At 41.0% G+C, this 137,796-nt stretch overlaps 14 protein-coding genes and 1 pseudogene across 21 annotated transcripts; 13 read left to right on the forward strand and 2 right to left on the reverse strand.

Moving 5' to 3' along the window:
• Positions 1–5,726: 5,726 nt before the first annotated feature.
• On the forward strand, positions 5,727–9,518 carry ube2d4 (ubiquitin conjugating enzyme E2 D4). Its single transcript, XM_085474992.1, has 7 exons — positions 5,727–6,033; positions 7,248–7,311; positions 7,390–7,421; positions 7,516–7,593; positions 7,691–7,796; positions 8,242–8,335; positions 8,458–9,518. The coding sequence occupies exons 1-7, from the start codon at positions 6,010–6,012 to the stop codon at positions 8,501–8,503; spliced, it is 444 nt and encodes a 147-aa protein (XP_085331118.1). The 5' UTR covers positions 5,727–6,009; the 3' UTR covers positions 8,504–9,518.
• Positions 9,519–12,445: 2,927 nt separating this feature from the next.
• dbnlb (drebrin-like b) lies at positions 12,446–20,931 on the forward strand. 5 transcript variants are annotated; one of them, XM_085474993.1, is made up of 15 exons: positions 12,446–12,609; positions 14,248–14,303; positions 14,530–14,642; positions 14,725–14,799; positions 15,116–15,265; positions 16,264–16,341; positions 16,649–16,800; positions 16,908–16,962; positions 17,110–17,181; positions 17,437–17,560; positions 17,853–17,969; positions 18,279–18,374; positions 18,581–18,639; positions 18,721–18,808; positions 19,601–20,931. In XM_085474993.1, the coding sequence occupies exons 1-15, from the start codon at positions 12,527–12,529 to the stop codon at positions 19,735–19,737; spliced, it is 1,455 nt and encodes a 484-aa protein (XP_085331119.1). In that variant the 5' UTR covers positions 12,446–12,526; the 3' UTR covers positions 19,738–20,931. The 5 variants fall into 5 exon arrangements, with proteins under 5 accessions (XP_085331119.1, XP_085331122.1, XP_085331123.1 ...); XM_085474996.1 differs by lacking the exon at positions 18,279–18,374; XM_085474997.1 differs by lacking the exon at positions 17,853–17,969.
• A 3,897-nt stretch (positions 20,932–24,828) lies between these two features.
• Positions 24,829–31,924, forward strand: arid5a (AT-rich interactive domain 5A). The gene is made up of 7 exons (XM_085474999.1): positions 24,829–24,892; positions 26,086–26,156; positions 28,297–28,465; positions 28,568–28,620; positions 29,648–29,745; positions 29,839–29,998; positions 30,088–31,924. The coding sequence occupies exons 1-7, from the start codon at positions 24,889–24,891 to the stop codon at positions 31,270–31,272; spliced, it is 1,740 nt and encodes a 579-aa protein (XP_085331125.1). The 5' UTR covers positions 24,829–24,888; the 3' UTR covers positions 31,273–31,924.
• A 2,986-nt stretch (positions 31,925–34,910) lies between these two features.
• Positions 34,911–39,362, forward strand: gins4 (GINS complex subunit 4 (Sld5 homolog)). Its single transcript, XM_085475002.1, has 8 exons — positions 34,911–35,181; positions 35,276–35,362; positions 37,036–37,149; positions 37,231–37,328; positions 37,424–37,512; positions 37,636–37,726; positions 37,864–37,968; positions 38,304–39,362. Exons 1-7 carry the CDS (start codon positions 35,083–35,085, stop codon positions 37,958–37,960), a joined length of 675 nt encoding a protein of 224 aa, XP_085331128.1. The 5' UTR covers positions 34,911–35,082; the 3' UTR covers positions 37,961–37,968; positions 38,304–39,362.
• Positions 39,363–39,408: 46 nt separating this feature from the next.
• phyhip (phytanoyl-CoA 2-hydroxylase interacting protein) lies at positions 39,409–48,521 on the reverse strand. The gene is made up of 5 exons (XM_085475000.1): positions 48,463–48,521; positions 46,129–46,305; positions 43,742–43,916; positions 43,399–43,516; positions 39,409–43,310 (listed from the first exon to the last, which is right to left on the reverse strand). The coding sequence occupies exons 2-5, from the start codon at positions 46,294–46,296 to the stop codon at positions 42,767–42,769; spliced, it is 1,005 nt and encodes a 334-aa protein (XP_085331126.1). The 5' UTR covers positions 46,297–46,305; positions 48,463–48,521; the 3' UTR covers positions 39,409–42,766.
• On the forward strand, positions 40,383–41,712 carry ppp1r3c2b (protein phosphatase 1 regulatory subunit 3C2, duplicate b). Its single transcript, XM_085475001.1, has 2 exons — positions 40,383–40,442; positions 40,663–41,712. Exons 1-2 carry the CDS (start codon positions 40,423–40,425, stop codon positions 41,531–41,533), a joined length of 891 nt encoding a protein of 296 aa, XP_085331127.1. The 5' UTR covers positions 40,383–40,422; the 3' UTR covers positions 41,534–41,712.
• A 3,300-nt stretch (positions 48,522–51,821) lies between the features above and the next one.
• On the forward strand, positions 51,822–61,976 carry polr3d (polymerase (RNA) III (DNA directed) polypeptide D). Of its 2 annotated transcripts, none has more exons than XM_085475007.1 (9): positions 51,822–51,957; positions 58,639–58,801; positions 58,942–58,985; positions 59,067–59,221; positions 59,316–59,440; positions 59,802–59,961; positions 60,046–60,293; positions 60,376–60,528; positions 60,681–61,976. In XM_085475007.1, exons 2-9 carry the CDS (start codon positions 58,640–58,642, stop codon positions 60,795–60,797), a joined length of 1,164 nt encoding a protein of 387 aa, XP_085331133.1. In that variant the 5' UTR covers positions 51,822–51,957; position 58,639; the 3' UTR covers positions 60,798–61,976. The 2 variants fall into 2 exon arrangements, with proteins under 2 accessions (XP_085331133.1, XP_085331132.1); XM_085475006.1 differs by lacking the exon at positions 51,822–51,957 and adding an exon at positions 52,642–52,842.
• Positions 52,855–54,806, forward strand: LOC146696742 (uncharacterized). Its single transcript, XM_085474079.1, has one exon. The coding sequence runs from the start codon at positions 53,253–53,255 to the stop codon at positions 54,804–54,806; it is 1,554 nt and encodes a 517-aa protein (XP_085330205.1). The 5' UTR covers positions 52,855–53,252.
• Positions 54,977–58,632, forward strand: LOC146696743 (uncharacterized). Its single transcript, XM_085474081.1, has one exon. The coding sequence runs from the start codon at positions 54,977–54,979 to the stop codon at positions 57,659–57,661; it is 2,685 nt and encodes an 894-aa protein (XP_085330207.1). The 3' UTR covers positions 57,662–58,632.
• Positions 61,977–62,346: 370 nt separating the features above from the next.
• LOC146696744 (glycerol-3-phosphate acyltransferase 4) lies at positions 62,347–78,473 on the forward strand. Of its 2 annotated transcripts, none has more exons than XM_085475004.1 (13): positions 62,347–62,409; positions 63,196–63,861; positions 66,102–66,171; positions 66,262–66,562; positions 67,851–67,925; positions 68,013–68,102; positions 73,359–73,452; positions 73,586–73,701; positions 73,913–73,968; positions 74,060–74,145; positions 74,238–74,366; positions 75,173–75,252; positions 77,095–78,473. In XM_085475004.1, the coding sequence occupies exons 2-13, from the start codon at positions 63,694–63,696 to the stop codon at positions 77,201–77,203; spliced, it is 1,374 nt and encodes a 457-aa protein (XP_085331130.1). In that variant the 5' UTR covers positions 62,347–62,409; positions 63,196–63,693; the 3' UTR covers positions 77,204–78,473. The 2 variants fall into 2 exon arrangements, with proteins under 2 accessions (XP_085331130.1, XP_085331131.1); XM_085475005.1 differs by lacking the exon at positions 62,347–62,409 and adding an exon at positions 62,433–62,891.
• Positions 78,474–80,960: 2,487 nt separating this feature from the next.
• LOC146696745 (inositol polyphosphate-5-phosphatase A-like) lies at positions 80,961–102,594 on the forward strand. 2 transcript variants are annotated; one of them, XM_085475008.1, is made up of 16 exons: positions 80,962–81,510; positions 89,308–89,349; positions 90,158–90,258; positions 90,537–90,624; positions 94,383–94,446; positions 94,989–95,092; positions 95,326–95,378; positions 96,563–96,682; positions 96,859–96,943; positions 97,043–97,138; positions 97,230–97,304; positions 97,602–97,675; positions 97,761–97,872; positions 98,891–98,959; positions 99,039–99,095; positions 100,963–102,594. In XM_085475008.1, exons 1-15 carry the CDS (start codon positions 81,451–81,453, stop codon positions 99,081–99,083), a joined length of 1,188 nt encoding a protein of 395 aa, XP_085331134.1. In that variant the 5' UTR covers positions 80,962–81,450; the 3' UTR covers positions 99,084–99,095; positions 100,963–102,594. The 2 variants fall into 2 exon arrangements, with proteins under 2 accessions (XP_085331135.1, XP_085331134.1); XM_085475009.1 differs by lacking the exon at positions 89,308–89,349 and having other exon boundaries at positions 80,961–81,510.
• Positions 102,595–103,788: 1,194 nt separating this feature from the next.
• Positions 103,789–106,706, reverse strand: nkx6-3 (NK6 homeobox 3). The gene is made up of 3 exons (XM_085475010.1): positions 105,977–106,706; positions 105,225–105,394; positions 103,789–104,856 (listed from the first exon to the last, which is right to left on the reverse strand). The coding sequence occupies exons 1-3, from the start codon at positions 106,389–106,391 to the stop codon at positions 104,626–104,628; spliced, it is 816 nt and encodes a 271-aa protein (XP_085331136.1). The 5' UTR covers positions 106,392–106,706; the 3' UTR covers positions 103,789–104,625.
• A 3,009-nt stretch (positions 106,707–109,715) lies between these two features.
• LOC146696747 (E3 ubiquitin-protein ligase NEURL3-like) lies at positions 109,716–112,352 on the forward strand. The gene is made up of 4 exons (XM_085474147.1): positions 109,716–109,818; positions 110,509–111,018; positions 111,147–111,290; positions 111,406–112,352. Exons 1-4 carry the CDS (start codon positions 109,761–109,763, stop codon positions 111,567–111,569), a joined length of 876 nt encoding a protein of 291 aa, XP_085330273.1. The 5' UTR covers positions 109,716–109,760; the 3' UTR covers positions 111,570–112,352.
• A 1,707-nt stretch (positions 112,353–114,059) lies between these two features.
• On the forward strand, positions 114,060–115,356 carry LOC146696748 (E3 ubiquitin-protein ligase NEURL3-like; annotated as a pseudogene).
• Positions 115,357–119,734: 4,378 nt separating this feature from the next.
• Positions 119,735–122,352, forward strand: LOC146696749 (E3 ubiquitin-protein ligase NEURL3-like). Its single transcript, XM_085474148.1, has 4 exons — positions 119,735–119,820; positions 120,884–121,393; positions 121,529–121,687; positions 121,837–122,352. Exons 1-4 carry the CDS (start codon positions 119,763–119,765, stop codon positions 122,010–122,012), a joined length of 903 nt encoding a protein of 300 aa, XP_085330274.1. The 5' UTR covers positions 119,735–119,762; the 3' UTR covers positions 122,013–122,352.
• Positions 122,353–137,796: the final 15,444 nt, after the last annotated feature.

The raw sequence follows: 137,796 nt of genomic DNA on the forward strand, positions 1-137,796 counted from the left end.
TAGAACAAATTTGTAATATTATATGATAATACACCAGAGCTAGCTCCTTTTAAGTATGCTACACTGACACACACAAACACGCACTGCTGATGAACGTTTTAGGGGCAACGGAAACTTACACCATGACTCCTTTTTTTAATACTAAGCTGCTGCACAGTATATAATTGCCTGTAATTTAACCATGTAACTATAAAGACCTACTTCTACAATGCATGGGTTAGGATGTAACAATAATGTAATATTGCTACATTCTCTCACAAGCCTCTTTATTAGACTCAACAAGTTGCTGGAACGTTCTTGAGAGATTTTGGTTCATATTGACATGATGACATCATACAGTTGCTGCAGATTTGTTGGCTGCACAGCCCTGATAATAAATAATAATAACTGAGATTTGAATAGCACCTTTCAAGGAACCCAAGGATGCTTTACAAAAGCTTAAATAAAGCCACGATGTGAACCTCCTGCTCCACTATCAGATTGTGATCTGATGACTGTAGAGGCCATTTGAGTTCAGTGAACTCATTTTCATGTTCAGGAAACCAATTTGAGATGATCTGAGCTTTGTGACACTGTGCACCCTACTGGAAGCAGCCATCAGGTGATGGGTACACCAAGGACATGGTCAGCATCAGTACTAAGCTGAGCTGTGGTGGCATTTGAACATTGCTCAGTTAATATTAATGTGCCCATATCTGGGTAACTGAAGCATGCCAAGAAAATAATCCTTGCACGATTACACCAGCAGCAGTCTGAACCGTTGATACAAGGCAGGATGGATCCACGCTTTCGTTTTCTTTGTGCAAAATTCTGGCCCTACCATCCAAACATTACAGCACGTCACGGTGTCAGTATGTCAGAGACTGAAATAACACAAATAGGAAAAAGTAATAAATACAGTACAACAAATTTAAAAGAAAAAAAAAGCTTTGCAACAATCATCTGGAATAAAGCTCAAAATTCTGGTTTACTCAGCTTCATAAAGAAGATAAATGTCCAGAGAATAGCATGTCTAATCAATCGACTCCACCAGTGCACTGAGGCACAGGACAGGCCCCAGAAATTCTTTGGTTAATGTGCAATAAAAGACTACTGCTCAAAACATTTTAAAACTAAACTTCACAGACGACATTACAGCAACGCCGCTGCATAAATGGAGGAACTCAAACGGACACAAACCTCAGCCTCCGCTATCGCTCAGTACCGAGTGTCAAGAGACGTATAAGATGTTTCCTCACGGGCATCGTATTGTCAAAAACTGTCTCCTTTTCTGAGCTGACGTGTTTAATTGAGCAGCAAAAAAACCTGCATCTGACATGAAGTTCTGCTTAAAAGGTTAATGCAATCAGGGGGCACGCATCTGCCCCATGTCACAGCCATTGTTTAAGATCCATCTGAGGTTAACGTATGTAAAGGAATGAAAACAGTACAACAATCCCTTTCTGGACTCTTTTTCTTCCTTGATACGACTATCCTGCGTTCGCTGCTAAGATTCGATTTCCAGGTTTTGCACGAGAAGGTGTGTTGACTGTCCATTGAAGATATGCGAAGAATGCACATGAGAAACAGAAAACAGAGAGCGCTGCGCTCAAACTAATCAGGATGTTCAATATGAAATAGTGAGTTGGAGCATTGTCCTGATTTCATTTCCTGAAACTCTTGATAATGACTCAGAATTGACAAGAGAGGGGAGGGAGGCAAAAGAGAGGCGATTTTGACATTTTTTTTTGTTTTAAGAAGTGTGTGTGCGTGTGTGTGTGTGTGTGTGTGTGCGTTTGTGCTGGCGCCTCACTATCCAACCTCTTACCTCCCTTTTGGGGCCTTTAGGAGCATCCTGTGACCTCTGACCTTGCAGACAATAGAGGCCGGGACGTTTCCCAGTGAGCGCCGATGGAGCCAACAACAGGAACATGAGGGGTGCTCCTGGGAAACAAACTGTTTATTGTGCAGCAGGATGGACAGCCCCCCATGTCCCAGTCACTTACTTTCACACACAATCAGCGGCACTCACTACGCACCTCTGCACAGTAAAATCCTGTCAAACAACAGGTGGCTGCTTTAAAGGCCGATGTACGCACCAGCAGCAATGCTCAAACGTCCCGTATCTTCCGAGGAAAGGGGTGTGTGTGTGTGTGTGTGTGTGTGTGTGTGTGTGTGTGTGTGTGTGTGTGTGTGTGTGTGTGTGTGTGTGCTTGGCAGTGACAAAAGCCCAGAGATAAGAACACGTCCCTTTCACCTAAGTCACAAAATATTAGCATGTGTTGCAACTCCATATATACTCTTTTCTTCTTTTATCATTCAGTTGTTACACAAATATGCAATCTGTGTCCCTGTGTGCAGCCTACAAAAAACGTGTTTCAGCTGCTTTTTTTAAATTCTGTACTGGTTTGGACTACAGATGATAAGTTTATATTTAGTGAGACTTTCTATTTGATAACAGTACCAGGCCATTTGTTGGTGCTGCCACTGCCTGTCTGTTTCAGAGGAAATCCCTCCTTTGTCTCTCAAGGAAGCTCAACAAACTGGGAAAACCTGAATTTGTCATCAGAACTCAAACAGCTGGAACGCATTTGATTAGGGAGAGTCACCACTGAATGCAATAGTCAACACTAAAGATTAGTTATTACCAAGACTCAGGAGACTAGTCATTTCAAGAGCAGCACAGTAAAACGGTTTCCAGAGCTGTCAATCACCTTTCCACAAGTGTGGCGCAACACAGAGTCACAGAGGCCTCTGGGGATTCTTCTGTAAGTGCTAAACCCCGATGGATTACTGGTTCTTTATGACTACATGTGTGGTTTGGGTCTGTGCTCCACATGATGCACATCTGATAAGGGTGGATCAGACGGGATAGGCGCAGGAGGCCTGGATCTGCTGTCTCCGGAGAGACATTAAATCATGATAATCAGAGATCAATTGAAATAAAGCCATTAAGAATATGAATCCACAAATAAGGATTGTGCAGAGCCTCTTAAAAGGCAAATATGGCTGTTTTAATAGCAACATTGTTTTAATATCAATATTACTGAACCTCCCATACTTGCGAAACATGTGTTAAAGCTTTAAATCTAATACAGTGTTTGTTTCTTAAACAACAGTGTTTCTACTCTTCAATTGTTATTCGGGGGGCTTTTTTTTTTTTTAGATTTGCTGGAAATAATATATAGAACAAATTGTACAAAAGACTGTGATTCAGAAAACAGGTCATTAGTTGCCCTGTGACTGTAAACACTGCACGGCCTCTCAAAAACACTAAAATGTTGTAACGTTTTTCTTCTAGGCCCCCTGCTGCTTGTAAAAGTGAAATTCCACAAATGAAACCTGCAGAGCTCTCTATGTCCGCAATTATAGCATTTAATGTCATTTAATAATAACATCCTCGAAGCTATAAAAGTTTACATCATTGCATCATGTAAACTCTGCGAGCCAAAGGCGCACACAGTCATGTACCAGCTTGTTTTTATGTCCAAGGGAGCACAAAAGGGAAAGCTCTTATCATGCCTGTTTACTTATTGATGCGAGCTGTAAAATTCACAGATACCCACAGAAGCAAAAAAAAAAGAAAAAAGGAAGATTTGAGGAGCAATTTGGAGATTTTTCTAGGTCAAAGGCCAACTTAACACTGACAAGCAAAATCAAATCACAGCTGAGGAAATGAACCATGAAACAGTGATTGCTTCATACATAATGACCCTTTTTCCAGTTTCTTAGCTCAAGAATTATTTGATTGTGCAGAGTGCTGACTTCACTGCAAACATGAGTACTACTTGCACATATTGCCTGAGTATATAATCAAATCTAGACCATTGATACAAGGGGCGAACAAATATCTCTTAGTATGCATGAACAATAGATCTTTGTTCCATAAGAGAGCCCTCAGAAAGCTAACAGGCTGACCTGAAGGTAGAACACCTCTGGGGATTGTGAGCAAAGCTTGTGCTCAGCATTAATTGGTTGCGCTTTTATTGGATAATTTAGACATTAGTAAGACCCATTTAAGTTAATTTTGAAAATGACATGGAATATATGTGCTTTGTCACAGCAGCCATGGGAAAAGGGCCATTGAAAGGAGCATGGGCACAGACGCAGCTTTTGCATGATTGCTAAAATAAGTGGAATGCTTTCTGTTATATAATTGAACTTCGACTAATGATGATTCATGTGACCAAAAAGACAGATCACTGGAGTCTGCTGAGCCCGTGGTTTCAAATAACAGCACTATAGGCTATATCCCACATGAGACAGGTCAGCTAAGCTCCTACCCCCACCCATATCATCCCAGTTCTGACACATTCACACTTTGAGTCATACATCACTGGAACTTGGGGCACCGGTCATGTAACTAAAAACTCAACCTCTGGGTATAGGTGGGAAATTCCCCATACAGGTCAATGATCTGTTACCTTATTGAAACAGAGACATTTTACTTATTGCCTTCATCCCCTAAGCATCCCCTCCACCCCCTTTAATTGCACTTATCCCTATGTCAACTACAAAATCCCTATAGATTTGAAGGACACAGTAGCAAACAAATCATTGTGATTTGAGATTTCACAGGAAACTGTACAGCAAGGCGAGCTCTGTGCACTGAGGCCTTAAGCCAACAGTGTAGGCTTGGCTTTGTCTGAAAACCTCATGCTGATAAACAGCCTCTCCAAGAAGACAAACTCAGGCCCCTGCTGCACAAGACTCAAAACTTCAGCTACCTCTGCTGCTTGCTGAATCTGATTACAGGCAAGCCCCGAGGACAGGCAGGTCATTGAGAGCACAGAGATGAGCAAACAATAAGATATTATCTGAAGGAATCTTCAGTTTTCCAAAGGAAAATGGTCCCTCTCAGTGTCACATTGACGATAGGATCCTCAACCTGACACTGAATCAGCCATTTAAGAAGAATGAACACTGCGAGCCATTCATGCATACTCACTAAAATAATGAGAGCTCTTTTTTCACTCTTGTTTAAGACATATAAAGAGAAGCTCATGAGGCTTTGCAAGACAAGGCCATGCAGAAACTGGAGCATGCAGCTGACTCAAATGAATATGACTTTACAGTGATTGGGTATTGAATGAACAATTCTTTAGTCTTTTTCTCTATTCTTTATGTGCGTGTAAATAATAGACGTGTTTGACCTCATTGTACTTTACTCATCGATTGTTATGCACTTGAAATAAATAATTTGAAACAACATTGTAAAATACAATCCTTTGATTCTGGGAAGTGCAGTGTTTGGTTAGAAAAATTGTGCTTTAAACCCCGAAAAACTATTTAAAGTAAAAGTTGAACAGCATAATCTATTCTGACCATGTGGTTTCCTTGTGCATTAGCTGTTTTCAAACAGTGACATCTTGTGGACACCTCTGCTCAATTATTGTTGAAGCCTTTGTGTGTAATAATGCTTGAAGACATGTCGCTTGCCACTGTCTGTCTATTTAAACTTGAAGGATGCGCATTGAGGGATCACGCTTCATTTTGTCTGGGTGCTTTTAAAACAAACAAGCAAGCAAAAATCATGAAATCATTAAAATATGAATACATTTTTAAAACAAAAAAGTAAATACGTTAATTTAATAGTTTTTGTTTTTAAACAAATCGAAATCAGATTTCTTTCTCTAGTTTTCTTTTTTATTTATACAGATTTTTTACTTTTATCGTGACTCGAAACTGGTTAAATTACAGTTTGAACTACAACAATGGAAGTTGTAGGTCGGTCAATTCGTGAATTTTAAGTAAAGTCTCGCGATATTTAAACTGGCTGCCAGGCACCCAAAGAAGAGCAGTAATGAGAAGGAGACAGCAGCAAAATAGCTCAGTTGTTCCTAAGAAAGATCAACATATAACTCATTGTTGGTCACATTGCTTATACTAGAAACCAAACGTTCAGACTTAGACGGCATTTGTCGTTTATACGCACACTGAGATTTGAAAGTACGCGGCCTCAGAAGCCAAATTTTATGTGTGAAGTGCTAACTGTTAGCTGACAGGCTACCTAGCATAGCCATTGAAGCAATGGCGTTGAAAAGAATTCAGAAGGTGAGTGTATATTTGCTTACAAGTGCTAGCCATATCTTCAATATATACATTTTTTAAGCTTGAGTCCCCTCTGTAACGATGTTGCCTGTGTCTAAACTTTTCTTTGGGTCGAATTAGCAGTGCTAGCTTGATTTTTCTGCTCCTGTTTAAAATAATTTATAGACAAAGAATGGCTAACCCACCGGTGGCCCCATTGGTGCACTGCTACAGTAACGGTCGCAGTTAACAAACACGCTGTTTATTTTAAATGTTTCTTTGTGTGAAATTATGCCTTTTTCTCCTGAAAGGTTACTAAGCACTCTTGTTAGTGTTTCTAGTTGTGTTTCACAGTGCAACGTAAAGCTCGGCTTTGACATTATTGAGTGTGTGCTCTTTGTTTTTATTATTGTTGGGTATGTAGATGACCTGTTGATAAATCAGTGGGCGGACAGTTGTCTTTATCGTTGTATCAGTAACTGTCGCTGATGATGTTGCTGAATGACAGCTGCTTGTTGGTTGCCAAAATTGAACCCTAGTGTCAGTGTTGCCATATATGGAATGGCAAATGGGGCACTGGAGCAGGGCACTGTGTATATTTATATAACAGAATAGATAGGCTTTCATTCAAGAGATGTTTAATAACGGGCCTTATTTCTGTTTGAATATCTGCTGAATATCTTTCTGTGTTCAACCAAGCTTTGATTTGAGTTAATTACATATCACAGCATGCCTCTTGGGGGGAGGAGAATTAGATTTTAATTTAAAATAAATGTTTTTAATCCGTGGGTATGTAGTTCATCAAACTACTGATGAGGCTTCAGTTTTGGCCTATTTTCTCCTGCTACAGATGTGTTATTTCTATATAAAACAGCCTGTCAGATGGAACATATGGGTGGGACAAAATATTTATGACATTATATTGCAGTGCAGCATCTTGTGTTATAATATTGTTCCTTTTAGAGTGCAGGCACTCTAAAAGCGTTCCCACACCAGTTTCACTTACCAGCGTTAGTGGCTCATAAGACCTCCAGGTTATGCTTAACGATTGAATTCATCTCTTATTTATGTATACAGAGACTGCAGTGTTTTGTAGACTGTTGTGTAGTCTATCAAGAACTGTTGATGGTGCCAGTATGCTGGTACATGGATTGTGATAGCATCACATCAAGAGTTAATTTGTGTTTTCTTTGAACTTCAAACGTTCTGATTCACTTTGTAATTACCCTGACTTTTAGGAACTGTCGGACCTGCAGAGGGATCCTCCTGCCCAGTGCTCTGCTGGACCAGTTGGAGAGGATTGTAAGTAGTTTAACAGTTGTTGAGTAATCTTTGAAGATTTATGTGTGATTTACATAATTTTGTTTTTCCTCCTCTCAGTGTTTCATTGGCAGGCAACAATAATGGGTCCAGTAAGTGAAACACTTATCACACCCAATACAGTTAAAGTGCGCTTATAAATGAAAATCATGACCCCTTACTTTATTTCTCTTCCTATTTAAACAGAGTGACAGTCCATATCAGAGTGGAGTGTTCTTCCTCACCATTCACTTCCCAACGGATTACCCCTTTAAACCACCAAAAGTGAGTAAAACAGTGAGGCACAATGCTTCTTATTTTTTAAATTTATTCTGTCATATAATTGGCCTTACATCATTTTTTTTTCTATGTTTTGGAACAGGTTGCATTCACAACAAAAATTTACCACCCAAATATCAACAGCAATGGAAGTATTTGTCTGGACATTCTGAGGTCACAGTGGTCACCTGCACTTACAGTTTCGAAAGGTAAAAAAATAAATTAAAATGTGTGGTGTGGGTGTACATATACCCAGTACATGAGCCAAAAAGTGTTTGGGGGAAAAAAAGATTTAGCCAACAGATTTATGATAAACAGATTGTTGCCTGCTTGTTGAGAGAATTGAAATGATGCCAAAGCCATAACATAAAATTACACTCTACGTAAAATTATACCTTCCGTTTCTTTGGATTGTACTGTAGATGGGTCCAATTCATCTGCTAATTTTGGGCTAGTGCGTCGATGTAGTGATTGATTAACAAATTATTATTGAACTTATTTGTAATGGCACATATGGAGTGCTTCTAGATGTGATTTTGATTATTTAAGAAGTTAAAATGACATCTTGCTGTGCTGATGGTAGGAGTAGAACACAGTTATGTCTATAATAAATCCCCTCTCAAAGATTTTTAACTTTGATTCTTTCTTCCACAGTATTATTGTCCATCTGCTCTCTTCTGTGCGATCCAAACCCAGATGATCCGCTGGTACCAGAGATCGCCCACACGTACAAGGCTGACAGGGAAAAGTAAGTGTAAAACATGACTGCTTTTGCCACAGTTGAGCTCACAGCCAGGTACACTCATGCTGCAAGATTAACTTCTGAGTTTGAGGTTAAGTTAAACTTTTCACATTGCATGTGTTTTACAGGTACAACAAACTAGCAAGAGAATGGACACAGAAGTATGCAATGTGAGAACACCAAGGAGATCAGAACGAGATCAGAACTACAAGAACAAAAGAAACACAGATGATTTGTAACTTGAAGTAAATGAGCATCAAAGTAGTTGGGGGACTTTGGGGGAGGGGGGTAAACTAAACAACAGCCCACTTTTTGGAGAAGGAAGCGGTACTATGAGGTACAGTGCCACTTGGCTTTGTGTGTGTTGAGCTGATACAGTGTGCTCTGCTTCATGACTTGTATGGATCTGCTGAGCAGGACCTAATGGACTCCTTAAAGCACTCCCACATGGAATACCAGAAAACTCTTTACAATCCCTACCACCGTACTCAGACTTTAAACTGTTACTCTTGCTATTGTGATGATCATTATAATTGTTGCTTTCTATAAGCATCATTTTTACCATCATTGAGTCATATCGTCGTGCTACTCAGAAACAAAATGTTTGATTTAGGAGATTATTTCTCCCTTCATTTCAGAGGTACTATCTGCACCCCACTGGATGTCTTGTTACTGTATTTCATGTTTTCTGGTGGCCTTTCTGTGTTATGTTGATGTGCAATTTAGACAGAATGTTTCCTGTTGAACACAAAAGTGTGCAGTGCCATTACCAGCAGCTGATCTGTTGGCACGTAACTGTCTCTGCCCTGAAACAATGTGAAAGGTGTTAAGAAGGATTTGTCTCCATCATCCGCTGCAATTGGAGTTGTAACAGTATTGAGTTGTTTTGAAAACACTGGGGAGCTGCTGTTTATAAGTTAGCGGGTAGGTTAACGTCCACCTCCATCTTTCTCACACATGCCATCGTTCTTCTGTCTTGAATAATAAATGACGGCTGGTGTCCATAGTGCTCAAAAACTACTGCTGTTTAACATGTTATGCTGTGTAGCTATGAATGTGGCTACTCTTTGTCGTGCAGTCATAGCTGTGCGCCACTTCCTCAGTACAGTTACTCAGGTATCTTTAAGAAGATCATCAGCCTTTTACATGCGGTGACCCATGGTGAGAAAAATGATCAGGGTTAACACAGTCCGACTTCTAAAAATAGCACTTGCCTAATTTTGCTGTTCTGTTCAAATAACGACCCATCACTGACTGCAACTTACTGCAGTGTGATCAAAGACATACCACAATGGGTCTGTGCTGCACAGAAATATATGCTGTCCGAAACATACTGTTACTCTCATTATTTCTCTCCACTTATTTCAGTGTTTTTAAAGCGACTGGTTGTGTGGTTGTGAACAGCTTGCAAATGATGCTGTTTTTGAACAGACTTGATGTTTTGCAGCTCTGTGTCACTTACAGTCATAACATTACAGTTTGGTATGCTTTAAATATCAGGATTTATGTTCATTTTCATCATTGTTCTGCTTTTTTTTTTTTTTTTCTTTTTCCCTCCATTAATAAGCAACACTGACAGTAAACTTTTTCCTTTTTTTTTTTTTCTTTTTTTTTTTTTCTTTAGGGTATAATGTTTGGCTTTTTTTTTTTTCTTCTTTTTAAATTGTATCTTTGAAAGTGTGGGGTTTTTTTTGTTTTGTTTAGATTTTTTTTTCTCATTTGTGTCATGAATATTGAGCACGATTTTGATGTGTCATAATGTAATAGTAAGATAATCCATTGTAACTGTTGGACAAAGTAGTTGGAAAAGTTGTCAAAAATCACAATTCAGTGCGTCGACGCTGCCAGTATAAAGGGAATTATTGAATATTAGGAGCAAGAAATTTCTGCTATTGAGCTATTATTTAATAGATTCATACAGAAAGGTAAATAGCTAAGCATGATTATTTAAGAAGCTTTGATTGTAGAATTAACACCATTGTTTAGATGCTGACTATAGATTTTTAATATTCTACTGTAAAAATAAAAACATGTCAAAACAAGTTGTCCTAAAAGTATACCGTATATACTAAAATGTTTTGAAAATGTACCCACCGAATGCTCCGACACCTCCGCTGTAATACTACAAGTCCAGTCTTTGTGTGCATTGGTGTTTATTCATCTAGCTATTTATTTATTAGAAAGCTGGGTATCTTCCAACTATTCAGCAAGAGCCTCAGTTCATAATATGAGTAATGCTACATTGACTTCCTTTAACCCACGTGTTCATTACGGTTTCATATAGGCAGCTTGGCATGCTTTGCACTCTGGTGATCCTTCTCAGCCATTTTGCAGAATATCAGGGATTTCGTTGAATTTCATCTGCCTAACACCTCTGACTAAAAGTTTAGCCTTAACCCTCCTTAACCCTCATTTTTGTGTGTGTATATATATATATATATATATATATATGGAGAGAGAGAGAATGTGTCATATAAACTGTAAATTTGCTATCAGGGCTGTATTCCCAAAATGGGTGATTCATTATATCAGTAGAACTGGAAGCCTGCATAAAGAGTTCACAATGTTTTGTTTAAAGAAAAAAAAATCAGCTTAGCTTTTACTGAATGCAGGACCAGCCTTCACGCATCTTAAAATCTGGAATATATGTGTGCTTGAACTGCCATCATGAACAGTCACGTCTTCGCGTAACCTACACAAGATAATTATGACCTTGTTATAACATGAATAAAGTTCATCTTGATTTCTTGTTGTTTGCAGTCATTTCATGGAGAGCCTGACTGATTTCTCAGCGTATCACACAATGTTTCTGTACCCAACATAATCAGAAAAAATATGTTTGGGGTCATTTAGAAATGGTGTCACCTCACAGCTTGTCCAGCAGAGTGCTCTCTGACTCATTTACAATGCTTTTGGCAACCACTGCAGCACCTGTTTGCATTTGTTCCTCATCACGGGGGATTTTAAATTGGGTATTTATGATTTTTTTTTTGAGTTGGCATTGACTTGACATTAAAAGACATTCAATTAACATTTTGCAGACATTTTTTTAAAAAAATACTTCTTAAAGACAAATGGTAAATGGTTCCTTTATTTTATAATAAAAGTTTAGGTTCATCTCTGGAGAGAGAGAGAGAAATATGTACTATAGTCACAGCAGTGATTCATGTCTCAGTCCTTTAAATGTTGCTATGAAGACATTTTCAGGGTAGAAATAGAGAAATGTGTGATCTGGTTTGTTTTAGGGCCTTAAAGCGGGTTTTATTATACCTAAATTACATACACTGGTGTTTATTTTTACTGTGAGTCCTATTACTGCTAAAATTTATTCACTGTTACGATTCCTTCCACTGTGGTTGGATATTGACTAAAATGTGTCTTACTTTTCTTTTGGAGCTGTCTACTCGGCTCTTTTGTGGATGCCAGAACATCAAGTAACCCTGCCATAGAGTATCACAACCTAGTTTAGGGTGTGGGCACATGCACAGTTCAGTGAATTAACTTTAAGCACATTATCACCATATTACAGCAGCTTTGCCAGGTATTGAGAAGCAGATGCCTGTGTGATATATTTATCAAAATTCCCAGTGTGAATCAAGACAAATGTTCATAATTTTCCTTTACATTTGATCCCTATAGTTGTTTCCTATACTTCCTATATAGACACTTTTGGGGGAAATGTATATCTTAAACGGGAGAGAAACCATATATTTTGCACCATTTTTTTTTGTTGGTTTGTTTGTTTTAAAGTTACACAAGTTAAAAAAAAAATAATCATGTAATATGCTCTAATAACTGTAGGGTTAAAATTTTGAATTTCTAATTTATTTCAATGAGTTCCCAGTAAAAGGTGAGGCCTTTACTGGTCCTGTGGACGTTTGATACGTAACATTATGGGAGATTTTTGCGGTGCAGACAGCAGTGATTGCGTAAAGGTCAGTTTCGTCTGATCTCACTAAACCTTTGATATTTGCATCATGATTTTTCGGAAACATCGCTGCAACTAATTATAGTCGACCCGGTAAATTATTAGAAACAACGCACACAACACTGTTATCATTACCATGGCTGACATCTAGCCTCTAGGCTAAACTAGCCCCCCCTCCTCCGGCTGAAAGTCAGCAGCATCATTGCCACTCCTCCCAATAGGAAGGGCGCATCCCGGTAGCTAGCTGGCTAGCTGTACTCAGAATAACGATGGCAGTTAACCTCAGCAAAAATGGCCCTGCATTAACAGCTGCATATAAAGAAGTGGTAGATGAAAAATCCAATACCAACTGGTAAGGAGAAACATTTTCATAGCAGTATTAGCTGTTTGTACGAGGGAGGTTGTTAGCTACATTGTTGGCTAGCTTTGAGCGAGTCGACAAGTAACTTAACCTATCGTAAAATAAACTTAGCCAGTTACCTAGAAATAATGGTAGTTTGGGAACCACATTAGAGTTTGTAGTTTTTATATAACCGATAACGTTTATTAAGAGTCATCTTTGTATAATGTAGGAGTTTAGTTTCTGACATTTATTGGTGATCTGTTGATTAATAACCTTAAAGATGTGCTAACGAGATAGCTAGTTACAGTGTTGTCAGTTATACTGAGCCAACTAAGATGCTCTGACTGTATTTTTAGCTCAAATTAAATGAAATCATGAAAGGGCGTGAGGTAAGTCGCTAGCGTCCTTGCCCACTTCCTGGTAACATATCAGAAGTAATTTATAACCAGTAAGTGATACTAGAACTTCCTCTTTGTTTTACCCAACGTTACAGAAAGTGTTTGTGGTTTGAAATTTAAACCTGTTGAAGTTCAGCCGCCGTGTTTAATGATGACCCGAATTAGATAATCCCCGAGAGGACGTGTTCAGAGAGAGGACTACTGGCTCTGTGTGGACTCTGAAAATGTCTCTCATCAAATCAATGTTTGCCTTTCTTCCCTCATTTTAAGCAGTCGACAGCCACCGCCTACCAGCTCAGCAATTTGCTTTTTTTTTTTTTTTTTAAATGGTGCTGCTAACAGGATTAAGTAAATGTAGAATAAAGAAGTGATCTTTCGGAGTGAGCAAGTTCCTCTGATATGAACTGCTACGTGCTGTGTCCTGATAACAAGCAAATGCCCTTTAAAATCCACAGCACACTGGATTTTTACTTTGTAAGCGTTATTGTTGGGCTTAAATTAGCAGCCTGTGTTGAGCTATAATTAGCATTATAACATGTGGTTGCTTTTTATGAATTCTGTGGAGGAACAGATCAGTTCATCTGTGTAGTAAATCATAAATGCATCCTGGGTTGTCTCTGGAAGGAGATCTCCAAGCCAAGTGAAATAAGAATGTCACAACACGTCCCTGAATTACACCATACACCTACCTACAACTTACTAAAAACTGACGCAGTTATGAGTTCATATCAGCCAAATCTCTGTTAACTTCATGTGGAACTCCCCTGCTATTCATCACCTAAATAAATATTTTGTTGCATACAAATAACCCACAAAAACTCGTTTAGACTGACCCCGACACGAAAAACCAGACTCTATGAAAGGCTTCTTCAAATGCCTCCATTATTAATGTATTTACACACAGAAAATGGAGCTATCTATTAACTAAAGCTTGTTTGTTTAGGTCTGCTAGTCTTTATTTTTACTAGGATTTTCACAGCAAAGAAATTTCAGTGGAGCTTTTCTTCTTGGGCCTGCGGCCTGTAAAGATTACTCAAAAGGCTGCTAGAAATGAGGATTAGAAACTGCAGCAGTGTTTACACTACACCTGTTTCCCCTGTATCGTGTGTAAATGGGGCTTAAGTGATACTTTGAATAGGTTTGCAAAACAACTCTTGTTTACTGTGAAATGATGCGTATCCACTTTTCTGTCTGTGGGATCTGTTTTCAGCCAGTGGTGTAATTAGGTGTAATCTGGTGCTTTATACAGGGCCTTGTTCACCTATGAGGGAAACAGCGATGACATCCGACTGGCAGAAAAAGGGGGTGAGTAACCATGTGGATATTTTAATCAAGTTTTTATGATCTCGACACGATATTAGCAAATGTGTGCAGGAATGCCACCGTCAGCATAGCGGTACTGGAATATCAGCACAAAAGGACTGCTTGCCTCTGCTTTCTCACCCCATGATTTGCAATGGGGAAAAAATGCCAACAGTTACACAATGAACCACAATAACCATTTGACTTTTCCACGATGTTTATGCATCAGATGGAGGACTGGAAGAGCTGGTTGAAGAACTCAACAGTGGAAAAGTGATGTATGCTTTCTGCCGGGTCCAGGATCCAAATTCCGGCCTGCCCAAATATGTCCTCATCAACTGGGTCAGAGCGACACTCAGCTATTAAACATGTGTTTGCCGTCTCTGTTATGGTCACTAACCCTCTAAATGTTGTTGCATTTCAGACTGGAGAGGGAGTTAAGGATGCCAGGAAGGGAATATGTGCAAATCATGTCAGTGCCATGTCCAATTTTCTGAAGGTAGTGTGAAACCTTTGAGTCTAGTTCAAATACACATTGGAATTTGTACTGCTGTCTGCTTGTGTTTGCAGAGGAGGCCTAACTGCATGCACCTTAATGCTGACTTTACCACATGACATTCAGTAAATGGATACACATTCCTGCTCCTAGAATTGTCATTAATGTAATAGCTTTGCTGGAATGATGTCAGTGTTATTAATGCCACACTTGCAAGGAGTTCATTGCTGTGGCTGGTTTGTGTGTCGGAACCAAGATGAAACTAGAAGGGTGTCCTCCTTTGTGTTTTAAAAGGAACTGTTCTTCTTTGCTGTTTCAGGGGGCCCATGTCACAATAAATGCTAGAGCAGAGGAGGATGTGGAGCCCGAGTCGATTATGCAAAAGGTGGCTAAAGCCTCAGGAGCCAACTACAGCTTCCACAAAGAAGCTTCCAGCCGCTTCCAGGACAGCGGTCCGCAGGGTCCCGTGGTATGCACTTCCACTTGCCTGTCAACAATAGAACAAGATAAGCAGTGAACTAGATCTTAACTAGACTCCTTTATCTCAGATCATGCACACATCTTAAATGTTTTTTTTTTGGTTTTTTTTGTTGTTTAATGGTCATCTGCAATCTGATTTATAAGAGTTAATTGGATCCATATTAAAAATAGTCATTATTCCTTTTACAAATCACAGTCTACCTCTGCACACATGTTTCAGCATCATTTCCCTGCCCAAACATCTGCATTCAGTCATAAACAGTCACAGAAATGAAGCTGCTGATCCAGACATCCAAATATTGGCACTCGTACTGCTGTATGAGCATTTTCACGGTGAACTCAATCTGCATTATATTGAAAATGTGCCATGCAGTGATTGTGTGAGATCTCTCACTGTTTTTGCACAGTGCGTGTGTGCCAAGTGAGAATGCAGAAGGAAGAGTGTATTCAAGCCACCCTGGTGTGGAAATGCAGTCACGTTCACACAGAAAATAAACAAAGGCAACATTGTTCTTGGTCACTTGTGCACATATTATAAAATGAGTCATCCTCTGTTCTGATTTTCTTCAGCGCTCTTTGATGTATCAGATTTTTTTTTTTTTGGTTTATCAGTTAGCCTTGTTAATGTGATGTGAAAGCTGCTTCATATTGAGGAAAGGCGAGCCAGGCCTTCATGCATCCTGTCACATCCTGTCACATCCTGGCCTCATTCTGCATTTCAGCTGCTGTGTGCTGCTGACCGCCGGTGTCAGCAGCGTACAGTCTCGCCCTTTCCACTGCGCTCTGTGTTGGGAATGATGACAAAGTGATGACACAGCACTGATTAAAAGCTGAGCAGATTTTTAGATTTTGTGTCATATATGATGTGTTTATGAAGTTTGTCCACAAGTAACCTGTGAAATAAAATACTTTTTTTGTATTTTAATTTAGTCTGGCAATTCTGCCAACACTGGACGGCATATCGATGTTTGTTTCCTTGTCATACAGGGCTCAGTCTACCAGAAAACCAACGCCATGTCAGAAATCAGAAAGACCAACAAAGACAACTTCTGGGCCCAGGCAGAGGTACACTCATTAAACAATATGTACTTGTCTCTTATCTCTGTGAAAATGCAAGAAATGCCTCAAATATTTTAACATATTACACATCCTGCCTTTTCTGTTAAGCTCCTTAGTGCCATGTATTTTTCACTCTATAAAAAATACATGGCACATAGCCTTTTCCATCACAAATGTAACTGTGATGAGTAACCGCTTAGTTACAACTTTTTGGTGGTGCTAATTTCCCAGCAGTTTTCTTTTGTTAATCATTGTAAAATCAAGCTTTTCAACGACTGTGACGTTTGACCTTGTTGCTGTGATTGGCTTTTAGAAAGAAGAGGAGAAGCGTCGACTGGAGGAGCGGCGCAAGGCAGAGGAGGAGCGCAAGCACCTGGAAAGGGAGAGGAAAGACAGAGAGGCCAAGGAGGCAGCGATGAGGGAAAAAAGGGACAAGGAGAGGTCCTCTCAAATTGACCAACAAAAGTAGGCTTGTCTAATAATGAGGCCAGTTTGCAATTGTTTCTTTTTATCTTTTCTTTTTTAAACAAAGGTTCAAATTACATTTTCTCTGTTTTCTCATTATTAATTAGGAAGTACCAGCAGCAGCAGGAAGCTGAGAGTAGAGAGCAGGAAAAACCCCGTTGGGTGAGTGCCTCACTGGGCCACTGACACGACTACATTTAATTAACCGTGTTCATTTTTGAGTACTTTTTGGTGGTGCTTACACCTTCTAAACGCAAGTCAGGAAGGTAGCAAAGTCAGCAGTGCCAATATTGATATTAACATTATCAGGAGGAGCAGGAGGAGAACCAGGCAGCCCAGACGAGAGCAGTCAAGAGAGGTGAATCTGTGGAGAAGGCCAATGTGAGTTCCCCTTCACCCAAGTGCTCTTCTTCTGGCTAATTTACTCTTTTCTTTTGCCTAAATCAAAATCTCTAATCCAGTGTAAGCCCTTTGATGCTCAGGGGAACGCACCTCTCTTCCAGCTTCTGTCTCGTATGACGTCAATCTTCAGATTGATTTGTTATTTTTGTGTCGTTTGACAAACGCTTTCCACCACATTACCGACGACCTCGGTCTAATGCTTTTTGTACATATTATTGGTTTTCTTCCTCTCAGGAGGCTGCTTCTCTCATCTCTCAGCGTGCTGTGAACCCCAGAGAAATGTTCAAGCAGAGAGAGAGAGGAATAACTCCCAGTGACTCAGATGTACCTCCTGCTGCTCCTGCAAGCCCTCAGCCAGGTATTTTCGCACTGTAAACAACGACTTGGTCATGTAAATCATTGAATGTCAGCATCTTTTTCAGGTAGTGGTAGGTATAAATTCTGTAAGTGATTATTTCCCCATCACTGTCCTTTTCCATAGTTGAAATGTTCCATCAGACTGTCTAGTTGTCTCGTAGTTCATACTTAACTCTGTCGCCATAACGCTGTCTCTTCCTCTGCTCAACCTGTCTGGTCTTTGTTTTCTGTCTCTTCAATTTTTGTTTTGTTTTTTGGGGGGTTCTGGGGGCTCAATGTGCATCTCTGCTCAGGGCGTCTTCAAAGCCCCTTTCTGTCTAAGCAAGTCTATGAATCTGAGCGAGCCAGCTCACCTCAGCGCCAAGCTTCTCCTGTACCTGCAGGCTCTGCCTCTCCTGTCCATGCCACAGGTGTGAGCTTTAAACACACACACGCGCACACACACACAAACAACAAGTTGGGTGTCAGACTGACACTTAACAACAGCGAATCGCTTCGTGTCTCGTTGTTCTGGTGTCTCATCTTTCACATTTCTTGTAATCTGCCATTTCATCATGAGTCATGCTTCCATTCTGTTTTCTTAAGACTTGTTTTGATACTCCTTAAGTTAAGCAGACCAAGAACGCCCTTATGTCTGAGCCTGGTGGTGGAATTTAAGCTTGTGTGCTCTTGTGAATGTCTTCCACATGCATGTCTGTGCTGGTGTTTTGGGTGATAAGAGCCTGATGGTGGTGGTGATGATGATGATGATGATGATGATGGGCCGTCCCGGTGTGAGTATGATGAGCAGGACGCAGCCCCTCAGGAGCAGCAAGGTGGGGTTCATTTCACGGGCAGTGTTATCCTTTATATCATTTTCCCAACCCTTCCATCTGCTTCAGTATAAACACATTGTCGTGATTTGCTGTGATAAAATAACTAAACTTGCATCTTGATAAAAGGCTGTTCCTGAAACCTGCTGGTAAGGCTGACAGCCCAGGCCCCCCACACACTCATTCTTACAGTTCTCTCTCTATTCCAGAAGAAGCACCGACTGCTAACTCGTGCGTCACAGAGCCAGTTTATGAAGACCCTCCTCAAGTGAGTGTTTACTTACCTTTGGCTGGACAGTGATAGACATAAGCAGCCACTATTAAAACCAATTTCTCTGTTCTCTCCTAGGCAGAGGAGACTAACACCTATGAAGTGACTGCTGAGGAGACATCAGACAGAGGCATCTGTGCGAGAGCTTTATACGACTACCAAGCTGGTCAGTCTCGGGTTAAAGTTCTTAGATATTTGACCAAATTCCAACACATGGCCATTTATCTATGGGACACATTCTTGATAGAAGGAATATGGGTGTATATTAATTTTTTTTGTGGAAAACCGAATTATCCCTACTACACATGACAGTCATCAGCAGCTCTCACACAGTAGCTACTAAGTAATGCAGAGTTCAGAATTGCTTTATCTCGCTGTGCGTGTTGTTTCCAGTTAGCTTCAGTATCTCAGTTAAGTTGAAAATGACGCTGAAAAGTCACCCTAAAAGTAGCAGTATGTTTTGTAAAAAAAATAAACGGGTAAAAGACAGTAAAGAGTGACAGAAAAGGGGGACGTGAACAAAGATTAGGGAGAATGAAAATAGAAGTTGCAGCATCCACGCTGCCCTGGCTCAACATCCCAGATATCCAACCTATTCAGCCCTTCAGCTATTCATCTTTTATCTAAGTCAAGCGCACCTCACTGGCTCTGACTCATTTTAATTCAGCCTTTATGTTAAAATGTGTGTATTTCATACTGATGCCTATCAGGGTCACAATGACTCTTTTGGTGCTTCTAGGTAGAGGTGTGTTTTTTCTTTTTACCCACACACCCTAGAATTCACTGTATTATTAATAAACCCATTTTAGGAAAAGTCCTGAAATCTGAGATCATGGGGTTTTATTTTAGTGCCAGAGCACTTTCAGTGACACCTTTGATGGTTTTAGTGTTTAGGAAGTTTGACTGAAGTATGTGTTGAGAAATTTCTTAAAATAAACCCAAACTTCTTTTCTTTTAGCTGATGACACAGAGATCTCTTTCGACCCCGACGACATCATTACCGGGATTGAGATGATAGACGAGGGCTGGTGGCGAGGCTACGGCCCAGATGGCCATTTTGGAATGTTCCCGGCCAATTACGTGGAGGTCATGTAAGCCCGGCGCGCCGCTTTCCCCACCGATCATCGATCGGAGCGGCAGGCCCGTAGGACCTCTGCAGTAAACACGACACACAGCAACGTCAGTCCTCACACACTAGATATCAGGCCGAAGTGAAGCAAATGAGCCTCCACTTCCTGGATAAAAATAACATGAATGGTCATCGCGGGCCTGAAGCTTTTGATTTCAAGAAAGTATTTCCATTAAATCGTTGATGTTATAAGCAAGTGATGGCATAGTGTAGGGATTTGTGAAGACCTACAGGCCAACCAAACACCTCCCTTTGTCATTCCAAAATTAAGTCCTGTAAATGTGATGCAGTATCAGCCTCTTTAATTTTGTTGTGAGCATTTCTATTTCACGTTTCTTCCAAAGTGGCTTCAGTTTGATTTCAGGTATAATTTCGTCGTTACTTTGTAGCAATTGCTCCTCTCCATTTCAGGAAAGAAAAAAAATCAAAGGTGGTGGTACCAGCTACAGAATAAACTTTTGCCTTGATTTTTGCCTTTCTGTACCGGCAGACTGAATAATTTTTTATTATTATTATTGTTATGTGACTGAATTTGCATCCTGTGTGAATTTGAAACCTTTACTGATACGACTGTGGTTAATTACATATTTAAAAAAAACAAAACTTGTTTGCTGTGCTCTGAGTGGTAGGCTCTGTAGTAGGAAATGCATAAAGTGGTTCCTTTTTAACTGTGAGCAAACGTTTTTGCTTTCATTTCATTTCAATTCCTTCCTCATATGGGCCGCATCATTTCACCATTTGAACATATTGAACTTTTCAGGGAGAAGTTGAAAAGAAGAAGGCGTAATCAGCATTATTTCTGTTCTGTTATATTTGGATCTCGCTGGACTGAGGTTGACTGAGTGTATAATAGATGTCTGACGATAAGTGACGATATTATGGTGCCATTATGACGGGGCGTTAATGCAGTGATAACATTTTATTGACACGTTTAAGCAGCTTGTCGGCACATTTTATGCAAAACCACTATTTTTTATCATGGAACAAAATGTTTTGCTCTTTTGAACTTTGAGGTCAGTTAACAAAAGGAAAGAAATGAGTTGATCGCAAATAGCAAAGGGCATTGTTTATCCATTCCAGTGTTTCATGTTTGAGGTTTCTTTTTCCAGAGTCTATTGTAATGCACAAACGTCCTTCATAATAAAAATAAATAGGCAATCTGTGTTGTCATGTTGTTATTTTTATTTTTTTTAAACAGGCGTACATTAGAAACACATTGAAATAACATAGAAAACCTTCAGGGATTTTCAGAGGTGTAACAGGAACTCAGATGTATACACAAGCTTTAACGTCAGTTTCCTGGAATGAGACAACAGCTGGGGAATTCACCTCTAATGCATAGGTTTCATTTTCACACGAAAATCAGATTTTGCTTCTCCCACATCCTTCAGTTAAATCTTGTGTTCAAGTGAAGAAATTACCTGCTTTATAATATTGCAAACTTGATTTCCAGAGAAGAGCAGTTCTGTTGTTGTTTTAGCAGTGTCACATTGTCACAAGGCCTCTTCGTTGCATGTGTCACATAAGTGCCTTATATCTTCTCGCCTTTTATGAGCCTTTATCATTCGTATCTTGAGTTTAAATGCAGTTAAAGAACTTCCCACAATGAGATGGCACTTTAATAACGGTCTGAAGAGCGCGCTTCTTCCTCCTGCTTCGCTTTAAATACATGAATATTTTGTCTGAGCTTGTTTAAATTCAAAATTTTAACTGAAACTCTTTTTTTCTAATGTAAATTAATATTGGCTTGTCAAGAAATTAATCAGCCAGTTTAGTTTCAGGACAAGTTCCACATACGCCTACACAATCTAGAAACTAAATTTTAAACCTCTGCTTTAAATTATTGCGAGTTCACTTCTGAAGATCCGTGCTGATCCCTAAAACAACCAGGGAGAGGTGCAGATCTTTTTTAAATCCCTAATCTACAAAAACAAAAAAGCAAACGCAGGATTTTTTTGCAGCCTCCTTAATAACCATTTGTCTTGTCACCGTGACTGGAATCGTTATGTGCCAGTTACACACTCTGCAGATTGTTCCCAGGATAGTGAGTCACTTCAGACAGGAAATCAGTGTTTTGAAATCACAATATTCTCTCCATCTCATTTACATTGAGCTGCCCTCCTCTCAACCTCACAGTGTTTATGTCAGTGAAAGTCACAAATGAAAAGCTGGGGATTTTCTCATTCTTACGAATGATGTTTTTGCTCATCTGCACATCAGGTCTGTGCGTTTGTTTTCAGCGGCAGGAGATACAAAAGCTCACAAGATTTCTGCAAAATTCATTGTCACAGTTACTTGGAATTAAGATACATTTCCTATAAATCCTCAAGGGGAGGGCGCAAACATTTTCTCACACCTGATATTTCTAAGTTCATTTTTTCTCAGCTTGTCTTAACGGCTACGATCACGTCTTCCACTGTTTTTTGAGCAGCTTTGCTCGTGTTCTCAAAAAACCAAAACAAGAACATGACTATCAGTCGTGAAAAAAAAGCCCTTTGAAATTTGGGCAGTTTGTAGATATTTGGTTATTTTGACATTTGAAGTGTTAATCATTTTGAAATGTCACACTCTATCCGCAACAGATGGAGGAATAGGGCATCCCCCTTTCAAACAGATCAAAAACATGCGGAGGAAATGTGGATCACGTCAAGTGCAGCATCTCTTGACTCGGGTGCTTTATCACGAGATCTATATAGGTTTGCTGTGTGTGACATAGCAAAAGGAAAATTAAGGGGAAAATACACTTTTAAAATGAGATTCAGGTGAAAAAAATTAAGAGCAACAAAATATATATATTACTCAAATAAGAAAAACAACTTGTGTTGAAAAGTCACTCCAGTGCATCCCGAGTTGCAGGAAATCTCAAGACTCTGACTCATAACTGGTAATAAGGAGACAGATGACCGTTTTTCTTTCACGCACTTTTTTTTCCTTTTTGGGGGGGGGGGGGGGGGGCACTCATCTCTAGTGGAAAATTCTGTTTCTGCCATATCCTGGCATTTTATTTTTAAACGTGATATCTTTCTGCAATGGTCAGTAGAAACCGTTTTAAAGAAGTAGAACATTCACACTTCCTTAAAATACAACCTACGGGCTTAAATCCCTGCAGCTGCCAGGAAATTTCAAAGCTTTCATTTACCTACATGTTACTACTTAGAGTATGTCTTTAATTTCTATAAGTTGCTATGAGTCAAAGGCGCATACATGAGTGAATCCAGTCTAAAACACCTTCACCCAAATGGTGCAATTTTAAAATGCCGTTTCAGGTTTGCATACATCCCACTCTAGTAACAGTGGAAAGTTTAACCTTTTAGACATGATGCACTGAAAAACAAACATTCTGAATATACTCGAATGATGTCAATAAAACAGACACTCCTACTTGCATAATAACACTCCTGTAGCCTGCATGGATTTTGGATGACTCCTATCTTTGCTGTGTTTTATGTTACCTATACTTTGTTTGGCCCTATGTTTCCTCCGTCACACATGTGAATAAGTGTGCTGTCACTTGATGCGTGACAGGGATTTTTTAACGCTGGACAGCCTTACGGGTGTAATGATGATTCACCTTACATCTGCTGTAAGGCTGGCAAATTTGAAAACCTGTATTCAGTACATGCAACAAGCAGATAAAGCTGACCTTTTAAAATAATAAGAAACTTGACTGCACAGTTAGCCTAGCCTCACCGTTATATATAGGGCAAGCATTGATTACACACAAAGATACACAGTCTGTGGTTCAGCAGCTTGATTGAAGTAAATGTGCCAGGTGTGACCTTTTTTAAGGGACAGTACGCAACGAGCAAAAGATGCAATAGCTTACATATAAAAGTCTTTATAGATATATGTATATATATGCATAAAGATCCTATTAGCTTTATTATAGAAACCTTCAAATCTTACGAGTCAGAACGCACATCATGTGGTCAGAGTATAAGACCTCTATGTGAAAAATAGTCCCCATATCTTCCATTGCTCATGAAGTAAACAAGCATTCCTCTGTGATTCAGTTTACATTGTTGGCCACGTACAGCCCACTTTAATCTTAAGCAGGCCAGACCATTGAAACTGGCTTTTCTAACAGTCTAATTTAGCTACACACTGAATGAAATAAGAAGTGCAATGAAATGCTGCTGCAGGGAATGCAGGAAACCTTTTAGCATGACTCTTTGGGCTTAAATAGTAAGAAATAAAAGTGTAAAATTACGGGAAAGGTTCTGGTAGCACATTGTCCAGAATGATCAGTAATTATAAAAGAAAGTTTGTAAGGTTTTTTATTCACAGAAAATGTATTTTTGTATCTTTGTTCTAAAAAAATAGATATTTCTATGGTATGGAATGAAAAAACAGGAACTTGTTAGTCATTTAAATGTTTATCTAGTTATTTTAGTGCACTATGAGTGGTCATGGGGGAGGCCCTTATCAGCAGGAACTTACAGCTACTTCAAAATCTATGCCCTCCCTCACATTTTCCATTGGGCCAGATTGGAGTGTTCGGCAGGCCGAATCTGGTCCCGGGGCCCTATGTTTGACACCGTCTGCTTTAAAGAAATATTTTTTACCTACTTAAGCACTGATGTTAATAAGTGATAGCTTCCTATGTTTACCTGAGAATAGTCATTAGTGTACATGTTCAGGAAATGTTACGCCCCCATTTAAACTATATTTGAACTTACATGTGACTGGAGGTATTTGTGAGTCGGTATGTTTGTTTAAAATGAAAGCTGTATAAGAAATCTTCAATAGAATCACTTGTAGTAATCTCTACAAAATCAGAAATATGTGTTTCATGTGCTGATGACACCACAAGTATAGACAATAGCATGTCCTCAGGAAAAAAACAGATGAGAAACAGCACACTGTGAGCTACAGCTGTCAGACTGTAAGATACCCAAATGCAGATTTTAATAAAGTTTTAAGCTGACTATTCAAACACAGCTGATGGAAGAAGAAAAAAAGGACTCAGTTTCCCAGACTCATTTGCGGTGTTACATCAGTCAACCAATGAAACTGTCCTGTGGAGACACCTTCCTATTTTGTGGTGTCAAGTTGACGTGAGTGCTGCATGAATTACTGTCACAGTTAAGCCGGAGACTAGAAGGCAACATCTGGAAATGGGTAAGAACGATCTTGATTTTGTACTCAAAAGTAGATGCTGTTTACATGTGTTGCTTTATGAACGTATAGAAACGAGTTAAACACATCATTTTAGGGATGATTTTAGTTCTTCTGAAGTTTTTTATAAAGACACTTTGAAGATTTTTGCAAAAGTAAATTCATGTTCATGACATTCATCTGTGACAGAAGCGACTGTTAGACCCAAAACGTCACAAAGTGTCACAGGAGTTCTCGCTGGCTTTTAAAGTGCCGCAGTTAATCTGTCACAATAATGTGACTCCGATCGATATCTGCTTCAAACAACAAGCGCGTGTTTTATGTGAAGCTAAGTAACCTCTGAGAGGCAAAGGAACGTTTTTTAAAAACAATATGTCAAAAATATTTCTCCAACACTCAAAATGGAGAAGTTCAGGGCTACTGAAAGCAGAATTAAAGGTTCAAGCCGCAGCACAGGAAATAAATGATCTCAAAAGAGAAGCATATTGGTTTTGCACACAAATGATATCACTGTGGGTGGAGGGCTTCATGGTATTGAGCTGACAGTTTGTGAAGAATGACATGTCATTCTCAGAATTGCATTTCGTTCCCAGCCTTGGTATTTTCTTCTTGTTTGTTTGGCTTTTTTAACATTCATATTATTTCCAGCTACATTCATAAATTCCTATATTTTGCAGTCCTGAACGTGGAAGCACTAAAGTAAAAGTTAAACTGTTGCCAGGCGAAATATCACAAACCACTAACGTTCACGTTAATGCAGGGCAGGCAAATGAATGAAAGTGCCTCAGTGGATTCTCATCTTGCTTGAGATTATCTTGCCAAAATACTGTAGTTCTTGTGTCACAATATCATACAGTGCAGCGTACAAGTGGTTGTGTTCATGAGCAGGAAGTGGTTTTGCAACCTGTGGTTTTATATCACACCCAGTTGACAATATGTTCTACAGATTACTGTTTTTCTTTTTTTCCCCCTGAACTTATCAAACATTATAACTGTTGACCAAATTACAAGAACAGTGATGAAAATCACCTTTAATATTATTTATGAGGGATGCTTTTAAATTTTGATCAGATTGCGCACTTCTACCCAAGATATGTCTTGAATTAAAAAAAAAAAAAATCCAAGGTGGCTCGGGTAAATTCACATACCCAAATGACTCGATTTTTGTTGAGTTTACCGTCTCTGTCTCTTTGAAGCTCAAGAGGACCAGAATGAAACGTCACAACAAACGGCAGCCAGTGACGAAGAGAAGGGGACCGCAAAGCAGGTACTAAACTCTGTCACTGCTGATAAAATGACAAAAAAAAAATGACAGTTGGTCTTCTGGCAGCCGTCTGGGCAATTTCCATCAGTTACAGTTAATCAGTGACTACAGACATGACTACTCAGAATGAGTTATGTGTTGTGTTTTCATTTCCCCTTTTCAGTGGATTTGAGTGGCGATTTTTTGAAGTGCTGATTATGTGCGTACAGTCGTTTCATCTCTATGGTCGATTATGAAATGAGTAAGGAGGAATAAGTGATTCTGCTTTGTTTTCTGAGAGGCCTCGAAAAGGCGCACACACACACGCACACACCTCACACGCCACAATATTTCGTTGCACATAAAGAAACTGCGGGAGCACTGCCACTCACAGCCGCTGTTCTGGTAAGTGAAATGAGAGGAACAATATGAGAAACACAAATTAGCTCATGAAATTTCCAAAGCTGATGTTAGTTGAAAGCATGGTGGTTAATGTGGTGACTTCTGGCCTGACGATAGCATCAATCCAGAACGCCGCTGACAATCATTGTGAGAATTGTGTATCAACACATTGACATCAACATCACCCACACAGTTTTCCAAAAAAGAAAAAAGACAGAAAAAAGAGAAAGAAAAGAAAATTCATCTGTGAAAATCAACCGAAAGTTTCACGATGATATTTGTTCTCTGGTCTTGAGTGCGATCTTCAGCGCAGGGGCTTCATTATGTGGCTTACAGTGAAGACATTTCCTGTAGGCGATCATTGATGCGTAAACCTGAAAGTTTTGTGAATCAGATCTAAAATACAATGACTGAAAACAGCCGAGCTGAATTCTGTGCAAGATTCCAATCACCACTTTCTCACATTTTTAGATGAATATCATTGCGCGCGCGCATTCTGCCGCATATTCAATCAAAATCCCCTGATTTGTACAAATGTGGCGAGAAAAGCAGGTCGCCCGGGGTGCTCTTTTAGGTGGTGCAGAAAATATTGCCTATGAGAAAACCTGTAGAAAACAGTGGAAAGTCAGAGCTGTTTGCTGCTGGCTGGGAACAGGAGTGTAAAGCCACTGAACTGTGACTCAGTTGGGCTATCTTGGTTAGAGGCCTGCACCTTCACTATTACTCACTCTAGGGGTTTACTTCTCGGAACCAGGAACCACATAGAGGAACTTGATTCAATATGAAACCGCCTCTAGCTGTTTTGTTGTACAATGAGTGCCACAGAAATAGCAGCTTCTATATGTGGTGATTCAAAGTAAAATATTGACAGCGTCCACTGCGGTATCCCTTGACATCCAATCTACCGAAATTGATCAAATGCAGCTGTGATGTGAGATCTCACATTTAAATAGATGCTGTAAATTCCAAACTCTTTGTTTTCACTACGAGAAGTGACTATATCAGCGTTTGTGATGTATGAACCAGTGTTTACACAGCGTGAGCGACACTGTGAACAACGGAAGACTATCACACCCAAGGGTTCGTTTTTAGCTGCCCTTTTTTTTGTTCTTCTTCTTTTTTTTTTTACTTCAACAATAGAAATATCATCTGAGCTAAAATTAAGCAACAGTTTCTCTTCTTGAGTCTCAGCTTTTTGAAATCTTTTGAAGCGACGGTTTTAATTCTGCATGCCTTTTCTGTTTCATTTCTGTTTTCTTGCAAACCACAAATAGTGACATTGTGAATTTCCTCTGCTGGACTTCTGAGTAATGTGAACTTGACGCCAAATTTCTTGGTATCTTAAATTCCTCGTTAGTGTCACTGACACTACTTTTGCAGAAACGTATGCGATTTTTGGAGCTCTTGCAAAACAACATATTTATTCACCTACTGACTTGCAACGACTCTTCTCTTCTTGGCTCAAGCTCATTTTACTGAGTGACATTTGTACCAGTGACTGACAGCTCCAGACCAAAAACCCCACAAGTCTGCTGCGTTCTCTCCAGACAGGATGTATAGCGGTTATCTATTGAAAGTAGCGGTAAAACCCTACTCTCTGATTTTGACGTTTCATTTCAACATTTGTGTCTCATGAGACAACTCTGCATGTCGTTTTTCCCATTTCTTTCACAGTACCTTCAGCTGTAAAACAGTGGACTGTGACACATTTACAAAGCATACTAATGTAGTCCTTTCATGCATCTGTTTCCTCTTACTGTAGGCTTCTCCTGCTGTTATTGAGATTCACGACTCTACAACTGAATGTGAAGATGAAGGAAGGGCCAGTGTGGTGCAGATGGAGGAGAAGGCATTTGTCTCAAGTTTGCACTCTTTTATGAAGGAGAAAGGTACACCCATTGAAAGGATTCCTCACCTGGGCTTTAAACAAAGTGAGTTTACTCTATTATTGCTTTTATATAAACACATTAGTAAAATGAAATTAGAAAAAGAAGTAGATTATTCATGTGTGTGTGTCTCCCCCCCACTCTCAGTTAATCTCTGGAAGATCTACAAAGCTGTTGATAAACTTGGAGGCTATGATTCAGTAAGTACTTTATTTAGCTTATGTAACAGATGCAAAAAAAGGCTTCACTGCTGGCGGGCTTTTAAGTGGAAATGAGCTGTAGGTTTAGGTGCTAGAGATGCAGACAGCGGTGCTGTCAACACATCGCTCCCCATGCTCTGTTTTCTTTGATGTTGACACTGTGGCATAAGTTGTGAGAGTGAAACTCATAATGAAATGGAACTAGATCGAGGCTCGTGTTGACCACCGTTGCTTTGTCCCAGGTTGTAAATACACCAATATGAGCCACCTACGTTAGCACAGGTTTAAAATTGAAAGTGTAATTTCAATACCGAAAACTAGCAGACATGGCATTTAAAGGGTAAGCAACCACTGCCCTTCCTCAAAAACATTTTTACAAATAGATCTATAAGTAAATATTTTAGGGTCCAAGCACCTGAGGTACAAAAATGAATAAATTAATTCACACAAGCGCAGTCTGCTAGGTGTTAGTCCAGGTCTAGTCTCTGACTTGGACCTTTTAATCACACTGTTGCTGCCTTGGTATGTTACACAGAACTAATACAGGGGTGGACAATTAACTTTTCCAAGGGGCTCCATGATAAACTGGGACTTCCGTGGAGGGCCACACCCTCACCGGAGTCCTATTTTTAGCCTGCCCTTTCAAAGAATGAATATCGAGCAGAACTGACTCCACCTTATTGGTGAATTTCCTTGTTTCTCAGTTTCTAATGTACCCCCTTGGGAAAATGAATTGCCTGTGCACTAACAAGTGGCAGTGCACCCATACCTGCAAGCATGTTGTTAACTGTCAATCCTCTTGCCCAATTCTGATTTTAATTTTGTCTCCAAAAATAAATAAATACAAAATTGAGGATTTGTGGTTTGAATGGACCAGTAGGTGGTTACATCCATCTTTTATATACAGTCTATGGTTTCATGATAGAAACAGCATAAGATTAGGATACCAGATACTGCCATCCTAGTGGGAACTGTTTAAATAGTGTAATGATTTTTAACTGTTGTACACGTTCATTTTTGTCAACAGGTGACAGCACGACGCCTTTGGAAGAAAGTCTACGATGAGCTGGGAGGAAGCCCCGGTAGCACCAGTGCAGCTACTTGCACTCGCAGACATTATGAGAGGTGAGGATGACTCTGTTTCTCAAGAACCTTTTTTGGTTCAAACACTATAAGATCAGCTGAGACTCAATTTAAACTGTGCTGCTTATGTGACAGGCTGGTGCTTCCCTTTGAGAGGCATATAAAAGGAGAGGAAGACAAACCCCTGCCTCCAAGCAAACCACGAAAGCCATACAAGAGAAATTTGGATGGCAAGATGACTAAGGCAGAAGGGAAGAGGAAAAGAACTCATTCAGATAGAGACATTGATTCAGAGGTAACAAATTATAACTCTGACAAAACACCTAAAAGAGAAGTGTTTGTTTATATTGTGTTCTAAAATCCCTCCTCCTCTATGTCTTTCAGTTACTCACCCAGAGAAGTCCAGAATCTTCCTGTCAAAGTGAAGCAGTAATTCATCCTCACTCTGCTCTCTGGGCTGACAGACACCACACTGAGCCAAACAGAGCCACCAATAATGTCTGCCCTTCTGTTTACCTTCTCCCCGCATCCAACTCGTGGATTGCTCAGTTATCGACTGCAGCCGGAGAGGTCATCTCTCCTCTGGAGAAAAAAAAGAGAATGGCTCAGGCTAGCCTCAATTTGCCGCCCAGTTCTCAGAGCGAGGATAAAGAAAGGCCCTCCGTCATCCACTGTTCCCAGTCTCCAGCCAGGGCTTCTTCCAGCAGAAACTGCAACTCCTCTGATGGCTCCCCACTCCCTTTATCCTCCTCCTCTTCCCGCAGCCCCTCCCCTTACTCTGTTTCATCAGAGGAAGGTCCAGCAGGAGGTGAAGATAAAACTGCATCAAGCTCAGAAATGTCCCAAAACGCTTCTGTCAAAAATCCATCGGGCCGCAGTGACGATAGCAAGACTGTTAGTAAGACACACAAAGAACCTAAAGGACAGAATAAGGATGTTTCTCAAATCGTCTCTGACTCGATTAAAAACCAAGTTAAAGACTGGAAGTCCTACAAAGGAGCAAGCAAACATTACCTTTATCCTTTCCAGCTACCCACCACATACTCTGTGAAACCTGGCTTTTCTCCAACATCTACCTCTAGCTTCACCAGAGTTATTCCAAAATCTGGCAATGTTCTACGACCCACTCCAGTTCGGCCAAGTACCAAAGGCCAAACGGGTAGGTTGCTTCAGCAGGACGACTCTCTGACTTGTGCAAAGAGGATGTCTCTGTGGCCCTGTCAGACAGAGAAGAGAGAGAAATCCAGGACAATGCAACAGAAAGTTTCTCCCGCTCAGCAGAGCCTGTCCTATTCCGCCGCCAGCATGCCGTTGCCGTGTGTCCTGTCAGGCTACGAGAAAACAGCCAGAGACTCCAGGCTCCAACCTCCCCTGCCCCCTTCATTTATCCCCAGCAGAATGAGACTACCTCCCTCTCAGCTAATGTATCGCAATGTACCAATGGGTCCACCTCCCTCTGCTCTCATCGGGTCTGCTTTTTACTCCTACCCCTACCCCATTCCGCTGTTAAATCCCCAAACTGCATATGCCATTCCTGCCATCAGTCCCATTTACCCTCAAAAGTTGTGACAAAATCACAATGATAATCACAAAACAAGACAGTGGGTTGTTGCCCAGTTGAGTATTGTTGAGGCCTCCTGACATGTTTTAAACATTAAATATTTTCAAGTTATTCCAGTTGAGTGACTGTATGGATCCTGGGGATTAACACCGAGCAGTGACAGCTGCAAATATTTATAGGAGCCAGTGAATCATGTTGAAGACTTGCTGTCCAAGTGCACCTGAAAGGTGCACTACTTAAAAAAAATTACAATATGCAATATTTCTTTAGCTGCTACACTAGGATCAAATAATGTAATCTGTCTAATATAAATTTTGGAAAAACAGATTAAGGTCAGTTATTTTCAGTTTTAATTTCTTTAGATTTTATCTAGTAAATTTTAATGATATGTTGCTATGATTATTAAAATGAATTTTATATTCAATTCAGGTCAAAATGAATGTGATATTAAGGTTATCGTCAATTGCACAGTTTCAGTATTTTGTTTTTGGAAACAAAAAACTGTCTAATGTTCCCTGATGTACTGTAGTTATGTCTGAAGATTATTATTATTTTGAATGAATGTTGGTCAGTGTTTGATATAAAAAAATATCTATATTGTTCTCATGTTATTCAAGTCTATTTAAACGAAAGACTAAACCAGCCAACAAATAAAGAGAAAACATGAAAACATATTTGTTCTTTTTGTTCAGTTCAATCACAGCACTGTAAGATTGTGAAAGATGAAAGCTTTAGCACTAGGCTCTCTCCTCCGCCTTCTTGATATGATGTTCTTCTGCTTTCCTGCCCGCTGTATCTTCGGCGATGCTGTTAGCTCTTTTTCGTAGCGTCCTGATGACACACAGTTTGTGCTCCAGGGGGTGATGGCAGTCAAACCTTAATTAGAAAAAGTTGCATTTCCTGAGAAAATGCAGTGTGAATGCCTTGTAGTGGAATCTGCTGAAAACAGCTGAAAAAGCAGAAGTTTCAGCTGAAAAGAAGTAAAAAAGCAAAAATTGCCACAGGTCAGATTTGAACCTGTGCCAACTGCTCTCAAAGCAGCTGCACAAAAAGTTTAATATTTCAAAAAGTATAGCAGTTATGAGCACCAAAAGATATAGCACACATCTGCAGAAGGAGCAGAACAGTTTAAAGTTCGAATGGTGAAAATCAGTTGAAAACTGAGGGAGGAGTTAAGCGGCAAAGAAACGGAGCAAGTAGAATAATAAAGGATCAAAGAATAAAGAGAAACAGGATCACAATATTTTACGTTACCCATCAACTTTTAAATGTCCCCCATTACTAATGGAAATCTCACAGTCTAAGAAGGCAGTCATTTTTCATAACCTCCATGGTGAACTTGATGTGTTTCTCCACCAAGTTAATCTGATCAGTGAATTGTGGTACATCCTGAGGTTTGATTTTCAACCAGGTGTCATCCACATACCTGTACCAACGACTTGGGGGTGTTCCAGGGTAGGATAACAGAGCCCCGTTTTCCACTTCTTCCATGTACAAGTTGGTCACAGTGGGTGAAACTGGGGAACCTACGGCACACCCATGTTTCTGCTTGTAGTACTGACACTTGTATTTGAAATAGGTGGAATGAAGACACAGTTCCACAAACAAACACACTTGGTCGGTGCTGAGAGTGGTCCTGCTGCTGAGGTTGGGGTCATCCTGTAATCTCTTATGAACTACCTTCACTGCTTCAGTGACTGGAACACAAGTGAAGAGAAACGTAACATCATATGAGACCATTGTTTCATCTGCCTCCATTATGACATCTCTAAGCTTCTCAACAAAATTCAAAGTGTTCTGGATATAGTGTTTAGAGCTGCCTATTAACGGGTTGAGGATCAAAGCCAGAAACTCTGAGTTGATCATGCAGACAATTGGTCTTAAAGGTACACCCTGTTTTTGTATCTTCGGTAAACCATACAGACTTGGTGTAGCTTCCCCTGGGTGTAGCCTGTGGTATGAGGTCTGGTCAGCAGCATTGTCTTAATCTAAGTGCTTGACACATTCTATGACCCTTTTCCTGTAACCACTACCTGTGTCTCGATTCAGAGCCTCATAAGTATTTTTGTCAGTGAGCAGTGACAAATTCTTCTCAATATAGTTTTTCTGTTATTTGTGTTTGCTGATGTGCATTAAGGAAACTGCAGCTGTCTGAGGCATGTGGTGAGAGCTGCAACCTTGCAGGTCTGATGTAGTCCAGATAAGTTCAGAGGATGCTGATAGCGTGCAACACTGAACATCACTATGGTGGCCGCAGTGCAGGCAAAAAATATGAAAGAACTATGAAGCAAGTGCAATGAGGAGTGATGAGAAGGAGCAAATAGGACAAATGAGATACTGCAGTAAGGTTGTCTGAAAGAGCTGCAACGAGCGAAGCAGATGATCTCTGAATTCACACGAATGAAACTGCAGGCTAAGAGCCCAGATAACGTGTAGATCTAGCTCCCAGTTTGGATTTGTGAGACAGAAACCATCTCTACTTTTAAGATTAGCTTTAAAACCTTTGATAAAGTATATAGTTAGGGCTGGATCAGGTGACACTGAACCCTCCCTTAGTTAAACTTCAATAGGCCCAAGCTGCTGGGGGACTTCCCATGATGCAATGAGCATTTCTTCTTAATTCAACTCTATTCACACTCTGTGTGTTTATATGCTGCTTTGTATTTAATCATTAGTTATTTTTAATCTCCGGCTCTTTTCCGCAGAGTGTCGTTTTTGCTTCCTCCCTCCCCACTCATCCACGACCACTCATGGCACAGCCTCCCTGAGCCTGGTTCTGCCAGGGGTTTCTTCCCATTAAAAGGGAGCCGCTTCCTCATAATGATTAATCTGATTGTTGAAGTTTATTTTTATTGGTTTTAGAGTCTTTACTTTACAACACAAAGCACCTTTACTGTTTACTGGCAATTAAATTTTATCAAATTCAATGACATGCTGATTTAGGAAATCAAATTGACTTCTACGGCATCAGTTATGTCTTTGTGTGTTTGTAATAATCACAATCTTTTGGTATTTCTTGAGTGAATATGCAGTACCCTGTCCTGTCACTGTCTTTTATACAGTGTCTATTATATTATGTCTATTAGTGGTATGGGAAGCATTTCTATGAGGGTTTTTCTAGATCATAAGTAATGCTTGTGTTATATATTTGATAGTATTAGCAGTAATTATCTGTAAATATATAAAATATATAATAAATATATATATAAAGATATCTCTCGCAATATAAGCACAATAACATAACTACTAATTATGATCCGTGAAAACACAATAGAAATGCTTCTCCCACCACTTTCTACCACTCTAGCATTACTTACAACAATCTTCAGCAACATGCAATATTTTGAGTGTATTGCTTGTATTCACAGCACGTGCTGTGTAGAGACAATTCCCTCAGTGATGCATTTCAGGAAAAACCGGGCTCGTTGAACTTTTAAAGTTTGCGCTCCTGTAACAGAAAATCCTCAACATCCCCGATAAATATTCTTCCTGAATGTCTAGAAACGAATTTACTGTCTTTTATTGAATGCTCCGTCCAATTATTAATAAAAAAAATATACTAAGCCTACGAGAAGGCTTGCCTGACAAGCTAAACTCGGGGAAACGAGCACAATGTAAATCTCGCGAGAAGAATCCCAGTGGCGCGAATAAACAACGAGTTTTTCCGCTAACTTGTGGCTGCTGTGACAGTAGTAGTCGCATTAGTACATTTTTTCTCATATTATTCAGTTTTAATTGCTCTATTTTTATTATTAATTTATTTTTAATTCAACAGATATTCTGCGTTTTGGTGAAATTTTGTATTTTTACTGAAAACCATGTCGGACGCTTTGTCTGACGACGGCAGCGACTTCAACCAGGATGACACCCAGGAGGATGTTATGACCCCGGCCGAGCTGATCGCTAAACTGGAAGAAGTAGGCCAGATTATTCCCCTGACGTGCAGACTCTTCACCTCTATTAGATATTCAGCACCGTCTTCACTGTTGTGTCCGTGTGTGTCGCCCACAGGCTTGGCTAAATGAGAAGTTCTCACCGGAGTTGCTGGAGAACAAATCAGAGGTGGTGGAGTGTGTGATGGAGCAGCTGACTCATATGGTAAACTACCCGGGGAATACCTCCTGCTGTGGGTTTCTAATGTTCAGTGGCATGCATGGTTATAGTTGAGTTTCTGAATTGCAAAACAGCAACTGAAACGCGAAGGACTGCAACCTATGACAATGTGCATGACTGATTCAAATGCAGCAGAGGGAAAACTATATTCAGTACTGTGCAAAAGTCTCGAGCCACCTCTCACTTTTTTATGTTTTGCTATGATGTAGTGAAATTGATGCAGAATGTAAGGCAAAAGCAAAGTTAGTACAAGTCTAATGAGCTTGAAAGTCCATATTCCGTATGACCACCTTTATGTTATACACAGCCTGAACTCTCTTGGGCAAGCTTTCTTGTAATTTCTTTAAGTAATCTTTAGGAATTGTTCTCCAGACTTCTTAAAGGACATTAAAAGCTCTTTGATGTCGGCTGCCTTTTGTTCTGTTCTCTGTCAAGATGATCCCACACTGCTTCAATAATGTCGAGGCCAATCCATGACTGATAGTGTTCCGCTGTGTGGGTTTTTTTTGTTTTTGTTTTTTATGTTTGGGGGTTTTTTTTTGTTGTTGTTTTTTTTCCCATCCAGGTATGCTTTTACTGCATTGGCAGTGTGTTAGGGATCATTGCCATGCTTAAAAATGACTTGTTTGGAAAAAAAAACTTGTCTAGTTTGCACAATTTTATTTAATGGTACACATGCTGAGATATACCAAGCTGATTCTCAGTGAGAATCATCTTGTTGGTGTAGAAATATAATTTCATACCTGTAAAATGTTTTTTTTCTTTGGCATTTTTAATAGATTCAACTAAAGGAGTGAAAAGAAAGAATGTGTTTTTTGCTACAGGCTCCCAATAGCAAAGTGCCTAAAGTAGCACGTTAAAATAGCTTCTTTGTTAAGTTGTCTGTTGTTTTTGCAGACGCGTTACTGGCTTTTCCTTCGAATTCGGTGCCTTTTCGTGCTCGGATGATTCATAGGTCAGTGTTAAGTGGCTTAACAAACAAAAATAGGTGCATTCCACCTCTTCTAAACTGTGAATTTTTTTTTTAACCCATAAGAAGCAAAAGATTGTAGAAAAAGACCCATTACAATTCACTAGAGCTCAAAATGCCACTTTATACACACAAATTAATTTATTTTTCAGTGTGAGTTTAAAGAAAGTAATTTCCTCTTCAGTGGGTCAAAAAACATCAAATGTTCAAAATATAGAAGTTGAATTCAGGAATATCTGAGATTTCTTCTTTTTGTTCGTTTACTTGAATTATTACAAAAATGTTTTAATTTCTTCTGTCACCTGACAGATCAGCACTTCATTGCTGGTTTTCTTACTATTTAGTTTCATTAGTATGGATAAATTGATCTATAGGAAGCCCTGCAATTGATATCAAGACTTTGATGGTAATGTCAAATGTGTAATGTGGTGGTTTCAAAATAAAATCTCAAACAATTCAGGGCAATGTGGTTTGCTCTGTGACAAACTACTAACTAAAGCTGCTGCCTGTCAGTAGGACCTTGATTACATTACTATACATCCAGATGTGGAGAGTCATTCATTTCAGATGATTAGGATGGTATTAACACTGATATTCAAACATATCCCAGGGCTGTTGCTTTTCTGGTCATTCTGAGTAGCCCTGAATAAAAGGACCCTTTAATTTCTGACAGTTTTGTCACCAACAGGAGTCCAACTTGCAGCGGGTGAAGAAAGGCGATGCAAAGGCCAGCATCCATCGTATGGAAATAGACAGGATCCGCTACGTTCTCAGCAGCTACCTGCGCTCTCGTCTGCAGAAGGTCGGTTGGGTCGGCGCCACAAAACTGAGTTTTCGCTAAGTTGGTGACATCTGCCTGACCTTTTGTGCTGTTCATGTCTAGATTGAAAAGTATTTCCCACATGTCTTGGAGAGAGAGAAGTCTCGGGGTGAGGGCGAGCCATCTCTGCTGTCGCCTGAGGAGTTTGCTTTTGCCAAAGAGTGAGTGTACTGGAATAAAGTCGTTTAAATCGCTGCGGTTCTTGCAACACTTGGGAATTTTTTTTAAATCACATGCCAACACATCTGGCTTGCAGGTATTATGCCAACACAGAAAGCTACCTGAAGGCTGTAGCACTGAAGCGCATGCCAGCCAATGTACAGACTATGGATATGCTCAAAGCAGGTAAGGTGTCGTTCTGTGTCTAAAATGGTGATACTATTAGCCCATGCAGACAAATGGTGACATTTGCTGTGACATTTTTACTGACCATTGCACTGGATTCACCACTGTGTATCCTAATGTTAGTGCCTGAGCCCTGCCTGGACTCCTTTGTGTTTCTGCGAGTGAAAGAGAGACAGGAAAACATCCTGGTAGAGCCTGAAACGGAGGATCAGAGGTTTGTTTGCCAATATTTCTCTGGATGTGCTATTATTTAGGCATCCAGTAGGCGACAGTGTTGCCTTCTTGCATTCGCTAACCTTTTTCTGTATAGATACTAAACTGATAAAATCTCCACTGTGTCTCTTCTATCAGAGAGTATGTCGTGGATCTCGAAGAGGGCTCTCAACACCTAATGCGTTATCGAACTATAGCTCCACTTGTGTCAAGTGGAGCTGTGCAGTTGATATGAATGCAAAGGTCAGTACCAGTGAGCCTTGACTGAGGCATCTTTGTCATTAACTCAATACTGCCCTCACACCCTCTTCTACAGGCATCTAAAAATTCATTTCTGCAGCTCTTACATAAGCCATGGCTTTGCGGTGACATCTGGATTTATTTTTAGTGCTTACTTTTTTCTCTTTCCCTTTTTTCCCTTCTTGAGTGTTCATTGTCTCTTGGCAACAGATAATAAAAAACAGCATTGAAATTTTAAAGCACCATGATGTGTTTACAACAAATTTTAGTTGCCATCTCTAAACTAAACTACTGTTAACAGTCAAGGGCAATTAATAGTGGTCTTTTATATGTTGCAGGTTGCTTGTTACTTTGGATCCAGGAGACATTCCTGAAATAAAGACTGCACAGAGATCACATCAGGAAGCATGCCCTTCATCTTCATCTTTCATCCAGAATAAGGACTGACTTTTGGGATGTAAATATAGAGATGTTTGCAGCACCATGGGACCAGAATTTAATTCTGTGGGGGCGGGGGACACACAATCGAGGTCACTGCCAGCGGAAACTAAAAGCTGTGGATGAACCCTGTTTACTAAACTAGGTTTTTTGCAGCGCTGAGTTTGTATTTTTGGATCTTTTTAATCATGCCATGACATATGCTTTGTTGTGTAGTACGTTGGTGTGCGTGTGACTGATAAAGACAGCTCTGTCTAATCTGTTTATTCATTACTCTTCATGTTGCTTCATCCAAATGATTCATGTTATTGGATGATTTCTCAGCTGCTCCATAATCGGATGCATCAGATGACCCGACGGTGAAATTTCATCAGTTCACTTGGCATCATAATGCCTTCCATCCTGTGCTCATGCTACATGTGCATGCCTCTTTGCAAGATCAGGGTTTGTTTGCTGTGATTTAAGGACATTCACACTTGAATTAACATGCTTTAATGTCATTGATTATCCTGTTAATGCTCACGTAGCTGTTGTACATCGTGACATTACTCTTTTTCACATGTTGAAAGTTTCCTTTTTGACTTTGCTTTAAACTTTAACCTAAAAGATGTTATGAGAACATTGTTATGTGTTTCAGCGCGAGCAATCAGTGCTTATTGTTTGCCTTCACATAAATTCACCAGTAATTAGAACTAATAAGGGATTGAAAGAGTGGGCTTAGACAGTCGTCTTGATTACTCTCTGTTGCTAACTCTTAAACTGCATTCATAGAAGACCTGGAGAAGAAATGTTACTTGATGTTCTGATTATCACACTGCTGTCATATAGTGTGGGCCTTGACCTGGTAAAACCAGGAACAAATCAAGTTGATTTAGATGTCTGATAGCATACAGTGTGGGGAATGGGCCTGTTATTATTCCTATTAAAATGTTGGAAAATAAAGTAAATATTCCCTCAGGCATCGAAGATAGTTTGAAATGTGAGTTGGAGAAAAAAATAAAATGATTGTGAAAAAAAATTGCATTTATTAAACACTACACCATTTTTTTAGGCTTTGTAAAATCTTGACATTTGTAACAGTTTTTATCATTTCACACTAATTGTAAAGTCATAAAAATGTCCTGTAGTTTGGTGGCAACAGTCTCAGTAAAGATAGGTCTTCCATGTGTGGATATGTATGGAACTTGATATACTCGCATACGCACATGGACTGATTCCTGAATAGCTTCTTCGGCTAAGTGACCAGCCTGCTGAGAGTTGTTTGTAATCCGGCCGCCCTCAGGTTTGCACATGCTGATGGACTGTGGGGCAGTGATTCCTTTAGAGCAGGCGCTAGATAGCAAAGGTTTGGAGCCATGCCCAGGCCTCTGTGGGATCTGTGTCCACTAACAGGTGTGAGAATAAAGGGCAGGATAACCTGGATAGTTTCCATAATGCAGAGTGGAATTACACAAAGAAGACTTTGATGTACGTAACGCAGATCGTCAACACTGGACAATGAATGTGCAAGGTGACGATACAAATATTTAACTTCACATGGTTAACATTTAGGTGTGTTCATATGTTTCTTTCCCATAATTAAATTATTTATTTATGCAAAGTAATGGCAACCTATGAAAACATAAAACTTACTGAAATGCAGTACCACAGGGAGACATAAAGAGAAAAATAGTCACAAGCTGATTGGTCAGGACAGCGAAGAGGGTGGAGTTTACAATATGACATCTAAACTGAGGTGATATAAATGTGTTGTGCCAGATTCTCCTGTGGGGAACAACTGACAACACAACTGACAACACAACTGCAACACGCTACTCATGGGAGATTGTAAGTACATTTTTAAATGTCAGAATTACACACAAAGATTGTTGCATGTTGTCACACACCAATCTTTGTGTACAACTTTTTTTTCTTTTTTAAATACAGATTTTCTTGTAATTGTGACAGATTTTTTTTCTTTTTTCCAGAACTCCAAACATTGAGGACAATATTCCCATCACTCAGCATAGGAATACCAGCATGGAGATGTCCAGTACACCGTAAGCAGACACAACACACACACAAACTGTGCAGATTAGCTTGCACAACTTCTTTAGGGGTTAAATTAAAATTACCATAATATTTTTTATCAGATCCCTTTCACGTTGTGATGCCTTCCTTAAAAGCCCTGCATAAACATGTAATGACACAACTGCGATATATACAAAGATATATTCACATTTCCAGTCAGTACTGAGGTCCACGTGTGTTTCTTGTTAGTGTCCTGCCAGTGGTTGGCTTTGGGTCGATGGCTCGGACAGCCGGACTGCTGGAGATTGCTGTCAGGCTGTGCTTAAACCAGCGTAAACAACTGTGTCCTCATGTCTGGGTTCCCATCCTGAAACCCCAGCGATCCTGCATCCGTCCTCCAGCTTCAGAGCACTTATCCTCTGACATCTTGAGCCAAGTCTTTCCGCCCCATCCTTCCTCACCTTTCCTCGATGACTTGGACGACGGCGATGATGATGTGTTGTTCCCAATCAAGAGCAAACGTGTTGTTTTTGCCGACTCGCGGGGATTGTCTCTAACAGCCGTGCGAGTGTTTTCCGACAAAGAAGAGCAGTCTGACCTCGACCTGCTGCCATCACTGCAGTCTCTGGGCAGCATGACAGAGGATGGCTACAGCTGCACAGTCAGCACCTGCTGCCCAGGAACACAGCTCAAACTGGGCTTCCCGCAGCCATCTGCAAATTTCCAGGCCTTTCGTGCCAAGCTGGCAGAGAGCATGGTCATCTTGGAGAACTGCAGTATCAGCGAGAAGGCCCTCCGGGGTACCGTAAGGGTTAAGAATGTCAGCTACCAGAAGGATGTGCGTGTGCGCATCACCTTTGACTCGTGGCAGAGCTACAGAGACGTGCCCTGCACGTACCTGCAGAAACGCTTCGGAGGACCTCAGACGGACATCTTTGAATTTGACATTACTATTCCTAAAGTGCTAGATGCCAAAAGGAAGATTGAGTTCTGTTTAAGTTATTTGCCAGGAGGGCACAGCGAGCCTTTTTGGGACAATAACGATGGACAGAATTACAGCATTACAGTGAGCGTGAACTCACATCTGTGCCATGGGAAGAATCTAAGTGAAAGGTCATGACTCACTAAACCTAGAAGTGATCCTGTTTTTTTCCCACCTTCGTGTATACTGTATCAGTCCTGGGTGAAGGTTTCGTGTACATTTTTGTGTTTTTCTGTGAAATGTTACTTCTTTTATTTTTGATCATGTTTATACTGCTTAGTAACAGTTCTATATTTTAAAAATGTCTTTAAAACAGATCAGTTTTGGTGTCAGTTCCTTTCACGTTAAGCATCACACACTGTGTCCTGCATTTTGGCCCGTCACCACAGGATGAATTATTGTTGTGCGACAGGGAGGGGATCCCTTTCACTTTAGGCATTTCTGGGATTCCCATATAGGTCAGAGATTACTGGGCAGGGACAAACAGGAGGCCAATAGCAGAAGCCGCTAATCTTAGCACAGCTGCCAAAGAGCGACTGCAGGGAGCTTTGAGAGCTTCCTCATTACCTTTCTCTTATGTTCAAACACTGAACCTCCTCCTAATGGCTTTTACTGTTACAAAGTATCCTACTGTTCTGCAGTATGACAATTTCTTAGTCATAACCTTACATTTAAAGTGAAGCAGGAAAGTATTCAGTGAGGATGCTGGAAACTAACGTTCATGTTTCAGTGTAGTATAAGTGATTAGACTTCATTTTGTAGGAGAAACATGGCAGTGTATGTTGTTTGAGAGGTGATCACAATAAACTGAAATAATCTCCACAGGAAAAAAAAGAAGAAGTTTACATGCCGTCACACCAGCTTTGACTTGTCACAGCAAAGAAAGAGCAGGAGGACTGATGATGGCTGAGTAAGCTATGAAAGTGAGCAAGTGTCCATATTAGAAAAACGTCATCTTGACTATTATTTCCCTACTGCAACAAGTCAAAATGTCAGTTGTGAAAAAAACACATCAAAGGGAAAATGGGCAAAAACAAAAAGAACATCACCATGATGATGCCAGAAAAAACAGTCTTCTTAAGCCTGCTGTGTTTTCAGTGCATTTTTTTTTGTCATGGATGCATGTTCATTGTATTTCCAGCTGTGATTAGGATGGAGTAATGCTATACACACTTTTATAAGTCTTCTAGTTTAAATACACTATCTGGTCCAGGCAGGAGGGAGGAGGGAAAGCAGCACGAGTGCACCCTGAGAGGTGACTCTTTCCACAGTGTTCTGACCTACACATGATGGGCTCAACCATCTTTTTGCATCACAGCGTCTGTCTTGGCTGCAGACTTGCACACTTCAAGTTCTGCGCCAGCGCTTCCCTCAGCGTCCCACGCTGATGTTGCACACTTTGCAGCTCGGGTCTTTCTTGGCATTGGCGGTGGTCAGACTCATAAGCTGGTGCCCGCTGATTTGCTCCACGCTGCCCTGATCCAAGTGAACCGGCTCGGTGAACAGCACCTCGAGGATGACGTCGCTGGCGTGGCAGTACAAGGGCTCCTCCCCGGGTCTCTGAGAGGCAGTGTAAGTCAAAAAGGGGTTGGAAGCCAAGTCCAGCATAGGGAGGCGGGTGCGGCAGAAGGCATCTCCCTCTGAGCCAACAGGGGCAAGCACCAGCACCACATAGTGGTAGGCCGTGTACATGCAGTAGAAGTCTGCAAAATACAGGCAGATGTTGGGGTTCAGCAGGTGTCCAGCCGGGATCTGAAACCGCAGGGGTCCGTACGGGGAGTCTTTGGGAGGGAGCCCTGTATCAAACTCTGTGTTGCAGCTGAAGAAGACTCCATGCAGTTTGCCGCTGATGGGTGAGCCGTGACTCCCACTGGTGTCTTTGAGGGCTGGACGCATCAGACCTCCACACTCCTTTCTAATTCCATACATTAAAAAAGGAAAATGAGTTATTGCACTCCGTTCATATGGGAATGTATAATAAAGAGAAAAAGTGAAGTGCCTACCTGACATAATCAAAGTAGTCTGGGTGCTGGTTGCGATAAAAGACAGAGAATTTCAGCAGCCTCCCCGCTGAGCCCTTGGCCTTGTCGAGAAGCTGCTGTAGGTGCTCCATTGCGTAGTCTGCAAAGTTTAAGTTTTGAAGCTGTGAAACTACTTGAAGTCTACACTACTTTCAAAGGTTAATGACTATCTGGTGCTGAGACAGAATTGTGGGTTGTTGTCTTGCCATTTTTGTGCGCTGCACTTTTTTGTTCCTCTCTTGTATCACTTTGGTCAGATCTCTGATGTGTGACTGCATGCATAATCACTGTTATTTTAGTCACAACACACGAGTGCATGTCTTACCCCCAGTGCAAAACTCCACCACCTGGCTCCACTCTGAGACCAAGTAATCACCATCTGGCTGTCGGACAGCAGTTTGAACAGCAACACAATATTCTGTCCGCGGGCTGAGGAACCAGTGTCCCCTCACTGCCATGGGGAGAGGCACGGCTTTGGCCACCAGCTTGGTCGGCACGTCCTGCAGGATGAAGCAGGAAGCAGGTGACACCAGGGTACAGGATGCAAGCCTTTAACGGTCTGCCGCATGCATCATTTACATTTCAAAGCCGATGCAGATGCAATTGTTAGTCAAGCATTTCCTTCCATAAACTTTGCCTTTATTAGTGTGAGATTCCATTTTTAAGCCCCAGCTGCTGTAACTAGGATACATCTAATCAAAACAGCAGCTTCGTTTTGACCAAGGCCTCTAAGCAGCACAGCTAATTACTACAGGCTCAGAGGTCCATATATCCATAGCAACATCTCTGATGCAAGTTTGTTTGTGCCTCTTCGTGTATCAGAGAGAAATCATATCCTCCATCTAAGAAGAGCTCGCTCAGCCTGCCTTGATTTCACAAAAGCACTTTTTAGTTTGTGAATGCGTGCTGCAATAATATGCCATAATTACAGTCGGCATTTTGCATCTGCGGAGATAGCAACTGTTTCTTTTCATTATCATTATTTCAGGCTACAGGCATGCCATCAGTATAACTATTAAAAAGAACACGAGAAAAAAAGGGAAGAAAATTTAAAAAATGATTGGAAGGAAAAAATACGTTTTGAAATGTATAAATAGAGAATAAGGCTTGTGGTGGCTTTGGATGTGTGGAGCAGGCAAGAGGGAATGCATAGCTGTTGAAGTCTTTGGAGTTAGTAGGGTTTCATCATTAAGTTTAAGTTTAATTATGCCACAGTTTATTTTTAATGTCTGAGTAATAGCTCATAGTGCTGGCGGGGGCACAGAAGTGACCCTATGTGATAATGACTTCTCTAAAAGCCATCTGGGGTCAAACGTGCTGGAAGTGCTGGTAGAAGTTCATCATCATTTGGGGCTGCTTTGTTACCACAGTGCCTGTCAGCTTGCAGACACTGAGGGAAAAAATATTAATTTGAAAGCGGACCAAGAAAATTTCCATTTGAATTTCAGGACAGAAGTCAATATGAGAGCGGACTTAACAAGATGATGATCAACAGCAAGTTAATGAACCACAGAAAAGCTGCAGGTTTCAGAATGGCCAAATCATGACTTTAGCCCACTTGAGATGTGACTGTGACCTGAATAGAAGATGCACAATCATGAAATCTCAGAGTCCACAAAGGCCTCACAAGCAGCTACAGGAAATGAGCGATGAAGTTTTCGCTGGTAAAGGAGATAAAACAAGTTCATGAAGTGAAGAGTTCACAACTTTTTCCGCCTTGCACTGTAAGATGTGACTCAGCACTTCAGGTACAGATATGAACTGCTGTTGTGTTGAGTCATGTTATGTTTGTCTTTAATTGGGACGTCAGTGCTGAATGAAAATCAGACCGGGCTGTATGAGTAACATAGAGGTTCTGGTAACCACAAAGGAGTTCACCAGCTTCTGTGGAACTGCACACTGCATGAGTATTTCTAAAATTCATCCAAGTCAGCAATCTATCTTGCTCACACTGAAAAGTCTGCATAGCTGGAATAATGTTTAGATTAACTTAAAGTGGAACTAAGTTCAACAGGAGTTCCCGCCGTTCTGTGGGTCTGAGCCGCTATCATGGCTCAGAGCAAATGAGGATATGTCTTATATATCTAATATGACCCAGAGAGAGCAGATGGAAAGTAGCTGGTAGCTACACATCTCTTCCCTATGCTCAAGATTAATAGACTCTGACCAACATTAAAGATAAAACTAAAAAAAGATTTGTTGTCACATTATATCTGCGTTTCATGAAATCTTTTAAATTAATGAATTTAACCATGCACACGGGAAGGAATTAACATGAAAATACGTCTCCATGCTGCAGCTGAATTTGTCAGGTTTTGTCCACTTTCAAAAAAATATATAATAAAAGAAACAATGTGCAAGTGAGTCACTGGCCCGAAGCTGTTGACTGCACACATTTTCCTTTTCGCTTGTATTGGAAGTGACTGAAAGGGCACAACCACAGTTTTCTGTGTTCCGAGTAACAACGTGTAAGGCAGTCATCTGCTCAGCAAAGCAGACTTCGATGAAAATCAAATGATTTCCTGCCTCGTTCGTGCTGCCCGCTGTTAATTAGGAAATGACGCACAGTAAACGGATGATGAAAACGAGCACTGTGACCGGTGTGAATCTGGAGCATGAGTCTAGATGACACCAATACGGAGCAGGCTGCCTTCGGGGAGAAGGTGGGGGAAAGGTATGTGAGGTCATGCTGGAATTACAGAATGATCAGACCCTGTGTTTGAAGCGGTTGGGGTCCCTGTTGGCCTTGCGGCTTAAGTCGATGAAGAAGTGTGTGGCTCTGGCCGTGTCCTCGGGGGTCATATCCCACATGATCCGGAAGGAGTCGCAGGTCACCTCACAAATCTGGATATTACAGGGGGTCGAAAGGGGAGCATCCATGTCTGTAATCTGCCATTAGAATTAGAGATAAAAGCACTGAGTTAGATTGTAATAAGGGGATGTAATACTGGTGCCCCAGATAGGGGTGGGGGTGGGGGATATCTGCTAAGAGATTAAACCGTGCCACTGTACAACAGTTCAAAACAAAACACCTCAGCTGAATGAAATTAACCTTTCATTTAGAGATCTGTGTCCAAGCTCTTTCTTCACTGCCCCCCCCCCCCCCCCCCCCCACCCTTAACTGACATTTCCCATCATTGCACAACTCGATACGCTCCCAGCTGAGTGACTGGCCCCTGTTCCCCCCCTCCTGCATTTCATAATCCACCTACAGCAGTCTCTCAGCAACCACACGTCTCGCTGCCTCCCTCAATCTTCTCCTGTAATTCGCAAGGAAGGGGTCACAAACAAAAACCTTTCCGCACCCGTCAGCAGGCATCCAAACGTAAAAGGGAAAACTTTCTAAACATTTCTGTCTCCTTGCTGATATCTGCTCCTTTTCAAAACTGCAAGCGACGCGACTCCTTTCAGCTCAAGGAAAGCAGGGAGGTTTAAGCATCTGTAGCAGGTGATGTATGATCATATTTCTTGAGCTGCCCATCAGCAGTTCGATCTAGGCTGCTGCACATAGCCTTGAGTGTCAGGCTGGGAGCAATCTGTTGGCCAGCCTGTGTTTGTCCCATTAACTGTCACCTACCCTCCTCTTAAATGATGGTAACTCTCTTCAGTGTGTCCACAGTGCTCCTGTTTATCCCAGCTTGCTTGCAGTTTTCATCAGTCTAGTGTTACTGCAATAGTCTCCTCCACAGCTACAGTATATTTACTGATCTCTTGCAGTATTTTCAACACCAAAAGCAGCATTTTGCATATTTCTCTTATTAGCCCTGGCACAGTGAGCACGTGGCAAATATGTGTTCAAAAATAACTCCCCCCGTTGTGCTCCCTGTGATCCTACAAATTGCCTGGTTTAGAGTCATTGTCTGATTGCCGGGTCTGCTAAGGTGCGCCCCACCCGTCAGTGTGATGGACAGGCTGCGGTAGCTCATTAAAACCTGTGAACTGTGAAATTTGTGCGATGGCTCGTTCACACGGGCAACCGGGGCAGGGAGCCGCACCGTGCACGTGCAGTTCCACGCGTCTGTTTTCCAGCTGCTGTTCTCTTTTCTTGCCATAGTGTGCCTTTTTTTTTCAGAGATAGAAACTGGGGCAACAGAAGATTCTCTCAGGACAAGTCATCAAAGCTCCCCGTGCGTCTGCATATGCTCCACTTTTGGATGGCAGAGATGTGAACACAGTTCAAATTCAGGTTGTTATACCATTCACACAATTACATTTCTCTCACTTAGAAAAAAACACACCAGTGTGAGCCAATTATCTCCACCACATTACCAGCTTTAACAGACAGCTGCTCCACATAAGGCAATGTGGTCTAACTAATAATTATTATGAGTACACATCATAACTCATAATTCATCTAGAAGTGCATAATTAGGCTACAGTTCACATCTCTGGCTGAAGTACATAACACACACGCAGATGTTGTGCTGTAATCATGCATATGGAGCAGGGCATAGAAAGCAGCTCTCTGGTTCAAAGCTACGTTTCTTCTTCTTCTTCTTTGAGGAGAATAGTTTAAAAGACATTTACATAGCTAGGCGAGAGGGGAGGAAAAGGCGCAACCTTCTCGCTTTAGTTCTTAAACTGGGATGCTGAAAAGGCAGTCGCCGGGTATGAAAATGGAAATATTATCTCTTCGTTAAAGTAGTTTGAAGCGATGCACAGTTGGCACTGACATTTACCAGAATGACGCCCAATCTCTTTACACGAATCAGTCAGGGCTGCCATGTGAAATGTCCTCGCAGTCGCACGCAAAATGTCATTGGTGGGATTTAATAAATACCCAAAGTTGGCAGGGGGGAAAAATGCATGTTGACACCAAGAGAATAACAATCTGTAAATAAAACTCCAGCATCTGCTGCATTCATCTGACTTCATGTCAAATATATTTGGAGAAAACACACACACACACACACACACACACACACACACCCAGGATAAGATCATTTGATGTCAACAACTTGTAAATAGACTCGTTTAATAAATTGATTCATTTTCTGGGACTCAGAATAATGTAATGTGAAGAATAATGTAAAAAAAATTCCTTACTTGTATGAGGCTCAAATTTGAGATGGTAGAAGGTCGTCTTATTTCGCTTTCTAATTGCCTGCTATCGTTCAGCCGATGATAGATCCTCCAGGAAAACTGATTAGGAGGTGAAACGAACACACAGCCTCCTCTCTTCCTCTTTCTCCGTCTGTTTCTCTCTCTCTGTGTCACACAAACACTCTAACCCCCCACCTCCCACTTCCTGCCTCCCTCTCTCCCCCCCCCTCCCAATCTCATTTTTCGCTCTGGGCGCTGCACGATGATAACTTGACTCCTCTGCACCCATAAAGGATGAATTAAAAGCTGAAAGAAGGAAAGGGGGGATAAAAAAAGAGAGAAGATTTTTCCAGTTGCAGTGTGACCGCAGCGAGACACTCAGTGTACCTCGGCAGCATCGGAGCTCTCGCCAGCCAACCGTGCGCAGCACATCACATCACTCGCTTGTAAATCTGCCCCGAAGCACAAAATCCAAATATACTCTAATCTGAACACTGAACTGCCAACATAAATGTCACCTCTCAGATATGGAGAAAGTCTGGGCTCTGGGAGTCTGAAGGTAGAAAGAATAACTGCTTTTTGCGCACTCAACTTGCCACACATTATTCTAAACAAATTACACTGTGAGTGGTGGCCCATAAAATTACACAGAGTCCTGTCAAGACCTCAAAAAACATACATGTGCCAACTGTCATGCCATATGGACCAACTCCACAGGGCATCTCCTTCTGGCCTATTCGGAGGTGGGGGATGCCACTATCTAAGTCCTGAGTAATCAGATTTCCACTTGCATTCATTTTCTGTGGGATGTTTTTGTTGTTTTTTTTGTGCTTGTTCGACCTCACTGGACAATTTAATTTAGGATTGCATCAGAGATTAAAGAGACCCTCCCCAGATTAATGCATATAATCTGCTACTAAAACAATAGACATGAGTGTAGGCTAAAGAGAGATAACAAAGGGATGAATTCATAGTGCTAGTGAAGTCCTTTCACTGTGTTTTATTTCGAAAAAAATGACAAAGATATAGTGCCTTAATTCCACACACTGTGTGGCATATTGAAAAGCTTCATTTATTTCCAGACAGCCACAGATAAGTGATACCCCTAGAGTATAATTAAACTGCAATCATCCATCATTAGTCATGCCATGACAGCCTCTGTCCAAATAACCTTCCCTGCTTCAGAAATGGGAATAACCAGTTTTTTAGGAGAGCAGTAGGTGTGCGTGTAGAAAAAGCAGAATCTGGCCCCATGTTATGGTTACAAATTGGCATATTTGAGTTGTGTTTTTAAAACAAATATCGTAAATTTATTCTAGACTCATTCAAGTATTTGCCGAGAGGTCCTTCCCTTATCAAAGGGACCAGGCACTGTTTGACCCAGGTTACCAAAAGTCTGTGGCACCCCAGAATAATGTGTTACACAGATGTTCAGTCCGCATACTGGGAGAATCTGTGTCCACCAAATTATGAACAAACGCCATAAAAAGTTTTATTAGCAACTTGGCATTTTCTCTGAATAGATGAAATATTCTCAGCACATTTGCAAAACTCGAATTACACATTACGTGTTATATGTAAAGACTGTTAATCCTCATGTGGCCACATGGGAGCTATACTGATATAAATAGTGTGATGTTCAAAATCTTAAACTAAATTTGGGAACCCAAATTCAGTATAATGCAAAAACAGAAGCTGTATAATTTGTATCAACCTTGAAAGTCAATATCTGGAATGAACATTTTTATTCTTCAGCACAGTCTGTTAGGTAGTTTCATTGTAATTTATTTAGTCTTCAGGAATAGCTCTCCAGGATTCTGGAAGGACATCCAAAGCTGTTCTTTGGATGGTGGCTGCTTTTTGTTCCATTCTCTGGCAAGATGATTCCACACTTCTTCAGTAACGTCTTGTTTCTTCAAGACACGACTCTTTGAACTCGTCTGCAGTAGATAGTATTTTAAGTATGCCACTGAACAGGCTGAATCGGGGGGCCAGCTCTGTTCTAGGATGCCCTCTAGACCCAGGGGAGGTGGTGAGTGACAGGAGAATGGTGGCTAAGCTGTCATTCCTGTTGGACAACATCTCCCACCCCATGCAGGAGACTCTAACAGCACTGAACAGCTCCTTCAGTGGCAAGCTGCGGCACCCCTCTTTCCTTCCCACTGCTGTCAGACTCCACAACAAAGACTTCGCAGTATTTTATTCTGTTGTATATAGTATCTTGTTCTTATTATCTTATCCTATTCCAGGGTTTTTCTTATTTTTTGGTACTGTAACTGTGCACTGTCCACTTTCTGCTGTGACACAACAAATTTCTGACATGTGGGACTAATAAAGGTTATCTTATCTTATCTTATCTTATCTTATCTTATCTTATCTTATCTTATCTTATCTTACTTCTTCAGCCTTTCACTTGTCCAGTTACTCAAATTTCTTAAGGACACACTCCACACCATGTTAAGATATGCCAGGTTGTCACCTTATACTTCTTTGGGAACCACATTGCTGACTCCCAATAATAGTATTTTATGTTTATCAAACTGTGTTATGTTTGGCATATTTTGTAGATTCAACAAAAGAAACAGGAACTAGTAACAAAGTACCTAAAGACACAATTTAAAATTTAATGCCAAATGAAACACGATTCTTTGCTAACTGGTCTGTTATGTGTAAACACAATAGTGGTTCAAGTGTTTTGGCTACAAATCTCCAAAAAAAAGAGAGCTTTGAATCACCTTCAGAAAGCCCAGGAAACTCTTGCTCTAGACTGCTTAAAAATTAGCAGAAAGTCTGGCTTCTTGGAAACAAAATATAAAGAAATGAGGGGTGAGTCAAGACTTTTGCATGGACCAAATACCAAATTTACAATTTGGTATTATTAGTCTGTCCTTTCCTGCTCTGTCTTTCTCTCATCCTTCTCTGCATCTTCTATATTATACATTCTATATTATGTATTTACACAATTACAGGTCAGGAGAACCTTTTCACACCCTGCTGCCTAAAATGAAGTTCAATTATATAATCTAGAACAGTATTATATTATGAGATTATTAAGGGATCTTAATAAATTTCAAAGTGATTCAGCTGTGTTCGACCTACTCACAGCTGCGCATAGGAGCGAACAACGGCCTCTTCCGTTTACTTATGATTATGAGCATCAGTGAATAGCTACTGCAGATCATCGCATTTGGTGTGTTTTATAACAAAGCATATTTATATGTCAGTAAAATAACATTTTTCATATATATACATAAGTCGATCTAAATGTATTAATGTACGCCGGTCTATCGAGTTCCGTGGTGAACATGCGTATGTTTCTGCGCAGGTTTGATCCACCTGAACTGAGTGGACGGTGACAAATGCGGAAGTGTCATGGTGTCGTGCTGCAGAATCATCAACACTGTCATGCAGTGTCCCACACAGCACTGGTAGAAACAGTCTGTAATGACTCTGGGGTTTTGGATTAATATTTCATAAGGACGTCAGAGGGACAATAACGTAAGTAGGCGAGAAAGCACAGCATATGAAAAGTTCGTCCTGAAAGTTAAAACAAAGTCTCCCGTGTCATTGTATTTCACTGGAATGTGGCCACGTGTTGCTGAAGTAGTCTAAAATCATTTCAAAGAATTAAAATGTGTCTGCAGGATCTCTGTTTATAGTGATACAATAACGTGTCAGTAATTTATGTCACAGTGTTATAAGCGCTACTTTAGTAAAAACACAAAAAGTAGAAGCTCAGATTTACATTGTTGTCTGTGTTCAGAACAAAAAGATAATGTATATTACAACGAAATTAATAAGTACATACTACATGAATCAATTATGTCAACAGTATGTTCTGCGGTCTTATAGAGCAGGGTATATATCTATATTCACTCTTTAAAATCTGAAGTCACATTTAAACATATAATACTATATAATATAAACATTTAATCCTTTTTAACATTAAGATTTTAATTTAAAAAAAATAAGAAAATTCTATTTCAGCTTTCATGCTGCATTGGACCAATGGGACAAGCTGTACCATTTAAAAACAAAAATAAATAAATAAACCAGTAGCTAGTTTAATTGAGTTCTTTTTCTAACTTCGCTCGGTGTTTCACTATGGGAATCGCCTCGGCGTGACCAACTACGGAAGCTCCAATGACACCACGTCTGTCTATGACAGACCTGTCGAGCCGTGCTCAGGGCTCCGCCCCCTCGTACTAACACGGCCGACCAGCTCCTCCTAACTCATTCTTGCTTTCTTCCCGTGAGAAACTACTTTGAGCTCCCTCAGCGCATCCAGGCTAACTTGATTAGCTGCTTAACAGTTCTCAGGCGTCCCGTGTAGGAGTACGTCGCCGAACGCAGTTTTTCCGGTTCCAGTTTGGATCGTGCTGAGTAAGTCCTTCGAAAGAAGTGTACTTAGAGTTGCACTGTGGAACAGCAACCGCGTCAGGCGAGCTGTCCCAGCGGTTCCTGGTTTTAGTTAGCGAGGTAGCCGACGTTGTGTGACTCGGGCTAACGCGTTACGGCGAGCTGTTCGTTCAGTGTCCGGCTAGCATTAACTTGTTAGCAGGCCACGAACCACATTAGCGTCTCACTAGCATTAGCTTGTTGGTCGACGTAGGGTTCGGTTAGCATTAAGTTGCTAACGATATTGGCTAGCGGAGTGCAGCCAACGTGTCACGACGAGCTGACTCCCGCCGCGACTAGATCGGATTTAACACCCGCTGCTAGTCCTAGTTACTTACGGGCTAACGTGTCGAGACGAGCCTGGTGTAGCCTAGTCTCACCCCTTTCCGCTAACCATGTCTACGGCTCCTACTCCCGCCAAAAGGTCGGAGCCGAAGGCTAAAGAGGCTGCATCCCGCCCGTGCCCCGCATCATGCGGTGCCACCATCTCGGGCAGGGACCCTCATCCAATGTGCATCGTCTGTATGGGTGCCAAGCATGCTCAGGCTTCACTGGCGGACCCTCAGGGATGCCCACACTGTGCTTTGATGCCAGAGAAAGTCCTGGAAAGGAGGCTGAGAGTAGCAGTAACGAACAGTCAGGACCCCTGCCTGTCGGCTGCTACTGCTACGAGCGATATCCGTCATCCGCGAGCCTCCACAAGCTGGGCGGACATGATGGAAGAAGAGTCCCCGCTCATGCCCCCATCGTTCGAGGACCTCCTCGATCAAAACGTGGGCGAGCCGGGTGGCGAGGACGCGGAGGGCGATGCCGACTCCGACCTCCTCGACCTGGAGGACATGGATGAGGAACAGGAGGATGACTCTACCTTTCCTCCCCAGCAGTCCAGGCCACCGAGTGGGGCTGAAGTTGCACCCCTGGTGGACAGCAATTTGTACGAGGTCTGTAAACGGGCTGCTGCCAAGCTAGGCATCCCATGGCCAGCCGCCCAGGATGCCGAAGGGGCAGAACGTGACTTGTATGACGGCAAGAGGCTCCCACCAGCCTTGCCGCCATCAAAGCAGCTTCTGCCAGCAGTCCCAGCCTGCATGAAAGAAATGAGTCGCTATTGGTCAAGCCCTTTTAAAAGCAAGCTTCCGACCAAGGGCTGCTCTAAGCTTGAGATCCAGGGGATGGGTGAACTGGGGCTGACTGAACCCCCAGCAGTGGAGCCTTCAGTGGCGTATCACCTTCACCCTAACCGCAGGGCAATCTCAGCTTCTTCTAGCATTTCTTTGCCCAACAAGATAGATCGCCTCACGGCATCTATTTATCAAAGGACATACAAATATGCTGCACAGTCAGTGTGCTCGCTTAATGCAGTCACACTGCTATCAGCATATCAGGCAGAAATTCTGGAAGACATGGGCCGTCAGCTTGACTCTGGTTCCCCGAACCCAGCCCTCTGGGATGAAATCTGCGTGGTTAATGATCTCATTCTTCGCTCCTCCAGGGGAGCAGTCCAAGGGTGTGGTCGCGTTATGGGCCTTGCAGTCTCGGGTGAGAGAGCCTTGTGGCTAAACCTGTCAGGCCTGGGTGATGCTCAGAAGGCTGAGGTCATGGATGCAGCCTATGACCCAACCAAGGGTCTCTTTGGCCCAGCCCTGGAGAGAATGAGAGAAACAAGCACCCGCAGAAAGCAGGAGGGTGAAGCATTCAATCTCTGCTTACCCAGAAAACCTAACTCTCAGCCCCAGCAGGTGCCAAGAGCTGGCTTTGCAGCAACAGCAGCAGCTGCGAGAGGGAGACAGAGTGGGGTCAGAATGCAGAGAGGAGCAGGAGGCCAGCAGGGTGCCCACCAGGCCAAGGTAGAGAACCGAAGACCTTGGGGCAAGCATTCCTTTGCAGCAGTTGCTGCAAAGAACAAGCCGTCACACCCCGGAGAGGGAAAAAAGAAGCGGTCAGCCTAGCACACCTGCAGCATTCTGTGTCACCCCTCTTTTCTTCCCCAAAGAGAAGGAAGGTGTTAGAAGGGGTAACCAAATCACTCCAAAGTTCAGGGTCTCCGGAAGTTTCCAGTTCACCAGGAGCACCCTCTCAGTCTCCTCCTCCAGTTCAGGGAGGACAGACTTGTGGACAAATGGCGCAGTGTCACCAAACACTTCTAAACACTCTGTCTGTGTCACCAAGCGCTGCCCAGAGTCACCAGACACTTCACTGTGGTTTGGGGGTAACAAAAGAAATAAAACGTGCATTTCTGCAGCCAGGCAGTTTGCCAAGGGCAGAATGTCCCCCCAGTTTCAAAATAAAAACAAAAGAAAATCACTGCAATTATGTGTTCCCAGCTCACGCTCTTCCCGAGGGGGAGAGCCCCAACTCCTTCCGGGAGACAGGGGTGACGTCACGCTACCGCTTCTTCAGAGGCCCACTCGCAGAGCGGCTGGAGCGGTGGCGCGCATGCGCAGTTCATCCCTGGGTCTTGTCAACCATTTCCCATGGTTACAGACTACAGTTTGCGGCAAAACCACCGAGATTCGGCGGAGTGTCAGCTTCTGTGGCCAGTCGCGATTCAGCGAATGTGCTGGAGGAGGAAATATCCTCCCTGTTACACAAACAGGCGATCGGAGCGGTTCCGAGCGAAGAAGCTCAGCAGGGCTTTTACTCCCGCTATTTCCTCATCCCGAAAAAGGATGGAACGTCGCTCCGTCCTATTCTGGATCTGCGTGTGTTAAACAAGCATTTGAGAAAGTACACGTTCAGAATGCTCACACACAAGACGCTTTGTCGCTCAATTCACACAGGCGATTGGTTTGTTACAATTGACCTATCAGACGCATATTTTCACATCGCCATTTATCCTCCACACAGGAAATATCTCAGGTTCGCTTATCAGAGCGTAGCGTACGAGTTTCAAACTATCCCATTCGGGCTATCCTTAGCTCCGAGGGTGTTCAGCAAATGTGTGGAGGCAGCGCTGTCTCCGTTAAGGAACAGCGGCATCAGAATATTTTCTTACATAGACGATTATCTAATATGCTCACGATCGCGCGAGCAGGCGATCAAAGACTCCGAGGTGGTGGTGAATCACTTCACGGAGCTTGGGTTCACTATCAACCTGGAAAAGAGCCACTTGGAACCCGCACAGTTTAGAGTATCTGGGGCTCAGAATAGACTCCATCTCTTATCGTATCGCACTTTCAGAGCGGAGGATCGCATCCTTCACTCACTGTCTTTCCCGTTTTCAGCTGGGGAAAGTCGTGCGGTTCCGACTCTGTCTTCGCCTCCTCGGCCTCATGGCCTCGGTGATATCGGTGGTACACTTGGGGCTGCTTATGATGAGAGATTTTCAGCGGTGGGTCGCTTCTCTGCAGCTGTGCCCTCGCCGACATCTCAGTCGTGGTGTAAAAATAACGCAGCCGTGTATTGCGGCTCTCCGGCCCTGGAGGAGCCCGACAGCTCTCGTGGCGGGGGTACCGCTCGGGGCAGTATCATCCAGGGTGACGCTGACCACAGATGCATCCCTGTCAGGTTGGGGTGCAACTATGATGGGCAGAGCAGTGAATGGCGTTTGGTCACAGAGACTCACTCTGAATCACATAAATGTGCTGGAGCTCCGCGCGGTGCTCCTAGCCTTAGGGCATTTTCTGCCGTATCTCCGGGGTCAACATGTTTTAGTGAAAACAGACAACTCCACTGTAGTTGCTTATATCAACCGCCAGGGCGGCACCCGTTCCCGGCAGCTACACAGGTTAGCCAGGGAAATAATTATGTGGAGCAGCACTCGGCTCCTCTCCCTTCGGGCAACTCACGTGCCAGGAATTCTGAACAGGGGGGCGGACCTCCTGTCCAGAGGAAATCCACTGTTCGGAGAATGGAGGCTTCACCCACAGGTGGTGGAGCAGATTTGGCAGAGATACGGCCGGGCTGCCGTAGATCTCTTCGCCTCATGAGAAAACACACAGTGCCCCCTGTTTTTCTCCCTGTCAGACGCACACGCGCCACTGGGCGTGGATGCGCTGGCCCATCCTTGGCCAAAAACTCTGCTGTATGCTTTCCCTCCCCTCAGCCTGATCTCCCCAACACTGATCAGAGTGAGGGATCAGGGGCTGTCTCTGATTTTAATAGCTCCACGGTGGCCATCCAAACACTGGATAGCAGAAATCATCCAGCTTCTGGTGGACGAGCCATGGCCACTCCCCATCCGCAGGGACCTTCTGTCTCAGGCGCGGGGGGAGATATACCATCCCCATCCAGACCAGGTTGCTCTCTGGGCCTGGCCCGTGAAAGGTGGAATTTGAAGGCAGCAGGCATGCCTCCGAAGGTTATTGAAACCATTCAGAATGCCAGAGCCTCCTCCACCCGTTCCATTTACAGCAGTAAATGGCGTGTTTTTGAAGAGTGGTGCCATGAAAAGCAGATTATCCCTTTTCAGTGTTCAGTGGTGGAGCTGTTGTGTTTTCTTCAAGACTTGCTGGACAAAAGGAAAGCTTTTTCCACTATAAAGGTCTATTTAGCAGCTATTTCAGCCTGCCACGTGGGGTTTGGTGATAAACCTGCTGGGCAGCACCCCCTTGTAGGTCGCTTCATGAGAGGAGCGCGTCGAACGCTCCCAGTTTCTAGACCACTGGTCCCTTTATGGGATCTGTCAGTCGTTTTAGACGCCCTCTCCCACCACCCCTTTGAGCCTATTGGGGCAGTGGGGTTGAAGTTTCTCTCTCTTAAAACCACTCTGCTGTTGGCTCTAACCACAGCCAAGCGAGTTAGTGAATTACAGGCTCTGTCTATTCACCCCTCTTGTTTCACTATGGGAATCGCCTCGGCGTGACCAACTACGGAAGCTCCAATGACACCACGTCTGTCTATGACAGACCTGTCGAGCCGTGCTCAGGGCTCCGCCCCCTCGTACTAACACGGCCGACCAGCTCCTCCTAACTCATTCCAAGCAGATTTCTTTCCGTGCCTAAGCAAGGAGGGAAGTGTTGGTGAAACACCTCACTCTGTTATCAAAGAACCAGGGATTACGTTAAGTAACCCAACGTTCTACAACATACTTCTAAATTGGAAAAATAAAGCTCCCCCAACTCACTCTGCCTTGTTAAGAGACACAATGTATCATTTACAGTTGGAGAAAATTACATTTTCATTGAGAGATAATGTTAAACAGTTTTTAATGTTAAACATTTCATTTGTTCTACAGACAGGCAACCCAACATTTAGCTTCATCATTATTAGGATTTTTATGCGTGATATCTGTTTGTAGACTTATATAATTGTATGTAATTATACATGTATATTGTATATTGAGGTAGGATCAAATGAGTTTACCTTTAAGTCTGTTTGTACCAACCCTTTCTTTATCTCATTATTGTTTAAAGTGTATTTTGTTGTTATTTTAGTCATGTTCAAAATAAATCAATCATTCAGTGGAGAAAGAAAAAAAAAAAAATATATGTCTCATTTTCAAGACCTATTCTACTTACCAGTTCCAGTCTTTGTGGAAGTAGAGTTTAAAATGTGCTAAGAGGCATAAGTACCAATGTAAAAATGTTCATACATAAAGTAAATATAGCTAAACAGTTAAGAGTAATCAATAGGCAGTAGCAGTAAGTAGCCTTGCAAGGCCAATTTGGCCATGTCCACATAGTGTGATTGGTAATCTGATCCAGGACTGTAACCATTGGCAATCGGCATGCTGACTGTTGAAATGTATGTTATATATAAATATGAGAATGTTATAAGAAACAATGTTAATATTTGTAATATCCATCCCATGGTCGATCCCCTGCCTTTGCCCCAATTCAGGATGTCGGACGCAGGTTCAGGCGACCCTGCTGGTCGGGTGCCGACTCCTGGAGGGAGCGGTAACAAAGGACTCCTGATGAGCCGTCGCCCGTCAGCTGGCATCTCTCCTGGCCGCCTCCCCACGATGCGATCCAGAGACCTCACATTAGGAGGAGTGAAGAAGGTCTGACATGCCTCTGTTTCACGAACTCACTCGCTTCATTTAACAACAACAACAGAAAAAAAAAGCGCAAATGGATACTTTAAATGAATACATTTGTTGTCTCATCTCTTGCATTTATCGTTCTTCTTTTTACTCTTTAGAAAACGTTTACACCCAACATTATTGGCCGAAAAGTTAAAGAAGAGTAAGTTCCCGAAGCGCTAAATAAATAAAGTGCAGACATCCAAAGCCAGCTGTTTCTTTGACTGTTATTTTCTCACACTAGAACAAAAGTTGAAGATGGGCAGAGGAGAGAGAGGAAGGAAACGGATCGAGGTCGGGGTCCCAGAATGAGAGGCAGGGGCCGAGGCCATCAAGAGCTCATCCAGTCGCACTCCATTTTTGAACAGGGGCCCGGAGACATGATGATGAAAAAGAGAGGTGGGAGACCCGGTGCTCCTCACGCATCGTTTACGTGTGTGTCTTACAGAGTCTCTATCGCACCAGCATAATTCTGTGTCACCCACACACACAGGCGGCTATGAAAGCGAGAGAGACGCTCCAAGCATGGGACCCTCGCCCATCATTAATATCAAAAAGGAAAAGCGAGAGACCGAGGAGGAGACCAAAGAGATCCTGCGCAAGCTGGAACGAGACAACGTGAGTCTCTTGGTTTTCACTCGTCTTTGTTTGCGTAACTAAATACGTACAATTTCATTTATATAGCACCTTTAGAATAAGACCTAAGGGACTTGCTTGGGTCATATAGCTGTAAAACATTCACTGATGTAACCTGGTTCTAGTCCATGATGAGCTCTAGTCAGAACGACAATCTTGAAATGGGCTCCGAGTTCAGCGGGGAGCCGGTGCAGCTGGATCAACAACGGTTTAAATGTATTTAGAAGATTTAGTCTGAATCCTCGCTGCAGGTTTTTGAACAACCTGCAGATGTTCCATGGGGTTTTTGCTTAGACAAGTAAAGGATTATATCTTTTTCCCAATGCTTATTGTGTTCTTTTAGTTTGTGGATGATCCCTTCCTGCGGAGTGAGAAGAGGAGCTGCCCTGTCCAGCTCCCCCTCGCTGTGTCAGGATGGGGATTCAAGGATGAATTTAGTGACGCTTCTATTAAAAATGAGAAGAAAGAGGAGGATTGTGAACCAATGGAGCCTGCAGCTGAAGGTAAATGTTTATACCTGCGTTGGACTCAGAACTTGTTTAATTTCCTTTGCAGCATCATGAAATTAATCGTAACTTTGTCTTCAGTGAAACAAGAGCCAGAGGAAATTGAAATAAAGAAGCCCGAGGCAACTTGCAGGCCTCCTCCTCTCCCCGAGCCCGAAGTACTCCCTGACCTGCTGCACAGATGGAGTCTGAGCAAAGTGGAGGAGCTTTTCTTCATTCAGCTACCAGACTCGCTGCCCGGCCAGCCTCCCACAAAAGAGCACAAGCCGGTGAAAACAGAGGTGCAGTCAGAGGATGGGCAGTCTGTGCTCCTGAAAACAGAATCAGAGGTAAGCATACAGCTGGGGTCCAAGTTTAAGTCCACGATGTCGTCGTGTTCTTCTGAGTAGGTGGTGTTTTTATACCAAACAGGAGGAGAAAGCTGAGGACAACAGCTGCAATCTGAAGGATCTGCGGGAGGGTGTTGTGGGAAAGATGCTGGTACGCAAGTCTGGCCGAGTGCAGCTCATACTGGGGCAGGTGACGCTCGATGTGTCTCTAGGAACATCCTGCTCTTTCCTGCAGGTACAACACAAATTTATTTCTTTGAGGATTTTTTATGTCTTTTTCTGAGTAATGTATTTATTTCCATCTTCCAACATTCTCCTCCGATCTGTTGTATTTGCACGATAAAAACATTTCTGACGCGCTTTTCCTTCCATCCCTTCTATTCACAGGAACTTGTCTCTATCAATACAGAGGGGAAAACGGGTAACTTGACTGTATTAGGGAACGTCAAACACAAAATGGTTTGCTCACCGGACTTTGAAGCTCTGCTGGAGAGCAGTTCTTGATGCTCATCAGAGGAGCAGGCGACTGATCCTCCTCAAGTCCGATGGACACTTGCGGAGAAGTTGACAAAAGGCTAGATACTACAAGGCTGCTGCACCCGTAAGGCTTACAAGTAGAGAGGTAGCTGGCTGAGATTTTGTGTTTACAGAGTGGTTATAAAACACTATCTATAATTAGGAAACAAAAGTTTTATTTTCTCTCATTCATAGAGTTTATTAATTCATGGTTGTAAGCTTGAATGACGTGCCAAGTATCAGTACCATTTTTCCTTCTCTGTATCTGAAATTACTTGAAAAGACTTTACATGGATGTAAATGTGTGAATAAAAAGGGTCTGTTTTTGTTATCAAAGTATTTTCAATTGTTTAAAAGTTGGTTTGTGGAAATTACAAAAATAATTACTTTCTTTTTGTAGATAAAAATATATATATATTTAAAAAAAACATAAACAACAAAGGCTTTATTTTTTGTTTTGGGGGAATTTGCTATTACGTGAAGAGTAATATTAGAAAAGGTGTATTAATTCTATCATTCTGATGCAGTACAAATGGCAGGTTTGTACTAATATTTCCTATTTTGTTTAGTTGTGGTCAAAAAAATTTAAATACAGTATGACAGTTTTAAATATAGTGCAGAAATTCTCAACAGGACTGAGCTTGGGGCTTTGGGAAGGCCATTCAAGAAACTTAATGTTAGCCTGCTTTATCTAATCCAAAACCAGGTTTGATGTGTTTTGGGTCATTGTCTTGTTCTTGGTTGGCATCCAGCAGTTTCCCGTTCATGGCAGGCTTGAGCTTTGGTGATTCCTGGGTTGTTCTAACAATTTACTCTCATCTAAGGGTGATAGTTTGACCTCTTTTTAGACCTTAAAAAGTAGTGAGACATCTGAATAACTTTTATTTAAGGACAGCTGGTTAAACTGATGATCTTAGAATTTGCAGTGTTTAGAAATGGCTCAGGGAGGTCTTGACAACTTGTGTAAATCTACAATTCTCCTTTTTTGGTCTTCACTGAGTTCCTTTGTTTTCTCGTTGTTCTGAGTGGTGGTCCAATGAGTGTTGTCAAACATCCATATGCTAGCAAAAGAAACTAGCAGTTAAAGTTAATAGGTCGTGAACTTGTCAAGTTAAAAGACATTGTAGAACCTTGAACACCATGTATTAAAGGATTTAAGAAAGTGGATGCATACTTTTGAGCCTGCTTGGACTGGAAAAAAAATCCAAAATAACTCCTTCCATCCTGAGAAAAAGAACGGTTTAAAGAAATCTTTAAAGCCCCAAATTATCATGATATTCCTGCCCATGGTTAGTGGATGTAAACCTCTGACCACAAGCGCGTGTGGCAAAGTTGCTCTATAGCGCCACTAGTGGTTAGAAAAAATAAAATCCCAATAAAGTATTCAACTGTAATAGCGTACATGTACCACCAGAGGTCAGCACCGCTCGGTGGGGTGGGGGGGTTTCGGCAGGAGTTGGTCGTTTCAGTGATCCTCGAGCCGCCAGCTGTACGCTTGTGCTGTCCGACGGGTGGAGTTTGGCTGCAGTCCAAAAGACAAAGACAAAGTGATGGGGGACGGAGCGCTGCTGTACCGGAGCCGGACTTAACGTGGCTGAAGGTTGGTTAACTGTGAAGCCTTTTAAGCCTCGTGTAGTTTTGTTGTTAGGATAATTACTGGAAACACACCAAGTCCTCGTACCGAATTCAAGCTGGTAACTGAAAGGCTGTCTTAGCGGAGCGTGAACTACCGGACAGCATCGTGGAGGACTGAGCTGAGCGCAAGCAGGCTAACGTTAGCAAAACGAGGCAATTCGCACAAGGAGGCAAATTTGAGCCTCACTGTTAGCTCAGAGGCGACAAGCTAACTTTATCCTTGGCTTCTTGTCATCAGTGTGCGTTCAGGAGTCTTTGAGTGTCGCAACAGAGTTCTTGCTTATATCGCTTTAATAGCCTCCTCGGGGTTGAGAGGCGGCCAAATTGTCCTGGAAAGCGTCAATAGCCGTTAAATAATGCATGAGCCGCGCTAATCCAAAGTGTTTTGTTTTTTTTAATTGAGGACGGAGCCTGTCGTTAGCCGCCCGACTGCAGCATCAGCAGCTGGTACGAGAAGGGCCTCTAAGCTAACGTTATCGTTGCACCCCAGCCCATAACCGTAACATTTAAAGTTATCTGCTCCTTAGCAGAAAATAGGTGGGCGCTAACCTTATAAAGACCAGTGGTGTTTATTTATGTTCACGTTAGCATTAAGTTTGTACACCGGTATATGTAATATGTACTGAGCAGGCGCTGACACAAGGACACGTTGTCTGTCTTGCGTTATTAAATTACACAGACAGCAATCCGACCAAAGAGGTTTTAGTACTGAGACACAGCTGGTCCTGACCATGTGTTTACATCTTTCCAGGCCTTTGTGACTCCTGCCGAGCTCCCGGATCTTCACCACACAAGAAAAACCACCTGCTGTACCCAGCTGTTTTTGTCCCAGTGTTTACATTGTTTCCGCCAGCGGGAGGCATTTCTCAAACCGCAGAAAACATCTGCAACAAGGGACAGGCAGTTTGTTAGCACACCTGCCTTAATCGTAACCCCCCTCCCCTCCTTTTCCCGGAACTCTTCTCGGAACTCTTCTCAGCTCAGTTTCAGAATCCAGTTCGAGGTGAATCTACTGAAATACTTAACACTGCCCAAGAGGGCAACAACAAGGTGGTCTCCTGTTTTTGTAATGATTCGCATTTCAGTGCAAGGAGAAGCTCCATCCCCTAGTTATCTTGATGAAGACCTTTTTCTGACAAAAAGGTAAAGGCCACTTGGGGCCGGGAGGTGAAGACCTGCACCTCTTCTCACATCTGCTCAATCCTGGGATTTTACACTGTTTTTGAACTGAACTCATCCAACTTTAAAGATGGAACTCTTCTTCAATCCTTTTGATAACTTGGTGTGTATCCTGCTGGGCATCTCCTTCACCGTGTGGTTCACCCTGCTGCTGGTCTTCATTATTGTGCCTGCCATCTTTGGGGTGTCCTTTGGTATCCGGCGTCTTTACATGAAAACACTCTTAAAGGTCTTTGAGGTAAGAGCGTGCTTCCTCGTGACTCAAAGTTTATTGCAGTCTGATGTGCTGTGGCAATCATAAATGTTGCGGATAAAGGTGTGTTTGTGCTTTTGTACAGTTGACCGTTAAAACGATTGCTTCTGCTGCCAAGCACAATGGCAAGGACATAAAAGTTGCTAGCATTGTTCCTCAAATGTGTCATTAAAATTTTATCTTAGTTGTAAAAAGGAAATAAGTTGTAGAAAACAGCGATTGTTCACTGGCACGTCTCCAGCTTTTTCTGTGCCTTTAACGACTGACCAGTAGGCATTGTCTGACTGATAGAGATCAACACCACAGCCACTTCCCTTGTTATTCAAGTTTAGAAAACAGTGCTTGTCAGTAAGTGTTGTCTCTGCTTACTGAATTGCTGTCGTTACTTTAAAGAAATGCATTTGAACTCCTAATAATGGCACAGTGCATCAGCTGCTCTGCCCAGTTGTGTCACTAGTAAAGCAGTCATTACTTTCCATCATGTACCTCTGAGAGCAGAACTTGTGCCAGAAATAAATGAACCACTGGAAGATAATCAGATGTTCTTAGCTCATGATTCAAGGAGCAGCAGTGAGATTTCCAGAACAGAACAGATACGACCGAGAGCGTGCAAGGCAGAGAATGAAGATGTAGCACATGGATTTGGTTCATTAGGTTTGATGGAAATAAAAACATGAAACCTGCCATGTTTGTGTATAGACAGTTTTAACAGAAAACCTAAAATGATACTTTGTTTTTGCAGTTACTTGTCTGAAGAATTTGCTTTACTGTTAACCAATGAGTGTATAAATGGCAATACTTCATAAGATATGTGCATGTAGCAGTTAGGACCTTTTCGCTCGCATGCAGCTTGGGGGCTACATGCTGCAAAGCAGCTGCTTTATTTTGGTCCTCATCTTTTTACTAGAAGGAGCCGCTCTCTGTTTACTCCTGCAGTCACCACTGACAACTGCAGCTGCATTTTCATATGATGACTCGGTAAGACAACTTGTCACGACACAGTTTAAAGGTAGCTGTAAAAGAACAAAATAAAAAAGTGAAAAACCTTGGTTGACTAGTGTTGCTTGTATCAGATTTGACTAATGATGGCTTGTGTAGAGCCTTCATTACTAGAGTTAATGTTAATTGTTGCTGTAAAATAAAGTTATTTTTAGGAAATGTAATAAAACATCTTGGTTATCCAGCCTAAATAAAGGTGTTTAGGCTTTCTGTGATTTAGAGCCAAACGTTTGAAAGTTTGTGAGATGTCCAGCCACCAAGCGTTCTTGTTTGTACCAGTCCTTTTGACTAATTTGAGTTTTAGCAGACTTTCATGCCTTAATGTGTTTGAGTACTTACAAACATTCGGTTTTGTTCCAGTGTCAGTTGATTTTCTTATGATTGATGCAGAAAACCCTCAAAGTTGCCAAAATTCTGCAGGCTGTAGGCACAGGTGAAACTGATCGAGTACAACCAGGTTACTCATTTCCTGATATCCCCCCCAAACACACGCACACAAACAAACATGTTGTTTTCCAGCTTGGGAGAACACTGCGTTCTTTGATGCACTTCATTTAGTTTTTTATCTCACCTAGCACAGCATACGTAAATGACTAGATGTTTGCGTCATAGGAAATATTTTTGACATTTATTGCAGTATAATACATGTTAAACAGGGAGTAGTCTGCATTTTAGTGTTTCTGCAAGCACAGATAAGTCAGAAAAATTGGAGAAGTACTACACACGGAAATCCTCTTTTTTTTTTTTGAATAAGCAAACATTGGGTGTCTGAAGATAAGCACGATATACTTGAACAACACTGGGGAATTTTGCCATTTTTAATCATTTGTGCAAAAAGGAAAAACAATAGATGTAATATTTCTTTTTGTGGGGAAAGTTCATTCATATTGCCTCTTGAGCAGAAACGAGTATCGGATATTGGCTTGCTTAAAAATGTGACCATTTGTCCATATAAGATTCCTTCTGCTGCCAGATGTTTGACCTTTCTTTCATGTAATGTAATGTTGCAATGATGATTGAATGCAAGGCTGAAACCTGTCTTTAAAATAACAACTCTGCTGATAACCAGTGTGCACATGTTTTCATTTTAGATGCCTTTAGGCCAGGGTGTGGAGAATATTTGTGCACCTCTCTAGAATGAACTGGTTTTTTTTTTTTTTAATTTCTCAAACATTTTTGCGTCTCTTTCTAATTGTAGATCCATTTCTTTCTTTGTTTCTTTCTAGTGGGCCACACTTAGGATAGAGAGAGGAGCAAAAGAAAAGAATCACCTCCTGTACAAACCCTATTCAAATGGTAAGATCATTCTTGGAAATATTTGTTCAAAAGATGTATTTGTTTTAGAGGTGAATATTTTTGACTTTCTGTCTGTCTGAACTATTCCAGCTATCATTGCCAAGGAGCCAACCTCCTTGGAGGAGGAGATCAAGGAGATCCGGCGGAGCGGCAGCAATAAAGACCTGGACTCAGCCACTGAGTTTGAGTTATCTGACATTTTCTATTTTGCCCGGCGAGGAGTGGAAAGCATCATGGATGATGAAGTGACCAAGCGGTTTACTGCTGAGGAGCTGAAGTCCTGGAATCTGCTGACCCGGAGCAACTACAACTTCCACTATATCAGCCTGAGGCTGACTGTCCTATGGGGGCTGGGCCTGCTGATCCGCTATGGTTTCCTGCTGCCTCTCAGGTATTAGCTGTACTTTGAAGAGTCACAGGCAAAAGCACAGTTGCTGCTTTTGAAATACCAAAAACATGGATACACACAATACATTAGCCCCTCCTGTACAACTAGGCACTGGTATAACCTTGTCACAAATGCTAATGCTAGCATAAAAATTTAGTTTGAATACTTTTCCATATTTTAGCTCGTCACAAACGCTCAACGACATGAGAAATATGTTACGTATGTAACATACTAATAATCTCCTTCCCTAGCATGTATGTTTGTATCTTTTGTCATGTAACTCTATCTAAATAGTCCAATAAAAAGTTGCAAATGTACCACCTGTAGGCCAAACCAGCCTCACAATCGATGCTTCCAGTAGGGATATTTCAGAAAGGTCGGGTACACCCTCGATAGGTCTTTAGGCCGTCACAGCATTAACGCACATGTTCGCATCTATGGGACGTCTAGATTCCAGCCCTTGGGTGTGTGGTTTGACTGTGTGATGCAGCAGTCCTGCCCAACTGAGCAATGATAGAACGCTTTTTTCTTGTATTAAGTTCTTCAGTTTTAACAAACTGTCCCAGAGAATGTTACTAAAGTTTCACATTTATGTTTTAACCACATGCACGTCTAACTGGTTACTCAGTTTTGTGTGGTTACTTGACATGCGAACTTGCTGTTACATAACTAAAGACGCCACATACAGAGATCCTCTACCAGCCTCATCTTAGAAAGACACAGAGATGGTGACTCAGTGCTAAGTGTGGCTGGCTCATTTCCAGTCGCCAGTGGGGAGACAAATCAGGCCACCGCTGCACAGACACCCTCCTTTCTAGTCTCCTGTCAAGCCTAATAGATTCTCTCTTTCAGCCTTTGTCCAATTGAATATTGGCTTTGCTCATGACACTGTGAAACCTTCAGCTCTCTTATATTTTTCTTAATCCCCACACAATATAATCAGCACCTTTTCCAGCCCTGGATGATTGGTTCATCCAGATTAAGTCGACGTGTCGGCCAGCTTAACTGTCACCTAATATGTCCTTCTGCAGGTTCTGCAGTCTTGTCTGAGACAGTGGAGTGTAGAGGAGGGCATGATACTTTGAGTTTATGTCAAGAATCTTACACTACTGCTTTTTACATGAGCTCTTCTAAGTGAAAGCTTGTGGTTCAGAAGAAATCTTTTTAAGTAATATATCTGCATGTTAATGTCCATACAAAGACTAATTAATTAAACCAAAACAACTACAGTGTTCTGTTGTAATGCTTCCTTATATATGCTTCTCTGAATTGTCCTGTCTCCCTCTATCAGGGTCACTCTTGCCTTCACTGGTGTAGGTCTGCTTGTGTTCCTCACCTCTGTTGTTGGGCTGCTGCCAAATGGAAGGTATAACTGATGGTTACGACTTTAACTCTATCAAAAGTATCAGATCAGCCCTGCAGATGTGTTAATCCTGCTGTGTACTCTTTCCAGGATGAAGAATTTTCTGAGTGAGAAAGTCCATTTGATGTGCTACAGAATATGCGTCAGAGCTTTGACTGCCATTATAACCTACCATGACAGGTAAGGACCTACACTGTTTTCCCATATAACCACCAAGTCATGTGACTGTTTTATTCCATTTGTCAACCACTGGAAGTGTTTACTTGACATTGCTCATTTAATTGCATAATTTTCCATTTTTTTTTTGGATCAGTGTCCGTCATAGAGGACAGGATGATGGGTGGTGCATCTGCTGGTTGATTGCTTCACACAACTGCCCCAGTGTTTCTCTGTGCTTTCTCAACATTGTGGTTAATTTCCCAATTTTTTTTCACTCTTGCTCTTTAATGGCATACACCCTGATAAGTTTTCATTAAAAATATTGATTGATGTGTCTGTTCGCACTCAATAAGAAATTGCATGAAGCCAAAGTTATAACAGTGCAAAAGTCTGTCCGAAAAGTGTAACAGTGCTGCTGGTGATTATTGACTTCGCTAAAAAAAAATCAAATTACAATTAGATAGCGCTCAGAGCGATTTACTTTTTCATTGTCAAGGGGAAAACTATGTTTAACAAAAAGAGACCCCCAAAAATTGCATAATGTCAGCAGTCACTTTCAAAAATGCCACTGTAGATTTAATGCTGACGTCGACTGAGAAAATTGTCAGGCGGTGGAAGGAATACTTCGAGGACCTCCTTAATCCCACTGACACGTCTTCCGAGGAGGAAGCAGAGTCTGGGGAGGAGGGGAATGACCCGCCAATTTCCGGGGGCGAGGTCACTGAGGCAGTTAAACAACTCCTTGGTGGCAGAGCCCCTGGTGTTGATGAGGTCCGCCCCGAGTTCCTGAAGGCTCTGGACGTTGTAGGGCTGTCCTGGTTGACACGCCTCTGCAATGTTGCGTGGAGATCAGGGGCAGTACCTGTGGACTGGCAGACCGGGGTGGTGGTCCCCATCTTTAAGAAGGGGGACCGGAGGGTGTGTTCCAACTACAGGGGGATCACACTCCTCAGCCTCCCTGGGAAAGTCTATGCCAGGGTGCTGGAAAGGAGAGTTCGTCCGTTAGTCGAACCTCGGATACAGGAGGAACAATGCGGTTTTCGTCCTGGTCGCGGAACACTGGACCAGCTCTTTATCCTCTCCAGGATACTTGAGGGTGCATGGGAGTTTGCCCAACCAGTCTACATGTGTTTTGTGGACTTGGAGAAGGCATTCGACCGTGTCCCTTGGGGGTGTCCTGTGGGAGGTGTTGCGGGAATATGGGGTGTCTGGCCCATTGCTACGGGCCATTCGATCCCTATACAACCGTTGCAAGAGCTTGGTTCGCATTGCCGGCAATAAGTCGGACTCGTTCCTGGTGGGTGATGGGCTCCGCCAGGGCTGCCCTTTGTCTCCGGTTCTGTTCATAATTTTTATGGACAGGATTTCTAGGCGCAGCCAAGTGGCGGAGGGCTTTCGCTTTGGTGGCCTCAGAATCTCATCTCTGATTTTTGCAGATGATGTGGTTCTGTTGGCTTCATCGGGTGAGGGCCTCCAGCTCGCACTGGAACGGTTCGCACCGAGTGTGAAGCAGCGGGAATGAGGATCAGCACCTCCAAATCTGAGGCCATGGTTCTCAGCCGGAAAAGGGTGGAGTGCCCACTCCGGGTCGGGGATGAGTTCTTGCCCCAAGTGGAGGAGTTCAAGTATCTCGGGGTCTTGTTCGCGAGTGATGGGAGAAGGGAGCTGGAGATCGACAGACGGATTGGGGCTGCAGCTGCAGTAATGCGGACGCTGCACCGGTCCGTCGTGGTGAAGAGGGAGCTGAGTGTAAAAGCGAAGCTGTCAATTTACCGGTCGATCTACGTCCCTACCTTCACCTATGGCCATGAGCTGTGGGTAGTGACCGAAAGAACGAGATCGCGGATACAAGCGGCAGAAATGAGCTTCCTCCGAAGGGTGGCTCTCTTCTCCCTTAGAGATAGGGTGAGAAGTTCGGCCATCCGGGAGGGGCTCAGAGTAGAGCAGCTGCTGCTCCACATCGAAAGGAGCTAGCTGAGGTGGTTTGGGCATCTGACAAGGATGCCCCCTGGGCGCCTCCTGGGTGAGGTGTTCCAGGCATGTCCCACCGGGAGGAGGCCCCGGGGCAGACCCAGGACACGCTGGAGAGATTATATCTCTCGGCTGGCCTGGGAACGCCTTGGTATTCCCCCGGATAAGCTGGAGGAGGTGGCTGGGGAGAGGGAGGTCTGGGCCTCTTTGCTTAGGCTGCTGCCCCCGCGACCCCGGCCCCGGACAAAGCGGATGAAGATGGATGGATAGATTTAATGCGTTTTGGGGTTACTTTAGGCTACGTAACACTGCAGGCGAAAGCGCATCAAATACGACTTTTTTGACCCTATGCGACCCATATCCGATCATGGTATGACAGTGTGAACGGCACAAATCCGATATTTTCAAATCCGATCTGGGTCACTTTCGTATGTGGTACTGAATCCAATAGATATCTAATGTTTTAGAAAGTGACTGCTGTTTGAATGGTCATGTTGCATTAAATCAGTCTTTTATGTCACTGACACAAGACAGAAGCCAATTATCAGTGCCAGAGAAGACAAATGAGAAAGCATGGCGGCGGAAACTGGAGACGGAGCGAGTCAATGGACAAAAACTGAGGTTTTGGAGTTGATTAGCATATGGGGAGACAATTCTATTCAAGCTAAACGACTCCGTGTCCATATATACCTCTGCACGGAGGTAGCAGCCACTGCTCCAAACAAGGCCATTGTTAAAGCACAGGCTATCTTTTTTCTCAGTGTCCTTCTTCCTCTAATTTGTCAAAATTCTGTCAGTTACGACTGTGCAGAAATTAATAGACTGCTGCAACAACACCTGCTAGCTCTGTAGCTGCCATTTTTACTACCGTAAACGGAGTGCGTTGTGTGTGATGTCTTCTTTTGCGCGTGCGGGCCACTCTGAGGGCCGTGAACCGTTCACACTAGAGCGGTTTTGCGGTCACATTTTATTTGTAGTGTGAACAACCAGACAGAAAAATCGGATTTGATCAAAAAATCGGAATTGAGCATTAAGACCTGCAGTGTGAACGTAGCCTATGACACTTTGGGCTAGAGCAGGACGATATGACCAAAAGTATTTATCACGATATACATTTGAAAATTTGCGATAATTATATATAAGATGATATAATTGACACTAGACAAAACACTTTACAACTTTATTAGTGCAAAACAAAAAAAACATCAATGTATTTTCACTTAAACAAGCAGCTGTTTTTTTTTTTTTTTAATTTTTTTAGTGTGCATTAAAAGTTATATAAAAATGTAACTGTGCAAATGCAAATTCCTTGCTGACAGTTTAACCAAAATGCATTTCCAGTGGAAATTGGCCGACATATCCTCAGCATAACCATGTATAATATCTACAAAACTTAAAAAGAGGTTATACACACACACAATACGGTAATATTATGTTGAAGCACAGTACATATCACTCCACGAGGCTCCTGCGTACGACAGCCGTAATGCTCCGACAATCCATCAAGCGGTGCGGGTTCGTAGCTTAGCAAAGTCGTACTAAAACATTTGACTGATTTTCGAACGCCGTGTATAATACATAAAATCGTTTCGAGGTCTGTAAACACAACCAGAATTCATATATAAGGCACACGGGATTATAAGGGGCACTGTCGATTTTCAGAAAAATCAAAAGATTGATTTTAAGTGTGCTGTATTTTCCAAAATATAACTTGGTAATAACGACGGCCCACTAGCATGCGGTACCAAAAATAGTTTTTTGATGTGTATCTGACGGACGAAAGCTAAACCAGTTCCACACCACTGAAGTTGCAGCATTTTGACAAACTAATTCTGGTTCATCCGTTTCATTCATTCCACTTTCGCCCTTCTCATTCTCTGTCACCGCCATGCTTTTTCCGCCATTTTCGTATGAAAACAAAGGCACTGCGCATGCGTTTTACCCATATTCTATTGCGATATTTCATTTTGTTATCGTTGCCCAACATTATACCGGTATTACCGTGAACGGTATGATATGGCCCAGCCCTACTTTGGGCAATGAGGATGTCAAGATTTAAGCTTTGGTTTGAAGTTATCATAAATCTAGAAGGATGCAATAATCCCAACCATGCAGCGGCTGCACCGCTTGTTCACATGGTCCCATCATTTTGCCTTTCAGAAACATAAGGCTCAGTTGACATCTTGTCCTGAGGGGAAAGGTGTCAAATTACATGATGACAGATGACTTATGTTCAGAGAGCAGAAGCCATGGTGTTAACAATGGAAATCTGTGCATATAGTGTGTGAGCATGAAAGGAAGGGTGTCTGTAGCTAGACTCAAGACTTTCTGAATTAATTTTCACCACAGCAGTTATTCTGATGCAAGATGAAGTACAGAAGTCAGCAACAGATGCTCACACAACCATTGTGAGCTCAACCAAACTTTCCAAGTTTTTACATATGACATGCTTGGAGCCAAGGAATGTGTTTCATGAACCATTACTGATTCAATTAGATTTGGGTTTGAGAGATTTATTAAGTGATGCAAGAAATAATTTAAATATATATATTTTTTTCGCAAGAACGTTGGAGGAACATAAAACGTGACAGAGGACTTTGATCAAAAGGGTTGCACATGCAACCGATGTGGAAGAGGAAGTTATTACTCACATTGTGCACTCTCTAGCAGCTGGTGTTTTCTTGGCAGTGCCAAGTGTATTGGAGGCTTGAAGGAATTTGAAATAATCAGCTGACATTTTTAGTGATATTTGTTACGTTTCTGAAAGGAAATGTGACCTGATATGCTTTCACCTGCAGAACAATGGTGGTTTGTTGTTGAAATGAGAATATAAATTCAGATTCTGTTGAGACTGAGAGATACGAGTAGAAGTCGAGTCAGTACTTGTTTGACATTTGTAGATTGGACTGATGCACATTAGGTGCACTTGTAGGTAAGCCAGAGCTGTAACTTTGAGTCTGTTGGGCCTAGCCTGTTGTAACATGTATTCCTCCCCAGTCTGGTTCTAAAAATACTCAAGTGATACAGTAAGCAATGTTCTCTCCCTATTTAAGATGGAAACTCTATCTGTGGAATGTAGTCTTAGCTGTCAGATCCTCCATACTCAGGGGGTCGCACATTTCAACATGGACAGCATGGGTTGCTTTGTTTTCACCAGAGAAGAGGGTGGGAGGCACTGCACCAAATCATACCAAAATTTCTATTAAGCATGGTTTTGCATTTGATTTTAACAGTTGCTTACCCCCCACACTTCATAATCTTTATTAAGTCCCATCATAATTTAATTGTTGTTTCCCCCTTTTCTAGTGAGAATAAACCCAAAAATGGAGGCATCTGTGTCGCTAACCACACTTCACCAATTGATGTCATCATCCTGGCAAGCGATGGCTGTTATGCTATGGTAACTATACTGGCACAAAATGTAGAAAAGAACAAAACATTTACGTTGGTCACTTCTTCTACTGCAGGTATTTGTTGGAGTGGAAACTCTCCCAGAAATAGATCTGTTGCTATCTTTGTGTTTGTGTTGTTAGGTTGGACAAATCCATGGCGGCTTGATGGGGGTCATTCAGAGATCCATGGTCAAAGCTTGTCCACACATTTGGTTTGAACGCTCAGAAGTAAAAGACAGACATCTTGTGGCCAAAAGGTAGAATTACAGTCTGTGTTTAAAGATATTTTTTTTGTACGTTTTTATGACGTTTTACCTTTTTAGAAATTATTCCATGGGTTGTTTTTGGATCATTCAAAGTAAAACTTTAAATTGGAATAAGTCTACTCAAATTTTTGGTTTAATAGTCTTTAAAAAGTGATCTCTTTAGAAATCTTTTGCATTAACCTGCATACTTCTTTCACTACAGATTGAGCGACCATGTAGAAGATAAATCTAAACTGCCTATCCTCATTTTCCCAGAAGGTGAGCTCATATAGAAAATCATATAGTTATCTAACTGCAAGTTTCATTTTATCTTACATAAACCTTGTGTTTTATGAATTCTTATTTCAAGGTACCTGCATTAACAACACATCGGTTATGATGTTTAAGAAGGGCAGTTTTGAAATTGGTGCCACAGTCTACCCTGTGGCTATTAAGGTAACAGTTTTTGTTCTAGTTTTTAACTACAGTCTTGTCCACAGTAACACATGTACTGATTAATCATTTTGGTGTGTGCCTGAACCTCGTAGTATGATCCCCGCTTTGGAGATGCTTTCTGGAATAGCAGCAAGTTCGGGATGGTCAACTACCTTTTGCGTATGATGAGCAGCTGGGCCATCGTCTGCAGCGTGTGGTACCTTCCTCCCATGTCTAGAGAGGTGAGACTCAACTCGAGGCATCTCAACAAAGAGAAGCTTTGTGTTTCTTTTTTTTGTTGTTTTGTTTTTATATATTGAGAGCACGTTGTTTAAAATCCATATACTTGTAATGGATTTTTTTTATCTTGATTTATTACATTTTATTTTGACCAGCCATCCTCAAAATTTGACCAGCAGGACCTGCAGTCACAATAACAGAATATGCGTTTCAGCTGTAGACCCTCTGTATTGTTTTGTCGCCCTGTTTACAAATTCCTACAATGAGAATAATACCAAACTTTTGATGGTATACATTTTCAAGGCTTTATACTTTTTTAGACAAGGGCAACAAAACACATGAGGGGAATAAAGCACTTAGTGAAACATCTCAGCATTAATTATCTTAACTGGCAACAGGTCATTAACATTATTGATTATGCAAAGATCATCTCAGAGAAGCAAAGTCTTTGAGAATTAAAACAAGATTCAGAAATGTTGCTAACTCTCTTATTTAAGATCGACTGAAATGTAACATAAATCTGTCTGGTGACCTGACCAATCAAAATCTATTCATTCATTCATCATATACATAGTCTTAAAGAGCTAAAAAGAGCAACCATCAGCACACAACTCAAAAACCAGCATCCTCCATGGTATGTGGTGCATTAGTGCATATTGCATGAGCATGTGCTGCATGGCATTGCTACAGATGCTGCCACCCAGATCTCCTTCAGTATGACAAAATGATAAGATTTTAGGAGAAAAGCTGTTCATTGTTTATGACTGCTTGCTTACCAGAACTGTATTCATGTTTGTCCTCCCAACAGGAGGGAGAGGATGCAGTACAGTTCGCAAATCGTGTTAAAGCAGCCATAGCCAGGCAAGGAGGACTTGTCGATCTCTTATGGTAAGATAACACTCTTTCATTTTCACATACACATTCAATGAAGGACAAGGCAGAAAAACGTGTGACTATTCATACCAGACACTGGATCATAGAAAAGCACAAGTGTAACCAAAAGCAATAGCAAAACCTTACAAAATAAAAGGTTTTTTTCTGTCAGTCACATACACAATCATTGCTCCAGCTTGTTGGAGCTGTTAACCAAATCCATCCATAATTATGTTACATGTACTATAGTCCCACACAGATCATTTTAGATGTCTAAAAATATACTGGATTTTCTTTACTGTTTCAACTGCATCCATTAGTTTCCATGAAATGCATTGAGCAAATTGATGCAACCTAATAACACTGCTTTCCTTTCTTTTTATGAGCTATGAACTACTGAAATTTCCTTTAGTTACTACAGCGTTGTAGGGTGCCATCTGAATTACAGTTTATCTGCTTGTTACATGATGATGTCCCTCCTGCTTCCTTGTCCTCCTGTGGCGTTTGTTTAGACTCTTGTCTTTTTAATGTACTGGGATACTTTTTTTTTTAGTTAACATAAACAAGCCCCTAAGAATAATCCATGGTCGTTGTCAATTTGTCTGGCTTTTTATTAGCACTGGTTATGTGCAGCACGCCTTTAAGCTCAGTTTGTATCTACTGTATCTACAGCCCATGGGCTCACGGCTTGCCAGACACCAAATATTTTAACGCATCAGAAAAGAATCACTCTCAGGCTGACTAAGATTTCAGTGGGGACCTGAAGCCTAGAATCAGAAATTTTTCCGTTAGATGGATTATCTGAAATGTTCTCTTAACTAAAGTTTAGTTAAGAGACCCTCACATTAACATTTATTAAGTTTATATTACTCTAACCATAGCTCTGTAGGTAGCCACCAGGTAGCACGCCATTGCCAGCTAGCCAAACTTCAGTAACACTACAAACATCGCTACTCCCAAAAAGTTGATTCTGTTCATCTGGACATGGTGTTTTCATTGGGAGAAACATTTCGTCACTCAGAACAAAATCAACTTTGGGGGATTTCCTTACTTGGATGATTGAGCATGCAGACAAACATTGCTACTGTTTTGTTTTGTCCAGAGTGACAACAGATCTGTCTCTTTCTTTCTTTCTTTCTTTCTTTCTTTCTTTCTTTCTTTCTTTCTTTCTTTCTTTCTTTCTTTCTTTCTTTCTTTCTTTCTTTCTTTCTTTCTTTCTTTCTTTCTTTCTTTCTTTCTTTCTTTCTTTCTTTCTTTCTTTCTTTCTTTCTTTCTTTCTTTCTTTCTTTCTTTCTTTCTTTCTTTCTTTCTTTCTTTCTTTCTTTCTTTCTTAACTTTCAGAACATGATTTATAATTTTTTGATGGAGAGTATAGTTAGCTAACGTCTTACTCTGTTAAACAACTTTTTCATGGATGTTGAACTTTTTTGTAACACCAGGGTGAACTCCCACACTCATCATTTTATTGGCGCTGCAAGAATTTGGACTGTTGTTACTCTCAGTGATGCCAAAAATGTTTGATTTCTGGGAAATGAAGAACAGTTTGACATCATTAGCTATTTCTGCGTCTAGACTTATGAAGCTGATTGGATCTACAAGGCCAATCAACCTATAATTTAATTATTCAATTATTTTTACCAATTACATGGAGACATTATTATATTTAATTCAGTTTTCATAGTTGAATATTTGCTTCCTTATACCATTTGGTTGCCATTTTTTTTTAAAGAATAAGAATTTATTACAGTATTGCCATTTACGATAAAGTTTAAGTTTTTTACATTTTAATTGCTTGGATAGAAACTAATCAGTAGAACATGTGTGGCTACATTGTTACTAATTCAGGCTCTTTTATAGGGATGGAGGACTGAAAAGGGCAAAGGTTAAAGATACCTTTAAAGAAGAGCAGCAGAAGTTGTACAGTAAAATGCTGGTTGGCACCCAGGAGGACCGCAGCCGCTCCTGAAGGACCTTTATGGAGATGGACTGGCTCAAAGCTGGGCACCTCTTACTGATTAGGCGATCAGCAGCGGTCCTTTTCTGTCGGAGCCCCTGGACTGGAAAATTCTGTCCCTGATGTCAAAAGTACTCCATTTGGCTTCCTCGGTCACTGCCTCAGCCTGGCATGTTAAGTTGGCTTCGCTGTTACAGGTCATTCTGAGTCTGCTGCCCTGTGTTGGAATAGCTTGACCGAAGCCTCGCTTGCATTAGAAACGGAGCAAAGGAGAGTCTTCCTTGGTGGCAGTCTTTTAAGGAAAAGTGTTTATTTTTGTTTGTTTTTTTCTTTTTCACTTAATTGTTTTATATTTTGTTTTTAAGATTTTACAGTCATGTTTTTATGTTATGTTTCCGTTTCAGACTTGATTATACCTGGGTGTATAAAGGAGTTATTGTAGATAAAAACTAAATTGTTCTAAAGCTGAAACCTGTGACTGACTTGGGGTTTTTCATGACCGGCTTGTACCCTTGATTCAGGGCACAGTGCCAGATTTTGTTACATTTCAGATATTTTTATGGGCTTTTTTCCAAGATGAAAAAAAAACCTTGTATTTTAAACATTGAGTTTTACATTAAGACTTGTATCAACACATGGCCACTGTAGGAGCTGCGCTTGAGACGTGTTCCTGATATGCTGTCTGTGACTTCTTTTCTTTTTTTTCTCCTCTCTCCACTGAATGTGCAAGTGCTCACATTATGAAGTGGAAAATGTGCACCCACAGTTACTCTGATGGAAGTCTGTAGATTTAGACACCTATTCTTCTTCCAGCTAATAATGTATAACTGGAAAAAAGGGATTATTAGGAATTTCGTCAGCATTGTTCCTGTAAGGCTTGTGTCACGCAGGTAGCGATGTAAAATCATAACAGTGGGTCTCTTCACTAAACACATAGATATAATGGCAAATAACCAAAACATACTCATACACCTTTTAAAAATACATCTTTTCATTGACTTCCTGCCATTGCAGTGAACAGTGGCTAGTTTATTTTAAGTAAACTCTAAAAGCTATTGTGTTTATCTGCCCCGCCTCACCAATGACCTTTTTCCTAACTTAGCAGCCTCAAGGAGGTTTCATGAACAGACTGCAGCTTTACTTTGAACTCAAGAAACTTGGTGGACGGCCTCATTGGTTTCTCCCTGGGACCTTTGTCTCACTGGTCTGCTGTTATCAGGGATAGTTGTTTTAGATTATGTCAAATCATTTCATAAAAATAAATGTTCAAGAATGTTCACTACTTTTGACTTTGTTTTTTTTTTCACTATATCTAATGTTTATAAGTATTGCCTTGACTTGCTGTTGTTTTCTGTCTTTCTGGATAGTTTTTCGTTGTGATGCCTCCAGTCTGGCATCAAGATTGGAATCTTTATTTTTCTAGCACTGTATTCTTGCATTTATTCCCTATCAGGGTTTAGTGCTAAGGATCAGTGCGTGAATGTACAGCACATTTGAAGAGATTTAAACATGTGATTACCTGAGATGCTTATGTGTGACCTTAAACAAGCCTTTCATTCTTGAAAACCCTGCAGTGTGGTTGATTTAAAAAAAAAAAAAAAAAAAAAAAAAACCTCTGCAAAGGCGAGTCGGCCAAAGTTCCTTCACAGTGATTTGAAAGACATTGCCAGTAATCACACACTTGATTTCAGTTCGTGCTGCCAAAAGTGGCAAAACAAGTTATTAGGTTTACACTATCACTCTGTCACACAGAGCCAGATAGGTTTGGGTAGATTTTATCCCTTAATTTATTAAGTCACGATTTTAAAACTGCATTGTGTGTTTTGTCATTATAATTGTCCCACATTAAATATTTTTTTGACAGTCTGACATGTAACTGTGACAATTATGCAAAGAATAAACCAGGAAGGGGGCAAATATTTGCTGAGTTTCAGCACACAGTAGAGTCAGATGTCATAAGCTCACTTTTAGTCTGATACCTGCTCATGATATGCGTCCAAATGACTAAAGCATTTATTCTTAGAAGTGCTGATATAGGGGATAAAACAAAAGACAGACCTGTTTTAAAGTAGATTGAATAAGAATTTTGAATGCATAAAAAAATCAAAACATCTTGATCTCATGGGTGTCGATTGATGGAAAGACGATAAACATCAGCTATTTCTGGGTCTAGACTTATGAAGATGATTGGCTCTACAAGGCCAATCAACCTATAATTTAATTATTCAGTTATTCTTACCAACTACATGGAGACCTTATATTCAATTCATTTTTCATAGTTGACTATTTGCTTCCTCGTACCATTTGGTTGCCCTTTTTTAAAGAATAAGAATTTATTGCAGTATTGCTATTTATGATAAAGTTTATATTGTTTACATTTTAATCGCTTGGGTAGAAACTAATCATTAGAACGTGTGGCTACATTGTTTACGAATTCAAGCTCTTTCATACGGATGGAGAACTGAAAAGGGCAAAGGTTAAAGATACCTGTGAAGAAGAGCAGCAGAAGCTGTGCAGTAAAATGCTGGTTGGCACCAGGAGGACAGAATCGAATTTGAGATTATTGGAACTTGACAAAATGTGGAAAACTTGACAGTTCAGTTTTATTTATAAATCACCACAACAGTCGCCTCAAAGCACTTTACATTGTGCCCCCTTAAAAAGAAGAACTTGGTGTCAGTGGGAATGAAAATCCCCCTTTTAACAGGAAGAAACCTCTAGCAGGACAAGGCTTAGGGGAGGACAGCCATCTGCCATGAGGGGAGGAAGACAGGACAAAGACGCACTGTGGAAGTGAGACAGAGATGAACAACAACCACAAGGTCTGAAAACTTTCATACTGCACTGCCTCATCCAAGAATCCATGGCTGCAATAAACCACTTCTTCCTCCTTTCAATGAGGCGTCCTTCCAAACCATTTGATTGCGATAGCTTCAAGTTGATGCGGGTAAATAAAGCACACAGTGCTTGGAGGAGGAGGAGAAAGAGGAAGCAGACAGCGGCTTTCGATTTTGTAACCCATGCCTTGGTTGAGTAGCTCACTAACAACATTACGGAGTGCCAGAGTCCAACCCTGCCACATGGCACACATCCATCGACTCCAAATAAGTCTTTTATAGCTTCTGGCTCCACTGGAAACTAAGGATGGGGAAATGTTGTTATGCTGCTGTGGTGATGAAAAGATACTGGAGAAGGCGGGTTTTCTAAGAAAAATGACTAAAGTGGAAGTCATGCATCTGTTGGCACAGGACTGCACATTACAGTGTAGTTAATGGTGATAGCAGCAGGGTATAATCACTGATCATACAGCTAAGGGGAAGTGAGATTAAGGCAAGATGTACCTGTTATATAATTTGATTGTGCGCTGAAGAAAAGCAACCTGCCCCAAGTGAAAAGAAGTGCTACACAGGGAGAAGATCACTAACTTCCTGTTTTGTGTCTTTAGACAACGAGACTGTGGTACGCTGATTTGCGAGTTTAAAATCCTTTCAGGTCTTTTTTTTTTCAACAACAAAAACTTTATGTGGTCTATAAATTACATGTTAGGTTATAACACCTCACAAAGCATTGTTGTAATAATGTAATGCTTAGTGTGGTTCAGGAGTGGTTGCGGTAAAAGCTAGCTGTTTTGTACAGCAAGTCATGTATGTATGTATGTAAAGGTTTCTGTGACATTCAAATGCTGTGAGATTACCTCCAGGTGATTTTATTATTGAGTGCTGGTTGGCTTATCACTGATAAACTTGTATTGTATTTTATTGAATACAGCAAACCAGCAGCGATCGGAGCAAATGGGCGGAGCGCCAGGAGTTCATAACGCAACACCGCCCGCTTTCAGAAGGCTCTCCGAGGGTTTGTCAGCAACAGATGCCCAGTCCAGGCAGCTTAAGAAGCCCTTAAGAACCTACTAGTCCAATTAATCCCGAGGAGGCGGAAATCCACACGTCTGAACGGGCAGTTACACAAACTTGTTACCTGCTCCCTGACTCCACGACGATGATGAAGACGAGCGCCTCTCTGCAGGCGTACGTTAACCGTGCGACACCGAAGCCCGCTATCAGCAAACGATTTGGACCAGAAGCGGGAAGGCGTCCGTGAGGGATAGCTGCTAGTCGCGACTCAGATTCTCTCTCAGACACTCACACACATTATAAGCCTCGGTAAGCTCCTGCAGAGTTGATCGCAGGCCTGCATGAGCATCACTGGCGACGCTGCTGCTGCTACTACGGAGTTTCCTCGGGACTGCTCGCGTCGTTAACATGGAAACGTTCACCGGTGTGCTGCTTGTCACCGCAAACGTCGGCTCACTCTTTGACAATGTAAGTAGAACGGCATCACAATTAAAGTCACACCATACTTAAGGTACAGTCAGAGGATTATATAAACGCTAATAGGCTTAAGTAAGCCGGTAGGAGGGTGTAGGGTAGGAGGCAAGTTTTTTTTTTTTTTAAATATTGAATCGGCTACATTGCTAGCTTACATCATAGGTATAAGGATGTAAGCAGTGAGCTGAGCTCTTCTGGTGCTTTATGTTTTTTTTGTTTGTTGTTGGGGCTTTTCGGTAATTGACATACATTTGCCTCGTAATGAGACGCTTTCAAGTTACCAAGCAATGTTTCCTTGTCAGCTGTCAGCAGCAGATACTGTTAATTAAAAGGAAACAGTCAAAGTTGACTCATAATTAGACAAGCTACCTGTTGGACGCGTCACGTGCCAGACTGGAACGGGTGGCTGCACCTCAGGTGGTAGAGCAGGTCACCTACAAATCGTGAAAGGTGGTGGTTCAATTCCAGTCTGCATGCCAAGCATCCTTGGCAAGACGCTAACCTCAATTTGCTCTCCGATACATCCATCGGGGTGTGAATTTTAGATAGAAAGAGCGTGCTTTTCTTAATGAGGGAAGCTACTTTGAGTGCTCAGATAAAGTAGTTATATCTACCAGTCCTATAAGAACCAGTCCTTTTACCGTTTACCAAATCCTTCTGAACCTGTCTGCAACACCCAGACATGAACAATAACAACACACAGGTCAAATAAATGTTGTCATTCAGAAGTGTTTGTTTTTTTTCGTTTACAGTTATGCTTGCAATTCAATTATACATTCATACTGATAATAAATAGTGAATAGACCTCTTTAACCCTCGTCATGTTGACATGAAGTAACAAATTGCCCTTTTCCTATAAAAAATAAAATAAACAACAAGAGTGCAGTGTAAACAGGTGAACGAGAAAAAACAAAAACACCACCACCAACACAATACTGTGCAATTTACATGCTGGAAAACTTTGTAAACTTTTGATGCTGTTTGATAATGATCAGCTCAGCATCTGTGCACACACATGTACAAACCTAATGATCTCCATACACACAGATGCATACACAATGCAGTGCATAATTCACAGAACAAAACATCAAGTTGCATTGAGTGTTGGGCATAACTCATTCCAAAGTAAACTAAGGTCAGCAAAGGTTTAATAGAGGATTGCAGGTTACATAAAGTTTATAACAGATTTAGTGCAGAAGTTGATTTATTGCCAAGGATGTTAACTCATTTGAGTTAACATCCTTGGCATCCTCTCAGTCTGCAAAGGTAGCTGTGCCTTTGCAGGAGTCCTCCAGATCCTCTATGAGGGTAATGAAGTTGCTGCCTCTCAGATTGCAACCATACTATTTCTCATCAATCCCAGGTGTAAAATCAGTGCTTATGATGTCACTACTGGGAAAGTGTGTTTGTTTTGTATTCAGTAGTCAGTTTATAGCAGCCTTGTAAAACTGCGGAGATTTAGAGCGCCATGGTAGCTCTATGAGTCTGTAACAGCCCAGTCTCACTTTTTTGCATGTGTCCAAAAACATACAGTAAAACTACCATTTTAAACACAAGATTAAATAATTTAAACTGTAATTTAACTGTCCCAACGGGCTCCAGCTCTTTCTCTGTTTTACCTCGGCTTTGCTTAAGTTTCAGGGAGGAGAGCTCTTAGACTCATGGAAATTTGGCTCAGGACCCGTTTCCGGTTGCCAGACCTTGCTCCAATGAAAACATGTCAGGTCCCATTGTGGGAGATATGTAAACAGATGAATATCTTCCGCGGTGGACTTGAACTTTTCCACTTACTTAAGTTAAGCCCTCTCATTTCTATAAACAAACATTCCTAAATTATTCACCCAACTTTTGGGTGAGAGCAGGACCTGCAGCACAAGACAGAGTAAATCCTTTTCCTTTGCAGTTCTGGGCTGGCTGAGTGTCCTGTTAGAGCAGCTCAGCATATGAGACATTAAACTCTCACCGATATTTACTGCCATCTTGGCTACCATGTTTATTACTGAGCTTGTGTAATGACTAAATATATACTTATTTATATATTTTCCCTTGTATAAAAACAAATGCCTTCATTTTCAGTCATTCCCAGCTGACATAGGACGGGATGTGGTCACCACTCTGTGACAAGACCAATCAACTTAATCAGCCTGTTTAATTCAATCAATCAATCAATCAATCAATCAATCAATCAATCAATCAATCAATCAATCAAAATGTATTTCTATAGCACATTTAAAAAGACCACAGCTTCACACAAGTGCTGCAGTGCAGATTACAACAATAGACAAAGAAAAGAGTTTAATTTCTACTATGCCTGCTGTCTGACAGTTTGCTTATTGCTCTGGTCAGAAAGAAAAAATAAAGTGTCCAACTGGTTGTTGTAAGTTTGCCTCATCCAGTTTTTAACGTTGTCACGTCTATAGAAAGTATAAATTAAAAGTATGTCAACTAAATGCAAATGTATTACAGCTGGTGGACAGAGTGTTTGGAGCAAGGCTGACGTGAGAGGAGTCCTATCGGTCACAATGGCTGAGTCGCTGTTATCCCTGGCATGCAAATGCACTATGCAAAGTGATTTCTCAGGTGCTAGGGAAAAAAATGGCCTTGCAGGAAACTGCATATTACTCTGCGCCTACTCTGGGCTGTAAATCCAGTAGTGTCACTGTAAGAAAGTACATGATCAAAGTTGGTATCAATTGATGAACTACAAGACTGAAGATTGTGGCAAAAGAAACAACTGTTTTACCTGGTAGTACCAGCTACTAGCTATACAAGTTAACAAAACATGACCTTAAACAGCAACAACAAAATCATGGGATGAAAACAGAATTTTATTTGATGAGATGGGTGGATCAGTATTGTCAGGGTACAGCACCTCACATGTAGCATCTAAAATATCTGCCTGCTTTTCTAAACCTGGAAGCACTGAACCTGTTTGGCTTCTTTAGCTGTGTATAAGGCTTATCTGCTGACTTTTTTGAGTAACATTTTACTATTAAACCTGAATATCAACTGTCTATGAAAAAAGACACAGACCTTCATAGATGACAAGCTGATGTTGGCTGGACTGCAACAGGTGCAGCTGTACTTGTACATGGCACAGGATAATGTTTCCAGGAAATCCCTAATGTTTATGTTAACCTGCTCAGAGTTTGAGATGACTTCCTGACTTCCATTTGAGCTGATTATCCATTAGCTGATATGGCAGTGCAATTTTAAATACAGAAGCTTTTCTTTGTTTTGCATTAATCTGAGGTTTCTACTTCTGTCCTTATGTCCCTTCTGTTGGGCAGCATAAATGAGCAAAAATACATCATCATTTGATCATCATTTATGGACTCCATGTAAGAATTAGGTGGAATATTTGAAGCTGCAAGTTATGTAACTCTTAAGCATTAAAAAGAATTTGACCATTTCTGTCACATTTACTAGTCACTTATTTTTTTACTTCAATTTGCACTTGTAGCTCTGTGCATGTTTCCATACATTTCTCTGTAGGGGACTTCTGTTGTCCCCTAGAGAGATTGTCCATATATCTTTCTTTCTTTCACTCAGTATCATATTTGATCAATAATCGCAATCTTTCGGGCATAATTGTTTTTTCATAGGACGATGAAATGAGCATTTGCAACATTAAGTCAATAGGTTTAAAAAAAAACATATAACACACACCTTATATGCTAGATAGATCAGGCCATGGACTGTACGACTAATCTGGCACATGAAATATAAACTATTGTGAACCAAGTGCCCTGTTAGAGTCATACATAGCAGTAAAATAAAGAAAAAATAATTGTATAAAATAAATAATTAGTTTATTCTAACAGAAGTCTGTGACATTTTCTTGACTGCAAAATGTAAAGCAGTATATTTAAAATTAAGTGTACCCTTACTGCTTCCATAGCAATTAAGTAGGGAAGTAGCTGCCAGGTGCTGCTAACTAAATGAACTTGATTAACTGATCATCAGCAAGTGTGAGCACCTTTATAAAAGAAGATGTTCTGGCATATGTTAACAAAGACAGAAAGACACCAGCCATGATCTTGAAATGAAATGCAATGAAATTGCAAATCAAAACCTAAGATTCTTAGGTTTCAGATTCTACAAGCCTCAGTTAGAATGTTAAATGTTAAAATTCATGACAGTACAATTAAAAAAAGACTGAACAAGTACGGTTTGTTTGTGTTGCCAGGAGAAAACCTCTCTGACAAAAACATGGCAGCACAACTTTGGTTTGCAAATTTGCATCTCATCAAACCACAAGATTTCTCAACCAATGTCCTTAAGAAAGACCAGACCAAAATGAAGATGTTTCGCCATCCACAGCTCCGCATTTGACAAAAACCAAACACAGCGTATCAGCAAAGACCTCATACAAGTTGTCATGCACGGCGGTGGAGGGATGATGATTTGGGATTCTTTTGCAGCCAGAGGTTGTTGGGGGACTTGCAGTGATTGAGCAATGAACTCTACTGTATGCAAAAGTATTCTACAGTCAAATGTGAGGCCATCTGTCTGACAGCCCAGATTGGGTCATGACGCAGGGGAATGATACGGTGGCCCTGAGAGGCCAAATGGAATGCAACTTCAGAAAACACTTGCAAAAAGAAAAATGCTGCAAAAAGAAAAACACCTGCAAAAAGAAAAACACCTGCAAAAAGAAAAATGCTGCAAAAGCACACAAAACACAACGGAAATGTTTCTGGGGAGACAATAACCCGACTGTGTCACTACCCGATCCGTACCGGAAACCCGATCGGTACCCCGCATGCGCGAACGGTGTCTACTTTCGGTCGAAGCGTTTTACGATAGTTACGGGTCAGAGTACCTGTTAAGATGTTAAGAATAACAAGTATCTCTTAAAATGTTTCCAATAATGAAACATTTCAGTATAATGTAGACAAAAACGAAAAAAAAACTGTGCACAGTCGGACCGTACAAATCGGGTCTACCCGATCCGTACCGCGCATGTGCAGGGGTTTTCTTCTTCTGTTCGTTTAATGGCAGTTTACTCCCCAGTGTACGAGGATACTGCCACCTGCTCACCAAGCGAATGAACCCTATTGTAAACTGAATTAGCGTCATTACAAACGTGTGTTAAATTTGATTTAGTGATAGTTGAGTGTGTTTATGCTTGTCTGTGTGGAGAGGATTGATTGGAATAATGATGATGATGTCCGCTATTAGGGCTGGGCCATATTATACCGTTCACGGTAATACCGGTATAATGTTAGGCAATGATAGGAAAATGAAATATCGCGATAGAATGGGAGTAAAACGCGCATGCGCAGTGCCTTTGTTTTCATACGCACATGGCCGATTGTTGAGGAACCAGAATTGGTTTGTAAAAATGGTGCAACTTCCGTGATGTGGAACTGGTTTGGTGTTTGTCCATCAGATACACAACAAAGCACATTTTTTGCAGAACATGCAAGCGGCCGTCGTTATTGTCATATTTGTCGGACTAAGATGCTCTTAAATCTGGGAGTAATCTGGGTCCTAAACTCTGTATGCTTCAGGTCAAACAACACTGCAGCATCACTGAGAGTTAAAAACTGTCTAAATTCTTTCATCTTTAATAAAACAATCAGCATTGCTGCTTTACCAGGTGTAACTATAAAGTTTAACTTCCAGGCATCCATGAAAACAAAACTTATTACATTTAACGGAGTTAGAAGTTAGCAGGAAGCTAGCGGAAGTTAGCTCGCTAGTTTCGCTAGTTACCTAAGCATGATATAGCATGTTCTGACTGAGAGATTTCTGAAAAAATTCAAACGTACAGCTCTGCTATCACTTCCAACATAAATGAAGACGGGAAACTAAACAGTAGTGACGTTTGTAGGGTTACTGAAGTTGGGCTAGCTGGTATATAATGATGTGCTACGTGATCGCTAGCGACACAGCTATGTTATCATAACATAAACAGTGAAGCTGGAGGACGAACACTAACACTTTTCCACTTATAAAAGTTAACGTGAAGGTTCCTCATGGTTAGAGACAAATGCAATCGCATGGCAGGATGCTGTAAACGGACCAAACTTCAGTCAGGATAACAACTGAGATGATCCATCCACGATACGAGGTTAGTTATACTGCAACAACATGGGAATAGAGCAGCTGCCAAAGAATTCAACATTAATGAATCAATGGTACAGAAGTGGAGGAAGCAAGAAGAATGAGTTTAATAAAGTTTGATTTATCTGACTGCTTTGATTCGCTTAATGTTCCTTATAATCCCGTGCACCTTATGGTCTGAAAAATACGTACTGCACACTGCAGTTTAATGTTGCAAAGCACCTCTTTTTAACTTCAGTGGATATTATACATGGTTATGCTCAGGATATGTCAGCCCATTTCTACTGGAAATGCCTTTTGGTTATACTTTCAGCAAGGAATTTGCATTTGCACTGTTACATTTTTATAAAGCTTTAATGTACATAAAAACCAGCTTCTTGTTTAAGTGAAAATAAATGGAAGGTTGTCTTTTTGCGCTAGTAATGTTGTGGAGTTGTATTTTGTCTCCCATCAATTATATCGTCAGTTATATCGTTATCGCAAATTTTCATATATATATCGTGATAAATATTTTTGGCCATATCGCCCTGCTCTAACCGCTATCACTGTCAATTGTCAGTAAACACTTCATCTGGCTCATGAATCTTTACATGACACATTACAAAGTCTGTATTATTAACTCTGTAATTAGGCGCCATTCTTCTTATTTTACGGCGCTGTTGTTCAATCGGGGAATGCTCTCTGTTGAGGAGAAAAGCATGAATTTGTTTGTATACGGATTATCCATTGTTTAAATGTCCCGGTAGTCGAAAAGGAGGCAGAGCTGTTGAGAAATGCTAGGTGCTAACTGGGCGCTAACCGTATCATTCAAATATATTGAATGTTGCAATGTTGGCAAAGAGAGGAATTGACGTAAGATTTGCGCATGCGGGGTACCGATCGGGTTTCTGGTACGGATCGGGTAGCGACAGGCTGTATCCCAATTCAGGGTCTGCAGCCTTAACGGTCCTCAAGTGCCGCGTAAATAAATAAATAAATAAATAAATTTTTATTTATACAGCACCTTTCAAGACAGATTCACAAAGTGCTGAACATAAGATTACAAGTCATAAAAATATTTAAAAAGAGAAAATAAAACAGGCATAAAATACGTACTCAAAGACCGCTGAGGCCGGAAGTGCGAGGCTTGTAGGCTTGTGAAATGGGACGGTCTAGCCTCTGTCGCGCTGCCCAGGTTGCCTAGCAACCACGATACTAACAGCTGGAAACGTTTCATACAGCTTTGTTTGACAGAAATGAAGGAGAACATATTTTGTACATTTGTTTCAGATGATATCATACTTACATAATAATATCATAATATCATACATACATAATTGTCCACAATAATACTGTTATCATGGCACTGTGATAATTGAGACATTGCAATAGCAGTGTTATATGATTATATCTGTGCAAGTGAGGGAGAAAATAACATTTAAAAGGAAAAAACATGAATTAAATATCTATTGTGTTGTCAGTGTTATGAGTTTCTTCTTCTTCACTGCAAATTGGTTAACCTCTGCTGCCTTTAGCCTCACGATCTGTGAAATTTAAATAGGGACATCATGTTCTCATAGATGATGAAAACGGGAAAGTAAATATTGTCCATTTTTGACACCTACAAATAAAAAACCTATGAAAAAAATTCTGATTTCCAGATGTACTGAAAAAATGTGTTGATCTGAGCCCAAATTATATATATATATATGTTTGTTTGTATGTTTTTACATTTCATAGGTCGGTGAAATTCAAAGTGAATGGTTAAAACAACTGTACAAGGTAAGCTGAGCTTCTGCATGTTGCAATAATAATATTACAGATTTCAGAATGTGATATTTCATGTTTTTGGGGGTTTTTTTGTGGGGAGTATGGCCACTTCTAGGAAGCGAAACCTGTGTTGGTTCTGTCCACTGTTCTATTATACAGTTGTAAATACTGATAACATATCTGCAGAAGGACTAACACCGATAGTCATCAATAGTAAACCTTCACCTGGCCTCCATTCATAGATGTAGTGTTGAAATTCAAAAATCACAATTAAAAGACCAATCGAGACAAACTGAATGGTCAAATATTTAAGATGTGCTGATTGATTTGCATTGCCCACACATTGGACATACTTTGTGTATCTTGTATTTCAAATTAAGAGTCTTCCCTAGAGAGAAATCTTTAATTTTTTAAACTGGATTATATTATGAAACATTTGCAGGAACATTCTGTGGAAAACGCTAATGTTTCGAAGAGGTTTTATGTTAAGAAATTACATCCTTCAAGCAGCGACATGTGAGGATGATGATGTATAGCAGATGAAGAGGGATAGGCAGTAAGAGATGTGAGAGACATATGGTTTCATGAAGTCAGTCTGATGTGGTTACATAGATTTACGGAAGGAACTACAACTCAGCCGTGTGCATGCATGTGCGTCATCGGTGCAATCCAGTACTTAAACTGATAGCATTACCAGCCCTTCTCTAAAGGACAGTTGCCTTCATCCTGTAACAATCATTATTGACCTTCTACACCCCTCAGTGCTCTTTAGTGTAAGCATGTACGTTGCACTGAGACTGTTTGCTTTGCTTTATAACAGACTATCCAGAGCTACAAGCCACAGTTCATTGCCCTGCACTTCCAGGAGGTTGGAGGAAAGGACTACATGTTAAACATGGGCCATGCAGAAAACTTCTTCTGGTAGGATTAATATGCTGATTATAATGCATTTCGCCATTTCCATTGATTCATTGTTGTCAATTAAACAGTTCCTTATAATGTGTCAAAAAAATGAAAACCATCTACGGTTTGATGTCATTCAAGAAGCGAGAACCAGTCAAGTCATTACATCTTTATTTAAAAACATAACATTAATTGATGGTTGTATAGTTGTAGTCAGAAGACTCTTAGTTCGTTAGATCTGTATACAAAGAAACCTCCAGTGCAGTGATCATACTTTTTTGCTCTGCTGTTACCAGGACCCTCGAGTCCAGTGAAGAAATGAAAGACTTTGACAGGTCTTGCATTTATGTGGACAACCAGTTCAAAGTAGAAGATAGCTTCACGGTAAGAAACACAAAAACGTTTCATACAGAGTAGTTGCTGTGTGTTTCCACTAGATGGAGTTCTCTTACATGTTAATGCACAATGATAAGTGGATGCATTCAATGCACTCTGCTGGGGAAAATCAGAAGTTTCTGAGAGTGACGCAACACAGTGAAACAAAAAACGTGCTTACTGACTCCAGATTGCATTGCAATCTTTGATTTTATTTATTTTTTGCTGTGTTTTACTGGCATCTATTTAAAAGTGTGAGTGTAAACACAAAACATTATTTTAGTGTCTATGCTGCAATATGCAGAAAATAGGTTTAAATGTTAAAGACAGTTGCATATAATTGCATTTTTGCTTGATGCAATGTGCATGAAATTAAAGGATTAAAACAATCTTTAAAAGAGACTTTTTCATTTGATTCAATTTTACATGATGGATTATGCAGAAAAAATAGAATTAGGGTGAAAAGGTCTATTGTGTTATTACATATTCAGGTTGTGTGTCATGTTTTTTAAAAGTAACTAAGTAATAAAGTAACTAATTACTATTGAAAATAAGTAACCAGTAAAGTAACAGGATTGCTTTCTTGGACAAGTACTTAGTCATTATTAACTAATTACTATTTTCAAGTAACTTGACCAACACTGGTTGCCACAGACTGCCCAAACAGACTTTTCTGTGAGTCTAACTGTTATTCTGATCATCATGTTAAAGATCAGGACATTGCAAATAAAATCTGCTGAAATCTGAACATACTATAGTAGTACTTCCTAGCTGGAGTCAGTTTTCAGTTCACTGCAGAATGTTAGATGTGCAAAACAACAGCCTTGTGTAAGTGACATTGATCTCAAAGATGAAGCACAAAACAGCGCTAAAGCTGTTGCGCAATATGAGCACAGGGAGAGGAGGTGCTCTTAAAGACAGGTCTGTTAAATCTCATGCTGCTCCCGGCATTTCTTAATGTCATGAGCTGAATCCTTGGTCTTTCGCTGGAATGCTGTTCAGTCACAGATTAAGCCTCATCGTCCACACCTTTTATGAAAGACGTTTTCTGTATGCACCTTCGTTTTTATTGTCCTCATGTAATACAAACAAGTTTTTAATATCTTTCTTAGAAAGTAATGAAAATGATTTCTTAAAGTTCACAGTGGCTCTTAACTGGTTCAACAGTATTAGTTTCCTAGAAATTTTGCCCCTAGCTGGAAGTGCAAAAGTTGTGACTCACCCCTCATTTTTTTTATTTCACTTTCGAGGAACCAGACTTTCTTGTAATTTTTTAAAAGTTGTTTGAGCAATAGTTCCCCAGGTTTTCTGACGAGCTTTTAAAGTTTTTCTTTAACCACTGGCTGCTTTTTTGCTTATTTTCAGGCCAGTCAGGGCAATGTTTTTGTTTTGTTTTTTTGTTACGCTTCTTAACACTCGCCTATGAATCATTCAAGATTTTAAAAAGCCATGAAATTCAAGGGATAAGCCCGTGTTATGGACAGCTTAGCAAAGAACCAGTTTTAAATTGTAACTTGAGGCACTTTGTTACTAGCAGCCTGTTGCAATCCTACTATTTGTTTCTATTTTTGTATCAACAAGTTGAGTCCGAAAAAGCTATGAGCCAAAAACATGTCTCGGCATACTTTGTAGAGAGGAAACTGAAGAGTCAGGCAAAAAATCTATATACAGCAGATCAACAGCATCTGAAAGTCAAATCATTTAATGTTATTTATATAGCTCTAAATCACAACAAGAGTTGCCTCAAAGCCCATATATTGTAAGGTAAAGACCTTACCTTGCTTCAAATGGATATGTCAGTATGTACAGAGGTCAGGAGAGAAGAACGACAGTGAGTGTCTACTGCATCTGTAAACCAGGGGGAGGCTGGAACTGCATTTTGGCCAGTGGTATTGGACAGATTTTGGGCTTCTGCATTACTGAAGCAGTGTGAGATCATCTTGACAGAGAGCAAAACAAAAGGCAGCCAACATCCAAAGAAGAGCTTTGAATGTCCTTCAAGAAGCCTGAAAAACTATTCCTGAAAACTACCTAAAAAAAAAAAAAACACAAGAAAGCTTGTCTAAGAGAGTTCAGGCTGTACTGAAGAATAGAGGCGCTCACACCAAATATTCACTTTCAAGCTGTTTGAATTGTTCAACCTGTTTTTTCCATGCATGTTTGCACATTTTTCAATAAATCGCAGTGCCTTTTTCCCACTTTCTTAGCAAAACGGAAAGAAAGGACAGTCAGCTCAAGACTTTTGCACAGTAGAGTGTTTTTTAAAGTATTAACCCACACTCCTCCCAGGTGATACCCTCACGCTGAACATTTGACAGTAGGGGTCAATGGCTGCATCTGTAGACTGAAGGTGCGTGAAGTAAAAAAGGGGAAACTCAATGGCCAGGTGAGAGTAGAGACAGGCCAAAGTCAATACATTTAACTCTAGATTAAAACTATTGATCCCAGCCTATTTGTACACAATAAATAAAGTGTGTTGGGGGCAGAAGACAGCCGGGACTAAGTTTCCTCTGCACTTGAGTGTTTGCACCCCCCGCTGTTTGCCCTGGGAGGGTTGCAGCCACCCCACCCCACCTAATGCCTCATTCTCATTTCGTCGGTGCCACCTGCATTGATTTTCAATTTGTTTCCCCTTGGCTGCGATCATCAGTTATACGGCCATGAGAGAATTTGGGGAGGGGTGGTGGGTTCTCTTTTCAGAGGGGTTGCAGAAGCAGAGGGGGAAGACTTGCATGAATTCCCAGTACAAATGGTGTTTTGATAAAAAATCACTTGTAAGTCAATATTTTTTTATTAAACTGTGCACAAACCTGATTGATGAAGATAGGTGTTTGGCAGAGTATGTGGAGGAAAACGAGGAGGGAAATGTGCCTCTGTGTGCGCCGACGTGTGTGCACATACTTTACAGTATATAACATTGTTACTAATCTAGCATAAACAAAGCGAAAAGGGTTGGCCATCTCGTGTTTTATGAATTGTTAGAGTACATTTCTAATGTCCCAATTTTGTGAAAAAAGTGCCAACATAACTTCAGTGGGATCTGACTTCCTTCCTGAGTCTACAAGCTGCTATACAAGTTAAGGACAATTTCAGACTCGGTTAAATAACTCATTGCTTAAATCTTCATTCAGACAAGTTGGTCACCAACTGCAGTTCGCAGACAAACACGGAGACATATCTAATTTTATTTATTGTGGACAACTTTGGCACTGAAGATAAATGAATTCTTCAGGGAGAAATTTGGGGGGTGTCTGTCACCGCGGTCTGTCACGCCCTGAGCCCTCTTGAGTGCCGGCTGATTTTTCTTCAGCTCCCAGTTTGCAGCAGCGGTGTTGGCAGACAGCGGGCTCACTGCTTAATACCTTTTAAATGGTTTTAATTTTCTGTCTTTATTGATTTCACGGGCCGCGATTAATCAGATCAGTGGAGCAGGCAGTTAGTACATTAAAAATGGTCAGCTCCACGTCAGGGATGATTGGGTACTGAAGTGTGCGTGTCTCAGAAGCAGCGCGTGGATGTGCTGTGCAGTTATACGTCCTCTTGGAAATACTTTATTACTTAAAGTTTGCCATCTCTTTGGAGAGTAACAATGCACTGTGTCATACATTCCCAATGCACAAAGCATACCATGTGTTCTTGCTTTCTTTGAAGAGGATCAATGAAACCAAAAGCCTCTGCAGAACGATTAAAAGTCCAGTTTCACTATGATTTTTTTGAAGTGGTTTACCTAAAACTGATTGTAACTGCTATATCTTTTCTATCCACAGGCTTTGGGGAGCATGTACTTCATCCACAAGACACTGAAAAATATACAACAGTATGACTTTCATGGTAAAAAAAAAACACAACGCTTACATGGATTTCCTATTTCATCATTCATCATGTTGTGCTAAATTTAGTTTATTTTCCAAACAACGTGTTGGAACGCACCAATGGTTATTACTCAATGCATTGTTTTGATAGAATCCTCCCTCCTTTGGTGCAGTCGGTTGTGCTGTTGCAAAATCCTTGTCGGTGTTTAATTGTTGGACATTTCTCTGGCAAACTGTGCTGGCAGTTTGAAGGCTACGTCTCCTATTTGCAAAGAACTCGAATTTAAAGTGGAGCGGCTATTTTGCTGTTGCATAGTCCAGTCACGTTAGATGTGAAAAAGCTCCTCAGAAAAGCTTATGGAAGGACCATAAACATCCCGAAGCTGCCACTCGCTGCGTGGCCCGAAACGATTGTTGTTCGCCGAACACAGTCTAATGGCCCGCTTATAGATTTGCTCATCATGTATGCCCCTCTGATGAGGTTAACACCAGTTTATTGATTGCTGTTTGCATGTTTTCTCACTCTTTTACATGTCACCTCCTTGGCTCTGCCTCTCACAGTTAAGAATTTTAAAGCAGTGCTGGAAAAGAACAGGTATATGGGCTCTCTGGACAGGGTCACCACCGTGGAGAAAGAAAAATTCCCAAAGAATTTCTGGCCTGATGTGAGTATGTATGCATGACTGTGCATCTGGGTATGCCTGTCGGGAGGGGCAAACATGGGCCAAAGGAGATGTTGGGACAAATGAGTCTACTGGGGCTTTCGGGGGGCCGTCTGCCTGCTCTGACAGGGTGATGAGACAAATTATGTGCAAGAATCAATAATTATCAATTTAGCCCTTTAAAGACACAGCTCACTGCTGTTTAGTGACTCACTCCAGTTTTTCCTCTGTTGCAGTTCAAGTGGTCCAGAAAGGGTTTCATGAGGACCCGCTGGATTATACACAACCAGTACGTAACAAACACTCACCTTCACCGTGATGCACCAGCAGGGTTGAACACACTTTCATGTGTGGCTGTTTGGTGACGTTTTTGGAAAAATACATTGACAATAAAAACACCCTTGGGAACAAATATGTAGCCTGTTTTTAAAAGATTGGAAAAGCAGCGTAAAAGATTGTTATGAGCCCAAAGTCCTTGACTGACTGTCAAAGTTAAATAAATAAAAAAATGTCCCATGGGTCAATGTTCAGATAAGACATCACATCAGAGGGCTGGGTATACATTTCACTGATAGGACCTAACCTTTGATAATAATTAAAAAAAAATGTTATTAAATCATATTTGGTATGTCCACATTGGCTTTGTCCATCTTTTACAGTATTTGGTATCAGTATGTTTAAGCTCCTACAATATGGAACCATAACTGCTGGAGTTAAAGCAACTGTTAGCCACTATGTCATACTTGTTTTTAAAGCATGCTTCGGCATCCCTCAGTAAACTGAAGGTCAAATATTGTAGTTCCTTGAAGACAAGCAAATAAAATTTTACTCAGTAAACATCTAAGAGGACATTTAAAACCTACTTTGATCTATCAAAGCTGATATAAAACAAACAGTGAGGCTCACATTCAGCTGCTCCGATGACCTTGTGGTTTCTTATCATCCAGTTATTAATATCTTCTGGGTTTTGTTTTGACAAAAATGTCCTCTTTACTTCACTGGTTACACTCACAGAATATAAATAATTAATTTAATGTGGTGCTCTGTTGGGAGCTTAGACTCGGCATGTTATAGGATGGTGAGCAGGGTTTTAATTTCATAGTAGTAGTCAGTATTTGCTCTGCTGTGTTGTTACCTTGGGACTGGAACAACAGGAGCTCAAAATCGAATGTACCACAGCATCATACTGTGAGTCAACACAGCTCATTTGTGAGATGCTCATTAATTGCTTTCTGGTGACAGCCTAAGAAAAGGAGCCAGTGAACTGCACTTGTTTGTAGACTGAACATTAACCCAAGTGTGCTCATTGATAAGAAAGCTCCTGTAAAGACACCTGTTATTTCACACACAGACTCACATACACACCTATCTGATGTCAGGCTTTGGAGTTATCGGATTGTTTCCTGTTTTTTTCCCCTCCATCTGCCACAACTCACCTTCTTTTGCCTGTGTGTGTCGGGGGTGTTTTCACAGAGGTCTAGACCTGGTAAATGTCCACCTGTTCCATGATGCCTCTAACCTCATTGCCTGCAACTCCAGTCCTTCCATTTACTCAGCCAACCGCAATAACGCTCTCAGATATGTCATCAGCAGGTGAGACTAGCAGCTGCACGCTACTGTATGAAAACATAATATTCAAAATGTGCTATCATGTAGCTCCTCTTATCCAGTGAATTAGCATTTTAACAGAATCAACACATACAAAGTACATTGGGATTAAGAATTAAAACCCTGTGTTATGGCTTAAGGTAGTATTTTTATTTTTCCAGGATATCAGACAGTCGGCAAACTGTGCTGCCTTTCTTTGTGTTTGGAGATTTCAACTTCCGTCTGGATACACTTAGTCTGGTCCAGGTATGCAAGAGCATTCATTTTCCCCAAAGTTCAAGTGTTGCAATCATGTACCAGTCTGTAATTTTGACATAAACCCTCTCGTTTGTGTTTTTTGACCAGGATTTGTCCACTGCTGCCGATGTGCAGATGGTGAAGAAGGACAGCAGTAACGAAGTGCAGAGAATCATATATGAAGAAAAGGATAACGACCACCAGGTGATTGAAACGAGAGAATCTCGTTTAAAAAAAGAAAAGGCAGAATTATCTGCTTCAAAAGTTACTTTCTCTGCCTCCTTTTCACCTCTAGGTTCTGCTTCGAATTGAGGAGAAGCTTTTCGCCTACCTGCACCAGGCGGTTTTCAGAGAGGACAATGGCAGAGCAGTAAGAACACAAGCTCACCTTTCACCCATAAAGATATCATCAGTTGCACTACTGAGAAACTCAAGGGAAACTTAGTTTGACCTGTCTTCAGAGATTTTAGATTAGATTAGATTTTAGATTCCATCAGCAGGAATACTTCAAAGAAATGACAGCGCAGTAAACACAAAAAGGGAGAAACATTAGTAGCAGTAACCCAAATTATCCCCAATGTTAAATCTGCACTCGCTCACATCATGCTTGTTTTTCATGTGTTGATGTTTGTAGTCATTTGTAACCATAGTGGCTTCTTTCCCTCAGCTTTTGAAGTATGACAAAGAAGTTGCAGCCTTCGATGATGTTATTAGGGAAGAGGACATCAAGTTTCCACCAAGGTCTGTAACTCTGCTACTTGCTGCAAATTTCTGCCATTTACTTTTCATGCTTTAAGAATTTGTTCCCCTCTTGTCTTGTGCTCAGCTACCCATACAGTGAAGAGCATGCTAAACCAACCCAGTACATGAACACTCGCTGTCCTGCCTGGTGTGATCGCATCCTTATGTCACATACAGCCCAAGATTTAATCCACAGGGTGAGTCTTTGCACAATCACATCATTTCATGATGACAAGAACACAATTTGATATAATACGTGAGTTAGCATGACGTGTTAAGGAAGCACTTTGGCAAGCTAGCCAGCCAACATTTCTAGTCAATGTGTTTTAGCAGTAGCATTAGTTAGCAACATTTTAAGGTTAACCAATTATGCTGCATGACTCTGACTCTGGTTAGTTCGTAAACCTTTGCTGATAGTGACGGGTTAATTTATCAGCCAGAGCAGTTCTAGGGGTTTAAAAAAATTAGCTAGCATTATCTATTTAAGATAGTGTTTCGCTACAATATGTAGCTTGCAGTTTGTCTGTTTTTGCAGGAAAGCTAATGTTAGCTAACAGATGGTGATACCTGTGTTTGCAAAAAGACTTCTTTTCCTGTAGAAGTCTGTGAGCCAAAGTCTGTAAAAGTCCTCCTGAGTTTTTGGGATTGTTCTGGATCATATTTTGAAATTGAGGATTAACTTTGGTGTAAAACTACATCTTCATTGCATAAGAAGTTGTAAATCACAAGTCATTAGACAACGGGCTTCGCATACTTCTCTTTCTTGTCTTGTTTGTGATGGAGTCTGTGTTGTGTGGGAGATGGTCGTTAGTTGAAGTTAGTGGGCTCTGGTTCTAAAATAATGTTGGCTGGTCTTACACACCGTTGGCACAGCATGCAAGCAGAGCATGGACGTCACTTTCTTCTGATTTTACTAGAAAATTAAGACTTTTACAAATAAATCAGCACACAGGATGTTAGAGGACACACAGATTTTTTAATACTACACGACACTTCACTCACACTGCCAATTTAAAAAAGTATTTACCTGGACACGGTTTTACATTCGTGCACACATACTGTATAACCTTTAATATGTAATGTGATGTAAATCTACTATGAACATAATCCAGCCCACACAAATGTGATACTCAAAATTTAACTTAATATAATTTAAGAAGAATCTGTTTGTTATGTTTACATATAAATGATCTTCAAGTTCATTCTTCTTTTCAGAGAGACGATGGTGAGAAGAGTGTTGTTTACAACACAATGGGTCCTAATGTCTGTATGGGAGATCATAAGGTAACAGATTACATAAGCAGTGTGTTGTGCACATCAGCCATGTGGACTGACTCTGGTGTGTTTTGTTTTTCTTCTGTAGCCTGTGTTCTTGTCCTTCTCACTGAAGACAAATGACCACATCTGATACTTCTAAATGGTAAGAAGTTTCACTGAGAGTGTGTGTGTGTGTGTGTGTGTGTGTGTGTGTGTGTGTGTGTGTGTGTGTGTGTGTGTGTGTGTGTGTGTGTGTGTGTGTGTGTGTGTTCTGTACTGCATGTGCAAGTGCAGCTGAGTCGATGTGGTAATTCCAGTGAATGGATTCAGTGTGAGAGAGTGAGCACAGTAATCTTTCTCTGGTCCCTGGAGAGCCATAACCCTACTGGCCCAGTGGAGTCGGGATATGAACTAAGAGTAATGCGTGCGGGACATAAGAGATCCTTTGTGCACATCGTAGTTGGAGTGCAGGCGATCTGCACTCTCGCTGATCTATGTCTATTGAATCCTCTTTGCTGTCACTGTGGCTACACATTAGGTGTAATGCTGGCCTGCTTTTCATTAATTACCACATGGATGGCTGGCTGGAGACACATTCATTGTGCGGGGCAGTATATTGGCATTTTTATGGCCATGATTTTGTTTTGCTGCCATTTCAATTTATTTTTTTAAGGAAGTACTGCCTTTTCATGATTGTCCTTCTTCAGAAAGCTTCAAAATGATGAGATCCACACAATGGGAGTGCTTGAAGAGGCTACAACCATCACCTTTTTTGTTTTTGACATTTCAAAGCATATGAAAGGTTTAGCCTACCACTAGTACTTTGAGGCTACATTTTAGCTCTTGCAAGGTGTGCCTTTTATGTAACCGTTTACATTTCAAATGATACTAAAAATCATAGTTAATCATAGTTAATTTTACCTCATTATTATTTTATCTCAGCCGCATCTTGAAAAGGTAATCCATGCTTTTATTTCATGTCGTTTAGATTACTGTAATGCACTATATTGTGGAGTTAGTCAGCATCTTCTCTCTCGTCTGCAGCTGGTCCAAAATTCTGCTGCACGACTTTTAACCAGAACTCGTAAAAGAGAGCACATAACTCCCGTCCTGGCTTCACTCCATTGGCTGCCTGTATATCTTAGAGTTCACTTTAAAATTCTCATGTTTGTGTTTAAATGTTTAAATGGTCTTGCCCCAACTTACCTCTCTGAGCTTCTGCATCCTTACTCACCCCCCAGGTCTCTCAGGTCAGCTGACAAGCTGCTCCTGGAGGTACCCAGGTCCAAGAGGAAGCTCAGAGGGGACAGGGCCTTCTCTATTGCTGCTCCTAATCTGTGGAACAATCTTTCCCAGCACATTAGAGAGGCCCCTTCACTGTCCACTTTTAAAACACGTCTTAAAACTCATTTTTACTCTTTGGCTTATGACACAGTCTGACCCTGATTTTATTGTTTTAATCTAATGTGCTGATTTTATTGTTTTAAATGTGTTTATATATATATTACTTATCTTATATTATTATTACTATTTTTCTCATTTTTTTTAACATGCTCAATGTATCATGTTTGGCATGTCAAGTGTACAGCACTTTGTGTTCAGCTCGTGGCTGATCTGAAAGCGCTATATAAATAAATTGCTTGCTTGCTTACCTCATTGACCTGAGAAATGGCTTTTGCAGGACAGTCAGTCTTATGTACACTAATTTAGACTTGATTTTCTTACAATAGCATTTAGATGTCTGAATCCACTGTGTCCTGTATTTGCACTGTAATCCACACTGGTTAAACAGTAGCTGAAGATCTGGTGGTGGAGCAGGTCGTCTACTGGTCGGTAGATTGATCCCCGACTCCTCCAGTCCACATGCTGAAGTATCCTTGGCCGAGATGCTAAACCCCGAGTTGCCCCTGATGTAGCCACCAGAGTGTGTTCGCTGTGTGAATGTGTGCGTGCACAACAATGTGTGTGTGAACAACAATTAGAAAGGGTTTTCAGTGCTCATTTACAAAGTGTGTTTCTGTCTGCTGCAGGTCTGTAACCACAGCATCCTCAGAGGCTGATCAGTGTGATTGTTCTCCACTACAACCGTCCCATCAGCCACCAAAAATAAGCCGGCGTTTCACTCAGCCTCAGCTAAGCTCCCTGCCACACACTGCTGACCACAGCTCTTGTATCATGTAACCCAGATTTATCAAGACGTGTCAAGAGTTTTTGAGAGTTGTTCCTATTCACCGCTTCCTCTGGGATTTTTTATAAGTCCCCTCTACCCGAAACCTCGGAGTCACCAGGGATAATCCTGCAAATCCTACCTGCAGCTGCACATTCATGAGACACATCAAGAATTTTAAAAATCATTTTTAGCTCAATTGATTGTATTTCATGTTTTTTCAATGCCGTCCATTTTACAGGCAGTGTCGAAAATAACCAAACTTTGTATGAATGTCAATTTACTCATTTCTTACTGGCCCTAACTAAAGGCATTTTTAAATATTCTAAAACACCCAACTTAAGCAACAATTAACAAAAGATTCAGGAGAGTACTGGGTATATGATGAACCACACTTTGTGTAGTAGTGGTGTCTTGAAAAGGGAAATATCAAACCCTCGTGGCCATGTGTGCACGCTTTTAGTTAGTTTTTTTATGCTCTATTTAGTACATGCATCTTTGCTTTGCCATCAACATAGCATTTTTTAAATGACGAGGGAAGCACAGCTGTCTTTGCTTCCAGGTGTCATGTGTGGATGATCTCCGCTGATAAAACAGGATTTGTGACAGATTTCCTTCCTTTTTTCATACAGGTTGCTACTTCATACACATCAGCTCCAGCCATGACAGATTGGATTTTTAATAGTGGTGTTATGATGAAATGAAAGTAGACAGGCAAAAGAAAAAAAGGCCGGTAACATTTTAGCAGCAGTGGTGAGAGCTGAATGGATTACCGCAGCATCCAAAATGAACTTGTGTATCTCTCTTATTTCCCGAGCTGTATTATACACATTATACCAAGTGCTTTATTACCTTGACTTTGCATTTCTTCTCCGATTAATTTGAGCTGTCCTCCTCCAGTTTACTATGCAGGATGTCTGGTCAGACTTCACCCTGCTGCGGTCGGCGTCAGCTGTATTTCATTGCCAAAAAGAATCACGCTGTAGTTATGCTGTAGTGTTTACCTACAGCTGTAGTTAAGAAGAACGTCTGTTTTGATTACCTGGCATCAAATAAATTGAATTTTAAAAAAAAAAAAAAAATCCTGTGCATAATCACACCTGTGTACCCACACTCAACAGAGGGGGCGCTGTTTGCTTTTGAATTATTGCATTTATCTTTGATCCTTGTCTCTTACTGCAGTACCAGTGTAGTAATATCATGTGTGAGTTAACAAGGCTTTGACAATTTTGACTAATGGATTCTGTTTAAAGTGTGTTTGTTGCTTTTTGGGTGTTTTATGGGAGAGCATTTTCCTATATTCATGCTTTTTTGATGCCCAGATTCAGAACTTTGGCATGATGTTTGTAAAGTGTGACTGTAGCCTCATCGCAACGAGAAAGAGTAACGCAAATGTCTGTTTGTGATAAATGCTTTGTCACAGGAGTGGAGCTGGTTATAAACACTACATTTGTGATATTTCATTTTTGTAAATAAAGTATCACCCTTTGTTGCACTTTTGTTTTTTGTGTTTACAATCAAGTCACGCCTCTTATGGGAAAGCAAAGGCTGTAAACTATGTAAATGACCTCATTTCCTGAGAGCAGTTAACCCTGACAGGGTATCTATTGTCTTATCTGTATACCAAGTTACTTTTTTTTATGACTTTAATGACTTATAAAAATATTATAAGTAAACTATATTCTCACTTATATTTGTATATATATACTTTTGTGTTGATCACATTAAAAAAATGTCAGATCATGTCAAATTTAGCCTATCGAAGTAACACAAGCTTTACATTAGTGTCTGCGTGTGTTATTGCATTTAGTTCCTGTAAAAAAACTGTGGTTACTTTGGGTCAGAAGAGCAAAATGACAGCTAAAACTGAGGAAATATTAAACCTGCGCTTCAGACTGAGAATCACAGTCAGGATTCTTTCTTTTTTCACTTTGTGTTGATGCAGCAGTTGGACTCAGATACAGATTTAAGTCCAGAATAAACAACAACAACAACAAAACAAAAAAAACAGATAATATCAGTAACAGCAGAGACCAAAATATGTTTTTCAGAATAAAAGACTTGGAGCCACCTCTGTCACTTTGACACTCAGATAAGAACAATCACATTTTTGACTGTTCGTGTACGTGACTGATGTGAGGCTGAGCATGTAGGAGTTGGGTATTTTGTACTGGCACACTGAGGTGTGAGAGGAGCTGGTCGGACTGGTTAGCAACGCAGCGAACAAGCTCCAATTGAAACATGAAATTTGGTGGTCAGAGAAGGAATTCTCTCACCCACACATGGAGTCTGAACTTGTGTGCCAGACCAAAACACATCTTTCTTAACACTTGCAAGAACAACTACCTTTTTTTCAGACTTTTCTTTGAAGCAAAATGTGATTGTCTTAGCGGCGTTCCCATGCTTTTGTTCGGACACTGAGCCTAAATGGTGACCAAGCTGCTCTGCTGGTATTGATTTGAAGTTGAAATGGGTTGCAGAGGTCATTGTCTTCAATTAAGCCCCACCACACTAGTAAATCACACTAGAATTGACCTTTGACCTTCTTTAGCTTTTGTGCCTTTGCTTTGGCCCCTTTAACCAGCTACCACATCAGCATAACTCAAGACCCAAATTGTCTACATTTAAGTTTGATTTTTCACATTACAAAAGACAAAAAAAGACATGTCTGATAAATAATTAATTATAATTTAATGTGCACAGTAATGTTTTTTTATATCATACACCTTGATATTTTTACAGTGTGGTTAAAAAGTAAGTATGAGTACAAAGCAAAGTCAAAGACCTGGATTTGAGCCAACTTCAAGCTAAAATGTAATTAAAGCAAACAAACTGTAGACGATTAAAACACTTTACAGCACGTCAGCACTGTCTGCTTACCTTTTATTGTTCCGGCCACACCCCCACCCCCACTTTTAAAAAGTCTACCTTTCTAGTTTGTTGGAAACCGTATACGTTAGAATGCGTGTCATATGATCACGCATTCTCTTCTCTGGCCTTTTTGTAACGATCACGGAAAATCTCCTTGTTCTTGGAAATTATATTCAAAAGTAAATTCAGAAAATTCACACTGCCTTTTAATTTTAGCGTCTACTTTAGGGGCGAAGGCTCTGTGATCTTAGTGTTTTATGGTATATAGAGTTTACTAAAGCATTTCGACAGCATTATGCAAGTCACACAAGGATTTAGAAGAGCTTTATTTTGAAATACGCATAACTGAAAACGACCCAGCTGTTCAAAATTGGAGTGCAGGAATAACTTAAGGTTACTTTCTGTGACATAAGTAACTGTGTAACAAGTCAGAGATATCGATTTTTTTACAGTAACTTTTTAAAGACTCTGCGTCAGTTCGACCTTTTAATGTTTTTTGTCGGGCCTTTTCCGATCATGCGAAACAGCTCAGCAGTTAAACGTATTGCAAACTAGTTTGAAATTTATTACAGCATGCATATGTGCTGAGAGAGTTTTATGCCTGTACGTGTGTCTCTGTGTGTGCCTGTGTAGCCTATAGCCTGCAGGAAGTGCATCAGATGTGGTGCGGCCCGAGGCGAAGGACAGAGAAAGCCCTGCGGTGTTTGCGCAGCAGCAATCGGATCTTATCGTCGTCAGAGTCGGGGTCTAGAGGCTTGTTGTACTCCTCGTCCTCCACCTCATTCTCCGAGGCCTCTCCGGCCGGCCCCGAGTGGTTGGTCTGTGTGGAGCTGGGCTCAGAGGCGCTCTTCTTCCTCCACTTGGTGCGCCGGTTCTGAAACCAAACCTGAAAACACACAACGCACGGGGGAGTTGTCATCTAACTCCTGTAGACCGGAGCCCTGCAGCTTATCGAGTATTCTTTTAAGCATTGTGTTACGTGAAAAGGTATGGAAAAATAATCTGTGTCCCCATTTCTGCTTGAGGGTGAGTATGTGCTGGTATATGATCTGCAGATTTCTATCGCTGCACTTGAATTTACACACGACATGTATGCTTTTTTTATGTGGCAGCTTTCAAAACAAGTCAACACTACTGGGTATAAAAAACAAATATACCACAAGGAATATATATCAGTGGAACTGTCGAACACACACAAAAATAAAAATCTTATTTACACTCATCTCAAATGTAAGCAGATTCTGGCGACGTTACCTTGACTTGTGATTCAGTCATTCCCAGAGAATAAGCCAGTCTCGCTCTCTCTGGCCCTGCCAAATACTTTGTCTGCTCAAAAGTTTTCTCCAGAGCAAATATCTGATGTCCACTAAATGTCGGCCTGGTGTGTTTTTTCCTGCTGGACATCTCCCCAAGAGGACCACTGCCTGAAAAAAATAAAAAATAAAAACACATTACAGGAAACGGATGTATGACACAGGACTGAATTTCTGCCTGAAATGCCACAGCATTTTGGCTCATTGCTCAGGGAAAAAAATGACCACATATATATTTCCCTCATAGACTGCATGTATTTGTTGTTTATACACTGAACCGAAGTAAAATGTCTCCATTTGTGAATTAAATGAAACATAATTTTTCAATCATCTACATAATTGAATGAAATCTTTTGAATGAATATTTGACATGTTTATTAAATAAATTGTTTTTAAAAGATCTGTTTGTATTTTCCTTTAGTCTGCACAACCTCTAATAAACAACAGATTGTTACATTTTAATAAATGGATTTTCAAGGTTTTAATACAAAAAGAGAGAAAAAGTTTTAGTCATATCAAAAATCTAACCTCGAGTCTGAACTCAATAGATAACAAGTTTATAACAGATCTGATTCTGAAATTTGTGTATTTACTGGATAATGTTTCCATTTTTAAAGTGGAAGATCAGAGTGTGATGACAGTGCTGAGGAGCTGCTGCTGCTGCTGAGCCCGCTCTGCAGTATTTAGACTCACTGTTGGTGCACTGCTGCCTCCCTCCTCTCCACTCACAGCTGCTTTCTGCCCAGCAGTTTACACTGCGACTCTTCATCGGGCACTCAGCGCTGGGTTTGGAGAAGCCGCCCAGTGAGGAATTGTAGTCTCGATTGTAGTACATGGAAGTGCTGGTGACAGAGGGGCTGAACCCCCCCATGCTGGAGTATCCGGGCAGCAGGGTGGCGGTGCCCGAGGAGCCCACCCCGACCATGGAGCGGCTCAGGATGTCACTGATGCCATGAGGCGTCCCTGGCTGCAGCTGGCTGTTCAGGCCCGGGCTGAGCTTGTAGAAGGAGTTGGGCATTGAGTACTGGCACACTGGTGCCTTGATGTCTGAGGGGAACTGGTTGAGGCTGTTGTTAAACAGGAAAGACCCCTGGATGTTTGGATCCATGGGAAGTCTGGTAACTCTTCCTCTAGGTCTTATCAACACATCCAATGAGATCCAAGTAGAAAAAGATATTTGGTGGCCAAAGAACGAGCTCTCTCACCAGCAGATGAGGTCGGAGTTTGGTACCACACCCTCCGTCTCCAGATAGTCAAACAATTAGGAACACGAGCAGCAAAGTCTCTGATCTTTGTCAAAGTTGCCACCACATCCGAAAAATAAACTTCACTCGCACATTTGATTTCTTCTTATCCACAGCTTGGCATGTGATAGCTCCATATCTGAAGTCTCCTGCGAGTCCTCTGGACACGGATTTTAGTGTTCTCCGAAAGACATATGCCTCCCGCTGGCTCCCTCCTCAGAAATCATAAATAAGCAGTATCTGGAAATGGAGTGGCACCTTGATAAAGATAGGCCACATTAGAATGCAGCTTGGGATTGGCCTGGGTCTCGCAGCATTAATGCCATTCTATTGGCTCCTCAGTGAAAGCCAAGCCTTTTATTGGAAGGCAGCAGATTAATAGCGTTTTGAACAGGTGGAGTGGGAACAAGTTGATTTTTTGATGGCCTGCCATGTGTGAGTGCAGCTGGAGTGAAGAGGAGGAGTGGAGGAAGGGTTCCCCTGTTTCCTAGTTTGATAGCAGAACAGTCCAGTTTTGTATATAGAAAATGTTAAATGTTTGTTGTATATTATATAATTATAAAATGAAAAACTAAACATAAAGACTTGGTTTACAGATAGACATTCTTAAATCTGTGATGTGTGAGGATTTGGTCTATCATTATTTATTTTCCTCTTTCCTATTCCTATTTATAAATCTATTTACCTCCACCGAGGCATTATCAGAAAGGTGATCAATCTAAGCACCACCCTTAGTCAAATATATACTCACTGGCCACTTCATTAAGTACACCTCTACAACTGCTGGTTAATACAAATATCTAACAGCCAGTTACCAGGCAGCAACTCAGTGAACTGAAGCATGTAGATGCGAGTAAGACAATCTGTTCAAAGCAAGTATTGAAATGGAGAAGAAAGATGATTTACATGAGTTTTGAGGCTTTTGAGGCTGGTTCTGAGGGAGTCTCTTCCTGTTAAAATGCCATTTTCCTTCCCACAGTCACCAAGTGCTTGCTCATAAGTAGGTTGTTTTATTGTTGGGGTTTTCTCTGTATTATCGTGAGGTCTTTATAAAGCACCTAGAGGCAACTGTTTTTGTGATTTGGTGCCATAGAAATGAAACGGGATTGAACTGAATTGCCATTATAAGATTCTGCTGAGACATTTGGTCAGAATTTGGCATGAAAACAAAATGAAACCATGGATCCATCCTGGCTTCTTGTTGTTGGTAGGATATTTTCTTGGTTTTGAACCCCTTAGTGCCAAGTGACATGAATTAAACTCCACAGCCTACCTGAGTGTTGTTATTCACAACATTTGTTCCTTTATAACCACAGTACACACATGTTCTGGTGGGTGTCACAGAGCTCAAATAATCTCAAACTGGTTTCTTGAACATGAAAATGAGTTCACTGTACTCACTTGGCCCCCGTAGTCACCAGATTTCATTTTAATAGAACACCTTTGACATGTGGTGGAACAGGAGCTTTGCATCAAGGATGCACAGAAACGATGTTGCTGCAGATTTGACAGTGTGGGCCAAAATCTCTGAAGAACATTTTTAGCACCTTGTTGAATTAGGACACTGAGAATTAAGGGAGGAAAAAAAATGCAGTAAAGTTGCTCCTGTGGCCCAGCATCTTACAGAGTTTTACTTTAATTTGTCGCACATCTATATCTTTAATCTCTTTAAACAAAATGTGTCTTACACAGAGTTGTCAGGCAAAGGACATTGGTTAAATTAAATGCCATATTCACTGGCAAAATCTCATTTCTTATTTTATTTATCAGTGTAATAATGTGTCATGTAATCCACTCTGTTTTTGCACATTAACAAACTATTGAGGAGGACAGGCAACTGTGTCATTTAACTATGTGTCATAAAAAAAACCCCATCAGATTTTATAATCATGCAAATGAATTGTTGTGATTTATATTAGAGTTATTCTGTGGACTTGTTTCTGGGAAACAGCAGCAGCACAGTGGCTGCTTTGAAAAGAGTTAATGACTCAGGCAGACCTTGGTTTCTGTGTTGCAATAGCTTTAGCACAATTTCCTCACCCATTATCATGTAGGTTAAACATGTCCTGTGGGAGGACTATTTCCGGCCTCATATCTGGACTTTTCTTTTTCGTGTTTCTTGGAATTTCTTTAACTATTTGATTACAGTTTAATAATAAACCTTTATATAAACTTACAGATATCAGGTTATGACTTTTATTATTTGTATTTTTTTGTTTTTTAAATAAAGTACTCAATGCTTTAAGTGCATGACATATAGAAAGTATTGCATTCTTAACCCAATAGGCGCAAAATACAAGTTGAATGACATAATTAGTGCACACAACACGCTCTTCTCATTTCACAATCAGTTTTACACGTTGGAACACATCGCTGCTTTTACGTACAGTCTATCAGTGACGAAATGTTGGGATTTTCTTGGGAAAAGGGGGAGAGCTGGTAAATTTCCGAACGTCATGATCTCACAGCTGTTACAAGCTATAATTTCGTCCTGTCACGGGACCTGAGCAGCCAATCATAGCGCCTGTAGAGGGCGACACATCCGCTTTAGAGATTAATCACAACCAGCCAGAGATGTGTAATGAAGCGTCACGTGCTTTCATTGCAGGCATGTCTAGATTCTCCTTTAAGTTCACACTCACAGTCATTCCGGAAATAATATGTTTGATATGGTGAAAAATTTCCATGATGCAAATCTTAAAACAAGATAATATAATTGGTATTTAATGTGTTTAATGGGAAGGAGGCTGCACTGCATTTCTGATAGAAACAGCAGTGAGTGCAGCATGTTAAGTGAAGAAAACGATACTGAAAAATCTTTTTGAGACAGTGATACAGGACCAAACACATTCTTATTCGTCATGAACATTGTCTTTTGTCCTAAGCCACAAAATAATTACAGATAATGAAAATGAAACTAGTTGCACGTGAGCAGAATTCACACAAATCATAATGTGTCTGTGTGCTTTTTTGTTTGAACTTTTACTCCAAAGGTCAGTACCTAAAAAGAAATCACGAGACAAACATTAATCTATGGGGGAAAAAAACCAAAAAACTACCCTGGTCTTTTTTTTTTCAGGGGGGATTTTAGGTGAATTTCCAAAGTATGGCTCCTCCCTCACTCCCGTCCGTCCCACTTCTTTAACTTGTCATGCTGGAATTGTTTCTGTTTCCAAACCACATGTGCTCCAGACCAACACACAGACGCGATCACATCTTCTATTCAGACGCATATGAGAAATATTACTTATCTCTTCAGGATGGTGAAGGAGAGCAACAACACGAACTCCGGTAAGTCCTTATAGAGAATTTGATGCATAAAAAGCAACAAGAAAAAGTTGTAATTGATTTTACTAAATGAAAGAGCAATGCAAATTCAATTTCACATGTTAGTAGCATTTTTTTTTTCTTTTTGTGTGTAAAAGATATTTTCTAAACTGTTGATTAAGAAATGTTTTATGGCTGTGGCACCACTGCAGATAAGAGAGGGAGAACAGAAAGTTTATATTTTACAGGAAATGGTCTGCTTGTTACTGATGAAGGTATACACAATAACTGTGTGAGTCACACCTGCAAGATAAATCTTTGAAACTGCAGACGAAGCTGACTGCAACTCACCTTTGACAGATAGATGAGGCAACTTGTAGAGTTCGCTTTAAGCTTAAGGTTACTAAGCGTGGATGAAACTTCATGTACTAGTCAAAAGTGAACACTCTTGAACTACTATATTAGTTACGTTAACATGATTTAAAGTATAATTACTAATACATAGATCAAATATTAACAAATAAAATTTCACAAGAATGTTTTGTTAAAGTAAATGATCACACTCACACAGCTTGAATCTGACTGATGATAGATCATAGAACCTGTTAATTAACCATTAAATGCAAGTATATTGTTACAGTAGTGATTTTCATTTACTAAACCATGTTCTGCCTGTAAAATAATTTGTTGTGTTTGTGTTTTTATTCTTTGTAGTTCTCCAGTCAGAGGTGTCACACAGATGCAGTCTGCTCTGTCTCGGTCCTCTGAACTTCCACCGTCAGGCTGTGGGAGAAAAGATCTGCCTGAGTCATGGAGGTCGACTCGCAGAGAAGACTGAGGCCACGTTCAAGAATGGGCTGGTGTTCAGCAGCCGTCCAGTGAGAGTCCAGGAGAGGATTCGTCTGAGAGTGCAGAGGGATTCGATCATCTGGGATGGAGCTCTGCGTGTGGGCTTTACCAACGTGCCACCCTCAGCCAGATCTCTACCTTTGCCCTGCATGGCCATTCCTAACCTCACTGACAAGCCTGGACACTGGGCTGTTCCACTGGATGAATCTGTTTGTGAAGCAGGTTCAGAGCTGGAGTTTTGGGTTTCTCGTGGTGGCAGCATATACGTAGCTGTCAACAACAGGCCGTGTAAGAAGCTAACAGGAGTGAACCTCAGCCAGCCGCTGTGGGCCATGATAGACATCTACGGGCAGACGTGCTCCATTTTGCTCCTAGGCAAGTTCACTAGAACCACAGTTATATTTGCCTTACAGCAGCTTTTCTCGGTGTCCAAAGGCACAGCATGCTCTGACAGTGATAAATGTCTGAATGCCTATTAAAACATTTTTTTCTCTTTGCTGCAGGTTCAGAGAAACGTGAGCTGTTTTGCACTAGAAGATCGTGTCCTCCACCTGAATCTCTCACTTCACTTGCTGGTTCAGTTTCTGATGTTTCAGACTTCACTGATGATGACTGCATCTCCTGTCTTGACACAGAAGTCCCAACAGGTAAAAAGAGTTCCTTTAAACATTGCTGATTTCAGTTGCACATTTCACACAGAGTGTGGTCTCATTTCCTGATGTCACATTTTTCTAATTCAGGATCTCTCTCTTCTGCTCACAGATATAACCTGTGCGGTGTGCATGGTGAAAGAGGCCAGAATCACACTGCCGTGTGGCCACCGGTGTTTATGTAGACACTGCAACTCCAGAGTTTTTCAGGAGTTTGGCACCTGCCCGCTGTGTCGACACAAGATCAGAGCTCCATCGGCAGAGGAGCTGGTCTGAGCTCCGAGACAGAAGCCAGAAATCACCAAAGAGAAGTTACAGAGTGACTGTAACAGTGAAAATACTGCACTAAATGCAAAATATGCTGCTATTTCTATATTATTTATAATGATAACTTTGTCTGTACAGCGTACTTTTCTACCTCGATGTAAATCTTAAAGCAGTGTTGTATTTTTGTCTAAAAATTGTAATGTGTTGATGGTAAAAAAGATAAACTCTGTTATGTTTTAAGGGTTAAAAATAACCTCAAAAACAATATTTTTCAATGAAGCGTGTTTTGGAAAAGAAGCATCTGTCTACAGCTCATATCTCTACAGTCAGGAATGAGCGGACGTGAAAATAAATGTTGGTTTTCAGATAAGAGCAGACTGTGTGGCTGATAATAGAAAAACTACACTCCCAAATCACTGATCAGGTCATGTTGTGGCCACCAAACATAACCATAGCGATCTTAATTTAACACAAACACATTTTTTACCTTTTAATTCACAAACATGTGTTTATATAATTCTTTAAATGTGAAAGTAAATGAACCTAGTTCCATCATTACTTGATTTTTACATATTTCAATATTTATAAAATGTTTCATCAAACTAAAAATAAATAATCAGAGTGAATTATTACATAAAAGTGGTCAAAATAAACTGAAACAGCAAATATTTGTTTGCACTTTGTCCTTGAAGGCTAAAATTAACACAATCAGACATGTTTGTGCTGCCTTTGAGTTTGTGTTCAGTACTTAAAGTTGGTGTTTATGAGTAAAAACTAACAATATTAAATCAATCTGTGAACAGAAAACGTAACAACAGTAAGACCTTTGGTGTGAGCAGAAATGGGCAGTAACGCATTTAAGGTAACGTGCTTTCAAGTAATGAGTAAAGCAAGGGATTACTATTGCAAAAAAAGTAATTAGATTACTGTTACTTTCCTGTAAGCACACTGCGTTACTAAACCGTGATTTTGTTCGCGGGAGTGTCTCGTGACAATGACGTACGAGCGTGCGACGCCCGTGGCAACAACAGATGTGTGTTGATCAGCAATGGATAATATGAAGTGTGGGAGACAGTACGGCCATCCAGCGTTGTGGACGTACTGACCTTACTTTGAGTTTGATTCCGTAAAAAGTGACAAAAACATTAGCTTCCACTGTACACACTGAACAGGAATGTGAAATTCACAGAGAAACCCCGGCATCCCCCCACTGACATGACCGCTGCAGCACCAGGCAAACCTCCGCCTGCTCCACTCCTGCTAAACAGGTGAAAATAGACTCAAGAGTGACAGGACTTAGTGCCACTGAATCTTTGATTCTATTTATTTATTGCTGTGTTTTACTTGCATCTATTTGAAAGAGTGAATATAAACACAAAAAAATAATTTTATTTTATATGCTGGAATATGCAGAAAGTAGGTTAAAAAAATGTCTCCAAGTCAAAGACTTGCATGTATAATTTTTGCTTAATGCAATATGCATAAAGTTAAAAGATTAAAACTGATAAAACAATTTTTAAAAGAGACTTTTTCACTTGATTCAATTTTATATGATGGATTTTGCAGAATAAATAGAATTGGGATAAAATGTCTATTGCTTTATTAGATATTCAAGTTGTGTATCATGTTTTTAAAAAGTAACTAAGTAATAAAGTAAATAATTACTTTTGAAAAAAAGTAACCAGTAAAGTAACAGGATTACTTTCAGTAGTCACTAATTAGTAACTAATTACTATTTTCAAGTAACTTGACCAACACTGGTCTTTAGGTTTCCTGATGTCTTCATTTAGCTGATATTGGCGCTCCAACACACCCAACTGTGAACACAAGTTAAAATTTAGATGACCATAAATGTTGGTATGTCCACTGTAACAAAGAGCTCAAAAAAGCCCCAAATTCAGGACTCCGAACTCTTGGAAAAATTCCAAATTCAAAAACTTTAAATCCAGACGATGGTCGTTTCAATCATTTTGTGGATTCAAACCATTCAGGAGGAGCAGAGGATGCCTGAAATCCAAAAAACTGGCAAAAGATCTACAACATGTATAAAATAGAAGAAAAGTTCAAACTTGAATTCAAAAGGGGAATAAAAGAAAATTAGAACGACAGCAGCAATACGTCACTACTGAAAGAACAACACAGGAAATAGGAGAAGCCACAGAGGTGGTACAGATGATTAAATAATTAAAATAATTTTCTCAAACCAAGGTGGAGAATCTGACGAAACTAACAAGGGTGCAAAGAACATTGGAATAAAAAAATAAAAGAGGAAATGACTAATAATCAAATCACCAAATTATGTTATTGTTCACATCAGGTAATTTTCCAAACTTTGGTGCCTCCCTCTGTCCCTCCCCATTCCCTTTACTGGTGATGCTGGGCGTGTGTTCATACTTCACGTACTTCATCATTCAAAGGTAGTTAACACTCATGACTTGATGACTCTCAACCTCATCATCCATCAGGACTCGCATGACAAGATTTATTTGCACCTTCAAGATGGCAAGAGAAAGTAAGAACAAGAACGCTGGTAAGTCTTTACAGAGAATTTTATATCTCAGTTTGATAAAGGAATCATTATCAAGATGATGTTTGGTTGCAAAAATCAACTTACAGCAGCTCATTTCATTCTTTTACAGAAACATAATATAGAAACAAGACAATGCAAAAGTAAACATTGAAAAACAGCAAAGTGCCATAAAGCAAGTGATTAGCAAATGAGTTCAAAGACAGAGTGCTAATAATGAGCTGCACACTGAAGTTTCTTATAAAAAGAAACTAGAAGCTTTGTTTCTTTGGAAATTAAAATCTTTCCAATGATGATAAAACACAGAAAACAAATCAACACAGGCCATCTAGTGGACTGAGACGGCAACACAGACTTCACCAAACAAACACTGCAATCTCCAGCACTGAATTTCTCAGCTTGGATGAAGTCCAGACCAAACAAGCTTCTTTGTGAAACCACAGCAGTTTTCTGTTTACATGTTTATCTATTTCTAGACTATTAAGAGGAAACTTTGGCTTTAAATGTATTATTAAATATGAAGCAATAACTTTGATATGTAGCTTCTTTTAATTAAGTAAATGTGATATGTCACCTACCTGAAAAATGTGCAGTTAAAAAATCTTGAATAAATCTTAGGACACAGACATGGTTTCATATGTTTCCATTTTCTATCTTTGTAGTTCTTCAGTCAGAGGTGTCACACAGATGCAGCTCACGCTGTCTTGGTCCTCTGACCTTCCACAATCAGGCTGTGGGAGAAAAGGTCCGCTTGAGTCATGGAGGTCGACTCGCAGAGAAGACTGAGAACACCTTCAAGAATGGGCTGGTGTTCAGCAACCGTCCAGTGAAGATCCAGGAGAAGATTCATCTGAGAGTGCAGAGGGATTCGACCAACTGGGAGGGAGCTATACCACTGTGCCACCCTCAAGCAGATCTCTACCCCTGCCCTGCATGGCCATCCCCAACCTCACTGACAAGCCTGGACACTGGGCTGTGCCTGTAAATGAATCCTACTGCCAAGCAGGTTCAGAGCTGAAGTTTTGGGTTTCTCATGGTGGCAGCATATACGTAGCTGTCAGCAACAGGCGGTATAAGTGGCTGACAGGAGTGGACCTCAGCCAGCCTCTGTGGGCCATGATAGACGTCTACGGCCAGACGCGCTCCATTTTACTCCTAGGCAAGTTCAACTACAGTTATATTTGCCTTACAGCAGGTTTTTCCTGTTCTGTGAAGGCACAGCAATTCCCATGTTCTGACAGCGATAAATGTTGTCTGAATGACTTTTAAAATATTATTTTCTCTGTGCTGCAGGCTCAGAGAAAAAAGATCTATTTTGTACCAAAAGATCCTGTCCTGCACCTGAACCCCTCACCTCACCTGATGCTTACAGCCACTTTGGTTCAGTTTCGGACTTCAGTTGTGATGACTGCATCTCCTGTCTTGACATGAAAATGCCAGGAGGTGAAAACAGTCCCTTCAAAAGTCGCTATCTGATTTCAGTTGCACATTTCACACAGAGTGTGGTCTCATTTCCTGATGTCACATTTTTCTAATTCAGGATCTCTCTCTTCTGCTCACAGATATAACCTGTGTGGTGTGCATGGTGAAGGAGGCCAGAATCACACTGCCGTGTGGCCACCGGTGTTTATGTAAACACTGCAACTCCAGAGTTTTTCAGGAGTTTGGCACCTGCCCGCTGTGTCGACACAAGATCAGAGCTTCATCAGCTCTGATCTTGTGAGTAGTGGTGTGTTTCAAGTCTGGTCTGAGCTCCGAGACAGAAGCCAGAAATCACCAAAGAGAAGTTACAGAGTGACTGTTACAGTGAAAATACTGCACTAAATGCAAAATCTGCTGCTATTTCTATGCAAATCTTAAAGCAGTGTTGTATTTTTGTATGTCTGAAAATTGTAATGTGTTGATGGTAAAAAACATAAACTCTATTATGTTTTAAGGGTACATGCTGTAACAAAACCCTCAAAAACAATTTTTTTCAGTGAAGTGTGTTTAGGAAAAGAAGCATCTGTCTACAGCTCATATCTCTACAGTCAGGAATGAGCGGAAGTAAAAATAAATGTTGGTTTTCAGATAAGAGCAGACTGTGTGGCTGATTGTAAGAACAGAAATGTGCTACAATGTGTTCATTTCCAAACGTGCATTTGTGTTTGCGCGTAGGAAGAATAATGATGCAAATATGCATAAAAAAATTACACTCTCAAATCACTGATCAGGTCATGTTGTTGTCACCAAACATTACCCTTTATCCTTTAACATTTTTACCCTTTAATCTACAAATATACGTTTATATGAAATCCACTTGTCCACTCCGGTGCTATGTGCGCTGGTGTGTTGACCTCCTAACTATAATAAGAACTTTATACAAGACTTTTCTGAATTCTTGGCTGGTGTTCTACCAAAATATGACAGTGTTTTAATCATACGAGATTTTAATATTCATATTTGCTGTTTAGATACCCCACTGACCAATGATTTTTTTAAACCTTATAGACTCCTTTAATCTTGTCCAGTCAGTCAAAGGCCCAACTCACGAACGCGGTCATACCCTGGTTCTCGTACTCTCTTACGGCCTATCAGTCACTGACACTGAAATCTGTAATATACATTTTTCGGACCACATGCCTGTCCTATTTGAGTTTCCCTTTTCAGGTCAGCCTGGTAGATCTGTTGTGCCCAAGCTCCGATCTTGCACGATTAATTCAAATACAGCAGATCGCTTTGCCCATTCCTACAAAAATCTAAATCCGGCATCACCTACTGACAGTACCACTCATTCGACCACTGATAGTCTGCTTTCCTTGTTCAGCTCAGCTTGTCTGGAAATACTGGATTCCATTGCTCCTTGTACCACTAGGTATCTAAAACCTAAAACCCAATCGTGGTTAAATAATGACACCAGGGAATGCAGACGGGCATGTAGAAAAGCAGAAAGAAAATGGAAAAAATACCATCTCCAAGTGTCGTTTGAGGCACTTAGAGAATCCCTGTCAAGTTGCCAGAAAGTTGTAAGAGCAGCTAAAATAAAATACTTTTCCAAGATCGTGTCCAACAACTGTCATAAACCTCGGATTTAATTTGGTATTATAAACTCAGTTCTTAATCCTCCCACTGCTGATCCTCATATAGCAGTGAACATAAGTTGGAATCTAATGAAATTCTTCATTAATAAAATTGTAGATATTAGATCCCACATTATTCCTCCCATTTCTGACCCAGGTGTTTATACTCCAACCTTGGCTGTTTTTGATCACTTCGAGCCAGTATCCCTTTCATTACTTAATGAAGTTGTCAGAAACTTGAGAGCTTCAAAATGTACCCTGGATATCATTCCACCTAGGTTACTGAAAGATGTTTTTTGACACTGCTGGTACATGTCTTAACAGTTAAGCCCTTTCTCTGTTTCAGAGATTTTGAGAAAGCGATCCATGCCTTCATCTCATCTCGCCTCGACTTCTGTAATAGTATCTACTCTGGTTCACCTCTTCATCAATCGGTCGACTGCAGCTAGTTCAAAACGCTGCAGCACGGCTCCTAACTGGCACACGCAAGCGAGATCATATATCTCCTATACTTCCATCACTACACTGGCTGCCAGTCAGCTTTCGAACTGACTTTAAGATCTTAACACTTGTTTTTAAGTCGTTGCATGGACTAGCCCCTACACATCTTGCTGATCTCCTAACCTGGTATTCTCCCCCAAGATCCTTGAAGTCTGCAGACCAAATGCTTTTTGTTATCCCTAGGTCCAAATTAAAACATAGAGGAGACTGGGCATTTGCTGTGACTGCCCCCAAACTTTGGAATACATTGCCTTTGCATATCAGATCCTCCCCAACACTGGATACTTTTAAAAGTCGTCTAAAGACCCATTTTTAATCTCTGGCTTTTGGTTCTTCATGAGTTTGTTACTATTATTCTTTTTTTATGATTTTATTCTCTTTTTAAGGATGTTATTCTCTTCTAAAACACTATTCAGTTTTTTTATGTTTATTGCCTTGTCCATTTTATTGTACAGTACTTTGGTCAACACCTGTTGTTTTAAAAGTGCTATATAAATAAACTTGAACTCGAACTTGAACTATATAATTATTTAAATGTGAATGTTTGGATTTGGATCGAAGTCATCAGAAATGTCGATATGCCCACTTGGAAAAAGGATCCATAAAAGCCCCACATTCAGGACTCCAAACTCTCGGAAAATTCAAAACCTTTAAATCCAGGCGATGGTCCGTTTAGTCATTTTGTGGAATCAAACCATTCAGGAGGAGCAGATGAAGCCTGAAAACCAAAAAACAGGCAAAAAATCTAAAACATGGAGAGAGTGAAAAAATAAGGTTGAGGAAAGAAATGAGACTAGAGGGATAAAACAAACATGCTCAAACTTGAAATCAAAAGAAAAAACATGGAAAGGACAACATGGCAAATGGGGGAAACCACTGAGGTGGTACAGGTGAGAGAACAGCAAAACATGAGAACTTAGTGCAACAAGCAACTCCTCTTGAAAGGCCAGGGCTGTAGTAATAGGGGCGTTGTTAAAACCCCCAAAAAGTGTGTTGTACAGCTCACTCCATACCCTCTCATGTAATATATTGTTCTTGGTATGGTTTGTAAAAGGAAAGAAATAGACGACTGTTAAAACTCTGATTAAGTGACACAAAAACAAGACAATCCAAACATAAGCATTAAAAAGCTGCAAAGTGCCGTAAAGCAATTAGAGTTCAAAGAAAGAGTGCTAATAATGAGCTGCACACTGAAGTGTTAAATGATGGCGATAAGAAAAAGAAACTACAAACTTTATGGTTCTGTGGAAATAAAAATCTTGTCACTGACGATAAAACACTGACAAGGTACCTGCGTGTGGGTGTGTCACATCAGCAAAACAAATCAAGACAAGCCATCTAGTGACTAAAACTGCAACTCAGACTTTACCAAAGAAACGCTGCAGTTTCCAGCATTGACTTTAATTTCTCATCTTGGATGAAGTCCAGATCTTCACATTCTTCTCTAAAGTGAAAGCACAAGAGTTTGCTAGTTTCATTATGACTTATTAAATGTTTAACTACTGTATATCTACACTGCTAAGAGGTAACTTTGGATATATTTTCCACAATTTACATTTATTAAATAAATATGAAGAAAAGATTTTGAATACGTAGTTTGTTTTATTCAGCTAAAGCCATATGAAGTATATCACCAACTCAACAACAAACTTGTATTATTATTATAAAACATTAAATGTAACTATAAAAAATAGAAGAAATGTTTCAATTTTCGTGTTTTAGATTTTTTCTATTGCATTTGCTATTGTGATGAGTGATTGCAAGATTAGACTCATGTGACATTTCAAACTGGAAGAGCCATAGAGATGTTACATGTACACACTGAATGGCAATCAGCTGATTAAAACAACAACAAACTACTGGAGGGAAATGCACAAAGAGAAGATACTAAACTAACAAGGGTGGAAAGGAAACTGGGAATCCACAATAAAAGCCCAGATCACCAAGTTCTGTTATTGTACACTTCAGGTAAATTTCCAAACTTTGGTGCCTCCCTCTGTCCCTCCCCTTTGTCTGGGTGTGTTTCTGTTTTCAAACCTCACGTACTCCATGATTAAAAGGTAGTCAACACACCTGACTTGAGGACACTCGACCTCATCATGCATCAAGACTTGTATGACAAGTTTTTTCTACATCTCCAAGATGGCAAGAGAAAATAAAAACAAGAACTCTGGTAAGTCTTTAGAGAGAACTATATTTCTCAGTTTGATAAACAAATCATTATCAAGCTGATACTTAGTTGCATAAATTAACACATAACAGCTGTTTATGTACTTTTATTGTAATACACAGTAAGGGGGTGCAAAATGCTGCAGCTCAAAAGATTTTGCAAATTTCCCCAAATCTAGCATGTGCTCCAGTGCAGCACCAGTTTTGTCATTTAAGAAGTAGTATCCCTGTTAAGACAACACAATACAAAGCAAAGTGCCAAATAATGAACTAAGTTTACCACTCAGACAACTTGTACCAAACAAATGCAACTTTGTGCAACGACTTTAGCTCGTCAGCTTGAAAGACGTCCAGATTTCCGCATGCTTTGCAAAAACAAGAGTGCGGGAGTTTGCTAGTTTTATTCTGACTTATTTATATGTCTGCTTTTGTACTGTTAAAATGAAAATGAAATTTTGGCTACAGTTTGCACAATTTAACTTTAATATGAAGTATTAAAAACAGCTTGACATATGTAGCTTCTTTAATCCAATTAATATGGCAATTCACCTATTAACACAGCATTATTTTTATTTTTATTAGTATTATTATCATTATTATTATTTTATAAGAATGAAAATTATAAAAATTTGCGACATGACCAATTGACCTTTAAACTGAAAAAATCTTTGTTGAACTTTTTAAAATTTTAAACCTCATTTCAATTCAAGTCTGTCCTGTATCTAGCAAGTGAAAATAAAAATAAAATAAAATAAAATAAAATAAACAATAAAAGGTGAATCAAATAGACCATTACGGCAAGGCTGTGATGGTCAATTTGGTAAAGTAAATCCGTTGGGCATCTTTCCTCGCCTTAAGACAATAATTCTGATGGCAAAAGAACCAAACGGGACAGGCAAAAAAAAAACCCAACCTAATTTCAGTTAAAAAAAATAGTTTTGAGGTTCCTACACATCACAAATGTAAGGGACACTTATTGTTATTGTGATTGTTGCTATTAAGTAATTCTCTGGAAATAACATGATTTGACATCAACATTCATAACTGTGTGTTTTTATTCTTTGTAGTTCTTCAGTCAGAGGTGTCACACAGATGCAGTCTGCTTTGTCTTGGTCGTCTGAACTTCCACCGTCAGGCTGTGGGAGAAAAGGTCCGCTTGAGTCATGGAGGTCGACTCGCAGAGAAGACTGATAACACCTTCAAGAATGGGCTGGTGTTCAGCAACCGTCCAGTGAGAGTCCAGGAGAGGATTCGTCTGAGAGTGGAGAGGGATTCGATCAACTGGCAGGGAGCTCTGCGTGTGGGCTTTACCACTGTGCCACCCTCAAGCAGATCTCTGCCCCTGCCCTGCTTGGCCATCCCCAACCTCACTGACAAACCTGGACACTGGGCTGTGCCTGTAAATGAATCCTACTGCCAAGCAGGTTCAGAGCTGGAGTTTTGGGTTTCTCATGGTGGCAGCATATACGTAGCTGTCAGCAACAGGCGGTATAAGTGGCTGACAGGAGTGGACCTCAGCCAGCCTCTGTGGGCCATGATAGACATTTACGGGAAGACGCGCTCCATTTTACTCCAAGGCAAGTTCACTAGAACCACAGTTTTATCTGCCTTACAGCAGGTTTTTCCTGTTCTGTGAAGGCAGAGCATTTCATATGCACTGACAGCAATAAACAATGACTAACTGTTGAAATATGCTTTTGTCTTTGCTGCAGGCTCCAAAAAAACAAAGCTCCTTTGCACTAGAAGATCCTGTCCTGCACCCGAACCGCTCATCTCACCTGATTCTTACAGTCACTTTGGTTCAGTTCCTGATGTTTCAGACTTCAGACCTGATGACTGCATGTCCTGTCTTGACATGGAAATCCCAGCAGGTAAAAACAGTCCCTCCAAACATTAATGTCTGATTTCCGTTGCACATTTCTGACCACAGAGTGTGATCAGTGAAATCAGTTGTAATAGTGTGGTCTCACATATGCCTGATGTCGCATTTGTAATTAGAGTCTCTCTCTTCTGGTTATAGATAACGTCTGTGTGGTGTGCATGGTGAAGGAGGCCAGAATCACACTGCCTTGTGGCCACCGGTGTTTATGTAAACACTGTGACTCCAGAGTCTGTCAAGAGTTTGGCACCTGCCCGCTGTGTCGACACAAGATCAGAGCTCCATCAGTAAAGGAGAGGCGGTTTATAGACGTCTAAGCTCTGACACACCAGCCAAGAATCACCAAGTATAAACTACCGACACACAGTGAATGGCACTTATTATGACGCTTTGTCATGTTTGGCTTTTCTGTTTTGTTAAACATGTAAAAATTTCAGAGTGATGAAATGTCCTCAAATTCATGTAAAGATGTCAAACTGGACTATTTTTATGTAAATATTGCAATTAAGTCAGTATGTGACGAGACAAAATATTGCACTAAGTGCAAAATATGTATGTATGTGAATATGTAAAATAGCATTATAACAAAAAATTTCTGTACAGTATATTTTATAGGTTGGTGTAAATCTTAAAGAGATGTTTGATTTTCATAAACTCGTTTTGTCTTAAAATTGTTATAGTGTTTGTGCTTAGACAATGGAAAGAAAACATAAATAACCTTGTTTCAATCATCATATTTTCTTCTCTAATGTGTTTTTAAGGATGTTGCTATAAGAAATAAATCAATAGCAGTGCATATTAAATAGAACATGTTGGGGGATAAAGAAATACACACGTGTGAACAGCGGTTAAACATACCTTAAAGATTAACAAGAGAACCAAATTGCAGTCATGACTGAACTGAACTATAAATAAATGGAGGGCATCATATAAGAAGAGACAGAGTAGCTTGAAAACAAAAGCTTGCTTGGAACACAAGAGCATTTTCAAACACTTAGTTGTGTCAAGACATCGCAGGAATAATGATGCTAAAGCAAAAAACGAAACTTTCAATCCAGCGATCAGGTCATGTTGTGGTTAGCAAAGATTACAAGACCGGAGGGTGTGTTCCAACTACAGGGGGATCACACTCCTCAGCCTCCCTGGGAAAGTCTATGCCAGGGTGCTGGAAAGGAGAGTTCGTCCGTTAGTTGAACCTCGGATACAGGAGGAACAATGCGGTTTTCGTCCTGGTCGCGGAACACTGGACCAGCTCTTTATCCTCTCCAGGATACTTGAGGGTGCATGGGAGTTTGCCCAACCAGTCTACATGTGTTTTGTGGACTTGGAGAAGGCATTCGACCGTGTCCCTCGGGGTGTCCTGTGGGAGGTGTTGCGGGAATATGGGGTGTCTGGCCCATTGCTACGGGCCATTCGATCCCTATACAACCGTTGCAAGAGCTTGGTTCGCATTGCCGGCAATAAGTCGGACTCGTTCCCGGTGGGTGATGGGCTCCGCCAGGGCTGCCCTTTGTCTCCGGTTCTGTTCATAATTTTTATGGACAGGATATCTAGGCGCAGCCAAGTGGCGGAGGGCTTTCGCTTTGGTGGCCTCAGAATCTCATCTCTGATTTTTGCAGATGATGTGGTTCTGTTGGCTTCATCGGGTGAGGGCCTCCAGCTCGCACTGGAACGGTTCGCACCGAGTGTGAAGCAGCGGGAATGAGGATCAGCACCTCCAAATCTGAGGCCATGGTTCTCAGCCGGAAAAGGGTGGAGTGCCCACTCCGGGTCGGGGATGAGTTCCTGCCCCAAGTGGAGGAGTTCAAGTATCTCGGGGTCTTGTTCGCGAGTGATGGGAGAAGGGAGCCGGAGATCGACAGACGGATTGGGGCTGCAGCTGCAGTAATGCGGACGCTGCACCGGTCCGTCGTGGTGAAGAGGGAGCTGAGTGTAAAAGCGAAGCTGTCAATTTACCGGTCGATCTACGTCCCTACCTTCACCTATGGCCACGAGCTGTGGGTAGTGACCGAAAGAACGAGATCGCGGATACAAGCGGCAGAAATGAGCTTCCTCCGAAGGGTGGCTGGCCTCTCCCTTAGAGATAGGGTGAGAAGTTCTGTTGGAGCCAAGTCCAGGCCAATATTTTACTCAGTTACATCATGCCATATTTAAGTATTTGTCATGATCTTTAAGTTTTTATTATAATCTTGATCATTTTAGGTTATAATGTAATATGCTGTGCTCCATAAATTAATCCTGCTTTGTTAGTCTGTTGTTGTTGTAAAGTGTTGGTAGATGTCGTAAAGGGGGTGTGTATTTGGCCCGCATGCGGAGGGGTAGGGAAAAAAGGTTAGGTAAGCAAGCAGGAGGTGGAGCAACAGTTTTCTGACCGTCGCCGTTTTAATGTTATTTTTTGTAGCCACACAAAGGGAATATAAACGGAGCTCCCACCAGAGGCATTTGTTTTGTACCTTTCGTTTTGTAAGGAAAATAAATGTTTTGCCCCTTTTTTCCTTCGCCTCGTTTTTTGCTACCGGAAGGCATCCAAGAGACTTAACAAGAGCACGAGTCAGAAACTTTACGTTCTGCAAAAGCGGCAAAGAAGGACCGAAGGTTGCCTCTACAAGTTCGGCCATCCGGGAGGGGCTCAGAGTAGAGCAGCTGCTGCTCCACATCGAAAGGAGCCAGCTGAGGTGGTTCGGGCATCTGACAAGGATGCCCCCTGGGCACCTCCTGGGTGAGGTGTTCCAGGCATGTCCCACCGGGAGGAGGCCCCGGGGCAGACCCAGGACACGCTGGAGAGATTATATCTCTCGGCTGGCCTGGGAAAGCCTTGGTATTCCCCCGGATAAGCTGGAGGAGGTGGCTGGGGAGAGGGAGGTCTGGGCCTCTTTGCTTAGGCTGCTGCCCCCGCGACCCGGCCCCGGACAAAGCGGATGAGGATGGATGGATGGATGAATAAATTAATGAACAATACAAAGAATTATAAATAAATATTCCTAAATAAACTACTATTCATAAATATTTCATATATAAAAGGGATTTATGTCAAATGAAGGGTGTGTGCAGGCAGGAATAGAGGACCCAATGTGCAGACTCACAGAGATGAATATGAACTCAGAACTCAGCTTTAATGCTACACAGCAAAAGAACAGAAAACTAACTAAACTTCAAATATTAACAAAAGAAAAACAGGCTAACCGGCAGAACACAGTATAGTAAGATGGAGACCACAGCACAGACAAAGGAAAACACAGCGCTTAAACACACAGAGGAGCAATCAGGGAATGGGGGACAGAAGGGAAACACGCTGGGACAGATCAGGCCTAACGTGACAAGGGAAGCAAAACACATTAACATAAGACACAGACCTTCAGAGTAAAACAGGAAACTTATAGACACAGACTCAGAAGCAGAGACAGACACTGCAACAGTGGGAACACAGAGACGTGGGACCAGGGCAGACATGAAGACACAGACTGGACACAGAACAATGGCAGATTGATTTTCAACAGCTCTTAACAAAAGAAAAGGACCCAGAACATCAGACACGTGTGAAGTTCAAGTTCCTGAACCACAAATTCAGGGCCATCTAGTGGACTGTTTTAGACTGCAGCTCACCCTCTGACAATCAAATGCAGCAGCTTCCAGCTTTTGTTTCAGTCCAGACCTTCATCTGCCTCTTTATAGTAAAACATGGTAACTTCCTGGTTTCTTTATTACTTTTTTATGATTTAATCTGTTTTATAATCACACTAAAATCATTTCAGAAGTATAAAAGAAGTATAAAAAAGTATATGACTATATGACTAACCAGCATCTCACTGTGACATCCAAACATGAAAACGTTACGCTTTTACCTTCCTTTTTGTCAAAAGGTGCTGGCAGAGGGAACTGTAGAAACATTACAACCCCTGCCAATATCTGTTATTAATTTGCTCTGGCGCAGATGTCTGATAACGCTCTCACTGATCATTCCTGTGTTTTCTCTGAGATAAGTCTCTCCATGCACAGATGCTCAGTAAATTCGATGAAGCCCAGAAAACATTAGTGAATTATATTTGTAGGCATGAAGGGGGTATTTTCAACCATAATGAAAATATGTGGTCATATTTGAAAAACAAACAATATTTTATTGTACACTTAATTATTTGATGTGTGTGACTCCTTTGGCTCCATACAGGTGGTGGTCGAGGCCTCTTCTTTGATGAATGCTCTTTTTCCAAGAATTTTAAAAACAATTACTTATATTTTATGATTTCATATTTTTGATTTTAAATTTGATCCATTGTATCAATTCATAATTTTAAAAAGTAATGTCCAATAACTATTTTTTATAACTGGTCCCACCTTTAATTTGCAGACAAAAAAATGCAGTAAAAGAAACTAGAAAAAAAGGGCAACTACAGCAGGCAGCAGAGGGTAACAGCTCTCTTCTGTTGTGCATCAGGCCATATAACAGTAAGAAGGGTAAGGGAGATTTATTATCACCTGAAAACTCTATGTAAAAATAATGAATACAAATACCATTGTCTCCGTGCGAACTTATAATTCTGTAGGAGTCTGCTGGGTTTGAATTTTGATGTGATAGACATCTGCATCAGTGTATCAGTGTTAAAATAAATAAATTCATAAGCATGTAAAGGGACTGCTAATGAGCTCAGCTTATTTATCTTGTAAAAACCTATGTGCCCTTTGCTGGCTCAAGCACCTGCTCTCCAAAATCTCTGTGCAAAATTGTGGTTCTCAACAGGTCAATCTTAACATTCAAAAGGAAAAAGACCCAGGACATCAGACACATGTGAAATCCAAGTTCCTGAACTAGAAATTCAGGGCCATCTAGTGGACTCTTTTAGACTGCGGCTCATCCTCTTACAATCAAATGCAGCAGTTTCCAGTTTTCTCTTTAAGTGCTGTCTTCAGATAAAGTCCAGACCTTCCTGTGCCTCTTTAAAGTACAAACACAGGCTCTTCCTAGTTTCATTATTGTTTGTTCATGAATTCTTCTATTTTTATAATCACACTAAAATCATTTTCAAAAACATAAAAGAAATATAAAAAAGTATATGACTATCTGACTTAACAGCATCTTACATCCAAACATGAAAACTTGTAATGTTGTTACCTTCCTTTTTGTTAAAACATCAGTAATGTGAAAAAGAAAGCTTTCACGGGACTCTCTGCAGTCATACATGCTGCCATGTTTAATACACATTTCTCTGTCAGCCCTGTCAAATCAGCCATACCTCTTCATTCTTTTTCTAATTGAACTGTTTTAACATGTAACAATGGTTACATAGCAACTGATGCCTTTAAAGATTTAACTCTTGGGTTGTTGTTTTTCTTTTTTCCCCCAGACACGATACATTAGATTAAACTGCCAAAAAAGTCTGCTTTGGTAGGCAAAGTCTAACTTTAAATAAGGTCATGTGGTGTTAGCAAAGATTAAAATACCAGTAAATCAATCAGTCAAGTGCATGAATCTACTTTAATTAGTGTCCATCAAAATTGCTTGTCTGATGACTTATTTTGATTAAGTTAATCTTCCTGAAAGTATAAAAAAAGCAAAAAAACAACAACAACACACACACACACACACACAGGTCCCCAAAATCAGTTGTCCAATAAGGTGGCATTTTTTATCAAAAAAAACTAAGTAAACTTTTTGTCAAAAAAGTAATCCAATTCCATCGAAATATTTTCATGATCATATTTTTGACTATTGATTATTACCGAGTTATGAAATATCATAATTTTTTGATATTTCACAAAAGTTATGACTGTCATTAACTTTTATTCCTCCCTTTATTACTTCCTAAGTCATAAATCATTTGACAGGTCGGCTATAAATCACTGATTTGATATAAAGGAGGGCGCATTTCTAGGCTGCATTTGGAGGAGCCGTCGAATTTGAACAGCCTTCGTAGCGTTGGTGTGACGTAATGTGTCCTCCTAAGGATACAGCCCCTAAATTTGGAAACAGCCTGAGAATCAGACTCGACAAACAGAAATGTACGTCTGAAACAAATGCATCCCAAGTGAAAAATACAAGTCATATTGGAAAAATTATTTTCCCTTGAGCAGGGAAAATTACTCCATTTTCATATTTGTAGAGTTTATTATATGGACATTGTGACAGTGTAAAGACAGCTTCCGACTGAGAAGTTAAGCCAAAATTCGGGAGCTGTTTTAAAATTGTTTCCTATGGGAAAGAGAGATGGGGGAGGCACTTTGATAACATTTATGACAGAACTGTAAATCCCATCTAAATGAGAATGACACTGCATGAAAGAGGACAGTAATGGCTACATTTTAATGTAAATATTATACATGTCAGAGAAAAGGTTTGGGCATGAAAGAAAGAGAAATATTTTTTTTCACATTATTCTCCAGACTCAATTTTTAGAGCAGGTCATGTGATCATGCAGTCACAGGAAAATTCCATGAAAAATAAAAATTCTTCATGAAATCTTGGAAGAAACCATAAACATATCAAAACATAGATTTTGTCAAGCCAAAGTCTTGTGACCCGTATAAACCTTAAATCATGTTTTTGTGATAAGGTATTACAGAGCAGTAGGGATCCAAAGTGGCTGGTTTGGTGTACTTTTTCAGACGGTTCCCTTTTAAGTGAATGGAGAAAAAAAATCACAACTTTTGTGTGTGTGTATGTGTGTGTGTGTGTGCGTGTGTGTGTGTCTATCTGTGTGTGTGCATGCGTGTGTGTGTGTGTGTGCGTGTTTTTCTGTCTGTGTGTTTATGTCTGTATCAGTATGTGAGATGGTCTGTGTGAGTGTGCTTCTGTGTTTGTGTGTCTGTCAGATTTAAAACAGAGACATTAAATTAGGTTAGATTAGTTGAAATGTGGGAGAATCCACTAGAAACGGGTAAATGGTTTCAGTTCTACAGGGAGTGCAGAATTATTAGGCAAATGAGTATTTTGTCCACATCATCCTCTTCATGCATGTTGTCTTACTCCAAGCTGTATAGGCTCGAAAGCCTACTACCAATTAAGCATATTAGGTGATGTGCATCTCTGTAATGAGAAGGGGTGTGGTCTAATGACATCAACACCCTATATCAGGTGTGCATAATTATTAGGCAACGTCCTTTCCTTTGGCAAAATGGGTCAAAAGAAGGACTTGACAGGCTCAGAAAAGTCAGAAATAGTGAGATATCTTGCAGAGGGATGCAGCAGTCTCAAAATTGCAAAGCTTCTGAAGCGTGATCACTGAACAATCAAGCGTTTCATTCAAAATAGTCAACAGGGTCGCAAGAAGTGTGTGGAAAAACCAAGGCGCAAAATAACTGCCCATGAACTGAGAAAAGTCAAGCGTGCAGCTGCCAAGATGCCACTTGCCACCAGTTTGGCCATATTTCAGAGCTGCAACATCACTGGAGTGCCCAAAAGCACAAGGTGCGCAATACTCAGAGACATGGCCAAGGTAAGAAAGGCTGAAAGACGACCACCACTGAACAAGACCCTTCAAGAAAAACATGATTTTCATGCAGGACAATGCTCCATCACACGCGTCCAAGTACTCCACAGCGTGGCTGGCAAGAAAGGGTATAAAAGAAGAAAAACTAATGACATGGCCACCTTGTTCACCTGATCTGAACCCCATTGAGAACCTGTGGTCCATCATCAAATGTGAGATTTACAAGGAGGGAAAACAGTACACCTCTCTGAACAGTGTCTGGGAGGCTGTGGTTGCTGCTGCACGCAATATTGATGGTGAACAGATCAAAACACTGACAGAATCCATGGATGGCAGGCTTTTGAGTGTCCTTGCAAAGAAAGGTGGCTATATTGGTCGCTGATTTGTTTTTGTTTTGTTTTTGAATGTCAGAAATGTATATTTGTGAATGTGGAGATGTTATATTGGTTTCACTGGTAAAAATAAATGATTGAAATGGGTATATATTTGTTTTTTGTTAAGTTGCCTAATAATTATGCACAGTAATGGTCACCTGCACACACAGATATCCCCCTAAAATAGCTAAAACTAAAAACAAACTAAAAACTACTTCCAAAAACATTCAGCTTTGATATTAATGAGTTTTTTGGGTTCATTGAGAACATGGTTGTTGTTCAATAATAAAATTATTCCTCAAAAATACAACTTGCCTAATAATTCTGCACTCCCTATAATCACCCAGTCATAAAAGTTGATTCTAAAAGTCATCAACTGACTCCAGCTGCCTAGATTTAATCCACCTGTCTGCTGAAGACAACTCCACCAATTAAAAATAAGCCTGAAGTCAATGTGCCAATCAGAATGATCTATCATTCACATACATTTAAATTGTTGCTTTCTCTTCCATTTGCCCAAACTGAATTTGGTAAAAGAGCTTTTGTCCATTTAGCACCCTTGGCTTGGAACAAACTGCAGAACGAATGGAAAATGACTGAATTCATTTCATTAAGTGCTTTTAAATCTAAACTACGAATCCTTGAGGTTTTAATTGTTTTAATTAGATTGTACAGCGTGAGCTATCTCTTCAGGCGGACCTATTGGAACAACACGAGAAGATGCTTCAGCATATTTCTAAGGAACAGGGCACCCTGCTTCAGGTAGTAACGGAACTCAAAGGTATGTGGCACTCCCCTCACCCAGCAGCAGCTAATGTTTCACCTCATTTACCCTCCTTACCCGCCTGCCCTCTTCCTCCCTCTCCACCTCCACCCATGCGTGAGCATACCTTACCTGTGCCTGAAAATTTTTCAGAGGATTTAGATAAGTGTAGAGGCTTCTTAACCCAGTGCGACTTGAGTTTTCGCCAACAGACTCAAGCCTATGCTACCGACGGTGCCAAAATTGCTCTCATGGTGCAACTCATGACGGGGAGAGCACTGAAGTGGTCTCAGGCAGTGCTGCGTTCCAACCCCAATGTTTCTTATCCTGACTTTCTGACCAAATTCCGCAGTGTTTTTGATAAAGGTTCTAATCCAGATGCAGCTGCTCACCGTTTGTTTTCTTTAAAACAGGGCAAAAAGAGTGTGGTGGATTTGTCTGTGGATTTTTGGATCTTGGCTGAGGAAACTGGCTGGGAGGAAAAAGCACTTTGGGGGGCATTTCTCAATAGCCTGAATGAAGGAATCAGACGTGAGTTGGCCACCAAAGAATTACCTAAATCGTTGGATGCTTTGATTAATATGTGTATCAGCCTTGATGGCCACATGCAAGAATATGGAGGGCGGTCTGAGGAAGCCCGCCGGGCAACAGGAAGCCCAGGTGGTTGGCTGAGCACTTCTTCCGATGGGGGAGGACAAGGGGAGCGTGAGCTTGAGGAGACGGAGGAGGAGCTGATGCAGCTAGGGCGAGCTAGATTCAGCTAGATTCCGGGTGGAGGAAGAGATGACAGATGGGTGAGTGCTTTGCATGCGGAAAGAAGGGGCACTTTGCAGACTCTTGCCCGTCCCGGCTAAAAGATTTGGCCCGTCAGTAGCGGTGGGGTTACTGATGGGTGCGACAGGAGATGTGTTACCCCACCTCAGCTACCCCACCAAGCTTATCTTTCAGTCCATAACTCATTCCTGTAACGCACTAGTGGATTCAGGCGCAGAACAAAGCTTTATGGACGAGTCTTTAGCCAGGAGATTGGGGGTCCCGCTTGTTTCCCTGCATGTTCCTTTACATGTGTCTGCCCTCAATGGGGAAGTGCTGGCCAAAGTCACGCATCGCACGCATGAAATCCCGCTTTCGTTCTTTCACGTTCACGTTCTTTCTGGTAATCATGTTGAAAATATAAGTTTGTTTCTGTTTAAGGCGCCTGATACTCCATTGGTGTTAGGTTACCCGTGGCTTTAACGTCATAACCCTCAGATAGATTGGGCCCAGGGTAGTGTGGGGGGATGGAGTGAGTGGTGTCACAAGCAGTGCTTACGGTCAGCTGTTCCCAATCTGACGCCGACTGTGGCGAAGGATGCTGTCTGTGCTCCTGATCTCTCTGTTGTTCCGGCTGAATACCATGATCTAGCTAGTTGATCTAGTTTGGCCTCATCGCTTCGGCCTCACCAACCTTACGATTGTGGCATTGATTTGCTTCCAGGAGCTACACTGCCCACCAGCCGCCTGTACAGCCTGTCCAAGTCTGAGCGCAAGTCCATGGAGCGCTATATTACCGACTCACTCTCTGCTGGCATCATTCGACCGTCCACTTCTCCGCTTGGGGCAGGATTATTTTTTCGTCGAAAAGAAGGACAAATTCCTTCGCCCCTGCATTGACTTCCGTGATCTCAACAAAACAACCATCAAGAACAGGCTATGGTGAATGACGTGCTTCGGGATTTCATTAACCACTTTGTTTTTGTGTACTTGGATGATATTCTCATTTTTTCCAAGACTCGTGAGGAGCATGTTGAACACGTCAGACTGGTGCTTCAACGGCTGTTGGAGAATCGCCTGTAATGTAAAGGTGAGAAATGTGAATTTCACATCCCGACAGTGTCTTTTCTGGGATTTGTGATTGATTGGGGGCAGTTGAGAGCAGATCCTGCTAGGGTCAAGGCAGTGGTGGAGTGGTCGGAACCTAAGACCTGAAAGGCATTCCAAAAATTCTTGGACTTTGCAAACTTCTACCGTAAGTTCATTCGTAACTTTAGCACTGTGGTGTTGCTGTTGACTACTCTCACTTCTCCTAAACAGCAGTTTGTGTGGTCACCCCAGGCCCAACAGGCTTTTGTGCAACTGAAACTGTTGTTCTCGTCTGCCCCCATTCTCGTTCAAGCAGATTTATCTCAACCCTTCATTGTGGAAGTGGATGCGTCGGTTCTGGTGTGGGAGCAGTCCTTTCCCAATGAGTGGAAGGTAAACTCCATCCCTGCACCTTCTTCTCCCATCGTCTTTCCCAGGCGGAGCATAATTATGATGTCGGGGATCGGTAGCTCCTGGCGATCAAGTTGGCCTTGGAAGAATGGCGCCACTGGCTGGAGGGGAGTGTGCATCCGGTGCTGGTCTGGACGAACCATAAGAATCTGTCGTACCTGCAAACAGCCAAACGCCTCAATGCCCGGCAAGCCAGGTGGGCCTTGTTTTTTACTCATTTTGATCTTGTCATCACTTACAGGCCAGGGTCGCGTAACACCAAGTCAGATGACCTCTCATGCCAGTTTGCTCCCAGTGGGGAGGGGGAGGAGGAGGAGAGGACTATCATCCCGGCCTGCTCTGGCGAAGGATGTCCAGGAGTATGTCGCTGCATGTACCATCTGTGCTCAGAACAAAGTTCCTAGCTCTCCACCCTCGGGTCAGTTACGGCCACTTGTTGTCGCCAGCCATCCATGTTCTCACATAGCAGTGGACTTTGTCACTGGCTTGCCACCATCTTCTGGTAATACTGTCAAAACTGCTAAACTCCTCGTCCAGCATGTTTTCCGTTTACATGGCATTCCCCAAGACATTGTGTCGGACTGAGGGCCCCAGTTTACTTCCCGGGTGTGGAAGGAGTTTTGTGCGGAACTGGGGGCCCAGGTCAGTTTGTCTTCTGGCTTTCACCCGCAGACAAATGGTCAGGCTGAGAGGGCAAATCAGGAACTGGAGGCTATGCTCCGCTGTGTCATCTCATCTAACCAGTCCACTTGGAGCGAGCAGTTGGCCTGGATTGAATATGCCCACAACGCCAGTACGTCAACCGCAACAGGAGTGTCACCTTTTGAAGCCTCCCTGGGTTATCTACCTCCGCTCCTGTCTATCATTGAGGGTGAGCTTGCCGTGCCATCTGTCCAACATCATATTCGTCGATGTCGGCGCGCCTGGAAGGCAACTAGGGCAGCCTTGCTTAGGACGGTGGAACGGAACAAGCATTTGGCGGACCGCCGCCACACCCTGGCGCCCGCTTACCAGGTTGGCCAGAGGGTATGGCTCTCAACCAGGTACATTCCCCTTCAGACTGAGTCCAAAAAGCTGGGTCCCCGCTTCGTCGGGCCTTTCCTTGTTCAGTCGGTCCTCAATCCGGTGACATTGAGGCTGTCTTTGCCCCGCAATATGCGGATTCATGATGTGTTTCATGTTTCTCAGATGAAACCAGTCCAGACCAGCCCGTTGTGCCCACCTGCTGGGTCCCCACCACCTGCCCGGATTATCGATGGCGCACCTGCATATTCCATAACGCGGATTATGGACGCTAGGTGCCGCGGTAGGGGCTTCCAATACTTGGTGGACTGGGAGGGGTATGGTCCAGAAGAGCGGACAACAAGCCTGTGGTACGTTGATTTGTCAGTTTCAAATCCTTGCAAACAACTTTATGTGGTGTATAAATTACATGTTATGTTATGACACCTCACATTATTGGAATAATGTAATGCTCAGTGTGGTTATGGAGGAGCTGCATTTGGTAAAAGATAGCTGTTTTGATTTGTTCTGTAAGGCGCATATAAAGGTTTCTGTGACATTCATATGTTGTTAGATCACCTCCAAATGATCTTGTTATTGAGTGATGGTTGGTTTATCACTGGTAAACCTATGAGCATCTGCTACATATTATTACTATAGAAGCTACATATGCTGCCACCGAGATCTCTTCTAGCAAGACAAAATAACAAGATTTTGCAATTGATAGCAGCAACGCTGTTGATCATTTATGACCACCTGCTTACCAGAATCACATTTATGTTGGTCCTCCCAATAGGAGGGAGACGATGCAGTACAGTTTCCCAATCGCAACCATAGGCGATCGCTTGAGGTAAGATAACACTCTACCAACCTGACACATTGAGTGTCTATGTGAAAATGGTAAAGGCCAACCTGAGACATTATGTAGAATACAGTGCTTTTATTTACAGTGAACAAATGACAACACGCAAATAATTCCCAGTGCGTGATCTCTTTGAGTGAGATTTTGTTTACTCAGTTTTAACTACATCCATTAATGTTTCTATGTGATGAATTGAGCAAACTGATGAAACCTCATAACATTGTTGTCCTGAGATGAAAAATCCAATTTTCCTTTGGTATATATATATTTGCTATAGCTTTTTAAAAAGCAGTTAAGATGGCAGCCTATCTGCTTGTTACATGATGATGGACCTCCTGCTTTCATGCCCAAGCTCCTATGGTGTTCATTGAGACTCTTGTCTTTTTAAAGTGTTGTATTATTTTGTATCTGTTTTATTTAACATAAACAAGCCACTAAGAATAACCAGTGGTTGTTGTCAGTCTTCTTTTTCTTTGTTAGCATTGTTCATGTGCAGAATGCCTCTAAGATCAGTTTTTAAAACCTTATCATACATCTACCACCTATGGGCTCAAGGTTTGCCAGGCACCAAACATTTTAACCCATCAGAAAAGAATAACTCCCAGGCTGACTAAGATTTCAGTGGGGAGATGAAGATTAGGATCAGAAATTCATCCAAACCACACAGCAGCATATTAATGACTTGTGTTGTAGATAATCTGAGATGTTCTCTTTATTGAAGTTCAGTTGGTTTTCCACATCTTCTTTCTGCCATGTTTTTGCCTTTGCCATCAGAGACCCTCACATTTTGTTTGATAGTTTCATCTTTTGTTTTTAAGATTTTATAGTCATGTTTTTATGTTATGTTTCAGACTTGATTGCAGGATGTATCAGAGAGATATTGTAGATGAAAACTAAATTGTTCTAAAGCTAAAGAATGATTTGAATGATTGGTGATGAGAATACCTGAGAATCTTTTGCATGACCTTTCATGCTTTCACACCCTCCACTGTGGTTTAATTAAAACAAATACGCAAAGGGGAGTGGGCCAAAATTCCTTCACAGTGATTTGAAAGTGACTACTAATCACAAACATGCAATTTATGCTCTGAAGAGTGGCACAACCAGTTATTAGGTTTAGTAAGCAATCAGTTTGTCACACAGAGACAGATAGGTTTGGGTAGCTTTTATCCCATCATTTATTAAATCACCATTTTAAAACTGCATTGTGTGTTTTGTCGTTATCCTTGTCCAATATTAAATATTTTTTGACAATCTGACACATGTAAGTGTGACAATTATGCAAAGAATAAACCAGGAAGGGGGCAAATATTTGCTCAGTTTCAGCACACAGTCAGATGTCATAAGCTCACTTTTAGTCTGATACCTGCTCATGATATGCGTCCAAATGACTAAAGCATTTATTCTTAAAAGTGTTGATAATTTTTATAGTGTATAGGGGGGAAAACAAAAGACAGACCTGTTTTAAAGTAGTTTGAATAAGAATTTTGAACGCATAAAAATATCAAAACATCTTGATCTTGTTGGTGTGTCAACTGATGAAAAAACAATCAAACAGAATTAGTTTTGAGATTATTGAAACCAATTGAAAAAAATGTGGAAAACTTGACAGCTCAATTTTATTTATATAACGCCAAATCACAACAACAGTGACTTCAAGGAACATCTATCGACTCCAAATAAGTCTTTTATAGCTTCTGGCTCCACTGGAAACTAAGGATGGGGAAATGTTGTTATGCTGCTGTGGTGATGAAAAGATACTGGAGAAGGCGGGTTTTCTAAAGAAAAATGACTAAAGTGGAAGTCATGCATCTGTTGGCACAGGACTGCACATTACAGTGTAGTTAATGGTGATAGCAGCAGGGTATAATCACTGATCATACAGCTAAGGGGAAGTGAGATTAAGGCAAGATATACCTGTTATATAATTTTAATACCCCCTGAAGAAAAGCAACCTGCCCCAAGTGAAAAGAAGTGCTACACAGGGAGAAGATGATTAAGTTCCTCTTTTGTGTCTTTTTGTGGTGCATAAATTACATGCTGCTTCTAACACCTCCCAAATCATTGTTGTAAAAATATAATGTTCAGTGTGGTTATGGAGGGGTTGCAGTTAGTAAAAGATAGCTGATTTGACATGTACATTAAGGCAAATATAAAAGTTCCTGGGACGCTCAAATGTTTTGAGATTATCTCCAAATTATCTTATTATTTAGTGATGGTTGGTTTATCACTGATAAACATATTCTATGGAAATAGAAAGAAAAAAGCTGCGATCTGACCAAATGGATAGAAGAGCATGTGGTCAGCCCATTAGAACACCGCCCACTTGCAGAAGGTTTCCCAGGGTTTGTCAGCAGCAGATGCCCAGTCCTGGCTGCTTATAAAGCTCTCTCTTTCTCAGACACACACCTTGATAAGCTCCTGCAGAGTTTCGTATCGCAGGGCTGCATGAACGTCAGTGGTGACGCTGCTGCTGCTACTACGAAGTTTCCTTGAAACTGCTTGCGTTGTTAACATGGAAACAGACACGGATGTGCTTCTTGTCACTGCAAACGTCGGCTCACTCTTTAATAATGTAAGTAGAATGGCATCACAATTAAAGTCACACTATAATGATGGTATAGTCACAGGATTATGTAAAAACTCTAATAGGCTCATGCATAAATAAGTAAGGCAGGGTATAGGGTATGAGGAAAGCTGGGGGGGGGGGGGGGGGGGGGGGGGGGGTTAACATTGAATGGGCTCCATTGCATGGAAGAGGATTAAGGCCACTGGACGTCTTTTTGTTTGTTTTTCCAGAATTCCGAGGAAAAAGTTTAGAATCCTGAAAAAGTCTTCTCTTGTCTTATTCTGAAATCTTAGCAATGCCTTTCTTGCTGCAACTCTTCCAGTCAAACCTTCAACTCGAAGTCTTCTAATCACAGTTGAAACTAAGACTTGCTTACTCCGACCGCTATTAAGCTGCGCTTGAAGCTGTTGTCCTGTGAACCGCCTATCACGCAAGCTGGTAACTATCAGAAACATCCTCTGATTAAGCTGTGGCTTTTGATCTGCCAGACCTCTTCCTGTTAGAGTTTGTTTCTGAGTGCCTTTTGACGGTGAAGGAAACTGTACTGACACCTTGACTTTCTTTGTAATTTTTCTGTAGGTTTAGAATGTTATGATGGTCTGTCTCTCTTCCACACACTACATTCTGCAGTGCAGTACTGTTCAACTGATGGTCACGAGGGTGTGGTGCTCCGTGTTCTCTGCTCCCGTGTGTCCTCACACCCCGTGCTCTCTGTCTTCTTGTTTTCCCACGCTCCTTCTGGGGGAAATAACAGAGGCATCTGTCAGGACACTCAACTACAGAAAGCATACACTCACTAGCCGCAGCTCACTAGGAAAATTGACTTGGAGTCTCACGCAATGATCCAGCATCGGTGA

The sequence above is a fragment of the Copadichromis virginalis genome, linkage group LG12 (genome assembly GCF_057382275.1).
Source record: "Copadichromis virginalis isolate Kocher_CV1m ecotype Utaka linkage group LG12, C_Virginalis_male_GT1.1, whole genome shotgun sequence".
NCBI lineage: Eukaryota > Metazoa > Chordata > Actinopteri > Cichliformes > Cichlidae > Copadichromis > Copadichromis virginalis.

Coding starts and splice junctions, on each gene's coding strand:
- ube2d4 (XM_085474992.1), top strand. CDS start 6,010: ATGGCGTTGAAAAGAATTCAGAAG. Junction 7,312..7,389: donor TGGACCAGTTGGAGAGGATT/GTAAGTAGTTTA, acceptor TCCTCCTCTCAG/TGTTTCATTGGCAGGCAACA. Junction 7,422..7,515: donor AGGCAACAATAATGGGTCCA/GTAAGTGAAACA, acceptor CTATTTAAACAG/AGTGACAGTCCATATCAGAG.
- dbnlb (XM_085474993.1), top strand. CDS start 12,527: ATGGCAGTTAACCTCAGCAAAAATGGCCCTGCATTAACAGCTGCATAT. Junction 15,266..16,263: donor GCGGTCCGCAGGGTCCCGTG/GTATGCACTTCC, acceptor CTTGTCATACAG/GGCTCAGTCTACCAGAAAAC. Junction 18,375..18,580: donor AGCCCCTCAGGAGCAGCAAG/GTGGGGTTCATT, acceptor TCTCTATTCCAG/AAGAAGCACCGACTGCTAAC.
- arid5a (XM_085474999.1), top strand. Junction 26,157..28,296: donor AGAAGGGGACCGCAAAGCAG/GTACTAAACTCT, acceptor CTCTTACTGTAG/GCTTCTCCTGCTGTTATTGA. Junction 28,621..29,647: donor AACTTGGAGGCTATGATTCA/GTAAGTACTTTA, acceptor TTTTGTCAACAG/GTGACAGCACGACGCCTTTG.
- gins4 (XM_085475002.1), top strand. CDS start 35,083: ATGTCGGACGCTTTGTCTGACGACGGCAGCGACTTCAACCAGGATGAC. Junction 35,363..37,035: donor TGGAGCAGCTGACTCATATG/GTAAACTACCCG, acceptor TGTCACCAACAG/GAGTCCAACTTGCAGCGGGT. Junction 37,329..37,423: donor GAGTTTGCTTTTGCCAAAGA/GTGAGTGTACTG, acceptor TCTGGCTTGCAG/GTATTATGCCAACACAGAAA.
- ppp1r3c2b (XM_085475001.1), top strand. CDS start 40,423: ATGGAGATGTCCAGTACACC. Junction 40,443..40,662: donor ATGGAGATGTCCAGTACACC/GTAAGCAGACAC, acceptor GTTTCTTGTTAG/TGTCCTGCCAGTGGTTGGCT.
- phyhip (XM_085475000.1), bottom strand. CDS start 46,296: ATGGATGCTCCCCTTTCGACCCCCTGTAATATCCAGATTTGTGAGGTG. Junction 43,917..46,128: donor CCAACCGCTTCAAACACAGG/GTCTGATCATTC, acceptor TTCATCCTGCAG/GACGTGCCGACCAAGCTGGT. Junction 43,517..43,741: donor GGTGGAGTTTTGCACTGGGG/GTAAGACATGCA, acceptor TAAACTTTGCAG/ACTACGCAATGGAGCACCTA.
- LOC146696742 (XM_085474079.1), top strand. CDS start 53,253: ATGTCTACGGCTCCTACTCCCGCCAAAAGGTCGGAGCCGAAGGCTAAA.
- LOC146696743 (XM_085474081.1), top strand. CDS start 54,977: ATGGCGCAGTGTCACCAAACACTTCTAAACACTCTGTCTGTGTCACCA.
- polr3d (XM_085475007.1), top strand. CDS start 58,640: ATGTCGGACGCAGGTTCAGGCGACCCTGCTGGTCGGGTGCCGACTCCT. Junction 58,802..58,941: donor CATTAGGAGGAGTGAAGAAG/GTCTGACATGCC, acceptor TTTACTCTTTAG/AAAACGTTTACACCCAACAT. Junction 59,962..60,045: donor AATGGAGCCTGCAGCTGAAG/GTAAATGTTTAT, acceptor CTTTGTCTTCAG/TGAAACAAGAGCCAGAGGAA.
- LOC146696744 (XM_085475004.1), top strand. CDS start 63,694: ATGGAACTCTTCTTCAATCCTTTTGATAACTTGGTGTGTATCCTGCTG. Junction 67,926..68,012: donor GGGCTGCTGCCAAATGGAAG/GTATAACTGATG, acceptor TACTCTTTCCAG/GATGAAGAATTTTCTGAGTG. Junction 68,103..73,358: donor ATTATAACCTACCATGACAG/GTAAGGACCTAC, acceptor CCCCTTTTCTAG/TGAGAATAAACCCAAAAATG.
- LOC146696745 (XM_085475008.1), top strand. CDS start 81,451: ATGGAAACGTTCACCGGTGTGCTGCTTGTCACCGCAAACGTCGGCTCA. Junction 95,379..96,562: donor CGCTGGATTATACACAACCA/GTACGTAACAAA, acceptor GTGTTTTCACAG/AGGTCTAGACCTGGTAAATG. Junction 97,873..98,890: donor CCCAAGATTTAATCCACAGG/GTGAGTCTTTGC, acceptor TCTTCTTTTCAG/AGAGACGATGGTGAGAAGAG.
- nkx6-3 (XM_085475010.1), bottom strand. CDS start 106,391: ATGGATCCAAACATCCAGGGGTCTTTCCTGTTTAACAACAGCCTCAAC. Junction 105,395..105,976: donor GAGGCAGCAGTGCACCAACA/GTGAGTCTAAAT, acceptor TATTTTTTTCAG/GCAGTGGTCCTCTTGGGGAG. Junction 104,857..105,224: donor TGACTGAATCACAAGTCAAG/GTAACGTCGCCA, acceptor GTGTGTTTTCAG/GTTTGGTTTCAGAACCGGCG.
- LOC146696747 (XM_085474147.1), top strand. CDS start 109,761: ATGAGAAATATTACTTATCTCTTCAGGATGGTGAAGGAGAGCAACAAC. Junction 109,819..110,508: donor GAGCAACAACACGAACTCCG/GTAAGTCCTTAT, acceptor TATTCTTTGTAG/TTCTCCAGTCAGAGGTGTCA. Junction 111,291..111,405: donor TGACACAGAAGTCCCAACAG/GTAAAAAGAGTT, acceptor TTCTGCTCACAG/ATATAACCTGTGCGGTGTGC.
- LOC146696749 (XM_085474148.1), top strand. CDS start 119,763: ATGACAAGTTTTTTCTACATCTCCAAGATGGCAAGAGAAAATAAAAAC. Junction 121,394..121,528: donor GCGCTCCATTTTACTCCAAG/GCAAGTTCACTA, acceptor TCTTTGCTGCAG/GCTCCAAAAAAACAAAGCTC. Junction 121,688..121,836: donor TGACATGGAAATCCCAGCAG/GTAAAAACAGTC, acceptor TTCTGGTTATAG/ATAACGTCTGTGTGGTGTGC.